The 143,320-nt window shown below is 42.0% G+C and overlaps 4 protein-coding genes across 13 annotated transcripts; 3 read left to right on the forward strand and 1 right to left on the reverse strand.

Moving 5' to 3' along the window:
• Positions 1-6,054: 6,054 nt before the first annotated feature.
• On the forward strand, positions 6,055-56,510 carry RBM39 (RNA binding motif protein 39; the record flags this gene model as incomplete). Of its 8 annotated transcripts, none has more annotated exons than XM_080716052.1 (16): positions 6,055-6,123; positions 7,849-7,898; positions 14,599-14,793; positions 23,899-23,964; positions 24,063-24,116; positions 27,417-27,534; positions 29,431-29,583; positions 30,902-31,039; positions 33,952-34,017; positions 38,252-38,456; positions 38,730-38,807; positions 49,610-49,660; positions 53,302-53,383; positions 55,132-55,237; positions 56,229-56,307; positions 56,404-56,510. In XM_080716052.1, 16 exons carry the CDS (start codon positions 6,055-6,057, stop codon positions 56,502-56,504), a joined length of 1,611 nt encoding a protein of 536 aa, XP_080572178.1. In that variant the 3' UTR covers positions 56,505-56,510. The 8 variants fall into 8 exon arrangements, with proteins under 8 accessions (XP_080572178.1, XP_080572179.1, XP_080572181.1 ...); XM_080716053.1 differs by having other exon boundaries at positions 6,055-6,105; XM_080716055.1 differs by having other exon boundaries at positions 6,055-6,105; positions 49,628-49,660.
• A 7,372-nt stretch (positions 56,511-63,882) lies between these two features.
• On the reverse strand, positions 63,883-66,859 carry ROMO1 (reactive oxygen species modulator 1; the record flags this gene model as incomplete). 2 transcript variants are annotated; one of them, XR_013961701.1, is made up of 3 exons in its annotated part: positions 63,965-64,029; positions 64,136-64,190; positions 66,729-66,759. XR_013961701.1 is itself a non-coding variant. In XM_080716279.1 (2 exons), 2 exons carry the CDS (start codon positions 66,857-66,859, stop codon positions 63,921-63,923), a joined length of 240 nt encoding a protein of 79 aa, XP_080572405.1. In that variant the 3' UTR covers positions 63,883-63,920. The 2 variants fall into 2 exon arrangements, 1 of the variants encoding a protein (XP_080572405.1); XM_080716279.1 differs by lacking the exon at positions 64,136-64,190 and having other exon boundaries at positions 63,883-64,029; positions 66,729-66,859.
• Positions 66,860-67,110: 251 nt separating this feature from the next.
• Positions 67,111-97,459, forward strand: NFS1 (NFS1 cysteine desulfurase; the record flags this gene model as incomplete). 2 transcript variants are annotated; one of them, XM_080716819.1, is made up of 13 exons in its annotated part: positions 67,111-67,207; positions 67,504-67,613; positions 70,173-70,289; positions 75,983-76,066; positions 77,762-77,914; positions 82,759-82,852; positions 86,398-86,532; positions 88,401-88,558; positions 88,964-89,069; positions 89,798-89,879; positions 90,442-90,525; positions 91,613-91,702; positions 97,396-97,459. In XM_080716819.1, 13 exons carry the CDS (start codon positions 67,111-67,113, stop codon positions 97,457-97,459), a joined length of 1,374 nt encoding a protein of 457 aa, XP_080572945.1. The 2 variants fall into 2 exon arrangements, with proteins under 2 accessions (XP_080572945.1, XP_080572946.1); XM_080716820.1 differs by lacking the exon at positions 77,762-77,914.
• A 17,451-nt stretch (positions 97,460-114,910) lies between these two features.
• On the forward strand, positions 114,911-117,832 carry RBM12 (RNA binding motif protein 12; the record flags this gene model as incomplete). Its single annotated transcript, XM_080716348.1, has 2 exons — positions 114,911-116,888; positions 116,979-117,832. The coding sequence occupies exons 1-2, from the start codon at positions 114,929-114,931 to the stop codon at positions 117,830-117,832; spliced, it is 2,814 nt and encodes a 937-aa protein (XP_080572474.1). The 5' UTR covers positions 114,911-114,928.
• Between the last annotated feature and the right edge of the window lie 25,488 nt (positions 117,833-143,320).

The following is a 143,320-nucleotide window of genomic DNA, read 5'->3' on the forward strand; positions in this document are numbered from 1 at the left end:
CTTTCTTTTTTTTTTTTTTTTTTTTTTTTGTTTTTTGGTGGTACTGGGGTTCCTGGAAGCCCTTCTACCTCCGGGCTACACTCCCAGACCTATTTTTTATATTTTATTTGGAAACAGGGTCTCTTAAGCCAGTGGGGCTGGTGCGCGATCCTCCTGTCTCTGCCTCCCAAGTGCAGGGATTACAAGCGTGCGCCACCACGCCCGGCTTTTTTTTTTTTTTGCATGTCTGGGGATGGAATCCAGGGGCGTTCATCCGCTGAGCTATAACCCCTGACTACTTATTTTTAAACAAGGTCCCTCATAGTTGCAATAAAGTCAGTAATTACTAGATGAGGTAGTCCACAAACCACAGTCCTGTCTCAACCTCCCAAATGCTGGGATTACAATGTAAAATGCCCCTGGGTTCCATCCCCAGTACTGCAAAATGAAAAAAAAATGGGGTTATAGTTTATTTTTTTTTTGGTGGTACTGGGGATGGAACCCAGAGGCTTTCTACCTCCGGGCTATCCTCCCAGACCTTTTTTTCTATTTTATTTGGAAACAGGGTCTCACTAAGTTGCTGAGAGCCTCACTAAGTAGCTGAGGCTGGCTTCGAACCCTTGCGATCCTCCTGTCTCAGCCTCCTAAGCGCGGGGATGACAAGCGTGCGCCACCACGCCTGGCTTTGGGGTTGTAGTTTAGAGGTAGAATGAGTTCAAACTCCAGTACCACCAAAAATAAGTAAATAAAAATAAAAATAAGAGCCAGGCATAGTGGCAGTGCCTACTTGTTTATTTGTGGTACTGGGGGTGGAACCCAGGGGCTTTTCTACCTCTGGGCTATATATACTTCCAGAACTATTTTATAGTTTATCTGGAAACAGGGTCTTATTAAGTTGCTGAGAGCCTCACTAAGTAGCTGAGTCTGGCTTCGAACCCCGTGCGATCCTCCTGTCTCAGCCTCCCAAGGGCTGGGATTACAAATTTATGCCAACACTCCTAGCAGCATACTTGTAATTCTAGTACTTGAGCAGGTAAAATAGGAGTATTCAAGTTTTAAAGCCAGCCTCAGGAATTTAGAAAGGCTCTTGGCGACTCAGTCATACCCTGTTTCCAAATAAGAAATAAAATCACATGGGCGTGGTGGCGCACGCTTGTAATCCCCGTGCTTGGGAGGCAGAGACAGGAGGATCGCGCTGGTTCGAAGCCAGCCGTGCGCGCTGGCTTAGGAGACCCTGTTTCCAAATAAAAATGTAAAAATAGGCCTGGGAGTGTAGCCCGGAGTTAGAAGGGCTTCCAGGAACCCCAGTACCACCAAAAAAAAAAAAAAGAAAAGAAATAAAATCACGTTGGACATGGTGCCACACGCTTGTAATCCCAGCATGTGGGAGGCTGAGACAGGAGGATCATGGTTCAGGGACAGCCTCAGCTACTTAGTGAGGCTCTTGCAACTCAGTGAGACCCAGTTTCAAAGTAAAGGATAAAAAAATAGGGCTGAGAGTGTCTCTCAGAGGTAGAATGCCCCTGGTTTCCATCCCCAGTACCACAAAAAAAAAGGACAAAAAAAAAATTAAAAATAGTAGATAGTAGACAGACATAGTGGTGTACACTTTTTTTTTTCCCCCCCTCAGGTCTGGGGATGGAACCCAGAGGCTTTTTACCTCCGACCTACAACCCCTGCCCAATTTTTTTATTCTTTATTTTGAACAGGGTCTCAATGAGTTGCAGAGGGTCTCACTAAGTAGTGGAGGCTGTCCGCGAACCCCGATCCTCCCGTCTCAGCCTCCAGAATGCTGGGATTACAAGTGTGCACCACCATGCCCGGTTTACACTGGTAATCTCATCATTCCGGAGGTTAAAACCAGAGAATGGCAGTTCAAGGACAGCCTCCAGTACCGCCCTCAGGAACTTAATGGGAGTAAAAAATAGGACGGGACAGGGAGTGTCACTGGAAAGTAAAATGTCCCTGGGTTCTATCCCTAGTACCACAAATTAATAAATAAACAAATAAAATCAGGCTGGGAAGGTAGTAGAGGTGGCACATGCTTGCAATCACAGCATTTGGGAGGCTGAAACAGGAGAATTGAGGTTTGCAGATAGCCTCAGCTACTTAATGAGGCCCTTTGCAACTCAGTGAGACCCTATTTCAAAATAAAGACTAATGCCGGGTATAATCCCTGCGTTTAGGAGGCCGAGACAGGAGGATCACACAGTCCAAAGCCAGCCGCAGCTACTTAGTGAGGTGCTCAGCAACTTAGTGAGACCCTGTTTCCAAATAAATATAAAATAGGTCTGGGAATGTAGCCTGGAGGTAGAAGGCCCCTGGGTTCCATCTCCAGGACCGCAAAAAAAAAAGACTAAAAATAGGGCTGGGGCTGTAGCTCTGAGGTAGAATGCCCCTCTGTCCATCCTCAGTACCACCAAAAAAAAAAAAAAAAAAAAGGGCTGGGGGTGTAGTTTGAAGGTAGAACTCTTCTGCATTCAATTCTCAATACCAAAAAATAAATAAGTAAAAGTAAAAATAAGAGTTGGGTGACGTGGCGCACACTTGTAATCCAAGCATTCGTGAGGCTGAGACCAGAGGATCACGGTTCACCGATAGCCTCAGTTACTTAGTAATGCCCTCTGCAACTCAGTGAGATCCTGTTTCAAAAATAAAGAATAAAAAATAGGACAGGGTGTGTAGCTCGGAGATCAAATGCCCCTGGGTTTTTTTTTTTTTTTTTTGGTGGTACTGGGGATGGAACCATTCTACTTCCGGGCTACACTCACAGGCCTATTTTTTTATATTTTATTTGGAAACAGGGTCTCTTAAGCCAGCGAGGCTGGCTTTGAACCCTTGCAATCCTCCTGTCTCCACCTCCCAAGCACAGGGATTACAGGCTTGCGCCACCACGCCCAGCTATTCTTTATTATTTATTCTTATAGCCCTACACCCCCACAATGCTGGGTAGCTTAGAGGTAGAATGCCCCAGAGTTCCATCCTCAGTACTGCAAAAAATAAAGAATAAAAAATAGGGCTGGGAGCTGGGTGTGGTGGTGCACCCTGTAATGCCAGTATTTGGGAGGCTGAGACAGGAGGATCACAGTTCCTGGATAATCTCAGCTACTAAGGAGGCCCTTTGCAACTCAGTGAGACCTTGTTTCAAAATAAAGATTAAAAGCTGGGCGGGGTGGCCCATGTTTGTAATCCCAGCATTGGGGAGGCTGTGACTGTTCATGTGAGAACTGCAATCCTCCTGGTTCAATTTCCCAAATGCTGGGATTACAAAGTGCCTCCCCTGAAGCTTTCTTTTTTTGTGTGTGTGTGTGGTTCTGGGGATGGAACCCAGGGGCATTCGACCTCCGAGCTACACCCCTTGCCCTATAATTGGGGAGGGCCTCAGTAAGTAGCTGAGGCTGTCCACAAATTGTGATCCTCTGGTCTCAGCCTCCCAAATGCTGTGATTACAAGTGTGCGCCACCATGCGCAGCTTCTAGCCTGTTTTTTTTATTATTTTGAAACAGAGGCTCACTTAATTGAAAAGTACCTCACTAAGTAGCTGAGACTCTCCGCGAGGTGTTACCCTCCTGTTTCAGCCTCCTGAATGTTGGGATTACAAGTGTGCACCACCATGCCCGGCTTCTCAGCCCATTTTATTTTCATTTTGAAACAAGTTGCTGAGGCGTGATGTGAACCTTCAATTCTCCTGTCTGTCTCCCAAGTATTGGGATTACAAGCATATGCCATGGTGTTGTCCTGGTAAAGTATGGGTATTTTTATATTGTTTGTGCAACAGTTTCAAAATAAAAAACAAGGAGTCTGTGGTTAAGTAGCTACATGGTAGAGCACTGTCAAGCATGTTTGAAATCCTGAGTTTCATCCTCAGAACCACACACAACATACACATATAGCGAAGGTATAAAATACAAACACACAACATACACATATAGGGAAGGTATAAAATACAAAAAGGATGTGAAATTTCAGGAAAGGATTGAAGGGGTTTTGTGGAATATGAATCTGAGCGACAAACCTGTTAAAACCTACATTTCCTGTTTATAATTTTGTTTAGCAATAACAGAATGTTCTTTTCATGTATTGGGAATAGAACTCAGCGCCTCACACAGGCTAGCCCAGCATTCTTCCACTGAGTTCTATCTCCAGCCCAAGAAAATTTTTATTTCGATTAAACTTCAAGCATTTCATAGCTATTATATACTTTAATCTTTATTTCCTCCTACTGGGCTTTCATTCAATTAGTGAGTGTCTACTTAGTCAACTCCTGCAAAGTGCTGGGAATTCAGTAGTGAGCATTGCCAGCCCTCGTGAGTCTCAGGAAGCATAGCCTTGCAACTAATCATATTATCCTTTTTTTCTTTCTTTGTATTGGAGCCAGGAACAGATAGGAAAGCTCTCTAGCACTGAGCTTCAAGGACAGCCTCGAATGGGGACATTTTTGACGAAACAGTAGCCACCTTGACACAAGGCCAGATTAATTCAGAGGCCAAAAATCCTGGCACACTGTGAGGAATGGTTCTTTTTCATCTTCGCTTTTCCCCAGCGTTTCTACGGGCGTTTCAGAGCTCAACAGTTCTGGTCGCACCTAGCCCAGCTCTAAATGGGAGAGAAAGTCAATTTTTATTTTGTCCCCTATCCTGTAAGGTGTCTTCTCCCTATTCCTATATGCTTTCCCCTTCGCCTTCACCCTCGGGAGATAATCTAAAAGTGACCCTTTTATCCTAGCGCCATATGGGCTAGGTTGCCTTATGGCGACCTTGACAGCCTTCTGGGGAGGGGGCGGCGGGCGGTGGAGGGGAAGCCTAGCGAAGGCCGCAAGGAGGTGCTAGGAGCGGGCGACGGGAGACCTCCACTCAGCTAGGAGTTCATGGAAAGATTGACAGATAGTGCACCAACCGTCTTTGCCTTAGCGACCGGTTTCGTCTCGCGAGATTTGGACGCCTAGCTGTAAAGGAGCCCCAGGCGCCTCTCGGACGGGGGGATGGGAACGTCTGTGGCGCAATCATTGCGCGAGATTGGGCCACGGTCGCAGGGGCCTCAGGAGATCTCGCGATATTTCATCCATCGGCTCTGGAGCGCGGGGCAATTTCTCGCGAGAGTCCCTGCCGCGGGCTCGGGGAGACCCCGTGTGTTTGTGTGTGTGTATGTGTTGGTGAGCGTGAGTACGGGGAAGCAGCGGCCGCCATTTCAGAGAGCTTGCCGACGCTGTCGCAAGGGTGGATCCTGCGCTGCCGAAGCCGCCGTCGCGCTCTTCCGTACGGGCTCTCCTAATCCCATTGTGTTTTTTAGATCCGCTCGGGCCTAGCCGCCTTCGGAGCCCGACATTCGGGCTGGGCGGTTCCGCGGCCTGGGCCTAGGGGCTTAACAGTAGCAACCGCGGCGGCGGCGGCGGCGGCGGCGGCGACTTTACCGAACCGAGTGCTCCAGGTACCCGAAAGCCCGCACAGGTACGGGGTGGTCGAGGACCCGTTCATTTTCAGAGCTTTCTCGAGGTCTGATGCTTCTCTGCGCCTTGATAACCCCCAGGGCTGTTGTGAACGGCTGGGTGGGGGTTCTCGAGAAATCGGCTCCATTTCCGCGGCCGCACCCATGTTTTTCGGCCTGGCGGATTGAGGATTCTTGGGGTGGCGGGGACCCCGGGAAGCCTCGGGCAGATGACGCCCGGTCCCCTCGAGGCCCGGGCCGGCCGCGACCTCCCAACATGGCGCCAGTCGAACGTTTCCTTGGCATACAACTCCTCCCAACAGAAGGAGTTTCCCTTTGCTTCCAAGATGGCAGAGCGAGTGAGTTTTGTGCCGAAAGAGACGCTCTGGCCGGTGGCACTTCAGTTCTGCTCTGGAGACTCATTGTAGAATTTTAAAAATCGCACATTGAGGTCTCTGTATTTGTGTTTGGTTTAAGGGACGTTTCAGAATTATAGAAACCAAGCTCGATGAAGTGTGACTTAAGGCATTTGTAGAGCTTTAGAAGGCTTGTCTCAGGTTTTGGAGTGTGGTGACTGAGGGAAAAAATGGAGCATAAGTGAAAAGTGATTCCTTAACGGGAGTGTCTTGTCTTCCCCAGGCGTTAGAGAAAATGGCAGACGATATTGATATTGAAGCAATGCTTGAGGCTCCTTACAAGAAGGTGAGAAAAAGCACGTCGGTGAGGTGTATATATTTCTTAATTTAGCATTATTCACGAAACTACTGCTGAAATGTAAACTAATCTCCCCGGAGCCCTCTTGATTTATCTTATCAGAGATGCATTACGTGTAACTTACGAAAGTAAATATATGCTATTGATGTAATAATATTGTGCAGTAGTTTCACTTCAGCGTGATGAATAAATGCCCATCTATCTCTCTTTGTAGACTTGCCTAACGATATCTCACCTCTACTCCCATGAATTCACCTTTGATTCCAGTGTGAACTGTCAATCATAAGGTAGTAATTGAGTGACTTATCGCTGTACCGTGGTCCCCTAGGTAAAATGACTCAACTAAGAATTACCAGCTCCAGTTTGGTATAGCAAAAAGGTGAATGTAGTGGTTTGGGAAAATAGCAGGGGTCCAAGAATAATGAAGCATAACCAGTCAATGGCAAGTAAATATTTTAATAAGTCTCTTGAGAAATCGGTGAGATTTAAAATTTTCCATATATATACACACATCTGAAAGACTGGTAATAGTAAACCTTGAAACAGGCAGGTGGTGATCTGCTTCTCAGTTAATAATTACAAAAATTCTTGGATCCCTGAATAGACATTAAAAATAAAAGGCAAGAGGCAGTATCACAGCTTAGAGTCACTTGATGACTGTACTGCTGTTCTCCATATTGTTTTGTTTTTAATTAGGCCCTGCCATAGTCTTTCACTCTAAAAGCTACAAAGGAATTATCTTGGCTAATAATATAGTATGACCCGTTTCAGTATCAAGTAAAGTAAAACTATCTTTTCATTCTTTCACCATTTGGTGGTGAAAATAGCAGTATGCATGCGTTATCACTGGTGTCACAACTGTAAATTTATACGTGAGCAGTTATGGTTCTATAATAGCTGATCAAACTTTAAACATTGCGCTAAACCTTTTAAAATAATACGTTTGATTTGGAGTGTATAGCACGACCATGTGGTACCTTTTGGATGAATTCTGATAACTTTAGTGTAATAGTTTTTTAATGCTTAGACTCGAAGAGCTACGTTCTGTTTTAATGTTAAGATTCTTGTGTCTTAGTTAACATGGATGTAATTCCATGTAAACAGGTATGGAAGTAGGAAATGTTTAGGCTGGACTGGTGGATTATTAATTAACTTTCTTGGGTTCTTGGGAGTCAACATTACTAAAGCAGTGTGAATCCCTGTTTGCTTCAGGGCGAGATGTGTGACAGAGGTGGCATCAAGCTCTTACAGTCCCAACCCTCCAACGGAAATGGGCGAAGATCTCAGGAATGGCATCGGTCACAGGAAATCGATAGTGGCTGGCTACTAGCATGGCCACTTGGGGCTTAGGCAGTAATAGAGCCATGGTACTGACGAAAGGGACCATAGCACATGGAATAAAACTCATAAAAGGACATTGTTCATGTTTTATAGAAATTATATTTAACCACTTCTACATTATATATCTGGATAATTTAATATCTCTTAAACTCTGTAAGAAAATAAAATTTACATGTTAATGTGGAGAGATTTTTATTTTTGTATCTTAATTGTAAGCAACAAAATGGTTAAACACCATCTGAATTTTTTTATAGCCTTCCATTCTAAAATATAAATAAGTAATTAGTTTTAAAATTGTTTTGTATTTTCTTATTCCTATCCCTTTACCCTTTGACAACTTGAAATGTTACCACTTCGTCCTCATGATGTTCTTCTATCAACCCTGCTTAGGATGAGAACAAGTTGAGCAGTGCTAATGGCCATGAAGAACGTAGCAAAAAGTAAGTTTTAAGAAGGGTTGGGGTTGGGGGTTGGATAACTTATGATATCAGAATATCAAACTAAAGTTCTCTTTTGAAGCTTTTCTTTGACACTTAGAAAACTGGTTCTTTACCTTTTGGGATGAACTGTTCTTTATTACAAAACTGGACTTTTTGGCCTATATTTCAGAATATGGTTTCAGGGACTTTTTGGATATCTTCTCCATCAAGAGAGTTCTGTTAGGCTGGGTGTGCTGGTGCATACCTGTGATCCCAGTACCTGGGATGCTGAGACAGGAGGATTGCAGATTTGAGGATAGCCTTATCAAATAATTAGACTCAGCATAGTGACTCTGTTTCAAAATAAAAATGGGTTGGGGGTATAGCTCAGAGGTAGAATGTTCTTGGTTTCAATTCCCAGTGCTACACACACAAAAAGGAGTTCTTGTATTAAACCAGGCATGGTGGGACACACCTGTAATTCTAGCTGTTCAGGAGACTGTGGCAGGAAGATGGCAAATTTGATGCCAGCCCATGAAACATGTCAAGACCATACCTCAAAAAAAAAAAATAGAATAAGAGTTTATTAGAGAATGGCTATTTTTAAATTTAACTTTGAATTAAGTCAGGTGTGGTGGCAAATGATTTTAATCTTAGTACTTGGGAGCTGGAGACAGGAGGAGCTCAAGTTTGAGGACGGCCTCAGCTAGTGGTGAAACTTATCCCAAAGAGGTTGTGTTTCAAAGTAAAAATAAAATAGGGCTGGGAGCATAGCTCAGAGGTAGAATGCCTCTGGATATTTATGCCCAGTACCACAAAAACAAAACAGAAGACTTTGAATTAATATTTGATGATGCTAACAGTGAAACTATACTTAGTGAACTTAAAAAAGATGAGTTATATTAGAAAAGGTAAAGGCGGGGGTGGTGGTGCACGCTTGTAATCCCAGCATTTGGGAGGCTTTAGAGAGTAGGATGGAGGTTCGCGGCCAGCCTCAGCTGCTTAATGAGGCCCTTTGCAACTCATTGAGACCCTGTTTAAAAATAAAGAATAAGCCGGGCGTGGTGGCGCCTGCTTGTAATCCCCATGCTTGGGAGGCAGAGCCAGGAGGATTGCGCTGGTTTGGAGTCAGCCTCGCTGGCTTAAGAGACCCTGTTTCCAAATAAAAAAATGTAAAATAGGTCTGGGAGTGTAGCCCGGAGGTAGAAGGGCTTTCAGGAACCCCAGTACCACCCCCCCAAAAAAAATTAATTAATTAAAATAAATAAATAAAAATGAAGAATAAAAAATAGGGCTGGGGTTGTACCTCAGAGGTAGAATGCCCTTGGGTTCCATCCCCAGTACCAAAAAAGGGGTAATAATCAGGCTATAAATATTGGCTGCTCTAAATCATTAAAGGAATCAGAGCTGTGAATTATTTCTATTGCTGTTGAAACTGCCTTTCATATATGAGGTAGCATACTTAAGTACTAAGTATGGTTTTCATAATCTTAATGTCTTTTAACCTTGGTGGAATAAAATAAGAACGGAGTTCTTGAAAATTATGCATATTTTATGCACTATTTTGGATTAGATGACTAACTCAGAAATTGGCTACAGTCTACTACTGATAAATTGGACCCACTTGAGTAGTGTTTGGTGATGTTTCCTTTCAGCTCTAAGGTTACTGCATAATCTTGTGATAGTTTTTTGAACATTCAATTTTATTAGCTATGTTTTATGTCATATTAAAACATTTTTTCAAGCACTCTACAATATATAATGAAAAATGATAAAATGGCCATTTAGTTGAATCTTTTTCTCTGAAGAGCTCAAAGGGAATAATTTTTAGGCCCTTTGTAACTGAGACACTGTTTCAAAAAAAAAAAAGAAATCTTTTTAAAAAAATAGGACTGGGGGTGTAGCTTGGAGTTAGAATGCCCCTGGGTTTCATCCCTGGTACCACAAAAAAGGGGAAATAATTATTGCCTTGGTCATCCTTACAGCAACTTTGATAGGTAGGCTGATACAATTTAGTAAAATTATGAGAAAATTTTTTTATTTGGGATATGTAGGTTTGCTAAATCAGTATTTATATTTCCCTTAAAATTAGTAATGGACTAAAATGATGAAGTTTGTAGAAAATGTTTTGTCTGGCACAATTGTAGGTGAGAGTCACCTATAATTCACAAGTGGACATGGCAATCAGTTTGGGTTTAGACTTGAATTATTATGTCGTCTGGTTTTAAAACTTAAGCAAATTAGCAGTTTTCTAATCTTTATTTTTGTAGTTCTGTAATAAACTTTAGGAAGGAGGTTTCTATGTTCACAAAAATGATGCCGTCTAGATGGCAGATATAGTACCTGGATGTCAAGCATTTCACTTTACATGCTAAAAGGATGAGGACATAATGCTTTTGCGTACAGACCTTATTGTACCATTTTCTATTGTCAGTCCATGCCATTAACATCATTTCCAGTTTGTTTTTATCCTTTGTCTAAACTCATTAATTTACTAAGCTTTTCTAAAAGTTGAGCAATCATGCTCTCTATAGGTTCTCTATAGTGACCTATATTTATCTGATAAAGAGTCCAAGTCAGCTGTGGTGCCCACACATTTGTAATCCCAGTACTTGGGAAGCTGAGAAAGGAGGGTCATGGTTCACAGCCAGCCTCAGCTACTGCCTCATCTACTTAGTAAGGCTCTCTGCACTCTGCAACTTAGTGAGACACCCTGTTTTAAAATAAAGAATAAAAAACCTCAGAGGTAGAATGTTCCTGGGTTTAATCCCCAGAACCACCTAAAAAGTCCTCTGGAGCTAAGTAGAAGAATTTACAATTTAATTGGCCTTGTGATTCTTTAAGGGAAGACCTTTATTAAAGAATTTGATCATTCAGAATATATAAAATAATTTTCTATCAGATACCTGATTATTATAGCTGATTAAGTGGCTCCCTTGTTCAACAAGAAAACAATTTTGGTACTTAGGGATAGATAAAATATTAAAAAGTCTAGGCGTGGTGATGCATACCTAATCCAGTACTTGGGAGACTGAGACATGAGCACAGGTTTGAGGCTAACCTCAGCAGTTTAGTTAGGCTGTTTCATAATAAAATAGGGCTGGAAAAGACAGAATATTCTGGGGTTCCACTCAGAGAACTCCCCTTTCCAGAAATAACTATATGTAACAAGTAAATGGTCTGTCTTTGCTTTGGTCCTAGTTTAAAAATTAAGTCTTAAAGATGCCATTTTGTAAATTTTCATCCTAAAACTAAAAATTTTCTTAAAAGCCATCGTCAGCTGCTAGGCACAGTTCGAAAAAATTTGGGAGCCGGGTGTGGTGGTGCACACTTGTAATCCCAGCATTTGGGAGGCTGAGACTGCAGATCGCGGTTCGCGGTCAGCCTCAGCTACTTAGTGAGACCCTGTTTCAAAATAAAGAATAAAAAATAGGGCAGCTGGTATAGCTTGGAGGTTGAATGCCCCTGGGTGCCATCCTCAGACCTGCAAAAAAAAAGAGAAAAAGGTTTAGGGGTGTTATTTCTGGGTTCAGCCCCTATTAACACTAACATACAAATACACTCTCAACATTGAGTTAAAATTTCCAAGGTAGTAAGAAAATGGACATTCTGAGAAATAGTTGATTTTAAATAATATGTTTTAAAACATAGTAATTGTGATTCTCAACACATGCAATTTATTGTATGCTGGTAGTAAAAGGGGAACTGAGCTTAACACATTATCTTATTAGTTAACCTGAGTTGTCACCTTGTGTTTGGCAAGACCTCAAAATACACTCTGTAAGTACCTTAAGTATCTGAGGTTGCCCTCAAGGGGTTATTTGTTAGTATAAGTAGTTTTGCCATCTTAAACCAGCTTCTGTTCTGTTAAGCTCTTTAAAGAACTACTTAAAGGATAGTAAAATGACACAGTTGAAATATATTGGCTACTGTGGTATGGATTATCTATAAATTTTGGGATAAATGACTTTCTATTTTTTTTTTCTTATTTTCCAGAATACTTTGCATTTAAAATTTAGATCTTCTTACATGGAAGAGGTCAAATCCAGTTATAGCAAAACAGCTTTACAACAGAGGCCATATAACCAAAAAATCCAAAGGCCCAGACCAGTGGACCATTTACTTCAATGATGTTCAGTACCAAATTCCACTGCCACTAAAGACTTTGGAAAGTCCCATATAAGTTGTAACAGGATTTGACTATTAGTATGGGTTTTCATAAGAGTTTTTTAGTTAATATTTTTTGAAGCTGGAATTTGTTTATAGAGAAGTATGCTGGTCTCTTTCTACCTTTAATTTTTTTTTTCCTGGGCTTTTATGCAAAAGATTGTATTTTCTGAATACTTTAGTGTGTTTTCTTATCTTTCTGGGGTTGCCTTCAGATGTTGGTGGGACTTGTTTAAAAAGGTTCAAGGAAGACATTAGCTTTCTTAAAATTATTGACGTCTTGGCAGAATAAGTTTTGGGATTTATAATAGGTAAATAGGAAGGTTGGCTGCCCGTCTACTATGGGCTGTCTTTGAGCAGAGTGAAAAGTTTGTCCTTTTTTTGTACGAAATGGAATTTGTACCTTGTACCCTAATTTGAATTTACTATATATAGGACTTAAGGTTTTAGCTGTCTCACAGAATTAGTCTATAGTGTCAGATTTTTGTGGCAATACAGCTGGAATGTTATTATTGCCCTTTTGGGTATTGCTTTGAGAGAGAGAGAGATATATATATATAATGGGTGTGGCCTAATTTTGTCATGTGCTACCTAGCATATATATTTCTGACAGTCAGGTGGATTATCTTGAAATTTTAGACAAAGTTTCTGCCTCCTTGGAAAGCTCTACATCTCCTTGTGATTGGAGTGTGGGTTTCAAGATTCCAGAAGGTGGGTGTCTTCATTTTCTATTTTCAATGCACTCTAAGATGACCTGCTTACAGGTTCTCTGAGGCCAACCTCAGTTGTTCTTGTGCTAACTTTTGCTTTGATTAGGACTATATATTTATTTAATTTTCTAGATAATGATGTTGAGTTCTCTAAATGTTCAATCTTTATTCACTACAAATTGACATTTTAGTGCAATTAAATTTATTTTGAAATGTCTTTTCATTATTTTGAAATATCTGAAGGCACCTCTAAATTGGGTGATAATATAAAAGTATACATTATAACATTTAATTATGAAATGAGTGGGTAGAATATTGTGAAGAATAAAAAAGTGAACAGAAATATATAACAACTCGCTCTTTTAATTTTCAGATTTTCAGATTTTATAGATTATGGAAGTCAAGTTGATGTTTTTGATTGAACCCCACAGGCTTGTATAAATGGCTTAAAATGGCATACTCCATTTTCTGGCGTATTTATTATAACTAAATCAAATTATTTTTAAATGGACACATGTATTTTACTGTATTAGTTCTTAGTGTTCTTTGTTATTGTATTTTTGCCTATGAATACCAAAATGTTGATGTCTTGTGACTCTTTGAAAATATAAAGTATTTCTATGCATAAATTTGGTACAAATTAGTGTATTTTACAGAAATTTTTATATGTGACCAAGGACTATTTCCTAAATGTGAGCATATACGCTTGTATATTTGATTTTATTAGAATAGTTTGTGGGATGCAGTCATGCTTATTGGCCTGTAGTATTGAGAGTTAAAAAACTTTTTTGCGAAACTGGGGATTGAACCCAGGGGTATTCTGCCTCTGAGCTATTCGTTCATTCTTATTTTTTATTCTTTATTTCGAAACAGGGTCTCACTGAGTTGCAAAGGGCCTCACTAAGTAGTAGCTGAGGCTCTCTGTGAGCTCTGATCCTCCTGTCTCAGCCTTTCAAATGCTGGGATTACAAGTGTACCACCATGCCTGGCTTTTATTTTTTATTTGGAAACAGGTTCTCATTAGGTTGATGAAAGTCTCACTGCTTGCTGAGGCTGTTCTCGAACCTGTGATCTTCATGTCTCAGCCTTCCAAAGGCCCTAGCTTAAACTTTAGCTTAAACTTTTATTTTGAAAAGTAAGATGTAGCCTCAGGTGTGGTGGCACAAGCTTGTGATCCTTGTATTTATGGCCAGCCTAAGCTCACTAATGAGGCCCTCGGCAACTTTGAAACCCTGGTTTAAAATAAATAAAAAAAAATAGGACTGGGAGTATAGTTTCAAGGTAGAATGTCTTTTGGTTCAATCCCCAGTACTGCCAAAAAAAAGAGAAATAAGATGTTATCAGATGAGGTTACATATTCCTCTACTTTCATTTCCTGGGAGGCTGAGACAGTAGGATCGTAGGTTTGGGGGCAGTCTCAGATAGTGGTGAGCCTCTTAACAAATCTAGTGAGGCTTTGATTAAAAATTAAAGTAGGATTGGAGATGTAGGTCGTGGTTTGAATGGCCCTGGGTTTAATCCCCACTACCACCAAAAAAATTAAAATGAGAGTTTGATTTTTACTTGGCAACAAGTCCTATTTTTTAACCTGTAAGCGATGCAGGAGATCTTTGCAGATCCTGTACATAAAGCATCTCTCGATTCCTTGACTAACCCTTTTCAGTTTTGGGACAAAAGAGGAGGTGTTTTACCATATGTAGAAATTTTTAGGTTATGTACCACCATTGCATGATTGCAAAAACAGAGAAACCATTTTGCAAAAGGATAAAAGATTCCAACCATAAAAGGAAGTTTTGGTGGTTTTTTAAACCAGCAAGATATAATGCTAATCATTTTCTTCTCAGGAGGAAAAAAAGCAAGAGCAGAAGTCGTAGTCATGAACGAAAGAGAAGCAAAAGTAAGGAACGGAAGCGAAGTAGAGACAGAGAAAGGAAGAAGAGCAAAAGCCGGGAAAGGAAGAGAAGTAGAAGCAAAGAAAGGAGACGAAGCCGTTCAAGAAGTCGAGATCGCAGATTCCGTGGCCGATACCGAAGTCCCTAGTATGTAACTATAATCATGATTTTGGAGATTCTTTGAATTTGTTTGCTCCTTAATAAAAATGGTTTTTCTTTTCATAGTTGGGGAATAAACCCAGGTGCCACCAAAGCACACCCCCAGCCCTGTTTTTTTTTTTTTTTTTTTTTTTTTTTTTTCACTGGGAATTGAAGCCAGGTACATTTTACCTCTGAGCTAAACTCCCAGCCCAAATTTATTTCTTATTTGGAAACAAGGTCTCACTAACTTGGAAAAGACTTTGCTAAGTTGTTAATGCTAGCTTCTACACTTCAATTCTCCTGTTACAGCTTCCCAAGTACTGCACCACCACGCCCAGATTTGATAAAGACAACTTGTTTAGTTTATCATTCTTATTTAAGGTTATTTATTTGTGATACTGTGGATGCAACCAAGGGGGCATTCTACCTCTGAGTGACACCCCAGCCTTTTTAATTTTTTGTTTTTTGTGGTACTAGGGATGGAACCCAGAAGCATTCTACCTCCGAACTATACCCCCAGCCCTATTTTTTATTTTATTTTGAAACAGGGTCTCACTGAGTTGCAAAGTGCCTAAGTAGCTGAGGCTGTTTGTGAACCACAATTCCTCCTGTCTCAGTCCCCCAAATGCTGGGATTGCAAGCTTGCCCCCACCATGCCCAGGTCAAGGTTATTAAGTAACAGTAAGATTGTATAAACTAAAAGTGCTTTGAAGATTAATTCACAGAAATTATAGTTCAGGTTTTTTTCCCCCTGTGGCACTGTGGATGGAGCCCAGAGTCATTCTACCTCTGAAATATACCCTGGCCTGTTTTTATTACTTATTTGTAAACAGGGTCTTGCTTAGTTGTAAATGCTCTCACTAAGTTGCCAAAGCGCTCGTGATGAACCTGTGATTATTCTGTCTCAACTTCCCAAGTACTCTTTCTTTCTTTCTTTCTTTCTTTCTTTCTTTCTTTCTTTCTTTCTTTCTTTCTTTCTTTCTTTTTCTTTCTTGCAGTACTAGGGATAGAACCCAGGGGCATTCTGCCTCCGAGCTACAACCCCAGCCCTTTATTTCTTTTCTTTTTTATTTTTTTATTTCCTTATTTTTGCGGGTCTGAGGATGGAACCCCAGACCCTTGTCCTATTTTTTATTCTTTAATTTGAAACAGGGTTTCACTGAGTTGCGGAGGGCCTCACTAAAGTAGCTGAGGGCTGTCCATGAACCATGATCCTCCTGTATCGGCCTACCGAATGCTGGGATTACAAGGCCTCACTAAGTAGCCGAGGCTGTCAGGGGTAACCGCGATCTTTCGGTCTCAGCCTCCCGAATGCTGGGATTTCAAACGTGCACCACCATGCCTGGCCCAAGTACTAGCCTTTCTGGTGTGCTTACATAACTGGCTTTACAGAAGTTAAACGATAGTATAAATTTCCTAAAAATTCCTGATATAAATACTTCTCAATTCTTGCTGTTTCTCTTAATATATCATGGGATGTGTTAAGATTAGTACTTCCAATTTTAAAATTTGAAATGTTGAGGATGGGTTCAAAAGACAGGTATGTATCTGAGCTGGGTGTGGTGGTACACACTTGTAATCCCAGCGTTTAGGTGACTGAAAGAGGAGGATCCAGGTACATGGACAAGCCTCAGCTACATAGTGAGGCCCTTTGAAATTGGTGAGACCCTTTTTCAAAAAGAAGAATAAAAAAATAAGGCTTTGGATGTAGCTCAGAGTTAGAATGCCCCTGATTTCATTCCTAGTACCAGGGGGGGAGAAAGATGTAACAGATTTATGTCTATGCAGTTATATTACCGTCTTTGTTTATTTACATATTTTAGAAAGGAAGTACTGTGGCCAGGTGTGGTGGCATATGCTTGTAATTTCAGCATTCAGGAGGCTGATACAAGAGGATAGCGATTCATGGACAGCCTCAGCTACTTAGTGCAGCTCTCTGTAACATAGTGAGACTGTTTCAAAATAATGAATAAAAAATAGGGCAGGGGGTGTAGCTCAGAGGTTGAAGGCCCCGGGGTTCCATCCACAGACCCATACACACAAAAAATAAAAATAATAAAATTAAAAAGACTAATAAACAGGACTGAAGGTACTATGCCCCTAGGTACCATCTCCCTAGTGTGGGGGGAAAAAAAGGGAGTACTATGCAGATAAGCTAATATAATGAGTGATGAAGGAGAAATAATGTAAATATAAACCAGATATACTTATTGAAATGTTTTGTGATTGTGATTAATTGAAGGCACTTAGTAACATAAAACTCTGATTATCTTTCATAGTTCTGAATCTTTTTTTTTTTTTACTAATACAAAAGTTTATTTAACAAAAAGTTTCATTTATTTATTTATTTTTTTATTTATTTATTTTTGCGGGTCTGGGGATGGAACCCAGGGGCATTTGACCTCCGAGCTACACCCCCTGCCCTATTTTTTATTCTTTATTTTGAAACCGGGTCTCACCGAGTTGCAGAGGGCCTCACTAAGTAGCTGAGGCTGTCCGTGAACCGTGATCCTCTAGGTCTCAGCCTCCCAAATGTTGGGATTACAAGCGAGCGTCACCACGCCCAGCTATCTTACAGTTTTTGGACTTTCTATTCAATTCATCAAGATGTACTGCATTATTTTTTTGGGGGTGCTGGTTATTGTATCCAGGAGCATTCTATGTCCAAGCTGCATCCCAGCCAGATTTTATTTTTCTGCTGTACTGGTGATGGAACCCAGGGGCATTTTATCTCTGAGCTACACTCCCAGCCCGATTTTTTATTTTGAAATGGTCGCACCTAGTTCCAAAGGGCCTCCCTAAGTAACTGAGACAGGCCGTGTACTGTGCTATTCTTGTGTCAGCTTCCCAAATGTTGGGATTAGAAGCATGTGCCACCACGCTCGGCTTATTCTTTATTTTTGAAAGACGGCCTCACTAAGTTGTAGAGGGCCTTACTTAGTAAGTGTGAGCCATCACACCCAGCTAGGGTGTACTGCATTTGTAAAGTAGGGTTGTTAAATCTTTTTTAATAGAATGCACTAAATGGGGGGTGAATTCATAGAGGGTGGATGCCTGCTTTGATCTTGGTCTGTACATATATTTTTATTTTTTTGCAGGTTTGGGGATGGAACCCAGAGGCATTTAAACTCCGAGCCACTGCAGCCCAGTGAAACAGGGTTTCACTGAGTTGCAGAGTGCCTCACTAAGTAGCTGAGGCTGTTGGCGAACCACGATCCTCTGGTCTCAGCCTCCCAAATGTTGGGATTACAAGCGAGCGTCACCACGCCCAGCTATCCCGGCGTGGTGGCGCACGCTTGTAATCCCTGCGCTTGGGAGGCTGAGACAGGAGGATCTGACAGGTTTGAAGCCAGCCTCAGCTACTTAGTGAGGCTCTCAGCAACTTAGTGAGATCCTGTTTCCAAATAAAATATAAAATAGGTCTGGGAGTATAGCCCAGAGGTAGAACGCCTCTGGGTTTCACCCCAGTACCACCAAAAAAAATAAATAAATAAAAGGAATTTAAAGCCGGGCATGGTGGTACACACTTGTAATCCCAGCATGCTTGTAATCCCAGCATTCGGGAGACTGAGACCCAAGGATCGCGGTTCGCAGACAGCCTCAGCTACTTAGGCCTTCTGCAACTCATTGAGACCCTGTTTTAAAATAAAGAATAAAAAATAGTGCAGAGGCTGTAGATCAGAGGTCAAATGCCTCCGGGTTCCATCCCCAGACCCGCAGTGAATAAATAAATAAATAAATATAAAAGGAATTTAAGAGCAGGGAGTGATAATGGACTCTTGTAATTCCAATAATACTTGGGAGGTTGAGACAGGAGGATCTTAGGTTCCTGGCCAACCTCATCCACTTAGTGAGGCCTTAACAATTTGGTGAAACCGTTTTTTATAATTAATAAAAATGCTGAGATTACAGCCATGTATCACCACGCCCAGATAGATTATATATATTTTTTCTTTTGGTGGCACTGGGAATGAAACCCAGGGGGCATTCTACCTGTGAGTTAAACCCCCAGCCCATTTTTATTTATTTGTAAACTAAGTTTCAGAGGGCCTCACTAAGTTATCATGGCTGGGTTTGAACCTGCAATTCTCCTGTCTCAGCCTCCCAAGTACTGGGATTACAAGCATGTGCCACCAAGCCCACCTCATTACTGATATTATAATTGTTGCTTTTATTGAATGTTTAAAACTACCCTCAGGCTGGATGTGGTGGCGCAAGCTTGTAATCCCAGCATTCAGGAGGTGTAGACCAGAGGATAACAGTTCGTAAACAGCCTCAGCTACTTTGGCCCTTTATAACTCAGTAAAACACTGTCTCAAAAAATAAAAACACAAAAAATAGGACTGGCTACTTAGCTCAGTGATAGAATGCCCCTGAGTTCCATTCCAGGTACCACAAAAACAAAACAAAAAATACCCTCAGCAATTTAATGAGATACAGCAAAATCAGGAGACCCCCCTCTTTCAAAATAAAAATATAAAAGGGATTATACCAAGGCCCTCAGTTCACTCCCTAGCACTAAAATAAATAAATAAATAAGTAAATAAATAATGAATGTAATCTTATGATCTGTTCTAAAATACTCTCAAAACTTGTGAAACCAGCTGGGTTTGGTTGCTAATGCTTGTAATCCCAGCATTCTGGAGGCTGAGACTGGAGGATCACAGTTCACAGACAGCTTCAGCTACTTAGTGAGGTCCTCCGCAAAATAAAGAATAAAAAAATAGGGTGGGGTTATAGCTTGGAGGTTGAATGCCCCTGTGTTCCATCTCCAGACCTGCAAAAGAAAAAAAAAAGCTAGGCTTGATGGCACAGACTTGTAATTCCTGCATTTGAGAGGCTGAGACAGGAGGATCTCAAGTTTGCAGGCAGCCTCAACTACTTAAGCCCTTTGCAACTCAACTCAGTTAGATCCTCTTTTAAAATGAATAAAAATACTGCTGTGAAGTTGTAACTTGGAGATAGAATGCCCCTGAGATTCATTCCCGATACCATGAAACAAAACAAGAAAAAAAAAGGGCTGAGGTGCAGTCAGTTAGAATGCTCCTGGGTTTCAATTTCCACTAACATACAATAAAAATTTAAAATAAATTTTTTAGTACTGGGATCATAGATTATGGAAGTAAAATGTTGACTGGGTTTAGTCTTTAGTAGAACAGTAGAAAAATAAGGAAAGACCGGCATGGTGGCACATGCTTTTACTCCCAGAATTTGAGAGGGTGAGACAGAAGGACTGCTGTTTGAGGATAACCTCTGCTAAATAGGTCCTTTGCAACTCAGAAACTTGTATAAATCATCAGGTTCCACACCTAGGGTAGAGGAGGATTTGAATGCCTTCTCTCCGTTCCTGTCACTGATTGGGAAAGTTACTTCCTCTTTTGGAGCATCCATTTGTGCCTCTGTGAAATGACTGGTTAAGATTCTGGGTCTGCCGAGCTTGGTGGCACACGCTTTTGTAATCCTATATTTGGGAGGCTGAGACTGGAAGATTGTGGTTCGCGGACAGTCTCAGCTACTTAGTGAGGCCCTGTTTCAAAATAAAAAATAGGGCTGGGGGTGTGGCTCAGAGTAGAATACACTTGGGTTCCATCCCCAGTACTGGGGGGAAAGAAAAAAGAAAATAAAGAATGAAAAGTAAAGACACCAAATGTGGTTTCACTTATGTGATTCTAGCTCAAGGAAGAAGCAGGACAATGATTGTTGAAGGCAAACCGTAGAATAAAATTGCTCCTGGGAGCCAGCATGGCATCACATGCTTGCAGTTCCAGTACTTGGGAGGCCAAGAGAGGAGGTTTGCATGATTGCAGCTAGATTAATTTCGGTTCTCAGCAACTTAGACCCTGTTTCCAAATAAGAAAGAAAAGATGAAACTGGTGTGGTGGCAAATCTCTTGGCCAGCCTTATCTACTTAGTGAGGCTCTCTTACTTGGTGAGACTGTTTCAAAATAAAAAAATATCAGAGTCAGGCTTGGTGGCACACACTTGTAATCCCTATTCTTGAGAGTCAAAGACAAGGAGTATCATGGTTTTGAGGATAGCCTCAGTTACTTAGGCCCGCCCTCTGTAAACATAGTGAGACCTTGTTTCTAAAATGAAAAAAAAAAAAAATGGGGCTGGAGGTATAGCTTAGCTTCGATTCCATCTTCTGTACACACACAGAAAAGTAAAATATGAGGCCTGGTGTGGTGGCACATGCTTGTAATCCTAGCATTCGGGAGGCTGAGACCGGAGGATCGCGTTTTGTGGACAGTCTCAGCTACTTAGGCTCTCTGCAACGTAGACCCTGTTTCAAAATAGAGAGTAAAAAATAGGGCAGGGGGTTTGCTCAGGATTCAAATGCTCGTGGTTTCTATTCCCCGTCCTGCAAAAAAAAAAAAAAAGTATGTCTGAGGGTGTAGACTGGAGCCCATGGCTTCCATCCCTAGTACTATCAGAAGTAAAGGATAAAACTGTTGAATAACCATAATTGTATTACTCCTAGGATAAGACAGGAAGATTACAGGTTAGAGGACAGCCTCAGCAAGTAAGACCCTGTTCCAAAGGAAAAAGGCCTGGGAGTGTAACTCTGAGGTAGAATGCCCTAGGTTAGTGACAGCCTCAGCTAATTGGTGAAGTCCTCTGCAACTCAGGGAGACCTTATCTCAAAATAAACAATGAAAAATAGAGCTGTAAGTGTAGATCCAGAGGTAGAGTACCCTAGATTCCATTCTCAGTGTGACAAAACCAGATGAAAATTGGACATTGTAGCTCAGAGGTAGAATGCCCCTGGGTTCGAGCCATGTGTGGTGGTGTACACTTGTAATCCTAGTACTTGGGAGGCTGAAAAAGGAGGATCACGTAGGTTCAAAGCCAACCTCAGCTACTTATTAAGGCTCCCAGCAACTTAGACCCTGTTTCCAAATAAAATATAAAATAGGTCTGGGAGTGTAGCCTGGGGATAGAAGGCCCATGGATTTCATCCATGGCCATCACCACAACAAAAAAATGCCCCTAAGTTCAATCACCCAGGTCCCCAATAACAAAATAAAAATCAAGAAAGTTAATTTTTTTCTCTGGTACAGTATCTCATGTCTGATCCCAAAGAATTCAGAGGACAAGGCAGAATTGAGGCCATACTGCAGTTTAGTAAGAACCTCAGATCAAAAAAATTCTTTGAAGCCGGCCGTGGTGGCGCACGCTTGTAATTCACGCATATGGATGGCTCAGATAAGAGGATTCAGGTTCGCAGACGGCCTCAGCTACTATTTAGTGAAGCCCTTTGCTACTCAGAACGTGTTTCAAAATAAGTAATAAAAAATAGTTAGCCGGGCATGGTGGCGCACGCTTGTAATCCCCGCGCTTGGGAGGCAGAGACAGGAGGATCGCGCAGGTTCGAAGCTAGCCCCGCGCGCTGGCTTAGGAGACCCTGTTTCCAAATAAAAATGCAAAAATAGGTCTGGGAGTGTAGCCCGGAGGTAGAAGGGCTTCCAGGAACCCCAGTACCACCAAAAAAAAAAAAAAAAAATAGTACTAGGGGAGCCGGCGCACGCTTGTAATCCCAGCATTTGGGAGGCTGAGACCAGAGGATCGCGGTTCGCAGACAGCCTCAGCTACTTAGTGAGGCCCTCCGCAACTCAGTGAGACCCGGTTTCAAAAAAAAAATTGGGCAGGGCGTGTAGCTCTGAGGTTGAATGCCCCTGGGTTCCATCCCCAGACCCGCCAAAAAAAAAAAAAAAAAAAAATAGTACTTGGGGTGTAGCTCAAAGGTATAGAATGCCCACTGGGTTCCATTTCCGGTACTGCAAAGAAAATTTTTTTTGACAAAAATTCTGTATATTGTATGAGAATTGTGTGTGTGTGTGTGAGAGGGATATTTGAACGACCAAGAAAGGATTGGCAAATAGTGTTCTGGAATGTCAGCGATCAGGAATTTAAATATCCATAGTAACCATTAGATACACTTGACTAATTTGCATTTGGTATTAATAGTTATTCAAAATTATTATCTTAATGTGGATACACCTATTTTATTTATTTTTTTGTGGTACTGAGAATGGGACCCAGGGGTATTCTTCCTCAGAGCTACACCCCCTAGCCCTATTACTTATTTTGAAACGGGGTCTTACTAAGTTGCAAAGGGCCTCACTTAGGTTGTCCTCAAACCAAGATCCTCATGACTGAGCCTCCCAAATGCTAGGATTATAAGTGTGCCTTACCATGCCTGGCTTGATATGTCTATTTTAAATTTTAGGAATATATTTATTAGCACATAATTTAAATATTTATAAAGCCATATGTGATGGTGCACGCTTGTAACCCCAGTACTTCAGAGGCTGAGACAGGAGGATCACAGGCTCAAAGCCTCAGTAGCTAAGTGAGCCTCTCGAAACTTAGACCCTGTTTCCAAATAAAATATAAAATAGGTCTGGAGGTGTCGCTCTATGTAGAATGCCCTTAAGTTCTAACTGCAGTACCACACACACAAAAAAAAGTTATAGATGGGAAAGAAGTGTGAGCATTTTTAGAATCTTATGAAATTTGAAGCCAGGTATGATAGTGCATGCTTGTTAATGCTAGTACTTGGGAGGAAGCGACAGAAGGATTGCAGGTTGAAGGACAGCCTAAGTAAGTAGTGAAACTAATCGATTTAGACCTTTTTTCAAAATAAAAATAAAACCGGTTGTGATGGTGCAAACTTGTAATTCAAGCATTTGGGAGGCCGATACCTGAGGATCGTGGTTCGCAGATAGCCTCAGCCACTTACTGAAGCCCTCTGTAACTTAGTGAGACCCTGTTTCAAAATAAAGAATATAAAAAAATAGGGCAGGAGGTGTAGCTCAGAGGTAGAATACACTGGGTTCCATCCCCAGACTCGCAAAAAGCAAAATAATAAAAATAAAAGGTAGGACTGGGTGTATAGTTTAGAGATAGATTGCCCCTGGTACCTTTCAGTTGGATAAACAAGGCCTGGATTAGCATTAAGGTTTTCTAAATCTTTTTGTTCTTTCTTAAGAACTTTGTAACAATTTGAGAAGCCCCTAAACTATGTTAAACTTGCTGGAGAGCACATGAATGCTATCTTAGCAAGACCCTAAACCCTGTAACTAGTATAATTTTGTTTTTCCTTTTTAGCTCCGGACCAAAATTTAACAGTGCCATCCGAGGAAAGATTGGGTTGCCTCATAGCATCAAATTAAGGTTTTTAAACATACTTCTGAATTGATTAAATTGTTTTTCAAGGAACTAATGTGATGTACTTTGTTTGGATAAACTTCTGAAACTTTCTAACTTTACAGCAGACGACGTTCCCGAAGCAAAAGTCCGTTCAGAAAAGACAAGAGTCCTGTGAGGTAGCTTTCTTTCATTTTTTTTTCTGTTAATCATGTAGCTTTTGTAAAGTTTTGCAAAGAGAAAAGTGCTACCACAATTTATACTACTGTTAATTTTAACAAGAGTAACTTTTAAATATTTGTTTCCTGGTACTAGTATAATTTTTACAAATGTGTGATTTTGTGAGTTTTTTGAATAGTTTTAATTATAATCGAAAAGAATAGTATGTTATTTTTGTGTATACAAACTATGTGTCATGATGGCATAGGAATTTAAATAGCCATAGTTAACATTAGATACACTTGACTAATTTGCATTTGGTATTAATACTGAGTTGATCAGAATTCAAAATAGCCATATGTAAGCATGAAACAGGATTAAACATTCGAAGCCCTCTACAACATGGTTAGACCCTGTTTTCAAAATAAAGAATAAAGCCAGGCATGGTAGCGCACGCTTGTAATCCCTACCATTTGGGAAGCTGAGGCAGGAGGATGGCAAAGTTTTGAGCCAGCCGCAGCTACTTAGTGAAGCTCTCAGCAAGTTAGTGAGAACTGGTTTTCCAGAAAAATATAAAATAGGTCTGGAAGTATAGCCGAGAGGTAGAAAAGCCCCTGGGTTCCACCCCCAGTACCACAAAAAAAAAAAAAAAAAAAAAAAAAGAATGTGGGCCGGGGGTGATGTAGCATGTTTGTAATCGTATCATTTGGGAGGCTGAGATAGGATTGCAGATTCGTGGCCAGCCTCTGTTACTTGTGAGAGGCCCTCCATAATTTAGTGAGACCCTGTTTTAAAATAAAGAATAAAATAGGGCGGGATGTAGTGCCGAGGTAGAATGCTCCTGGATTCAATCACCAGTGCTACAAAACACACAGCTTGTTGGCACATGTTAGGGATCCCAGTACTTGGGAGGCTTAGGCATGAGGATCTGGGGTCGCCAGCAACCTCAGCTACTTAGTGATGTCCTCCTCAACTTAGTGAGACCCTGTTTCCAAATAAAGAATAGAAAATAATGCCGGTTCTATAGCACAGGGATAGAATGCCCCTGGGTTCCATCCTTAGTACCGAAAAAAAAAAAAGGATAAAAGTAATAAAGAGTAAAAAATGGGACTGGAGTGAACAGGTTGGGGCAGAATTCCCTAGTTTCCATCGACAGTATCATAAATGCGTGGAAAAAAATAATAAAAAAGCAAAACTAGGCCTGGAGTTAATAGCTCAGAGACAGAATTTATGCCCCTGAGTTCCATCCTTCATTCACTGAAAAAAGAAATAGCCTTGTAAGAAAGGAGTTAATAGCTCAGAGACAGAATTTATGCCCCTGAGTTCCATCCTTCATTCACTGAAAAAAGAAATAGCCTTGTAAGAAAATATTTGATTCCTCCGGTTCATAATTTCTAGTGTGTTTCTTCTGATAAAAAGCTTAGCTGGGCATGGTGGCGCTTTTGGGAGGCTGAGACAGGAGGATTGTGTAAGTACGAGCCAGCCTTGCTGTATTAAGAGACCCTGTTTCTAAATAAAATATAAAATAGGTCTGGGAGTGTAGCAGGAGGTAGAAGGCCCCTGGGTTCCATCCCAAGTACCACCAAAAAAAAAGATTATTCTCAGAATTTTACTGAATTGGATTAATCTGTGTCTTAGGTTTTGAGGGTTTTGATGCATTATTTTCTGATTCAGTAAATATAACACTTTTCAGTTTTGGTTTAAGACGTATTTTTTTTATATGATAGAGATCGTTGCTGACATTTCTGCCTTCTTTCAAAAGAACTTTTTATCACCGTGCGTGGTGGCACATGCTTGTAATCCCCGTGCTTGGGAAGTAGAGACAGGAGGATTGCGCAGGTTCGAAGCCAGCGTGACCTGTTTCCAAATAAAAATGTATAAAAATAGGTCGGGGAGTGTAGCCTGGAGATAGAAGGGTTTCCAGGAACCGCAGTACCACCAAAAAAGAAAAAAGAAAGAAACTTTTGAATTTTAATTTCATCATGTTATTTGGATTGTTATACTAATATTGTAAATTTTTAGGATTTGATGAAAGTATTAATGGTTTTGATATTTCTCTTGCCTGGCATGGTATTACACAGCTATAATCTCAGTGCCTGAGATAGGGAGACTCTAAACAAACTAGTGAGATCCTGTTTGAAAAATTAAACCGTAAAACATTTTTGTTTTGTGTTACTAAAAACTCTCAGATTGAGCCGTGTGAGGTGGTGCATGCTTGTAATCCCTGTGCTTGAGAGCCAGAGACAGGAGGATCGCCCATGTTCTAAGCTAGCCTTGCTGGCTTAAGGACCCTTTTTCCAAACAAAATATAAAATAGATCTGGAAGTGTAGCCTGGAGGTAGAAGGGTTCCCCCCCAATACCACCAAAAAAAAAAAAAAAAAAACCTCTCAGTTTGAGCCATGTGTGGTGCACACATTTGTAATCCCAGCATTTGGGAGCCTGAGATAGGACTATTTTCAAGGACATCTTTTAATTAGTGAGGCACTTTGCAACTAATTGAGACCCTGTTTCAAGTTACAGAATAAAAAATAGGGCATAGAGCCGGGCGTGGTGGCGCACGCTTGTAATCCCCGCGCTTGGGAGGCGGAGACGGGAGGATCGCGCAGGTTCGAAGCCAGCTGTGCTGGCGTAAGAGACCCTGTTTCAAAAATATAAAATAGGTCTGGGAGTGTAGCCCGGAGGAAGGAGGGCTTCCAGGAACCCCAGTACCACCAAAAAAAAAAAAAAATAGGGCATAGAGTGTATAGCTCAGGTAGAATGTCCCTAGGTTCCATTCCAATAGCACAAAATAAAACAAAAAAACTCTGTTCTCATTTTCTGAATCTGGTTTAGCTTTCAGCAACTTAGTGAGACCCTGTTTCCCAATAAAGTATAAAATAGTTCTGATAGGCTGGGCGTGGTGGCGCACACTTGGGAGGCGGAGACAGGAGGATCACGCAGGTTCAAAGCCAGCCGCGCACGCTGGCTTAGGAGACCCTGTTTCCAAATAAAAAAAGTAAAAATAGGTCTGGGAGTGTAGCCCGGAGGTAGAAGGGTTTCCAGGAACCCCAGTACCACCAAAAAAAAAAAAAAAGTTCTGATAGTATAACCCAGAGGTAGAAAAGCCCCTGGATTCCACCCCCAGTACCACTAAATAAATAAAAGAATTGATTTACACTGAGTTCTCCATTTTCATATAGGTTTTGAAAATGACTTGGAAAAAGGCAAATACTAATTTTGATAAACATTTTATCCTTTTTAATCAACAACAGTGTACTTTAAGATGCTACTTTAAACGAATGAATTACAATGTTAATTTTGTGTTCTTTACTCTTGTCAGAGAACCTATCGATAATCTAACACCTGAGGAAAGAGATGCGAGGACAGTTTTCTGCATGCAGCTGGCAGCAAGAATTCGACCAAGGGATTTGGAAGAATTTTTTTCTACAGTAGGAAAGGTAACAGTCTATTTAGGGGAGGTCAAGTAAGTGGAAATTGGGGGACTTTAAGAAATATATCAGCGGATTTGGGCTTAAAGGTGTTTGCCTATAATCACAGTACTTGAAAGACTTGCAGGTTCAAGGAAATCATCACCAAGTAGTATGAGATTCTCATCAGTTTAAAATAAAAATAAAAAAATAGAGCTGGTGCCGGGCATGGTGATGGAAGCTTGGAATCCCAGCATTTGGTAGGCTGAGACCTTTGCAACTCACTGAGACCCTGTTTCAAAATAAAAAATAAAAACGAAGCTGTAGTTTGTAACATAGAGTGCTCTTGTGTTCAGGTCCTAACCACACACACACACTAAGAACCCAGAAATTGTTGTAAAATTGGACTTTTTTGTTGTACTAGGGATGTAATCCAGGGGTGTGGTACCTCCGAACTACACCCACAGCCCTAATCTTTAGTGTTTTCTTTTTTTTTCTTTTCTTTTTTTTTTTTTTTGGTGGTACTGGGGATGGAACCCAGGGGCCCTCCATCTCTGGGCTATACTCCCAGACCTATTTTATATTTTATTTGGAGACAGGGTCTCTTAAGCCAGCTGAGGCTGGCTTCGAACCTGCACGATTCTCCTGTCTCGCCCAACTAGTCTCTTTATTTTTGAAACAGGGTTTCACTGAGTTGCGAGGAGCATCGCTAAAAATCTGAGGTTGTCCATGAACCGCGGTCCTATGGTCTCTGCCTCCAGAATTCTGGGATTATAAGCGTGTGCCACCACTCCCAGCAAAATTGGACTCTTTAACTCTTCATTGCTTTTATTTATTTTTATTATTATCATTATTTTTTGGTGGTACTGGCATTACTGGAAACCTTTTCTACCTCCGGGCTACACTCCCAGACCTATTTTTATACAGGGTCTCTTAAGCCAGCGCAGCTAGCCTCGAATCTAGCGATTCTCCTGTCTCAGCCTTCCAAATGTGGGGATTACAAGTGTGTACCACTACTTCTGGTTGCTTTTATTTTTTTGTTTTGATTTGTGTTGGTATTAAGGATTGAACTCAGTGATAACATATCTTTTATCCCCATGTCTGGGCTATATACTCCCAGACCTGTTTTTTTATTTTTATTGGGTAACAGGGTCTGTTAAGCCAGCAAGGCTGGCTTCGAACCTGCATGATCCTCCTGTCTCCGCCTCCCAAGCATGGGGATTACAAGCGTGCGCCACCACACCTGGCTTCATTTTTTATTTTGTTTTTGATATGGTCTCACTAAATTCTTGCCTCCCTATGTGCTGCAAATAGATTCAAACCTGAAATTCTTTCGTCTTCCAAAGCCACTGGGGTTAAGGCTATGTCCACCATGTCCAGCTAAAAATTTACTGGCTAGCCAGGCGTGGTGGCGCGCGCTTGTCATCCCCGCGCTTGGGAGGCAGAGACAGGAGGATCGCGCAGGTTTGAAGCCAGCCGCGCTGGCTTAGGAGACCCTGTTTCCAAAATGAAAATGTAAAAATAGGTCTGGGAGTGTAGCCCCGAGGTAGAAGGGCTTCCAGGAACCCCAGTACCACTAAAAAAAAAAAAAAAAAAAAAAAATTTACTGGCTTATTGTGGGATTGTTCTGGCAATTGAACCCCTAGTGTCACACATGAGCAGAGGGTCTCACTAAGTAGCTGAGGCTGTCTATGAACTGGGATCCTCCAGTCTCGGCCTCTGGAATGCTGGGATTACAAGTGTACGCCATTGCACTCATCTTAGCCCAAAATAAAAATAATTTAAATTTTTAGGAGTGTTACTTTCTTTGCTGTTCTAACATTAGTGTACCTCTTAAGTTTTAAAATAATTACATATAAGTAGCTTATAATGGATTATTCATGAAAACAAATGAACAAATACGTATTTTCTTTTTTTTTTTTTTAGGTTCGAGATGTGAGGATGATTTCTGATAGAAATTCCAGGCGATCAAAAGGAATTGCTTATGTGGAGTTCGTCGATGTAAGCTCAGTGCCTCTAGCAATAGGATTAACTGGCCAACGAGTCTTAGGGGTGCCAATCATAGTACAGGCATCGCAGGTAATTTTTTTCTTCCCTATGAATGGTTCATTAATCTTGGAAAAACCTTGTTAAATAGTTTACAACTATAGCTTAGACTGGCCTCTAACCACACTCCTTTTGTCTCAGCCTCCCAAATGCAGGGATTACAAGCGTGCGTCACCATGCTTGGCTCCAAACTCTTTTTTACTTTTTATTTTAAAACAAGAGTCTCACTATTTTTCAGGGCCTTCACTAAGTATTTGAGGCTGTTAACCAATTGTGACCCTTCCCAAGTACTTGGATTACAAGCGTATGCCACCATGACCTGCCACAAACTTAATTTCAGTAAAGGCTGCAAACATAGATAATCTTGTCTCAGCCTCTAAGTATTTGGATTAAAAGAGTACACCACCACTCCCAGCTTATTTTCTATGTGGAAACAGCCTTGCTCAGTTGCTTAGAGCCTTTCTAAGTTATCCAGGCTAGCTTTGGGCCTTGTTTAAGCCTGTCACGTAATGGAATTGCCACACCTGACTTGACCTAATGTCTTTTTATTATTGATTTTACTTAGTATTGATTATATTTGCTCAACCTAAGAATTGAATATTGGCAGTACTGTGGGTTGGACCCAGGGGGATTCTACTATACCCTCAGTCCTAAAGGGGCCTACTAAGTAGCTTAGGCTCTCCAAGAACTGCTATGGATGGACCCTGGAGGTAGAATGCCCCTGGGTTCCATCCACAGTACCTCAAAAAAAAAAAAAAAAAACACAAACAAACAAACAAAAAAAAACTGCAGTCCTCCTGTCTCAGCCTCCCATGTACTGGGCTTATAACCGTGCGCCTCCACTCCCAGATGCTTGAATATATTTTCTATAGACATTTAAAAATTTTTTTACAACATTTGGAATTTTAGCCTTTATTTTTTTCAATCTTTTTTGCGGGTCTGGGGATGGGATCCAGGAGTATTCGAACGCTGAGCTGTATCCTCTGCAACAGGGTCTCACTAAGTTGTTGAGAGCCTCACTAAGTAGCCTTACTAAGAGGAATTTAAGCTATATCCTCAGCCCTAAAGGGGCCCACTAAGTAGCTGAGGCTCTCCATGAACTGCTAGTGATAGAGCCCGGAGGTAGAATTCCCGTGTTTCATCCCTTTCTTCGAACCTGTGTGATCCTCCTGTCTCTGCCTCCCAAGTGCTGGGATTACAAGGGTGGGCTACCATACCCAGCTATATAATATCTGTTAATGTCTTGTCTTCTGTTCATCAATGTTTATGTTTCTGTGTACTTTGTCATTGAGTATAGCTTGGTATAACTTTGTATTAGTGGTTTATGATATGGACTTTGTTTTATTTGTAGGCTGAAAAAAACAGAGCTGCAGCTATGGCAAACAATTTACAAAAGGGAAGTGCTGGACCTATGAGGCTTTATGTGGGCTCTTTACACTTTAATATAACCGAAGATATGCTGCGGGGGATCTTTGAACCTTTTGGAAGAGTAAGTCTACGATAACAAATATGTTCTTTATCAAAGTGGAATGATAATTTATGTGATTATTTTGTATATCTGATTAGTTATGTTTCTTTGTGATTAATTTGGAGTGGTGGTTTTGGGAGTTTTTTGGTCAAAATTTGGATTAAGATATATTTGTTTGAAGCCGGGCGTGGTGGTACACACTTATAAACTTGTAATCCCAGCATTCGGGAGGCTGAAACTGAAGGATCGCGGTTCGAGAACAGCCTCAGCTACTTAGGCCCTCTGCAACTTAGTGAGACTCTGTTTCAAAATAAAGTATAAAAAAATAGGGCAGGGGGTGTAGCTTTGAGGTCAAATGGCCCTGGGTTCCACCCCCAGACTCGCAAAAAAAAAAAAAAAAAGATATATTTGTTTGATTTATGCATGGTGGCATAGGCTTGCATTCCTAGTACTTAGGAGCCTAAGACCAGCTCCTAAGTTTGAAGGCAGCTGCCTCAGTAATTTAGTGAGGCTGTCGATAACTTAATGACAGAATCTCTTTCAAAATAATAAAATAATAAAGTGCTGTGGATGTAACCCAGAGGTAGAATGCCCCTGGGTTCATTCTTCAGTACCAAACATATCCACACCCAATTAATCTTAAGTATAAATAAAAAATAAAAGTAAGCTGGGCATGTTGGCACACTCTTGTATTTCAGTACTTTGAAGGATGAACTGGTTTGTGGCCAGCCTCAGCTACCTAGGCCCTCTGCAACTTAGGCCATATTTCAAAATGCAGAATAAAAAATTGGGCTGGGGATGTAGCTCAGAGGTAGAATGACGCCTTTGAGTTCGATCCTCAGTATTGCGCGCGCGCACACATACACACACAGTGCATTTTGACCTGGAGCATATTATGGTTGTTTAAACACAAACACACACACACACACACACACACACACACACACACACACACACACACACACACACACACACACACACCCCTCCTACCCACCCCTGGAGCATATTATGGTTGTTTATGGGACATTTTTTTCTGTGTTGTGTTTTACATGATTCTTAACCCAGGGCCATTGTACCTTCAATCCACATTCTTCACCACCTCATCAATTTTTTTTTATCGTTAATAAGGTTTTATTAATGTTTTGATTTCCTTACTGAGTCACTGAGACTGGCTTTAAATCTGTGATTCTTTTATTTCACTCTTCCAAGTACTGCAATAATAATCATGGGCCACTTTGCCTCGTTGGCACTCTACCTGTTACACACAGAGACTTTTTTTTGGTACTGGGGATAGAATCTAAGGTTTTTCTGCCTTCGGGCTGTACTCCCAGGCCTATTTTATATTTTGTTTGGAAACAGGGTTTCCCTAAGTTGCTGAGAGCCTAACAAATTAAGTAGCTGAGATTGGCTTCAAACCTTGTGTGAATCCTCCAGTCTTACTCTCCCAAGTCTGGGATTAACAAGCATGCACCACTTCGCTCTGCTCAACACCCAAGTCATTTTTTTTACACCCAAGTCATTTTTATGTTTTGTTTGAAAAAGTTTGCTGAGGCTAGTATCCAACTTGAATTCCTCCTGTCTCAGCCTCTGAAGTATTGGGATGCATAGTATGCTTAGATAATGAATATTTTTGTACTGAAACTTTAGGGTTTGTAGATAGGCTTTTTCTATTAAATTGAGAAAAGTTTTGTTTTTTCCATGTGGTCCTTGTTTTACAATAGATACTTATTTTGTAATTAGTGTTAAAATTACAGCTGTTATTATTTGAACAATTCATTTTGTACCAGGAAATGAAAATATTGCTAGTATATACATTGTTCTTGGGTACATTGTATTCTTGACATATGCCCCATGACTTTTATTTTTCTTTCTCAATACTAGCGATTACATTGAGGAACATTTTATTTCTGAGCTACATCCCTATTCTGGTTTTTTTGTTCTTCATTTTGAATAAGTGTCTTCACTAAATTGTAGAAAGCTTCACTAAGCTGAGGCTGACTGGAAACGTCGAGTCCTGTTTCTGCTTCCCAAGAACTAAGATTAAAAGCATACACCAACACTCCTGGCTTCCCCAGACTTATTTATTTATTTTTTTGTGGTACTAGGGATGGAACCCGGGGCATTTTAACTGAGGTACACCTTTATCCTTATATTTTATTCTTTATTTTGAAACACGATCTCAGTGAATTTTGGAGGGCCTCACGACATAGCTGAGGTTGTCCTCAAACCTTTATCCTCGCATCTCAGCCTCCCAATTACTGGGATTACGAGCGTGTGCAATCAAATCTGGCTTACACATTATTTTGAAAAAGGGTCTGGCAGCCGGGTGTGGTAGCGCATGCTTGTTTTATTTTCAAATAGTTTTCAAATAGGCTCTCAGGTTGCTGAGGCTGGTCATGAACCTGCGATCCTCCTAAGTACTGGGACTTTTTTTTTTTTTTTTTTTTTGCGAGTATGGGGTTGGAACCCAGGGGCATTCAACCTTCGAGCTACAACCCCTGCTCTATTTTTATTCTTTATTTTGAAACTGGGTCTCAATAAGTTGCAGAGAGCCTCACTAAGTGGCTGAGGCTGTCCGGGAACCGCCATCCCACGGGCTCAGCCTCCCGAATGTTGGGATTATAAGCATGTTCCACCATACCCGGCGTGGTTCAGGCTTTTTGTGATCCCAGCATTGGGAGGCTGAGACAGAAAGAAGGATTCAAGTTTCAGCCAGCCTTAAAGCTACTTAGTGGTGAGGCCCTCTGCTACTCAAACTAAAGTGTCACAAATAGGGCTTGGGGTGTAGGTTGGAGGTAGAATAATACCTCTGGACTCAATTCCTGGTACCGCAGAAAGAAAACTGATAAATCATGTCTCAATGAATAAAATATTTTTGCCCTTTTTCTTTTGAATGATGTAATAATATGTAAAATTTAAACATTTTATTTTAGATTGAAAGTATCCAGCTGATGATGGATAGTGAAACTGGTCGATCTAAGGGATATGGATTTATTACGGTAAGCAAATATTATTAATATTACTGTATAACTTAACTTTTTTTTTTTTTTTTTTTTTGCAGATCTGGGGTGGAACCCAGAGGTAATCCACCTCTGAGCTACACTGTCTGCCCAATTTTTTATTCTTTATTTTGAAACCGGGTCTCACTGAGTTGCAGAGGGCCTCACTAAGTAGCTGAGGCTGTCTGCATCGCTGGCTTCAAACCTGTGCAATCCTTCTGTCTCGGCCTCCCAAATGCTGGGGTTACAAGGGTGCGCCACCACGCCCAGCTTAACTTCATCTTAATATAATAGAATTATACTGCTTTGGGATTTAAGGTACTAAGTATTTTCAAAGATTTTTCCCTTGCCCCTCAGTACTAGGGATGGAACGGAGAGGGATTCTACCTACATGCTAAAACCTTTTTTCTATTTATTTATTTGTTTGTTTGTTTGTTTGTTTGTTTGTTTGTGGTACTGGGGGTGGAACACAGACACTTTCTACCTCCAGGTATACTCCCAGACCTATTTTTATATTTTATTTGGAAATGGTCTCACTAAGTTGCTGAGAGCTTCTCTAGCTTTCAAAATTTTTAAATTAGGCAGTGGGCATTCGGTTCTTTTTTGATGCTAAGGATTGAACCCAGAGGTATTCTATTGTGTTTCTCCCTGGGTGAGGTGGCGCACCCTTGTAATCCCCACACTTGGGATGCGGAGACAGAAGGATTGCGCAGGTTCGAAGCCAGTGGTGCTGGCTTAAGAGACCCTGGTTCCAAACCAAATAAAAAAAGTATAAAATAGGTCTGGGAGTGTAGCCCTGAGGTAGAAAGGTTTCCAGGAACCCCAGTACCAAAAAAAAAAAAAGTTTCTCTAAGCCAGGTGGTGCATGCTTGTAATCTCAGCATTTGGGAAGCTGAGACTGGAAAATCATGGTTTGAGTACAGCCTCAGCTACCTAGTTGAGGCCCTTTGTAATTCAGGCACTCTTTCTTTTTTGCGGGCCTGGGGATGGAACCCATGGGCATTTAACCTCTGAGCTACACCCCCAACCCTATTTTTTATTCTTTACTTTGAAACAGGGTCTTACTGAGTTGCAGAGGGTCTCAATATGTAGCTGAGGCTCTCTGTGAACCATGATCCTCCTGTCTCAGCCTCCCAAATGCTGGGATTACAAGCATGCACCACTGTGCCCGGCTAAAAAATCCCTTCTTAAAGGACAGCATTAATCTTCATATTTGCAAAGGCTGGGTCAGTTTTATATATTTTTCATGAGAGAAAAGACACCATCCTAAGCTGATTTCCCCTCAAAATTCTCCCAGGACCTGGCGGCATTAGTTTTTTTTCTCTTAATTTTTTATTTTTATTTTATTTATTTTTGTGTTACTGGGGGTGAAACCCAGAGGCCTTCTGCTTCCCATTATATTTTATTTGGAAACAGGGTCTCAATAAGTAGCTGAGTGCCTCACTAAGTAAGTTAGGCTGCCTTTGAACCTGCGCAATCCTGTCTCAGCATCCCAAGCAGTGGGATTACAAGCATTCGCCATGTCTCAGCCTCCTGAATGCTGGGATTACAAGCTTGTCTCATCACGCCCGTCTTCTTTTTTTTTTTTTTTTTTAAATGGGTCTGGGGATGGAACCCAAGGGCATTTGACCTCTGAGCCACATCCCCTTCCTTAATTTTTTTTTTATTCTTTATTTTGAAACAGGGTCTCATTAAGTAGCTGAGGATGTCTGCGAACTGGGATCCTTAAGTTTCAGCCTCTCGAATGCTGGGATTACAAGCGTGCACCACCATGCCAGGCCCGGCTCTTAATTTATTATTGAAACAGTATAGAAAGGTTGCTAAGGGTATTTAACTTGCAGAGATTATCTTTGAACCTGATACATTTCCTAGCTCACCTTCCCTAGTATTGGGCATCAACAGAATTGCCTAAGGAGACAATACTTTGTGTGTGTGAGACAGAGAGATTGATTGATTTTGGGCTCGGGTATATTTCTACCTCTGAGCTATATCTATAGCCCTACATTATTTTTATTTTTATTTGAAAACAGGTTCTCACTAAGTTGATGAGAGTCTCACAACTTGATGAGGTTGTCTGCAAACCTTCCATTCTCCTCTTAGTTTCTAAGTATTGGCGCTATAGATTTTTTTGCTACCATGCCATGATTATTACAAGTTCTTTTAAAGGAATTTTTGGTGCCGGGCATGGTGGCGCACGCTTGTAATCCCTGTGCTTGGGAGTCAGAGACAAGAGGATGGCGCAGGTTCAAAGCCAGCCACACTGGCTTTTAAGAGACCCTGTTTCCAAATAAAAATATAAAAATAGATCTGGGAGTGTAGCCCGTAGGTAGAAGGTTTTCAAGAAACTCTAGTACCACCAAAAAAGGGGGGGGAAGGATTTTTTTGGATTCTGTTATATTTACAATTTTTTTTTGTATGTTATAATTAATTTCAGGTCTGAAATAATATCATAGCAGTCCATTCCTAAAAGCCTTATCAAGTAGCTGCTGGATTCATTGTGAACAGATGTATTTTTCTTTCTATTTGGGAGGAACTTTATAGTGCTAGGATTCTCATGAATCCTGTGCTATCAGATCTTTGATTTTGCTTTTGCTTTTCGGGCATTATTTCCCATGGTTTGGCTACATTCTTTTTGTACAATATATGTGGACATATTTGCTTTCTCACAATTCTAACAAATACCCAGAGGCTATGTACCTCGGGGCTATACTCGCAGACCTATTTTATACTTTATTCGGAAACAGGGTCTCACTTAAGATGCTGAGAGCATCACTTAGTAGCTGATGCCGGCTTTGAATCTGTGTGATCCTCCTGTTTCAGCCTCCCAGGTACTAGGATTACAAACTTGCGCCATCACGCCCGGTGAAACAATGTTTTAAACGATGCAGAACAAAACACAACAGTACAAAGAATGCATGTGAATTCTTGTCACTGAAAACTGATCACTTTAAAAAGCGTAATGGAAATGTAATCTTTTATGAATCTTATGCAGATCACAAAAAAGTCAAGATTCAACTACCTTGGAAAGCTATATAATGAACAGATAGTGAAACCATTAGTAGGGCCTGATTTTTTTTTTTTTTTAATGTGGTACTGGGGATTCAATCAAGAAAATCAATTTGCTTTTGAATTCCACCATCAACCTTTTTTGTTTTTTCAGTATATGCTAAGCCCTATTATTTATATATTGATTTGTTTGGTTTGTTTGTGTAATTCATTTATTTTGCAGTACCTGGGATGGAGTCCCCCAGGGGCATTCTACCTGTGAACTACATTCTCGTGCCATTTATTTATTTATTTATTTATTTTGGACACTGGGATCGAAACCCTGTAGCATTGTATTTTTGAGCTATACTCCCAGCCATACTTTTTCTTTTTCTTTCTTTTTTTTTTTTTAGGTGTAGGGATAGAACCCAGTGGTGTTGGACTTCAGAGCTACACCCCCTGCCCTATTTTTTATTCTTTTTTTTGAAACAAGGTCTCACTGAGTTGCAAAAGGGCCTCTCTTAGTAGCTGAGGCTGTCCGTGAATTGCAATTCCGTCTCAGCCTCCCAAATGCTCGGTTACAAGCTTGTGCCACCACGCCGGGCTCCTACTTTTTTTAGTGTCTTATTTGTTTGTTTTCGTACTTGGGGTGGAACTCAGGGTCTTTCTAACTCCGGGCTATACTCCCAGGCCAAGTTATACTTCCAGACTTCTTTTATGTATTATTAGGAAACAGGGTCTCTCTAAGTTGCCCATAGCCATACTAAGCTGATGAGGCTGGCTTCAAACCCGTGGTCGTCCTCTCTCAGCCTGTCAAGTACTGGGAGTATAATCGTACACCACCATTTCCTGCTTGTATCTGTTTATTTTCTAATCAAATCTTGTACACTGTTACATACCTTTTTTTTTTTTTTTTTTTTTGCCGTATCGGGGATGGAACATGGGCATTCTACCCCCGAAATATACGTAGCCCTAATTTTTATTCTTTAGTCAGAAACAGGATCTCAGTGAGTATCAGAGGGCCTTACTCTCTAAGTAGCTGAGGCTGTCTGCAAACCATCATCCTCCTGTCGCGGCATCTCCAGTATTGGGATTACAAGTGTGTGCCTCCATTACTGTAATTTTGACTTTATATCCTCTGAGTATCTATCTAGTATTTCTGCTCTTGCATCATTTTAATGAGTAGCTATTTTATCATAGTCGTGCATGTATATAAATTAATATATTGTACTCTTTCTTCCCCTCATAGTTTTCTGACTCAGAATGTGCCAAAAAGGCTTTGGAGCAACTTAATGGATTTGAACTAGCAGGGAGACCGATGAAAGTTGGTCATGTTACTGAACGTACAGATGCTTCTAGTGCTAGTTCGTTTTTGGATAGTGATGAACTGGAAAGAACTGGAATTGATCTGGGAACAACTGGTCGTCTCCAGTTAATGGCAAGGCTTGCAGAAGGTACGTTTTTCTGTGTTACGCATATTTTATTTAGTGTTGAAAAATAAGGGTAACTGGAGGGAAGGATTTTTGTCTATGAAATTATTATTTTAGCTCAGAATAAATTATGTAACTTAAAGTTGTGATGGAGTTTATATTATGGTGTATATTTAGATATAGTTGTCATACACTTTATTTGTAGTATCAGTCTGGTACCAGGAATACTATATACTCAGAAGAACTTCTCTCTGCTGTTCGCATAGTAAAGCATTTTCAACCTTTTCTTTTGAACAGGTACAGGTTTGCAGATTCCACCAGCAGCACAGCAAGCTTTACAAATGAGTGGCTCTTTGGCATTTGGTGCTGTGGCAGGTAGGAATTGAATCTTTTCTAATTTGAAATCCTTTTTTCATCTAATTCGAAAATTTGCCAAATTTTTGTATTCAAAAGGACTAACTGAGAATTCAATTCATCAAGTACTTTTACCATAATAATTTCTAAAGTTCTTGTAAGGAACTCTTAATTTAAAATAGAAATGTTCCTTTAATCCAAATAAGCTATCAGGTTAGTTTGAGAACCTCTATGTTTATATTTAGTTGGAATTGACAAAATCAGGTCTTTCTTGGGGTGGGGGTGGATACTGCTTACTGAATTCAGGCCCTCTACTGTTTAGTAACATGCAAATCCTTATTTTGTGTGGTTTTTTATTGTTTGGTTGGGTTTTTGTTTTTTTTTTTTTTTTTTGCGGGTCTGCAGGTGGAACCCAGGGGCATTCAACCTCTGCGCTATATCCCCTGCCCAATTTTTTATTCTTTATTTTGAAACAAGGTCTCAGTTGCAGAGGGCCTCACTAAGTAGCTGAGGCTGTCTGTGAACTGCGATCCTTAGGCCTCTGCCTCCAGAATGCTGAGAATACAAGTGTGCGCCACCACTCCCACCTTGGTTTTTTAATTTTAAAACAGGGTCTTAAAAAGTTGATGAGGCTGGCATATACCTTTGATCCTATTTGTCTTAGCCTCCCAGCTAGGGGATTCTAGACAGGTGCCAGTTATTCCCACTAGGTTGTTTTTTTTGTGTTTGTGTGTGTGGTACTGAGGGTGGAAGCCAGGGGATTTTCTAACTCCAGGCTACCCGCCCAAATCTATTTGATACTTTATTTGGAAAAAGGGTTTCACTAAGTTGCTGAGAGCCTCACTTAAGTAGCCGAGGCTGGCTTTGACCTGTATGATCGACCTGTATGATCCTCATGTCTTAGCCTACCACGTTCCTCCTGTCTTAGCCTACCAAACACTGGGATTACAAACATGTGCTACTGTGCCAGGCTTTTAAGTTTAGTCTTTTTAAATGTCACTCTGTATGTATGTGTGCATATTTGTTAATGGGGATGGAACCCGGGAGCATTTTTAGAGCTGTACCCCCAATTATATTTTAATTTTTTAAACAACGTAATGATTCTTCAGTCTCCAGTGTACCCTTCTTTTAATGTGTGTTAATGAATATGGAACCCAAGAGCACTCTTATCTCAGAACTACACCCCAGCCCTATTTTATTTTTATTTGGTGGTGGTACAGGGGGTGGAACCCAGAGGCTTTCTACCTCCGGACTATACTCCCAGACCTTTTTATATATATATATATATTTTATTTGGAAACAGGATATCACTAAGTTGCTGAGACCCTCACTAAGCAGCTGAGGTTGGATTCGAACCTGTGCAATCCTCCTGTCTCAGCCTCCCAAGCATGGGGATTACAAGCGTGCGCCACCATGCCCAGCTCAGCCCTATTTTGTTTTAAAACAGGGTCTCACTAAGTTGAGGCTGGCAGTATATATCTGCTTTCTAACCTTTGTAATTACTGGGATTATAAATGTGCAACAGCATGTCAGAATGAATGTTACTTTGATTGAGGAATTCTATATACTGTTCATATGGTTTTAAAGAAATAGTGTTTAAGTCCAGGTGAGGTGGTGCAAGCTTGTAATCTCAGTGCTTGGGTGGCTGAGACAGGAGGATCACACAGGTTCGAAGCCAGCCTCAGCTACTTAGTCGCTCAGCAACTTGGACCCTGTTTCCAAATAAAATATAAAATAAACTCAGAGGATAGCCCCTGGGTTCCATTCCCAGTACCACAAAGGGGGGGGGAGTGTGGGGGGAGAGAGAGAGTGTTTAGTGTTTGAGTTAATACCAGACTTCTCCTTTAAGCTTTATTTAGCATAGCTGGAGAAGTAGAATAAATGAAGAGGAGGGGGAATCATCAAATGTTTTAGAGTCATGCAAATGTTTTCTGTTTTTATTTATTCATTATTATAATTTTGTGGCTCTCGTGATGAAACCCTGGGACTTTCGACCTCTGTGCTATACACTTCTGCCCTATTTCTGCCCTATTTTTTATTTTATATTTTTAAGCAGGGTCTCACTAAGTACCTAGGGCTGTCGCGAACTGCAATCCCCTGGTCTTAATCTCCTGATGCTGGTATTACAAGCATGCACACTGTTGGCTCCAGTTTTTAAAGGGGTTCTTTATTTTTGTCTTTTTTTTTTTTTTGGAACCGGGTATTGAATCCAGAGCGCCACCTCTGCAAAGCAGGCGCTTTGCCACTGAGGTACATCTTGGCCCCTGGCTTCAGGTGTTTGTTTTTTTTTTTTTTTTTTTGTGGTACTGGGGTTCCTGGAAGCCCTTCTACCTCTGGGCTACACTCCCAAACCTATTTTTATACTTTTATTTGGAAACAGGGTCTCCTAAGCCAGCGCACACGGCTGGCTTCGAACCTGCGCAATCCTCCTGTCTCTGCCTCCCAAGCGCGGGGATTACAAGCTTGCGCCGCCACGCCTGGCATGGCTTCAGTTTTTAAAACATTTCCATCACCTTTATAATTTAACTAATAGAAATTTGCATAATTAAATTTTCATTTTGGCTTAGGAGGTAAGATGGGATTTAATTTTGAAGTAAATTTAGAACTTGTGGGGTTTTTTGATATAGGACATTCTTTAAGACAGTATGACACTTTCATTTTCAAATTCATTCTTTGAGCAACAAAATTAAACATTTTTGAAACCATGGTTAGTTTTCTGGATATATAAAAATGTCTATGCAGTGTGGACATTTATCTCATCTAACAGGGAGGGTTCCTTCATTGTTAGCCCTTTTTTGGGGGGTAACCAAAAGTGATGATGTTTAAAGAGAAAGTGTCTTTGGCCAAGTGTGGAGGCACACACCCATACTCTTAGTACTTAGGATACTGTAAAGGGAGGATTATTGGGTTTTAGAATTTTCTTGGTGCTTTTCGAAGAACCCCCCAGCACCTTATGAATACTGTGTTTCAAAATAAAATGGGTTTAGAGATGTGTTTTAGGGATAGAAAGCCTTTGTGTTTGACTTCAGTACCACAGACAAAGAGTATGTACCTTTGATATTCTCTCCTTCGGATCAAATGAATGAAATGTCTTCAAGTCTTACACAGAGTTATTTGACAACCAGGCTATTTTTTATTCTCATGAGATTCCTGGTAACCAGGCTGTTGTATTCGTATATGATAAGGAAATTTCTAACTGTTGAGACATTTCTCTATATGAGGACTCCACATGTATCTTTTTGTTACTCCTTTAGTCCAAATACTTTTTTTGACACTTAATATTGTTTTGCCTAATTAACTGTTTATAGAGAATTGATTTTCATATAATTTCACTTGTTCTTGCTATTGAAGATAATCAAGTAAACTCACGCTTTAAATTGTTATACCTTGAAAACATCTCCTTTTATTGCTTCGCATTTTTGCCATTCCATTTAATAAAATGTCTGAAGTAGCCGGGCATGGTGATGCATGCTTATAATCTCAGCATTGGGAGGCTGAAACTGGGGAATCCCGGTTCTCAGACAGCTTCATCTACTTAGTGAGGCCCTTTGCAATTTAGACCCTGTTTCAAAAAAAAAACATAGGACAGTGGGTATAGCTCAGAAGTAGAATGTCCTTGGATTTCATCCCCAGGCCCGCAAAATAAAAACAAAGAAGAAATACCAAGAAAATGTCTGATTATGAGCCGAGCGTGGTGGCGCATGTCTGTAATCCCAGCATTTGGATGACTGGGACAAGAGGATTGCAGTTTGCAGATAGCCTCAGCTTCTTGAGACACTTTTGTAATTCGGTGAGACTCTGCTTCAAAATAAAGGCTAAAATACAGTACAGGGGGTTGGCTATGAGTTAAAATTCCCCTGGATTCTATCTACAGTACCAAAAAAAGAGTCTGAGTATTAGCTATATTTTAGGTGTTTTATTTATAGGCTGATGAAAAAGACTCATTCACACTTTAAAACAAATTGATTCAAGATTATTTCTAAACAATGTTATTTCTCAGATATTTCATCAAATATCTTGAATTACTTTTTATAAACAATGTTTTAATAAATTGTAGGGTTTTTCAGTGTAAATGTTGTTACCACTTTTTATTTCCCCTGTTATACATAACTGCAGTTTACTGAATATTCACTGTGTATTTTTTATTAAGGTTGCTGTTTGTGAGCAACTCAAATTATAAGGGTTCATATGGACCTCAAGATGTAGAAATTGCTCTCTCTAAACCTCTCAAATCTTTTTCAGTGTTAATGGAGACTTTTTTTTGGTCCTGGGGATGGAACCCAGGGGCATTCAACCCCAGAGCTACACCCCCTGCACCTATTTTTTATTCTTTATTTTGAAACCGGGTCTCACTAAGTAGCTGAGGCTGTCCGCAAACCGTCATCATCCGGTCTCAGCCTCCAGAATGCTGGGTTCACAACATATGCCACCACACCCGGCTTAACGGAGATAATTTTAAAGATTGTTTTGGGATTTTAAAAATTATAAGTTGCAGTAGGGTGTCCTAGCACATTCTCTTGTAGAGAACTAAGGATTGCCAATTGTGGACAGCCTCAGCTACTTAGGCTCTATGCAACTCAGTGAGTACCTGTTTAAAAAATAACAGGCTAGCCAGGAATGATAGCCCTGCACATGAGAGGCTGAGACAGGAGGATCCCACAGGTTCAAAGCCAGCCTCAGCAACTTAGTGAGACCCAGTTTCCAAATAAAGTATCAAGTAGGTCTGGGGGTTTAGCCTGAAGGTAGAAAATCTCCTGGGTTCGACACACACACACACAAAAAAAAGACCCAGAGATAGAAAGCACCTCGTTCTACCACCGGTACCACCCCCCCTCAAAAAAAAAAAAAATTGGCTACTGAGTTAATAGCATTCAATTTTTAGGCAAAAGTTTGTAGATGGAAACTTCGGGTCAAGATATAGTTATTTAAACCTTACTCATACTTCATTAAAAATTTTCAGCTGTGCTAGGTGGTGTATACTTGTAATTCTAGTACTTGGGATTTTGACAGAAGTGTAGCAGTTTCACAGCCAGTCTTCCATATTTTAGTTAAACTCTATTTCAGCCGGGCGTGGTGGCGCACGCTTGTAATCCCCGCACTTGGGAGGCAGAGACAGGAGGATCACACAGGTTCGAAGCCAGCCGAGCACGCTGGCTTAGGAGACCCTGTTTCCAAATTAAAAAAAAAAAATGTAAAAATAGGTCTGGGAGTGTAGCCCGGAGGTAGAAGGGCTTCCAGGAACCCCAATACCACCAAAAAAAAAAAAAAAAAACTATTTCAATATAAAGAATCAGAAATAGGCTCATGTTGTAGCTCCTTGGTAGAATGCTCCTGGTTTCGATCCTAGTAATGCTAAAAAAAATATGTATATATTTGTGGATGTTCATTGTGGTCGTACATGCTTCTCATTTGTGAGGTTGAGACAGGAGGATCCTGGGTTCGAGGACAGCCTGCAAGTAGCAAGACTATCATCAACTTTGAAATACTCTGTTACCGTATAAAATAAAATGGGGCTGGGGGTGTAGTACTGGGGTAGAATTCCTCTGGATTCGATGTTATTGGTACTAAAAAAAAATTTTTAATCTTGGAGGTGCACACGTTAATCCCAAAATTATGGAGCCTGAGATAGGATCGTGATTCGCAGACAGTGTCAGATACTACTTGGGGAGGTCCTTTGGAACTCAGTGAGACCCTGTTTCAAAATAAAGAATGAAAAACAATTAAGCTGGGTGTATAGCTCAGTGTCGAATTCTGCTGGGCTACTTCCCAAGTACTGCAGTAAAAAAAATTAGCTGGGCATGTTGGCTCACCCTTGTAATCCCAGCATTCTGGAGTCTGAAACAGGAGGATGGCATTTTATGGGCATTTTCAGCTACTACTTAGTGAGGCCCTTTGCAACTCAGTGACACCCTGTTTCAAAGAATAAAAAGCAGGGCTGTGGGTATGTCTTGGAGATAGAATTCCATTTGGTTCAATCTTCAGTACTGCCACCCTCCTAAAAAGTTTGTTGAGTTTTTGCTGTGATGAAAACACTTGCACGCCTTTAAGTCATTCAAACCAGGCCTTGTGGTGCATCACTGTAATCCCAGTCCTTTTAGGATTTAGAAGGTACTCAGGTTTAAGGATAGTCTCAGTACTGAGTACCAAGATTCTCAGCAAATTACTGAGGCCCCATTTCAAAACAAAAAGAGGTGTCCTGGAGTTAGATTGGAAGTAGATTGCCATTGGGTTCAAGCTTCAGTAATAAAATACACATACGTCATTGCTATATCTATATTTCTTTATTCTAGTCCAACAGGCCTTTCCTTAAATTAAAATTCTATTTGTTAAAGCCATGCTTTGTCTCCTAGTTTGACAGAAAATTTCTGAAAATCAATTTTCAAACTATAATTGGGATTGATAATCTATTGTAATAACAAGGATTTCTGATGTCTACATTTGTTTCATTTTTGGAGAAAAATAAATTGCTAATACTAAACATTTATTGACAGTGTTCCTATGGTCATACCTTCAACTTCCTTCAGTATATAATAGTTACACTTCAACTCCCTGAGATGCCAGTTTTGAGCACCTAGTAGAACCACAGGTATTATATTCCAACACACCTTGGGCTGCAAATCACTTTAATATCTTCTGCCTCCAGAAGAAACCTATATGGTAACAAAGTGTTGGAATTGAATCACAGTTTACTGAATCTTGGATTACTTAGTGCAACCACTATAACTTTTTTGTGTGTTTTACTGGGGGTGGAACCCAGGAATGGAACCTGTCGCGCGCACGCACACACACACACACACACACACACACACACACCAGCCCTATTTTTTATTTTGAAATAAGGTCTCACTGAATTGTAGAGTTTCTCTGAGGCTATCCACTAACCTCCTTAATGTTAGGATTACAAATGTATACCACCACGCCTGGCTGAACTTTAAGATTTTAATTAAAGACAGCTTTACAAGCCGTATGTGGTGATTCATGCTTAGAATCCTCATTTCTTAGTACTTGCAAGGCTGAGACAGGAGGATCACAAGTTTAAGTACATCCTCTGCCAGAAGACTCATCAGCCTAGTAAGATTCTGTTTCAAAAAACAGGGCTAGGAGTATTGCTTGGGTTGAATCTCTTTGGGTTCACCCCCAGTATGATACACACAAACATAAAACACACACATACAACCAGACAGTTTTAAAACAATTTTGCTTTTTTTTTTTTTTTTTTGAATTTCTTTTTTTTTTTTTAATTTTATTTTATTGGTGCACTGTATTCATACATCATAGTGGGATACAAACTTTTGTAGACATACATGCACATATCGCCCAGTCAGCCCCCACCCGATCCCCACCCCATTCTCTCCCCATCCCTCCTTCCCATGCTTGGCTTAGTGGTTGACATCTAGTATTATAGCAATTTATCCAAAATTAAAAATGATAATCTCACATAACAGTTTCATTTGTCTGATACCAAGCGTTTGATGATTTAAAGATAGCATTTCAATATTTCTTTTTGCTTTCTTTCTTACTAGAGCATATTTTTTCTGTTTTTTTAGGTGAAACTATCATATATTTATATATTTATTTTTCAGAAAAAAATCTATCCTAATATGGAATATGAATTCTAGATACCCAAAACGATCTTGAAAAAGAACAAAGCTAGCAGATATATATTTTCTGATTTCAAACCATATAAAGCTACAATAATTGAAACAGTGTAGTACTGTTCTAAAGGCAGATATATAGACCATTGGAGTTAAATACAAGCCTAGAGCTAAATTCTTCCCTATATTGTCAAGTTATTTTTGACAAGGTTTCCACGAACATTTGGTGGTGGAAATAATAATCTTTTAACTAAATATTGTTGAAAAATAATAATTACATGTAAAAGAATAAAATTGGACCTTTACCTAATCCCATATACAAGTATTAACTCAAAATAGATAAAAGACCTAAATATAAATCTTAAGACTATAAACTTTTAGGAGAAAATCTGGGTCATAAAACCTCACAACATTGAAATTGGCAGTGATTTCTTGGATATGATTTCAATGGCACAGGCAACAGAAGAATATACAAACTCCCTAAAAAATAAAAGAAAATATTGTATATCCAAAGACAATGTAAACAGAGTTAAAAGTTACTAATAGAATTGGATAAAATATTTCCAAATGCTATATCTGAAGGTATATTAATATTCCAACTAGAAATCCTAAAAATTAACAACAATAAAGGCAAACAATACAACTTAGAGATAGGTAAAAGACTAACATAAATAATGAATCTCCACAGATAATCAATCTTAGTTGTCTGTTGGATGGAAACTCTTGTTTCTCTGGTTCTGGTGAGTGTTACCTATTTCTTCTTTGTAGTTAATCTCTTTGAGTATTTTCTCTAGCGCTGGTTTTGAAGACATAAATTCCTTCAGTTTCTGTTTGTCATGGAAGCTTCTTATTTCTCCATCTAATTTGATAGAAAGTTTTGCTGGATAGGAAATTTTTGGCTGGAAGTTGTTTTCTTTCAGAGTTTGGAATATGTTACTCCAAGCCCTTCTGGCTCTCATGACTTGGTTTGGGAAGTCTGGAGTGATTCTAATTGGTTTGCCTCTGAATGTCACTTGGCCCTTTGTTTTTGTTGCCTTTAAGATTCTCTGCTTGGCTTCCACATTGGTCATTTTGACAATTATGTGGCGTGGGGATCCTCTTCTCCGATCCTGTCTAAAGGGAGTTCTATAAGTTTCCTGGATCTGTGTATCAACCTCTTGCTCTATATTTGGAAAATTTTCTGCTATTACTTCCTTGAAGAGATTGTTGATCCCTTTGGTATCACTTTCTTTTCCCTCCTCTATTCCAATTATTCTTAGGTTAGCTCTCTTAAGATGGGCCCATATTTCTTCAATGTCAGATTCCTGCTGTCGGATATTTTTTTCTAGATTAGAAACTATGCATTCATTTTTGGATTGTTCATCTTCTAAGAGCGAGATTCTGTTCCCCATGTGGTCTAATCGGTTGTTTGTGCTTTGAATTGAGGCCTTTACTTCATTAATTGCATCCTTTATCTCTTTTTGGCTCTCTCTGAGTTCTTTTCGAAGCACCTCTATTATTTCTACAGTTATTTTCCTGATTTGATCTTCTAGAAATCTCTGATTTTCTGTTTTGTCAGGTTCTGATGTTGTGGGGTTGTGCACATTCATTACTCCAGTGTTATTCCTCTTTCCCATGATTTCGGAGGTTTGTGCCTTCTCTGGGTTCTTCCCTTGGGTCACTATGGCTTCACTTAAGGTGCTCTGGATCTCGAGTCTGTATTATCTCAGACCCCACTACTCCTTTACTGGGTTGTATCACAGAGTCTCCGACCCAGGGAGTCGATAGAGGCTGCTTTAAACTATGGGGGGTGCCAGGTTGCACGTTCTCCTATGGTGTGATATCTCTGCCACCACCACTCCCTCACTGGGTCAAGTCCCAGGAGGCCCAATACTGCGATTTCTCCTCTGTGGCCCGCAATTTGACTCACTGTTCTTGAGTACGCAGATGTAGCTGTACTGGACTCGGTGAATTCACTGCTGCTGCCGCGGCCGGTGGCAATATGGCGCCTCTGCCACGCCCTCGGCCATGAGGTTGGCGTATTTTTTCTTCTCTGGTTTTGATTTCCACTCTGAATCCCTGCAGCGTGTGCTGAGCTCAGCCACTGGGACCTTTAAATGCTGTCTGCGCCGAAAGATCCCGCCTGGCTGTTCCGCAGCGGCTCACCTGGCTTGCTGTAGCCGTCCGTTGAGTTCGCCGCTGCCGCCGGCAGTATGGCGCTGCTGCCGCGTCCTCGGGCGTGTGTGTCTCCTCTGTGGCCCTGAGCTCTGTTCTCAGTCCGCTTTCTCTCTGGAGCCTGGTGGTTTTTTTTGTTTTTCTGGTGATGGTGTTTTCTGGCTATGAAAGGCGCTCTTTTTGTGGTAATGGAGATTGGTTGTTAGCGGGACTCTTAAGCCCCACTTTTCTCGGTCGCCATCTTCCCGGAAGCCTTTTTTTTTTTTAAACTACTCGGATGGACTGCTATTTTACTCCCGAGCATATTTCTTTGAATATATTTTCCAGAAAAAATAATAACATTAATCTTCCCCTATAAAAATTCTAAGGAATATTAGAACATTTATTTATAAAAATTCCTGTTGTATTTATTTGGTAGTTTTCATAGCTAATTTTTTGTGCTTTATAGGTTATAGTAAATCTCTATAGTCTTCGTGCCATACTAAATGTTTGGAGTAGTGCACATAAACAATTTTACCTTAATCTCATTGTTACCTTCTTAGCTAGATTTGAGAATTTCAGTATTAGACTGTTGTTTTACCAAATGGTGATATTTATATTCAATTGAGAATATTGAATATGTTAATAGCTCTTTGTATACTATTGTAGTGTTCACAATCATTATAATCTTTTAACCCATTACTTAATTAGTATAAGTTTTAAAAAATATATTTGAATTCCCCAAGTACTTGGAATTGAATTCTCAAGTCAGGGTTTTTCACACATAATCTGACTGGTGTGCTTCCCTTTCCCCATTTCCCATTATTTCTAGCTGAACAGTGGTTTTGTGGAATGCATTTGAGACATGGAATTGTACTAGAAATAGGAAGAGAGGTATAAGTAAGTTTTCTAGGTTGTGAAAAAAAAAAAAAGGCCCCAAAGCCTTGTCAATGAGGAATGGGGAAGGAGGTTTTGCTGCCAAGTGTTACTAAGATATTTTACTATACCCTGCTATTGTAGTCCTCTTTTATTAATGCTTTCCTGACATTTACCCTGTTAGTTGAGGCTCTTCATTGTTCCTGCACTGAGCTGTAGAATTCTCTTTTGTTATAGATTTGCAAACCCGACTTTCCCAACAGACTGAAGGTGAGTTGAATCATTTATATTTATTTTTTTCTTCAAAATTGAATTAACTGTAAGAGGTAGTTATATACTTGTTGTATTGTATATCTAATTTTAATACATTGACATTTAATTTATAAACAAAATAAGCTATTTCAGGAGATTTAAACTTGGTCAGTAATGGATAAAGAAAACGATAATGTTTGTGCATGCTTTTGCTTTAGTTTTCTTTAATGTTTTCAGCTTTTAGCTGAGGGAACAGTAACCAGTTTTAAAAGTACTGTCCCATACCTGGCGTGGTGGCGCACGCTTCTAATCCTAGCATTCGGGAAGCTGAGACAGAGGATCTTGGTTCACTAACAGCCTCAGTGAGGCACTCTGCAACTCAGTGAGACCCGGTTTCAAACTAAAGAATAAAAAATAGGGCAGGGGCTGTAGCTCAGAGATTAAATGCCCCTGGGTTCTATCCCCAGAACAGCAAAGAAGAAAAAAGAGTGAGCTGGCCTAGAATGTTGACACTGTATCCTCAGCACCACAAATTATAAATAAATGAAAAGTTTTCTTCAAAATTGCTTCATTTGTCTAGGAGTGATGGTAGATGGTGCATGCCTGTAATCCTAGTACTTCAGAAGGTGAGAAATGAGGATTACAGGTAGTCAGCCTCGGCAACTCAGTGAGGCTGTCCACAGTAGTACCACCAAAAAAAATTATTAATGTGAATATTTATTACAAGGATTAATACAGATCACAAAATGAAAATTCTGTTCCTATTTTAGTAGTCATACTTTCAAAACATGGAGTCTAAGTAACTTAGACCTTGTTTCAAACAAAATAGAACTGGGGGTATATTCTGGAGTCAGAAATTTTTGAGTTTCATCTCCAGTACCATAACAACAAAACTATATGTGAACCCAATAAGGACAGGAATTAGGGTAAACCTGATTTTTTGTTGTTGATACTATGATGTCTTTGATTTGTATAAGCTAGTATCAAGCCACTAGAAGGGGTTTATCTAGAGTTAAATTGCATGCATAATAAAACTTGTAGAATATTTTGAATCGTTTTTAATTTTCAAGGGAAGCTCATGTCAAATAGCAAAAAAGAGTATTTTGATCTGAATGTGGTGGTGCATGCTTACAATCCCAGCATCAGCATTTGGGAGGCTGAGAAAGGGGGATCACAGTTCATGAGCAGCCTCAGCAACTTACTGATGAGGTGCCCTTTAAACTCAGTGATACCCTGTTTCAAAATAAAGAAGTTAGAATGCCCCTGGGTCTCATCCCCAGTTCTGCAAAAGAAAAGAGAGCATTTTGCACTTAAAGTTTGTACCATTTTAAATAGTGGTATGCCTGATAATGGCATATATCAATTTATTTAAGGAATTGGTGCTATATAAAAATCTTTTGCTTGATATTTGAGAGTTAAATGCTTATTTAATTGTCCTAGCAAATAAAGTTGTATTCTGTCCTTTTTGTTAAAAAGCATAAATGTATGATTTTCTTGTTGATTCATTGTGTTCCACATATGATACAGGCTTAAAATAATGTTTTTTTTTAAGTCAGTACAACATTTTTTTTGCTATTCATAGAATGTACTTATAACACACTTTGAAAGTTGATAAATAATTCTCAACTTACTAAGATGGCTTTTGTTAAGTTAACCACATTGGCAGGGAACTATTCAAGTTACCTGCTCGTCTTCCTCCAAAAGGTTGAGACTAGTTGCACACCTTGGTGTCTGAATATACACTTTTATCTTTCCATAAAAGCTGACACTAGGTATCTCAAAAGTTTTTGTTTTAAGACCAAACCCTATTGAAGAAAGAACTTGTTTACTGAAGTAAATAAAAAGCAGAAAGCTTTTTTAATTTAAAGTAAAAGATAATGAACAAAAATAGTTTTTAATTGAAGTAAAATAATAAAGAAAGAAAAGCACATAAATCTACCAGAAGTATTCATTATTTTTAGGATAAATTTTCTGTGCAACGTTAATTTTTATTCAGTAGAATATTTCTGATACGTTCTCAGGTAGTCTTTTCTTTTAATTACCATAATTTCTTAATGCATTGTTTTGTTCTTAGCTTTGTTTGTTATGCATTGGAATGAAATTTGGTCATGTAATATGATACGGTGAGTTCTTTATCAGCTAATGACAATTTTTTTGGAATTACATTGGAGTAAGTCGTTGAAATTGTTCTGACTTCAAACTGCAAACCTATTTTTTAAAATTTGAATATTAATGTCTAGTATTTTCAAATTATAAAAGTAAACATTACAGATATGCAGATCTTAATGGTTTTATTATGCTAATAAAACAATCTTTGAAAAAGTTTTTTAACTTAAGGGGAATTTTTAAAGATATGTTAAGTATCTAATTTTATTTATTTTGAAATTTATTCCTAATGCCAGGTGTGGTGGTGCACACTTGTAATCCCTGCGCTTGGGAGGTGGAGACAGGAGGATCACGCTGGTTCAGAGCCAACCTTGTTGGCTTAACAGACCCTGTTTCCACATAAAAAGTTAAAAAATAGGTCTGGGATTGTAGCCCCTGGGAGTGTATCCCAGTGGTAGAAGGGCTTCCAGGAACCCCAGTACCACCAAAAAAAAAAAAAGAAAGAAATTTATTCTTTAAGAGTTAAAACATTTTAAAGAAAATACCATAAGTAGAAATCTTAGAATCATGAAAGGGTATAGAATTATTTTGCATTTCAAAAGAACGTATTTTTATCATTTCCTTTTTTTCTATAGACTCTTAAAATTCTTATGAAGGCATCATTTTATCTTCTTTCTTGATTGCATTGTGACTTTATGGAATTGTATTGGATTAGGTCAAACAGTTTAATTTTTCTTAAAATCATACCCTAAAATTTGTAAATAGGCCAGGCGTGGTGGTGCACGCTTGAAATCCCAGCTTTCGGGAGGCTGATACAGGAGAATCGTGGTTCGCAGACAGCCTCAGCTACTTAGTGAGGCTCTTCGCAACTCAGTGAGACCCTGTTTCAAAATAAAGAATAAAAATGGGGCTGGGGGTGTAACTCGGAGGTAGAATGCCCCTGGATTCTATCCTCAGACCCACAAAAAAAAATTGTAAATACTATTTTTAAATGTTAGTTAATTTAGGGTACAGTTAGCACTCTGTTCTTAGCTTCCACATCTGAGGATTTACCCAGCCACAAATTGAAAATATTTGGGGAAGTACCCATAGTGTGGTATGTCTTTGATGTAACTACATGGGAGTATTGCAGGTTTGAGGGCCAACTCAACAATTTACTGGTCCTCAGCAACTTACTGAGACCATGTTTTCAATAAAGTAGGCCTAGGGATATACCATGGAGATAGAATGTCTATGAATTTAATACTCGGTCCCTTTTCCCCTCAAAAAAGTAATAATAAAATATTCTGGGGAAAATTGGAAATATGCCATACATAGAATCCCACCTTTTCATTTATTATGCTCAAACATTGTAACTGTTAATGTGCTGCTTACATTGTATTAATAGTCTAGGGATGAATTTAAAATAGTGGAGTACTTCCTTGTATTAGCCAAGGTATATTGAATTTAGGGATATCCTCATATGCTGCAATAGGGTTTTTTGTTTTGAATTATTCATTAGGGATGATCTCATGCATTTTTTATGAAACTAATTTCTCTCGCTTTTTTTTTAGCTTCAGCCTTAGCTGCAGCTGCTTCTGTTCAACCACTTGCAACACAGTGTTTCCAACTTTCTAACATGTTTAACCCTCAAACGTAAGTATACTTTGGTCAAGTATAAAGGTATAATCTGAGCAATATATGCTTGTAATTTATTTTTGGTGGTAATGGGGATGGAACCCTTCTACCTCCGGGTGACACTCCCAGACCTGTTTTATATTTTTATTTGGAAGCAGGGTTTCTTAAGCCAGCGAGAGACTTAGAACCTGCTCTGTCTCCTGTCTCTGCCTCCCAAGCGTGGGGATTACAAGCATGCGCTACCACGCCCTGCTATGCCTGTAATCTTAATATGTGGGATACTGAGACTTCAGGATTGCTCGTTCAAGAACAGTCCCAGCGATTTATTTTATTTATTTTTTGGGGGGTATGGGCGATGGATTCCAGGAGCATTCTCTCTCTGAACCACACCCCCAGCCCTTATTTATTTGTTTTTATTTTTTATTGTTTGGTGGTACTGGGGTTCCTGGAAACCATTCTACCTCCAGGCTACACTCCCAGACCTATTGTTTTATACTTTTATATTTGGAAACAGGGTCTCTTATGCCAGCACGGCTGGCTTTGAACCTACTTGATCCTACTGTGACCTCCATGCCAGTCTCCTAATTTATTTTCGAAACAGTGACTCACTTTGTTGCAAAGAGGCTCACTCACTAAGTAACTCAGGCTGTCCTTGAGCCTTGATCCTTCTGTCTCAGCCTCCCAAATACTGGGATTACCAAAAACTAGGTAAAATGGCATACACTTGTAATCCCAGTTACACAGGAGTATCACAGATTTGGGGCTAGTCTCAGCTACTTAGCACCTGCTTCAAAATAGAGAATAAAGAATAGGCCTAGGACTCAAAGTAGAATGCCCCTGGATTCAGTGCCTAATTTCCCCATCCCAATAAATACTATCATTTTCTTTGTGCTTTTTGGTGTTTGTGCAATTGGGGATGGAACTTTGGGCATTCTACCCCTGACCTACACTCCTGGCCCCATTTTTATTCTTCATTTTGAAACAGGGCCTCACTAAGTAGTTGAGTCTGTGCTTCAACCACTACCCTCCTGTCTTAGCCTCCAAAAGTCTGGGGTTGTAAGCATGAGCCACCATAACCGGCTTCTATGAATATAATTTTAAATAATATTATTTCATCCCTGACATGAGCTTTTCAGTGGAAATAATCTATTTAAAATGTTCAAGTAATAGAAATGGGAAATTTTTTTTCTCGTTTTGGACCCCCCCCCCCCCCGCCATTGTAGTACCTGGGGTTGAACCCAGGGGCATTTTACCTCAAGCTACACCCCCAGCCTATTCTTTATTCTTTATTTTGAAACAGGGACTCTCTAAGTTGAAGAGGCCCTCATTAAGTAGTTGAATCTGGCTGTGAACCCGGATCCTTCTGGCTCAGCCTCCCAAGTACTGGGATTACAAGCATGTGCCACCACGCCCAGCTTCTTGATTTCTGTTAGTGTTCTAAGTAGTTAAACCAGGCGTGTGCTTGTATTTCCAGGAAACATGAGATTGTGGCAGGAGGAAAGCAGTTTTGCAGCAAGCCTCTGCTACTTAGGTCCTTTGAAACTTATGAAACCCTGTTTCAAAATAAATAATAAAATACAGATATGGGGGTGTAGCTCGCAGTTATAATGCCTATGGGTTTCAACCACAGTACTTACTGCCCAAAAAAAAGATAATTAAAAAGTCAAGTAATGCATATTATAAAACAGTTTGCTAATTCTGAATATGCTTAAAAATTTTTTTAGTTTGAATATATGGTTTAATGTGGGTTTAATACTTTTTTACAGAGAAGAAGAAGTTGGATGGGATACAGAAATAAAGGACGATGTGATTGAAGAATGTAATAAGCATGGAGGAGTTATTCATATTTATGTTGACAAAAATTCAGCTCAGGTATTTTGATGCTTTGAATGAAATAGTATATCATTCTGCTTTTTATTAACACATTTAGCATATGTTATTATCACTGTATTTTATTAGAATGCTTAATATTGAGCCTAGTACTGTGGTGTTTACCGGATATCTTAGTATTTGGAAGGCTGACACATGAGTATTATAGGTTGGAGGACATCCTTACATCCGCCTCACGTAGTGAGAGTCTGAGAGCTGGAAATGGTAGAGCACGTTTGTGATACCAGCATTTTGGGGGGCGCTGAGACTGGAGTCTGACAGTCTCAGCTACTTCGTGAGGCCCTCTGCAACTTACTGAGACCGTTTCAAAATAAAGAATAAAAAATAGGGAAGGGGGTGTAGCTCGAGGTCAAATGCCCCCCCAGGATTTCATCCCCAGACCTGCAATAAATAAATGAAATGTAGCTGGGGTATAGCTAAGCAGTAAAATGTTTATGGCTTTCATTTCTCATACCACACACACACAAACAATAAATTTTTTAAAAAGATGCTCATTTATATCCTTGTTTATATCTTTGCTTTTCAATAATAAAAGAAAAATGGACCTGTTGGAATAGTAAACACGTAAGGATAGAGGTGGGCTTGGGGGCCATTGTGGTGGGCGCCAGTTTATATTCCCAGTACTTGGGAGGCTTAGACCAGAGAATCCAGGTGTTTGGTCTGCAGTTTTGTAGCTCAAGAGGTTCAGTTTCTAGTATCACCAAACAAAACAAAAAACTTGTGGATAAAAACCGCACAACTTTAAAGTTATGTTTAGGTTACAAAGCATAGAGGAAGGAGTAATCCCAATACTTGTAATTCCAGTACTTGGGAGATCAAGACAGGAGATTCATGCAGGTTCGAAGCTAGCCTCAGTACTTAGTGAGACTGTCAGCAACTTAGATTCTGTTTCCAAATAAAGTATAAAATAGGTCTGGGAGTTGAGTTTGTGTTGTGTACATCTTTGTGTTTACTATTGTTGTTTTTATTTTAGGGCAATGTGTATGTGAAGTGCCCATCAATTGCTGCAGCTATTGCTGCTGTCAATGCATTGCATGGCAGGTGGTTTGCTGGTAAGTTCGAGAACCCTCCCCCCCCCCCCAGTTGTTTTTAAGCATATTAAAAAAAAATGGAGATGTTAAACCCACTGTATCTGCTTCTTTCAACAGGTAAAATGATAACAGCAGCGTACGTACCTCTTCCAACTTACCACAACCTCTTTCCTGATTCTATGACAGCAACACAACTACTGGTTCCAAGTAGACGATGAAAGAAAATAATAGTCTCTTATGTACATAGCTTTTTTTTTTTCTTGAGAATTCACCTTGAGTTATCTTTTATTTAGATATAAATAAAGAGGCAAGGGTCTACTGTCATTTGTATACAATTCCTGTTACTTTGAAAAATAAAAACGTTAACAGGAATGCAGTGTGCTCATTCTCCCTAATTAGCAAATCCCACTGTATACAAGGCTGTTCTTTTGTTCTGCCTTTTAAAATGTTCACGTAGACATTACATTAAGGATCAATAGGATTAGCTCTAGGGGAACAAATTTACATACCTGTACCAAGGCAGACAGGTATGTAAAGCTATTTTTAATGTTTCAGAAGCCTAATTTTTTACACAGCAGTTACATTTCACTAATGTCAATATTTGGCTCATAGTTTTGCAGAGGTTTCTGGAATATACACATTTAGTATATGGAAAATTGAGCTAGCTAAAGGGCTGTGTGGCTAGCATCTTGTCTTGCATTCTGATTATTTGGCAGGAAAGGGAGATTTCAAAATTATATTTCTTGATGGTAACTTTTCAATTAATGTATCTGTAAAAGTTTCTTTGTAAATACTATGTGTTCTGGTGTGTCTTAAATCCAAACAAAATGATCCCTGCATTTCCTGAAGATTTTCGGTAAAGTCTAGTAAAGAAAAGCAGTCTCAGCAAGAAGTAGGAAATGCAGAAATAGGTTTTGTCTGGTTGCATATAATCTTTGCTCTTTTTAAGCTCTGTGAGCTCTGAAATATATTTTTGGGTTACTTCAGTGTGTTTGACAAGACAGCTTGATATTTCTATCAAACAAATGACTTTCATATTGCAACAATCTTTGTAAGAACCACTCAAATAAAATTCTCTTAAAAAGGCTACAAGAAATGTTCATTTTTCAAATTATTTAAAATAATAGAAATTTCAGAATAGGGTATTAAGATTCTTTGACTTCTTGTAGTAATTTAGTATTTGTCTCTTTGGGAAAAATATGGTTAATTATATGATGCCTGGAGACATCCTTAGTATTACCATTATAGCGTAGCAATTGTTTATTTTATACTAAATGTGAAGGAAAACCAGGTTTGACTTAACTTTTCGTGTTTACGTGTAGTCTGGCCACTGTTTGGTGGAGGTATGCTTCTCTAACTACTGAAGAAAATAGCTATTTAAAACTGTTTTCCTAAATTGACTTCGTTGCATGTAAAGGGATTATGATCTTAGTAGTTGGGTAGCAATGCTCTAGTTACACTTTAAGAGTGGTCAACTCTTATGATTGTGAAGATCAAACCTAGGGATGTTTTAATACTGAGCTGTATTTCCCAGCCTTTTTTTTTTTTTTTTTTTTTTTTTTTTTTTTTTTTAAGATTTAAAGGTGTTTATTAGAAAGATAGAAATACAGCTCCATACCAGACTGACATGGAGGGGGTGACTCGAATATTTCCCAGCCTTTAAAATAATTTTTACAAATTCGAAACGGAGTTGGAATCAGCCTGAATTTGCCTTCTGAAATAGGGATTGTAGGTATGACGTATATTAGGTTGCTTTCTTGATCAAATTTTTGAGTAGATAATGCTGTGTGTGTTTGTGTAATTGGGGATAAAACCAGGGGCTTTTTTCTTTTTTCGTGGCACTGGGGGTGGAACCCTGAGGCTTTCTACCTCCAAACTATACTCTCAGACCTATTTTATATTTTATTTGGAAACAGGGTCTCAGCCAAGAGCCTCACTAAGTAGTTGAGGCTATCTTTGAACCTGTGCCATCTTTCTGTCTCAGCCTCCCAGATGCAGGGATTATAAGGGTGTGCCACCACACCCAGCAACCCAGGGACTTTCTTTCTCGTTGCTACACCCCCCCAGTGTTTTTGTTTTGTTTGTTTGTTTTTTGGCACTGACTGGATGGAACCCAGAGGCATTCTACCTCCAAGCTACATCTCAGCCTTTTTTTTTTTTTTTTTTTGAAGTGGGGTTTACTGCCAGGCATGGTGGTACAGGCTAATTAGTGAGGCCCTCTACAACTCCGTGAGACCCGGTTTCAAAATAAAGAATAAAAAATAGGGCAGTGACTGTAGCTGGGAGGTCTATTGCTCTGGGGTTTCATCCCCAGACCCTCAAAAAAGGGAAAAAGTGGGGTTTGTTGAGTTTGCAAAAGGCCTCACAAAAATAGCTAAGGCTGTCCTCGAAGTTCCATCCTTATGTCTCAGCCTCCCAAATATTGGGATTATAAAGTGTGTGCCGCTGTGCTTGGCTTAAGTTAATTTTTTCAACACTAGGAAGCAGTGGTTTTGTAGGAAGAGATACTTGATCACAATCCCTAATTTTAACTAGTTATGTGTTTTGGTGGGGGGTTCCGGGGGGAACCCGGAGCATTCTACCTCTGAGCTATACTCCTAGGCCTTTATTTGAAAACAAAGTCTCACTTGAGTTACAAAGGTCCTCACTAAGTGGCTGAGGCTTTCTGAATCGTGATTCTCTTGTCTCAGCATCACACAAACTGGGATTACAATCATGCTTCACCGTGCCCAGCTCCCAGCTGTATGTATTTTTTATTTTATTTTTTTGCGGGTCTGCGGATGGAACCCCGGGGCATTCGACCTCCGACCTACACCCCCTGCCCTATTTTGTTGTTGTTGACAGTCTCACTAGGTTGCAGAGGGTCTAAGTAGCTGAGGTTCTCCACGAACCGCAATCCTCCGGTCTCAGCCTCCTGAATGCTGGCTTATTTTTTTGTTTTGAAAAGGTCTCACTAAATTGCAGAGGGCCTAAGTAGCTGACTCTGTTGCTGAACTTACATCCTGTTACAACTGTGCACCACCCTCTTGGCTCCTTTGAAATTTTTCTGTTACTTTGTAGGGCACTAAGGCACCAGCAAATGGCCATTTTAGTAGTAAAATCATTTTAACTTTTTGAAAGTGTTTTTTAAAGACAGTCTTAGTGATATACACTTGTAATCCCAATTATTTGGAGGTGGATACAGGAGAACTGGAGCTTTGAGCCTATACTCAGCAATTAGATTGTTTAGAAGTAAAAAATTCTGGAAAATAGTGTTTTGACAAAAACTTGTAATCTGAGTATTTTGGATAGTCAGAGGTTAGAGGACAGCCTCAACAAGTAGAGTGACTCATCAACCTACTGAGACCATACTTTGAGGTAAAGTAGTTCTGGGTTTGTAGCCTATGGGTAGAATACCCCTAGGCTCAATCCCAGTTAAAAATCTGTGAAAATAGGTTCAGTCTCTAGCACTAAAAAAAAAAAAAAAAGAGGGTTTTATCCTGACACATTTAGAATCTCAGCATCTGGGAGGCTGAGACAGGAGGATCACTGTTCCCAGGCAGCCTCAACTACTTAGGCCCTTTGCAACTCAGTGATACCTTGTTTCAAAATAAAGACAAAAATAGGGCTGGGGGGGGTGTAACTTGGAGGTAGAATGCCCCTGGGGTTTCATCCCTAGTACAGCAAAAAAGTGTTTTCAAAATATGTTTGTTACCTGGGTGTGGTGGTGCACTCTTGTAATTCTAGTAATTTGGGAGGCTGAGACTCCAAGGCAGCCTCAGCTACTTAGTGAGGCTCTCAGTAATTTAGTGAGACCCTGCTTTATTTTTTTTTATTTTTTTGGTGGTACTGGAGGTGGAACCCAGAGGCTTTCTACCTCCGGGCTATACTTTGAGACCCATTTTATATTTTATTTGGAAACAGGGTCTCGCTAAGTTGATGAGACCTCACTAAGTAGCTGAAGCTGGCTTTGAACCTATGCGATCCTCCTGTCTCAGCCTCCCAAGCGTGGGGATTACAAGCGTGCGCCACCACATCCGCCTGAGACCCTGTTTTAAAATGAAATATAAAGTAGGTCGTGGGCGTAGCCTGGAGGTAGAAGCCTTTGTGTTCCAGGACCAGGAAAAAAATGTGTTGATGAGGCCACCAAAACACTTTATATAAATGATTGTATAGCCAGGTAGGATGAATTCCTCTCCATTCCCAGTACCATTCAAATGATTGTTGAGGAAATGTTTGTAGCCCCAGATACAGAGGGTGAGAATTGCCTGTTCAAGGCCATCCTCAGTTATTTGATGAAACCCTGTCTCAAAAAGATTGAGGAGGAGGAGGTGGTGTAGCCCGGAGGTAGAAGAGTTCCATCCTAAGTTCCACCAAAAGAAAGATGAGAGCCAGAATAAAAAAATAAAGCCAAGCATGGTAGCATATGTAATCCCAGTACTTTGAAGGCCTTGACAGGAGGATTGCAGGCTTGGGGCCAACCTCAGCTACTTAGGCCCTCTGTTACTTCGTGAGACCCTGTTTTAAAATAAATAAAAAATAGGGCTGGGGTTGTAGCTAGGAGGTAGAATTCCCCTGGGTTCACCAACAAAACAAAACAGGTCATAAATGTTTTTTGTTTCTTGCATAATGTTTAGACTGACACAATGCCATTTTGAGTGAAATAGAAGCTCATGAACTCAGTAAACCACTCTCTAAATGTTTAGTTCTAGGCTTTAGTTTCTTCAGTGTTTTTTTTTATTTCTTCTGTATTATAACAGCAACATTTTCTTAATGTGTTTCTGAGAATCAGCCTCCACTGTTTGCATTTTCATTAAATACATGGAGAATCAGGTATGGTGGTGCATTCCTGTAATCCCAGTATTTACTCTGAGACAGGATCACAGGTTCTAGGCTAACCTCAGCAAATAGTCTTAGCAACCTGGGAAGATCCTTTCAAAGGAAAATAGGCCAGCAGGTGTAACCCAGGGGGAAAATGCCCCAGGGCATCCCACAAGTTTGAAGCCAGGTTCAGCTACTTAGACTCTCAGCAACTGAGACCTTGTTTCCAAATAGAGTGCAAAATAGATCTGGCAGTATAGCGTGGAAGTAGAACGGCCTGAGTTACTTAAACACACACAAAAATCATTTTGCCTTGAAGTCAGGATTATACCAAGCTCTGCATGGTACAGGTAGTTGAAGGGCACATGCCTCATAACCACGGAAGCAATCTCCCATAAAGCTAGTTAATAGAATTTTAAACTGTTTATATAGCTTGTATCATAAAAGGCTTATCAGAATGTTAACTTAGATTGAGTTTAAAAGACACAAAAGTAGCTGCGTGCACACGCTTGTAATCCCAGCATTCAGGTGGCTGAGACGACGCGGACAGCCTCAGCTACTTAGGCCCTCTGCAACTTAGTGAGACCCTGTTTCAAAATAAACAATAAAAAATAGGGCAGGGGGTGTAGCTCAGAGGTCAAATGCCCGAGTTCCATCCCCAGACCCACAAAAAAAATAATAAAAGGCACAGAAGTGAGGGGGGCATGGTGGCTCATGCTTGTAATCCCAGCATTTGGGAGGTTGAGACAAAATGATAGCAGTTCATAGTAAAGCCTCGTGTATTTATTGATGCCCTCTCTGGGGTTTTACTCAGAGGTAGAATGCCCCTAGGTCTCATCCCTAGTACTCCAGGGGGGGGGGGAGCATAAGGTATAATAGTAGGGTTTTGTGTTTTATGTATGCTGGGATTCAATCCACGGGCTTTCTACCTCTTAGCTATATCCTGATTTTTTTTTTTTTTTTTTTTGTCTTTTAAAAGTACTGGTGATTGAGCCGAGCATGGTGGCACATGCTTGTAACCCCTGGGCTTGGGAGGCTGAGACAGGAGGATTGTACAGGTTCAAAGCCAGCTGCACTGGCTTAAGAGAAAAAAAAAAGTATAAAAATAGGTCTGGGAGTGTAGCCTGGAGTTAGAAGGGTTTCCGGGAACCCCAGTACCACCACCAAAAATAAAAAGTACTGGTGATTGAAAGTAGGGGTATTTTACCTATGAGCTATACTTACGGGCCTTTTTGAGCAGGGTCACACTAAGTTGCTGAGGCGGACTTCAAACCTGAGATTTTCCTATATTAATCTCCCAAGTACTGGGACTATGAGAGTGTTTCACCACACCAAGCTTCTAGTTTTGTTTCGAAATGATCTTGCTAAATTGCTGAGATTTTAGGTTGCTGAGCCAATCTCAAACCTGAGGTTGTCCTGTCTCAGCCTCCAAATAGCTGGCATTACAGATGTGCACTGCTATGCACAGCATGTTCTTTTTCTGATCAAGCCAGACAATTTCAGGATGTACAATACTACAATAGGTCAACTTAATGCCTTTGAGGAAATAATTTTATTCCTTCACTTTTTTGTGTTTTACTGTAGAAAAATCCAGGGGTATTCTACTCCTGAGCTATACCCCCAGCCCTTTTTATTTATTTTGTGGTACTGGGGTTCCTGGAAGCCCTTCTACCTCTGGGCTACACTCCCAGACCTATTTTTACATTTTTATTTGGAAACAGGGCCTCTAAGCCAGCACGTGCGGTTGGCTTCGAACCTGCGCGATCCTCCTGTCTGCCTCCCAAGCGCGGGGATTACAAGTGTGTATAGCTAAGCCCGGCGGCAGCCCTTTTTATTTTGAAACAGGGTCGCACTAGATTGATGAGCCATCACTACTTGCTGAGGTTGTCCTCAAACCTGTGACTCCTGCATTACAGGAGTGTGCTACTATCTGGTTTTCTCACTTTTGTGTGTGTGTGTGTGTGTGTGTGTGTCTGGGGATAGAAACCAGAGGCATTCTACCCTCCAGCTGCACCCCTGCCCTATTTTCTAGTCTTTATTTTGAAACAGGGTCTAAGTGTGGAGGGCCTAAGTGGCTGAGGCTGTCTGCGAACTGCGATCCTCCAGTCTAAGCATCCTGAATGCTGGGATTACAAGCATACGCCCGGCTTTTCTCACCTTTAAAACTAGAAAAATCAGCCAGGCGTGGTGGTGCACACTTGTAATCCCAGCATTTGGGAGGCTGAGACAGGATTGTGGTGTGAGAACAGTCTCAGCTACTACTTAGTAAGACCCTCTTTTAAAAATAATAAAAAATTAGGGGTGGGGGTGTACTTGGAGGTAGAATGCCATCCCCGAGTACTGCCCCCCCCCCCCAGAAAAATCAGATGGGTGTGGTAGCACAAGCTTGAACCATACCATCTGGGAGGCTGAGACAGGAGGATCAATCAGGGTTTGGGGACAGCCTCAGCTACTTAGTGAGGCCCTTTGCAACTCCTGAACCCTGTTTCGATATTAAAGAATAAAAAACAGGGATAGGGGTGTAGCTTGGAAGGCAGAATGCCTTAGGTTCTATCCCCAGTACTGGGGGAAAAAATACCCTGAAAAAAAATCACTAAGCTTACTAGAATGTATGTATGGAATATACCAGACACCCTGAAAGTTTCAAACTGGATCAATAGGTCCAAGCCTTGAAAAATTGACACCAACCCTATCAATCAGCCCAGCTGTGTTTAATTTACAATATCCTTGTCAAGCTAGATAATAACAGGCAGAGCATGAGAAGAAAGACTTTTATTATGGTACAAGGGCCAGGATGGATGCGAAGGTGAAGACGTGGGCAGCCTCTGCTGTGGTTAGCATCGGATGCCCATTCCGATGGCCATGAATGTGCCAAAGGTGCCGCCACTCTGCATCATGGTTTTCCCAATGCCGCCCATCAGCTCCCGACCCCGCATTCCGATCCTGAGAAGGAAACCAAGATGTGGAAATTTGGGAACAAAAATACAGGGAAGAGTTTTAAATTCCTCTTTTCAATCAGTGCTTGCAATAATGAAGAACAGAAACGTACTTGTCTTGTAATCCCTTTAACTCACTTGTCCCTTCTGAACTTTACCTCTTTCCACCTAGGGTAACAAGGAAAAGGCTTCATCAGGGTTTCTAGGCCATTCTGTAGAATCAATTGCTTCTAGTTTGTGTGAGGCAGTAGTAAAGTGCAGGGGCAGGAAAAGCAGTAGCAGTTTTTACAGATGTTTTTATCTCCAGGGCATATGTCATCCATTAGACTTTTTTGTCCTTTTGTTTTTCTTTTTTTTTCTTTTTTCTTTTTGGAATCCAGGGGCATTCTATCTCCTAAGTACAACCCCAGCCCTATTTTTTTATTCTTTATTTTGAAACAGGGTCTCACTGAGTTACAAAGGGCCACACTAAGTAGCTGAGGCTGGCTTCGAACCATAATCCTCATGTATCAGTCTCCCAAATCCTGGGATTACAAGTGTGCACCACCACACCTGGCTTGTTGTTGTCTGTCCTTTTGTGATGCTGGGCTTTCATGTATGCCTGGGCTGAGGTATCCTCCCAGTCCCTAAATATTTGCCTTTTAGATTTGTTTCATGGTTTTAGAGTCAAACCTGAGTTCAAGAGCCAGCTCCGCAACTTACAGGTTGTATCAAGTGTTAAGTGGGCTTAACATTCACAGAACCGTTTTGCTAACTACTGTATTTAGCACAGTGCTTATCAGAATAAGTGCTCAGTAAATTATATATATTTTGTACTGGGGATGGAACCTAGGGGCATTCTACCTCTGAACTACACACTCAGCCCCACTTTTTATTCTTTTTTTTTTTTTTTGGTGGTACTGGGGTTCCTGGAAGCCCTTCTACCTCTGGGCTACACTCCCAGACCTATTTTTACATTTTTATTTGGAAACAGGGTCTCATAAGCCAGCGCGCGTGGCTGGCTTCAAACCTGCGCAATCCTCCTGTCTCTGCCTCCCAAGCGCAGGGATTACAAGCGTGCGCCACCACGCCCGGCCTTTTTATTCTTTTTATTTTGAAACAGGGTCTCACTAAATTGCAGAGGTCCTCACTAAGTAGCTGGGGCTGGCTGTCAACTGGGATCCTCCTGTCTTAGTCTCCCAAGTACTGGGATTATAAGCATGGGCTACCACTCCTTGCTTATTTTTAAATTCTGAAACAGGGTTTTGCTAAATTTTTCTGGCTTGCTTCGAACCTGCCATCATCCTATCTCAGTCTCCCAAGTATTAGGATTATACACATGTGCCACCCTTCCTGGCTCCTCAGTAAATAATAATCTAAAAACATAGAAATAACAGTCTATTTCACCCCTAGATCCTGTTCCCGGGGTAATCAACCTGATCAAGAAGGTTCATTAAGTTGGGCGTGGTGGGCCATGCTTGTAATCCCAGCATTTGGGAGGCTGAGACCAGTGGATTGCTGTTCGCAGAAAGCCTCAGCTACTTAGGGAGGCCCTCTGCAACTTGGTGAGACCCTGTTTCTTTCTTTCTTTCTTTCTTTCTTTCTTTCTTTCTTTCTCTTCCTTTCTTTTCTTTTTTTTGGTGGTACTGGGGTTCCTGGAATCCCTTCTACCTCTGGGCTACACTCCCAGGCCCATTTTACACTTTTTTATTTTTGGAAACAGGGTCTCTTAAGTCAGCGGGGCTGGCTTCAACCAGCACGATCCTCCTGTCTCTGCCTCCCAAGCGCGGGGATTACAAGCGTGCACCACCACACCCGGCGAGACCCTGTTTCAGAATAAAGAATAAAAAAAACAGGGCAGGGGATGTAGCTTGGGGGTCGAATGCCCCTGGGTTCCACCCCCCGATCCGCAAAAAAACAAAAAACAAAAAACAAAAAAGAAGGTTCATTAAATAGTGGGATGTGGGCTGAAACAGGAGGATCACACAGGTTCAAAGCCAGCTGCAGCTACTTAGTGAGGCCCTGTTTCCCAATAAAGTATAAGAATAGGTCTGGGAGTATAGCCGGGAGGTAGAAAAGCCCCCGAATTCCACCCTCAGTACTACAAAAATAACTAAAGTGGGGTGTGATGGCGCACGTTTGTAATCCAGTATTTGGGAAGCTTAGACAGGAGGATCGTGGTTTGAGGACAGTCTCAGCTACTTGGTGAAGCCATTTACAACGCACTTCCTATGTGCCAGAGGATGTGCTAAACGTGCTGGTTTGATTCTTACAAAAGTGAAGGTACTGCCGGGTGTGGTGACGCAAGTTCGTAATCCCAGTACTTGGAAAAGTGAGACGGGAGGATTGTAGTTTAAGGCAACCTCGGCAATTTAGTGAGACCCTATTTCCAAATAAGGGTTGGGGGTGTAGCTCAGAGAGAGAATGCCCCTCGGTTCAATCTACAGTACCGTCAAGGGAAAGGAAAAAAAAAAAAAAAGGGTGGAGCTAGCTGTTACTGTCCTCTTCCACAGTTGAAACCCAGCCTGCAATTGGCCTAATGTCAGAGAACGAATCGAAGGGTCAGAGGTATTTTGTCTGTAGAACTCAGATTCCTAAGCAGTACGTTTCCAGCCCGAAAACTCGCTCGCTAAAGGACAGCGAGACAAGAACCAAAGCGGGCTCTCTCTAGGTTTTGAGCGAGAACGCCCGGAAGGCCTTCCCTGAGATCAGCGCCATGCCCCTTACCTGAGGCAGGAAAAGGTCCCGAACAGCGCCCCGGCCGCCATGCCCACGGCGCAACCCATGACAAAGCCCATCTTCACGCGGTCGAAGCAGCTCGGCTGGGACTGCCCGTAGGGGCCCACGGCCACCGGCATCTGCGGGGGCGAGGGACAGGGAAGTGCGGGCCCGGCCGCCGGCCCGGGAGTGCGGGAAACGGGGAAGGAACCCAGCTGCCCCGCGCGCTCGGCGCGGGCGCCCTCACCTCGCTCGCGGCCGCGCTGGTCGGGTCTGGTCTCGGGCAGCAGGGCGGCGGGGCGCGCGGCCAGCGATCGCTTCCGGGGCGCGAGGCAGCGCTTCCGGGCCGCGGCCGACGCGGGCGCTGCGGCGGACGGCCTGCTGCCGGACCATGCTGCTGCGAGCCGCCTGGAGGCGGGCGATCGGCGCCGCGACCCCGGCTCCGCGCCCCGGCCCCGCGGCGCCCACCCGGGGGCTGCGCCTGCGCGGTAGGCTCCCGGCCGCCGCCCCCGCCCGGCCCTCCCCGCGCCCTCGCCGCCCCGCGTCTGCGTGGCTTCGCCTGGGGAGAGGCCACCTCAGTCCCGGCAGGATAATTTCAAAATTGCCCTCAGCCCCAAGACGCCTCTCCGTCCCCTACCGTCTTTTACCGTGTGCTTCCTTTCCCTTCAGATTCTGCGCTGTCGGCCCCGACGCTTCTCCCTTCCCGTCAGCTTCGCGCTGTCACTGCTGCCTGGGCCTGAGTGTATCCTCTCTCATTAGGCTGCTTCCTTCCATTTTCTGTTAGTTACAGATCATGCGCCACAGTCGCCTGCTCCCTTAAATACCGCCACTGCCCCTGAGGCGGAGTCAGGGCTGCGACCTCTCTATATGGATGTGCAAGCTACGACTCCTATGGTAAGGGTGGATGGAGGATCAGTTTTTCTTGTTTTTTTTTTTTTTTTTTTTTTTTTGGGGGGGGGAGGTACTGGGGGTGAAACCCAGGGGCGTTCTACCCCCGAGCTATACTCCCAGACCTATTTTATGTTTTATTTGGAAACAGAGTCTCACTAAGTTGCTGAGAGACTCATTAAGTAGTCTCAGCTACTTAAAAAAAACGGTTTTTGAGGTTTTTTTTATAAGAAGGAAATGTTAGAAGTGAGCCGGGTGTGTGTAATCCCAGCATTTGGGAGGCCGAGACAGGAGGTTGGCAGTTTTGAAGCCAGCCTCCCCAATTTAGCTAGGCTCTTTGCAATTCAGTGAGACCCTGTTTCAAAATAAAGAATAAAAAATAGGGCAGGGGGTGTAGCTCGGAGGTCAGATGCCCCTGGATTTCATCCCCAGACCTGTAAATAAATAAATAGAATAAAGAATAAAACAATAGGGCTGGGGATGTAGCTCGCAGGTAGATTGCCCCTGTGTTCCATCATCAGGGGCAATATATATATATGAAGTGAAAAGTCACAATCCAAAAGTTGTGGCGCACACCTGGAATTCTAGTATTTGGAAGGCTGAGACAGGAAGATCACAGTTTTTTGTTGTGTTTTATTTTTGGAGATTAGACGCAGGGACATTCTACCTCTGAACTACACCCTCAGCCTAGTTTTATTTTTTAGTTTGAAACAAGATCTCACTAAGTTACTGAGACTGACCACTAACCTACAGTCCTCCTGATTCAGCCTCCCAAGTACTGAGATTATAAGCATGTTGCCACCACAATTGGCTGGAAGATTGCTGGATTGAGGCCAGCCTCAGCCATATAACAAGGCGTTCAGCAATTTAGCGAATTCTTGTTGCAAAACAAAAAAATTCATAGGGTTAGGGGTGTATCTTAGAGGTAAAATACCCCTGAATTCAATCGCCAGTCAAAAAAAGAAGTATATAAGTGATAGCCATTGAGTGATAGCCATTGAGGTGTGCTGGGAAAAGTAATTGAAACAGGAGTCAGGAGCCGGGCCTGGTGGTGCACGCTTGTAATCCCAGCATTTGGGAGGCTGGGACCAGAGGATCATGGTTCGCGGACAGCCTCAGCTACTTAGTGAGGCCCTCTGCAACTCAGTGAGACCCGGTTTCAAAATAAAAATAGGGCAGGGGGTATAGCTCAGAGGTCGAATGCCCCTGGGTTCCATCCCCAGACACCCCCCCCCAAAAAAAAAAAAAAAAAAACAGAAGTCAGGAGGCTTAAAATCAAGGTCAGTGGAAATCACTGTTATATTCCTTTCAGTACAAGCCCTATAGTAGTAAATCAAACAAACATGAACTTGGGAATTAGCTGGACTCCCACTTAGTAATTATATGAATGTGGGCAAGTACTAAATGGACTAAAAGACATAAAATAGGGAGCTGGAGATATATGTTAGTATAGAATGCTTGCTTAGCATGTGAAAGACCCTGGATTCTATCTCCAGGCACTGCAAAAGCAAGCAAACAAACAAAAAAAGAGCGAGAAGCTGGGCATGGTGGCGCACGCTTGTAATCCCAGCATTTGGGAGGCTGAGCCAGGAGGATCGCACAGGTTCCAAGCCAGCCTCTGCTACTTAGTGAAGCCCTCTGCAACTTAGTGAGACCCTTTTTCCAAATAAAGTATACTATAGGTCTGGGAATATAACCCAGAGGTAGAAAAGCCCCTGGGTTCCACCCCCAGTACCCCCCCAAAAAAAAAAAAGAAAAAAAAAAGAAAGAAAGAAAGCGAGAGAGAAAAAGACATGCAGGGCATTGTGGTGCACACCTGTCACCCTTATATATGTGGGTGGAACATTTGCAGGTTCCAAGCCCTCCTGGGCAGTTTAACAAGACCCTTTTTCAAAATAAAAATAAATAAATAAAAAGAGCTGGGAGTATAGATTGGTGGTAGAATGCCTTTGAGTTCAATTTCTGGTACCAAAAAATAAAATAATAAAAAAGGGCTGGATGTATAGTTTAGAAGTAGATTCTACCTGAATTTATTCCCCAGTATAAAAAATAAAAATAAAAAAGGATATGAAGCCAGTCTGGTACATGAGAAACACTCTTCTGTTGTTATTATTTTGTTGCTGAATATTGAACCCAGGGTTTCATACATGCTAAGCAGCGAATACCATTAAGCCACACCCCCAACTCCCTACTTCAATATTAGCACAAATTTTCTCCAACATGTGAGAAGGAATGTTGGTCTGACTCAGTAACATTCCAGCTTCTCATAAGTCACATTGCCTTGGAAGAATGAAAATACTGGCTGCAACAGTTGTTAGAAAAAGACAATATTTATTACCAAAGAGTATGGACGATCAATCTGATTGGAGATGGGTTAGGAATGGGAGTCTATTAGATTGATATTTGGTTCATACCTGACGGGATGAAAGAATATGCAGGATCTAAGCTAGGTAGTGTCTGAAAGGTTGAGGGGTGTTGAGGAAGGGTGGGCAGCTCTGAGAGGAATGGAGTGGGGCGAGAATTGGCTGCGGGCTCCAGGAGACGGATCTGTTCTGTTGTGCTCAGGACCCTCGAGTGCTTGATGCCATGCTACCTTACCTCATCAACTACTATGGGAACGCACATTCCCGGACACATGCTTATGGCTGGGAGAGTGAGGCAGCCATGGAGCGAGCTCGCCAGGTGAGTACAGAGGAGTCTGGCTCAGCAGCTTGTGGTAGGCATTGCTTTCTTAGTAGGTGGGCTGGAGGTAGAAAGAGTTTGGAATTGTTTGTGTGTGTGTGTGTGTGTGTGTGAATGGGGATGGAACCCAGAGGCATTCTACCTCCGAGCTACATTCCTAGCCCTATTTTTTATTCCTTATTTTTGAAAGAATAAGCTACTTACTAAGAGCCGTGATCCTCCTGTCTCAGCTTCCTGAATGCTGGGATTACAATAGTGTGCCACACGCCCAATGGGTTTGGAGTTCTTTTTGGAAAATACTGGGAGAGTAGCCCTGGAAGCCTTTGATTAGTTTCCATATTTCTAACTAAATTACCTTGAGTAAATGTTGTAATATCTCTAAACCTTAGTTTTTTCCTATTTCAAATGGAGGAAGTACAGTAGTTTCTAGTTTGTATGGTCTCTGGGTAAATTAAATGAAATGATGTTGATAAAGTTTGTTAGCACATTACCTATATATAGTAAGAGCTAAATAAGTGCATTTAAAATATAATATTACTTAGCTGTATATAATGACCCATACTATAATCTCAGTATAAAAGATCTAGCCTCAGCAACTTAGTGAGGCCCTCAGCAATTAAGTGAGACCCTGTTTTTTTTTGTTTGTTTGTTTTGTTTTTGTTTTTTTTTTGAGGAAATGGGAGTTGAACCCCGGGGCATTCTACCTCCCAACTACATTCCCAGCCCTATTTCTTATTCTTTATTTTGAAACAGAATCTCACTTAAGTTATGGAGGGCCTCACTAAGTAGCCAAGGCTTTCCGTGAACCTGTGATCCTCCTGTCTTAGCCTCCTAAGAATAGGCATGTGGTACCATGCTTGTTTTCCCTAGCCTTTTTTATTTTGTTTTGTGGCAGAGACTATTTATTTATTTATTTATTTGTTTATTTATTGTTTTTTTGCGGGTCTGGGGATGGACCTCTGAGCTACACCCACTGCCCAATTATTTTATTCTTCTTTTTGAAACAGGGTCTCACTGAGTTGTGGAGGGCCTCACTAAGTAGCTGAGGCTGTTTGCTAACTGCGATCCTCCTCCATTCTCAGCCTTCCAAATGCTGGGATTACAAGCGTGCACCACCGCGCCTGGCTCAGAGATGCTTTACATTGATTAGATTGGTGTTGAGTTTGCAATCCTCCTGTTTCAACCTCCCAAACAGCTTGGATTATTGGAATATGCCATCACACCAGTTTAATATTTTTCTTCCTTTTTTTTCTTTTGATGTGTTTGTGTATGAGTATGGTACTGAGAACTGAAGGGGGGGAAGGACATTTAACTCTGAACTATACCTTCAGCCCCTTTGATTTTGATTTTTCAATTTTTTGTTTTTTGATTTTTGTTTTTGCAGTACTGGGGATGAAACCCAGGGGCATTCTACCTCCAAGCTACACCCCCAGCCCTATTTTTAATTCTTTATTTTGAAACAGGTTTTCACTGAGTTGCAGAGGGCCTCACTAAGTAGGAGCTGAGACTGTCTTTGAACACTGATCCTCCTGTCTCAGCGTCTCAAATGCTGGGATTACAAGTGTGTACACCCATGCCTAGCTATTTTTCAAATTTTGAAATAGGATCTCACTAAGTTTCTAAGGCTAGTCTAGAAGCTGCCACCCTTCTGTCTCAGCTGCCATCCTCAAGTACTAGGATTACAGGTGTTCTATCAGGCCTGCCTGGCCTATTCTTTATTTTGAAATTCTGTCTCCCACTGCTGGGTATGATGGTGTAATTCTAGTATTTGAGAGACTGAAACAGGAGGATCACAGGTTCCAGGACAGCCTCGCAATTTAGTGAGGCTGTCAGCAACCTAGTGATAACTTATTTCCAAATAAGAAATACCTTTGTTCTAGGGGTGTAGTTCGGAGGTAAAATGCCTCTGGGTTTCATTCTCAATACCACCAAAAAGAAAGAAAGAAAGAAAGAAAGAAAGAAAGAAAGAAAGAAAGAAAGAAAGAAAGAAAGAAAGAAATAAATTCAGTCTCCTGAATTTCAGTGAGCTGGCCTTGAACTTGTGATCTTTGTATCTCAGCCTCCCAAAGACTGGGATTACATTCCTGTGTCACCATGCCTGGCTTCATATTCTTTTTTTTTTTTTTTTTTTTTTTTTGTGGATCTGGGGATGGAACCCAGGGCCATTTGATCCCTGAGCTATATATCCCCTGCTCTATTTTTTATTCTTTATTTTGAAACAGGGCCTCACTAAGAAGCTGAGGCTATCTGCAAACCGCAATCCTCTGGTCTCAGCCTCCCGAATGCTGGGATTACAAGCGTGTACCACCGTGTGTGTGTGTGTGTGTGTGTGTGTGTGTGTGTGTGTGTGTGCACGTGTGAGCGCACGTGCATTTGTGTGTATGTGTTTTACTGGAGATTGAGCCCTGGGGCATTCTACCTTTGATCTATACCAACAGTTTTATTTTTATTTTGTTTTTTGTTTTTGTTACTGGGGATGGAACCCAGGGACATTCTACCTCTGAGCTACACCCCCAGCCCTATTTTTTATTCTTTATTTTGAAACAGGGTCTTACTGAGTTGTAAAGGGCCTCACTAAGAATGTCCGTGAACCGCGATCCTCCTGTCTCAGGCTCCCGAATGCTGAGATTACAAATGTGCGCCACCATGCCCTGCTCCCCAGTCCTATTTTGTTTTTATTTTGAAAAAGGGTCTTACTAGAATGATGAGAATCTCACTACTTGCTGAGGCTGTCCTTGAACCTGCAATCCTCCTACTCAGCCTCCCAAGTACTGGGATTACAATTTTTATTTATTTATTATTATTTTTATTTTTTTGTGTTGCAGGGGATGGAACTCAGGGGCATTCGACCTCCAAGCTATACCTTCTGCCCTCTTTTTTATTCTTTATTTTGAAGCAGAGTCTCATTAAGTTTCAGAGGGCCTCACTAAATAGCTGAGGCTGTTCGAAAACCACGGTCCTACAGTCTTAACCTCCTGAATGCTGGGATTACAAGTTTCCACCACCACGCCTGTTTTGGGATTACAATTATTATTTTTTTTTTATTTTTTTATTTTTTGTGGTACTGTGGATGGAACCCAGGAGCATTCTCCCTCTGAAGTACACACCAGCCCTATTTTTTATTCTTTATTTTGGAACAGGATTTCACTAAGTTGCAGAGGGCCTCACTAAGTAACTGAGGCTGGCTGTGAACCTGCAATCCTCCTGTCTCAGCCTTCCAAGTACTGGGATTGCAAGCATCTGCTACCATGCCTGGCTTAATTATTTTTGTACTTTGAAACTAAGGATCTCACTAAATTACTGTTGGCAGCTCTTATTGCGGAGTCTGTCTGGGAACCTGTTATCCTCCTATCTCAGCCTTCCATGTTCTAAGATTATAAGCATGCACCACCACTCTCAGATATAAAATGTAACTATTTATTGTCTGATTCTCTTCAACCTAATGGATGCAGTTTCTTCCTGGGCAGTTGATAGAATGCAGCAGAACTCTTCTTTCTCCTTCCTTTTTTTTTTCTTTTGGTGGTACTGGGGATTGAATTTAGTGGTGTTCTGTCACTGAGTTACATCACTAGCCCTTTTTTTTTTTTTTTTTTTTTTTTGGTGGTACTAGGGTTCCTGGAAGCCCTTCTTACCTCCGGGCTACACTCCCAGACCTATTTTTACATTTTTATTTGGAAACAGGGTCTCCTAAGCCAGCGCGCGCGGCTGGCTTCGAACCTGCGCGATCCTCCTGTCTCTGCCTCCCAAACACAGGGATTCACGCCCGGTATCACTAGCCCTTTTTTAAAAAAATTCAGATAAGAAGCTGGGCGTGGTGGCGCACGCTTGTAATCCCCGCACTTGGGAGGCAGAGACAGGAGGATCGCTCAGGTTCGAAGCCAGCCACACACGCTGGCTTAGGAGACCCTAATTCCAAATAAAAATGTAAAAATAGGTCTGGGAGTGTAGCCCGGAGGTAGAAGGGCTTCCAGGAACCCCAGTACCACAAAAAAAAAATTTTTTTTCCAGATAAGAGTCTTGATAAATTACTGAGGCCTTGAATTTGAGATGTCTTGCATCAACCTTCCAAGTAGGTGGAATAAGTTGGTGTGGTGGCCAGGTGCACACTTGCAATCCCAGTACTTGGGAGGCTGAGATAGGAGATGGCAGGTTCATGGCCAGCCTCAGCAACTTAGGCCTTCTGCAACTTAATGAGACCCTGGGCTGAGACTGGAGGATCGCAGTTCATGGACAGCCTCAGCTACTTAGTGAGGCCCTCTGCAACTTAGTGAGATCCTGTTTCAAAATAAAGAATAAAAAATAGGGCAGGGGGTGCAGCTCGGGGGTCAAATGCCCCTGGGTTCTATCTCCAGAGGCATTCGACCCCTGGGGATAGAACAAAAATGTGGTGGCGCACACTTGTAATCCTGGGACTTGGACGTAATTGAGTTTCATCCCCAGTACCAGCAAAAAAAAAAAAAAAAAAAAAAAAAAAAAATAGCCAGGCGTGGTGGCTCACGCTTGTAATCCCAGGATTTGGCAAGCTGAGTTAGGAGGATCACACAGGTTCAAAGCCAGCCTCAGTTACTTAGTGAGACTCTCAGCAACTTGAGATCCTGTTTCCAAATAAAATATAGGTCTGGGAGTATCACCCGGAGGTAGAAAGCCCCTGGTTCACCCTCCAGTACCACCAAAAAAATTAAGAAAAAAAAAAAAAGGCCAACATGGTGGCGCCTACTTGTAATTCCCGCACTTGGGAGGTGGAGACAGGAGGATTGCGCAGGCTCGAAGCGAGCTGTGCTGGCTTAAGAGACCCTGTTTCCAGATAAAAAAGTATAAAAAATAGGTCTGCCGGGCGTGGTGGCACACACTTGTAATCCCCGCGCTTGGGAGGCTGAGACAGGAGGATTGCACGGTTTCGAAGCTAGCCTCAGCTACTTAGTGAGGCTCTCAGAAATAGTGAGACCCTGTTTCCAAATAAAATATAAGAAAAAAGTCTGGGAGTATAGGCCGGAGGTAGAAAGCCTCTGGGTTCCACCCCCAGTACCACCAAAAAAAATAAAAAAAAGGTCTGGGAGTGCAGCCCAGAAGTAGAAGGGCTTCCAGGAACCCCAGTACCACCAAAAAAAAAAAAAGAAAAAAATTAGCTGGCATAGTTGGGCGTGGTGCCACATGCTTGTAATCTCAGCATTTGGGAGGCTGAGACAGGAGGATCGCAGTTCAAGGACAGCCTCAGCTACTTAGGCCCTTTGCAACTCAGTAAGACCCTGTTTCAAAATAAAAAATAGGGCTGGGGGTGTAGCCCAGAAGTAAAATGCCCCTTTATTCCTTTCCCTGTACCAAAAACAAAACCAAAAACTAGCATAGTGGTACATGCCTCTAATTACAATATTTGGGAGGCTGAGACAGGAGGATTGCAGGTTTGAGAGCAGCTTCTACAAACTAGTGATATCCTTTTTAAAAAATAAAAAAAAATCCCTGGAGGTATAGATTAGAGGTAGAATGTCCCTGGGTCCAGTCCCCAAGAATTAACTCAAACAGAGAGACACACACCAAAACAACAACAAAAAACCAAGTAGCTAGAATTACAGGTATGCAACACAGTGCGTGGAAAGTAGGGCTCTTCTTGCTTCTGAGCTCTGTCCCAGCTGTGTATGCAGCCCCATTCCTGGCTGGGTAACTGACGTTAGTTATCTGTGTTGCTTGGCTTCCAGCAAGTAGCATCGCTGATTGGAGCTGATCCTCGCGAGATCGTTTTCACTAGTGGCGCTACTGAATCCAACAACATAGCAATCAAGGTAAGAGAAGGGGGTTGGGGTGTGGCTCAGTGGTAGAGTTCCAATCACCTACCATACCAGAGGCCTTGGTTTGGATCTCTAGCCAGTGTGCACCTGCTTGAGCTCTCTTCCCCTTCATGCACACGCACACACACACACACACACACACACACCCCTCCGGGTGTGGTGGCACCACCTCTAATCCCAGTACTTTGTAGGCTGAGACGGGAGCATTCTAAGTTCAAGTACAGCCTAACCAACTTGACAAGGTTCTCATCAATTCATTAGCTTAGCAAGACCCTGTTTTCAAGTGAAATACAGAATGAAGCTGGGCATGGTGGCAAATGCTTGTAATCTCAGCATTTGGGAGGATTCTATACCATGAGTAACTAAGAGGATGGGATGGGATATATCATTTAAATTACTTCATTTGACCTCCAAGTTATATTCCCTGCCCTATTTTTTATTCTATATTTTGAAACAGGGTCTCACTAAGTTGTGGATGGCCTCACTAAGTAGCTGAGGCTGTCCTCAAACCTCGATCCTCTAGTCTCAGCCTCCCAAATGCTGGGATTACAAGCATGCGCCACCACACCAGACTTTTTTTTTTTCTTTTTTTTTTTTGCAGGTCTGTGGATGGAACCCAGGGGCATTCAACCTCCGAGCTACACCCCCTGCCCTATTTTTTATTCTTTATCTTGAAACAAGATTTCACTAAGTTGTGGATGGCCTCACTAAGTAGCTGAGGCTGTCTGTAAACCATGATCCTCAGATCTCTGCCTTCTGAATGCTGGGATTACAAGCATGTTTTACCACATTTGTCTTCTTTATTTAATTTTTTTATTTGTGTGTGTGGTACTGGGATTACAAGCATGTGCCACCACGCCTGGCTTGGACAAAGTTAATTCTAAACTATTTCTTTTTAGTGTTGTTTCAGGGAACATATTCAAATTTATATATAATTTTTTTTAGTGGTACTGGGGATGGAACTCAGGGGCGTTTTAACTCTGAGTGACACCTCCAACCCTAGTTTTTTCTTTCTTATTTTCTTTCTTTCTTTCTTTCTCTCCCTTTCTTTCTCCTTCCTTCCTTCCTTTCTTTCTCTCTCCCTCTCTTTCCCTCCCTTTCTTTCCCTTTCTTTCTCCCTCCCTCCCTTTCTCTCTTTCTTTCTTTCTTTCTTTCTTTCTTTCTTTCTTTCTTTCTTTCTTTCTTTCTTTCTTTCTTCCTATAGAACCCAGAGGTATACTACCTCTGAGCTACATGCCCTGCTCTATTTTTTTTTCTTTATTTTGAAACAGGGCCTCACTAAGTAGCTGAGGCTGTCCATGAAGCACAATCCTTTGGTCTCAGCCTCCTGAATGCTGGGATTGCAGGTGTGTACCACCACGCCCGGCACAAACAAAAATTTTTTAAAAATTTCTTTAGCTGGATGTGGTGGTGCACACTTGTAATCCCAGCATTCAGGTGGCGGAGACCAGAGGATTGCAGTTTGTGGGTCGCCTCAACTATTTAGCAAGACCCTTAACTCAGTGAGACCCTGTTTCAAACACATAAAAAGACTAAAAAAAATAGGTCTGGGGTATCGCTTAGAAGAACAATGTCCCTGGTTTCCATCCCCAGTACCGCAAAAATATATATATATTTTATAAGTGAGACTGAATTCATTGCTGTTTCCCTGAGTATGTTTTCCTTCTTTCCAACATGACCAATTTTTAGGGGGTTGCCAGGTTCTATAGGTCTCGGAAAAAGCACCTGATCACCACCCAGACAGAACACAAATGTGTCTTGGACTCCTGCCGTTCACTGGAAGCTGAAGGCTTTCAGGTCACATACCTCCCAGTGCAGAAGAGTGGGATCATCAACCTAAAGGTAGGAATTGCTTTTGGCATGAAGGATAAAACAGGAGAATCTTGGCTTTAGCCCTAAGTCTCAGCTGGCTAGGGCTTGAAGATTGATCTAATGGCAAGGGTGGAGGTTAGAGAAATAGGACTAGCAGAAAAAGAGATTATGTTTCCCTTGAGTGCGCACATTCTTTTTCTCTCTGGAGAACTTATTTCTCAGCATTATTATTATTATTATTTTTATTTTTAATTTTTAATTTTTTATGCGGGTCTGGGGATGGATCCACGAGCATTTGACCTCCAAGCTACACCCCCTGCCCTATTTTTTATTCTTTATTTTGAAACCAGGTCTCACTGAGTTGCAGAGGGCCTCACTAAGTAGCTGAGGCTGTCTGAAAACCGCGATCCTCCAGGTCTCAGCCTCCTGAATGCTGGGATTGCAAGCGTGTGCCTCCACACCTGGCTTTCTCAGCATTATTGATACATCCTAATTTCCATGAGATTCACTGGCACCTGTGCTGTATGCCAGGGACTCCTGCTAACCATCAAGGTTCTTTTTTTTTTTTTTTGGTGGTGGTACTGGGGTTCCTGGAAGCCCTTCTTCCTCCGGGCTACACTCCCAGACCTATTTTATATTTTTGAAACAGGGTCTCTTACACCAGCATGGCTGGCTTCGAACCTGCGTGATCCTCCTGTCTCCGCCTCCCAAGCGCGGGGATTACAAGCGTGCGCCACCACCCCCGGCTACCATCAAGGTTCTATATGCCCCCTTCCCTCTGCTAATAACTCTCATCCTACTAAAAAGCAGGTCTAGAGCTGGACGTGGTGGCGCACGCTTGTAATCCCAGTATTTGTAAGGCTGAGACTGGAAGATCGCGGTTTTCAGACAGCCTCAGCTACTAAGTGAGGCCCTCTGCAACTCAGTGAGACCCTGTTTCAAAATAAAGAATAAAAGATAAGGCAGGAGGTGTAGCTCAGAGGTCGAATGCCCCTGGATTCCATCCCCAGATCTGCAAAAATAAATAAATAAATAAATAATAAAAAGCATGTCTAGTGGGATAGTTTATTTTTTTTCTGAGCTTTAGCTTGGACCCAGGGCTTCAGAAATGCTAGATAAATGCTCTGCCAGTGAGCTATATTTCTAGCCATTTAATGTTACTGTTTTCTTTCTTTCTTTCTTTCTTTTTTTTTTTTTTTTGGTGGTACTGGGGGTGGAACCCAGAGGCTTTCTACTTCCGGGCTATACTCCCAGACCCATTTTATATTTTATTTGGAAACAGGGTCTCACTATGTTGCTGAGAGCCTCACTAAGTAGCTGAGGCTGGCTTTGAACCCGTGCGATCCTCCTGTCTCAGCCTCCCAAGCGCGGGGATTACAAGTATGCACCACCACACCTGGCAATGTTACTATTTTCTGTGTGTTGTCCTGAGGATTGAACCCAGGAGCATTCTGTTTCCAAGCTATGTCCCTAGTTCTTTTTATTGTTTTTGTTTGTTTGTTTGTTTGTTTTTTGCGGGTCTGGGGATGGAACCCACAGGCATTTGACCTTCGAGCAACACCCCTCCCCAATTTTTATTTATTTATTTATTTATTTTTTGTGGTACTGGGGGTGGAACCCAGAGGCTTTCTACCTCCGGGCTATACTTCCAGACCTTTTTTATATTTTATTTGGAAACAGGGTCTCATTAAGTTGCTGAGAGCCTCACTAAGTAGCTGAGGCTGGCTTCGAACCTGTGCGATCCTCCTGTCTCAGCCTCTCAAGCGCAGGGATTACAAGCGTGCGCCACCACGCCCGGCACCAGTTTTTTATTTTTTATTTTAAAACAGGTTTTACTGAGTTGCAGAGGGCCTCACTATGTAGCTGAGGCTGTCCGCGAACCACGATCCTCCAGTCTCAGCCTCCCAAATGCTAGGATTACAAGCGTGCACCATCACATCCAGCTTTGTTTTCTTTTCAAATAGAGTCTTGCAGCCATGCGACGTGGCGCACGCTTATAATCCCAGCATTTGGGAGGCTGAGACAGGAGAATCGTGGTTTGCGGACAGCCTCAGCTACTTACTGAGGCCCTTTGTAACTCAGTGAGACCCGGCTTCAAAATAATAAAAATAATAATAATAAATAGGGCTGGGGGTATAGCTCAGAGGTAGAATGCCCCTGGGTTCCATCCCTAGTGCCACAAAAACAAAAACAAGCCGGGCGTGGTGGCGCACGCTTGTCATCCCAGCATTGGGGAGGCTGAGACCAGAGGATCATGGTTCGCGGACAGCCTCAGCTACCTAGTGAGGCTCTTTGCAACACAGTGAGACCTGGTTTCAGAATTAAGAATAAAAAATAGGGCAGGGGGTGTAGCTCAGAGGCCAAATGCCCCCGGGTTCCATCCCCAGACCCGCAAAAAACAAAAACAAAACAAAAGAGGGTCTTGCTGCGGTGCTGAGGTTCTCCTCGATCTCTGACCTTCTGCCTCAGCCTCCCAATACTGGGAATGCAGGTGTGTGCCCTCAGGCCTGGCTAGTTTTTTTTATTTCTCACAGTATTTAGTGTCCTTCTTTTACTCTATACTATTTGTTATGTCATGGTGCCAGGCAGTGGTGATAGGGAAATGAAAAAGACAGCTCACACTTAAGGGACAATTGATATGTAACTAATATATAAACAAAATAATTAAGTACTGCAGTAGGATAAAAACAAGAAGCTGAGAAAGAACATACATTGATACATTGATTTTTTTTTTTTTGGTGGTGGTATAGGGGTCCCTGGAAAACCTTCTACCTCCGGGTTACACTACCAGACACCTATTTTTTTTATATCTTTATTTGGAAACAGAGTCTCTTAAGCCAGCAAGGCTGGTTTTGAACCTGCACGATCCTCCTGTCTCCCAAGCACGGGGATTACAAGCTTGTGCCACCACGCCCGGCTACATTGATTCTTTTTGGAAAAGAAACAACAAGGCATTCTACCTCTGAGCTACACCCTCAGCACTATTCTTTTGTTTTGTTTTGTTTTTGTTTAATGGTACTGAGGATTGAACCCAGGTCATTCTACCTCTGAGCTGTACCTCTAGCCCTTTTTAGTTTTTGTCCTGGGGATTGAACCCAGGAGCATTCTACCTTCGAGCTACAGCCCTAGCCCTATTTTTTATTCTTTATTTTGAAACTGGTGTCACTGAGTTCTGGAGGGCCTCACTAGATACCTGAAGCTGACCTCAAACCCACAGTCCTGTCTCAGCTTTCCATGTACTGGGATTACAAATTTGTGCCACCACACCTGGCTCCTATTTATTTTTTTGGTACTAAGGATGGAACCCAGGGGCATTCTATCTCCAAACTACACCCCTGCCCTATTTTTTATTCTTTATATTGAAACAGGGTCTAGCCAGGCATGGTGGTGCACGCTTGTAATCCCAGTACTTGGGAGGCTAAGACCAGAGGATTGCGGTTCGAGGACAGCCTCAGCTACTTAGTGAGGCTCTTTGCAACTCAGTGAGACCCTGTTTCCAAATAAATCCCCAGTACCGCAAAAAAAAAAAAAAAAAAAAAAAAAAAAAAAAAAAGCTTGCGCCATGCCAAGTATTGTTGGCGCAAGCTCGTAATCTCAGCTTTCAGCTTTCAGGAGGCAGAGACTTGCAGGATTGTGGTGCATGGACAGCCTCAGCTCCTTAGTGAGTCCCTTCAAAACTCAGTGAGACTGTTTCAAAAATAAAAAGACTAGACCCGGTGTAGTGGCACATGCTTGTAATCCCAGTATTTAGGAGGCTGGGACAGGAGGATTCCACAGGTTCGAAGCCAGCCTCAGCTACTTAGTGAGGCTCTCAGCAATTTAGTGAGACCCTGTTTCCAAACAAAAATATAAAAATAGGTCTGGGATTATAGCTCGGAGGTATAAGGCCCCTGGGTTCCCCAGTGCCAAAATTAAATTAAATTAAATTAAATTAAATTAAAAAGACTAAAAACAAGGGCTGGTGATACAGCTTAGAAATACAATACCCTTTGGTCCTATCTCCCATATGGGGGGTGGGGGGAAGCATGTGCTACCCCGCCCAATTTTTTTTGTTGTTTTTGGTGGTACTAGGGATGGAACCCAGGGGCAGTCTACCTCTGAACTACCCCCCCCCCGCCCTATTTTTATTCTTTAATTTGAAACAGGGTCTCTCACTGAGTTGCAAAGGGCCTCACTCAGTTGTTGAGGCTGTTGGTGAACTGTGATCCTCCTGTCTCAGAACCCCGGAATGCTGGGATTAGAGGCATGTGCCACCACACCTGGCTCCTATTTTATTTTTTATTTGTATTTTGAAACTCTGTCTCACTAGGTTGATGAGCGTCTTACTACTTGATGAGGCTATCCTTCAACCTTTGGCCTTCTTGTTGTAGCCTCCCTAGTACCAGAATTAGGAATTTGTGCCACCATGCCTGCTTGAGCCTTTTTTTCTTTTCTTTTTTTTTTCTTGTGGCACTAGGGATTGAGCCCTGAGGCACTCTACCTCTGAGATGTTTACTTCTTATTTGAAAACAAGGTTTCACGAAGTTTTGGAGGGCCTTACCAAGTTGCCAAGGCTGGCTTTGAACCTTCGGTCCTTCCCGTCTCAGCCTCTCAAGTACTGGGTTTACAAGCATGCGGCACCATGCCTGGCTTAGTTCTCATTTTGAAGCAGGGTCTTGCTAGATTGATGAGGCTGTCCTTGAATCTTCCAGTGCCAGCTTACCAAGTACTGAGATTAGAGAGGTGTGCCACTGAGCACCACTTCTGTTTTTATTTCACTAATCTTTATTGGGTTGCAGTAAAAGGTTCCCCTTTAAGACTAAGCTTGCCTACATTCTCTTTTAGGGAGGGCTTTCTTGGCACTATATAGTCTCCTTACCCCTGCATATTCTTAGGACCTAGAGGCTGCCATCCAGCCAGATACCAGCCTGGTTTCAGTTATGACTGTGAATAATGAGATTGGAGTGAAGCAGCCTATTGCGGAAATAGGTGAGTATTATGAATTAAACGTGATTCATGGGTGTATTCATTTGAGTCACCCCTCCATGCCAGTCTGATATGGAGCTATACCTATCCTCTGTATTTCTTTTAATAAACTTCTTTAAATCTTCAAAAAAGAAAATAAACCTGATTCATGCCTACCACTAGGGTCTGTGAGGGGGCGTGGGGAAAGACTGAGAGCTATAATATCCTGAAATCCATGAAGGAAAGGAGAACTCAAACCCCTTTTTCTAGATCATTGGAAGTTACACAACAAAATTTGAATCCAGGTCTAATGACCTTCATGCTTTTCATTTTATTGCATTTTATTGTTTCATTGTATTGTTTTAACAAAACAAAAATTTAAAAAAAAAACTGTTTAGTCAGGCGTGGTGGCTGGGCGTGGTGGCGCACCCTTGTAATCCCAGCATTCAGGAGGCTGAGATGGAGGATCAGAGGATCGCTGTTTGTGGACAGCCTCAGCTACTCAGTGAGACACAACTTAGTGATACCCTTTTTCAAATTAAAGAATAAAAAATAGGGCAGGGGGTGTACCTCCGAGGTCCAATGCCCCTGGGTTCCATCCTCAGACACCCCCCTCCACACACACACACAAAAAGTAGGGCTGGGGGTTAGCTCAGAGGTAGAATGCCCCTGGGTTCTATCTCCGATACTGTAAAAAAAAAAAAAAAAAAAAGCTCAACCTTTTGTCTCTTTAGAGCATATCTTTTTTTTTTTTTAATGGTACTAGTGATAGTGGTTGAGCCTGGGGCATTCTACCTCTGAGCTACACCCATAGCTGCACCCATAGCTGCCTTTTTTTTTTTCTGTACTGAGGTTGGAAACCAGGAGCATTCTACCTCTTAGCTATATCTCCAACCCAATTTTTTATTCTTTATTTTGAAACAGGGTCTCACAGAGTTGCAAAGAGCTTCACTAAGTAGCTGAAGCTGTTTGGGAACCGTGATGCTCCTGTCTCAGCCTCCAAAATACTGGGATTAAGAGCGTGTGCTACTACTACGCCCTGCTGGCCTTAGATGTATTTTTAATTTTTACTTTGAAACAGTCTCACCGAGTTGATGAAAGCCTCACTACTTGCTGTGGCTGTCCTCAAATTGTCAGTCCTCCTATCTCAGCTTCCCAAATACTGGGATTACAAACCTGTGCCACCAAACCACGCTAAAACACATCTTTTTTTATTTTTTTATTTTTTTGTGGAACTGGGTACTGAACCCAGGGGATTCTACCTCCAAGTTACACCCCAAGCCCTATTTTTGTATTATTTATTTTGAAACAGGGTCTCACTTAAGTTGATAAAGGCCTCACTAAGTAGCTGAGGCTGTCCTTCAACCTGTGATCCTTCTGTCTCAGCCTTCCGGAGTGATGGGATTACAAACATGCGATAACATGCCTGGGTAGAACATATCTTTAATGTTCACTTAGCACTCACTTTGTAATCTCTCTCTCTCTCTCTCTCTCTCTCTCTCTCTCTCTCTCTCTCTCTCTCTTTTTTTTTTGGTGGTACTGGGGATGGAACTCTTCTACTTCCGGGCTACATTCCCAGACCTATTTTTACATTTTTTATTTGGAAACAGGGCCTCTTAAGCCAGCAAGGCTGGCTTCCAACCTGCTTGATCCTCCTGTCTCCGCCTCCCAAGCGTGGGGATTATAAGAGTACACCACCATACCGGCTCCTTGTAATCTCTTTATACACATTGACAAAAAGTTGTTTCTTTGCTGAGTGCAGTGGTGTACTCTTGTAATCCCAGCATTTGGGAGGCTGAGATGGGAGGATTGTGTTTCACAGATAGCCTCAGCTACTTAGTGAGGCCCTTTGCAACTCAGACCCTGTTTCAAAATAAAAAATAAAAAATAGGGCTGGGGGTGTATCTCGGAGATAGAATGCCTCTGGATTCCTTCCGCAGTCCTGCCAAAAAAAAAAAAACAAAACTTTTTTTTTTAATTTAATTTTTTTGTGTGTGTGGCACAGGGGATGGAACCTAGGGGCTTTCTACCTCCAGACTATATACCCAGACCTATTTTATATTTTATGTAGAAACTATTTTATTTATTTCATTTTATTTATTTAGACCTATTTTATATTTTATTTAGGTCTTACTAAGTTTGTTGCTGAGAGCCTCACTAAGTAACTGAGGCTGGTTTCAAACCTACGCAATCCTCCTGTCTTATCCTCTCAAGTACTAGAATTACAAGTGTGTGCCACCACACCCAGAGATCTGTTTTATTTATTTATTTGTTTGTTTATTTTTTGTGGGTCTGGGGATGGAACCCAGGGGCATTCGACCTCTGAGCTACACCTCCTGCCTTATCTTTTATTCTTTATTTTGAAACAGGGTCTCACTGAGTTGCAGAGGGCCTCACTAAGTAGCTGAGGCTGTCCGCGAACCACAATCCTCCTGTCTCAGCCTCCTGAATGCTGGGATTACAAGCTTGCACCACCACGCCCAGCTTATTTCTTTCTTTCTTTCTTTCTTTCTTTCTTTCTTTCTTTCTTTCTTTCTTTCTTTCTTTATTTATTTATTGTACTGGGGATGGAACCCAGGGGCAATCTACCTCTGAGCTACATCCCCAGCCCTATTCTTTTTGCAGGTCTGGGGGTAGATCCTAGGGCCATTTGATCTCCGAGCTATACCCCCTGCTCTATTTTTTATTCTTTATTTTGAAACTTGGTCTCACTGAGTTGCAAAGGGCCTCACTAAGTAGCTGAGGCTGTTCTCAAACCTCGATCCTCCAGTCTCAGCTTCCCAAATTCTGGGATTACAAGCATGTGCCACCACACCAGACTTTTTTTTTTTTTTTTTCAGGTCTGGGGATGGAACCCAGGGGCATTCAACCTCCGAGCTATACCCCCTGCACTATTTTTTATTCTTTCTTTTGAAACAGGGTCTTACTAAGTTGTGGATGGCCTCACTAAGTAGCTGAGGCTGTCCGTGAACCACAGTCCTCCTGTCTCAGCCTCCCAAATGCTGGGATTGCAAGCATGCGCCACCATGCCCGGCTCTAAGTAAAAAAATATCTAAATGGTAATGTGACATATGGAAATGCTAGCGTTCTGAAGTAGTAAGAAAAACTTTACAAGCCAGATGTGGTGGCGCACACTTGTAATCCCAGTACTTGGGAGGCTGAGACAGGAGGATTTTAGGATTGAAGCCAGCCTCAGTAATTTAGTGAGTCACTGTTTCCAAATAAGAAATAAAATTGGTCTGGGGATGTTGCTTGGAGATGTTGCTGGGTTCAATCCATAGTTCTGCGAAGAAAAAAAAAAAAAAGTGAATCAGAAATGTTTAATTTGGTGCTTTGCCCTTGATACTTAGAGAAAGGGGAGGGGGGAGAGACAGAAAAAGAGAAAGGATAAAGGGAAGGGAAGGGGAAGAAGGGGTGGAGGGAAAGGGGCGAGGCAGGAAGTGTGAGGGCATTTACTCTAGTAGTGACAGTAATTTAGTTGGGGTAGAGACAGTTCTGGTGCATGAGGTACCACTTCCAGGTTCCTTTCAAAACTGGGCTGTGGTTCTTTCCCTCTTTTATTTCCTCAGGACAGATTTGCAGTTCCAGAAAGGTTTATTTTCATACTGATGCAGCCCAGGCTGTTGGAAAAATCCCACTTGATGTCAGCGACATGAAAATCGATCTCATGAGCATCAGTGGTCACAAAATCTATGGTCCTAAAGGTACAAGTCCCTTCTAGAATTTCCCCATCAACCTCTCAGTATTTTTTTTTTTTTTTTTTTTTTTGGTGGTACTAGGGATTGAACCTAAGAGTATTCTACTTCTGAGCTATACCCCAAGACCTATTTTTTATTCTTTCTTTTGAAACAGGGTCTCTCTAATTTGTGGAGGGCCTCACTAAGTAGCTGAAGCTGCTCACAAATCTGTGATCTTCCTCTCTCACCCTCCCAAGTACTGTGATTATAAGTGTGTGCCATAATGCCCCGTACCTCATTTTTTGCTGCTGTTGTTGTACTGGGGGGGTGGAACTCAGGGGCCTTCTACCTCTGGGCTACTACCCCAGCCCTATTTTTTTTTTTTTTAATTTATTTGGAAACAGGGCCTCACTAGTTGCTGAGAGCCTCAATAAATAGCTGAGGCTGGCTTCAAACTTGTGCAGTCCTCCTGTCTCAGCTTCCCAAGTGCTGGGATTACAAGCGTGTGCCACCACGCCTGGCTCATTTTTTAAATTTAGAAATATTTAAGCTTTCAAAGCCAGGTTTGGTGGTACATTCTTGTAATCCCAGCATTTGGGAAGCTGAAACAGGAGGATCGTGGTTTGTAGACAGGACAGCTTCAGCTACTTAGGCCCTTTGCAACTCAGTGAGACTCTATTTCAAAAAGGAATAAAAAATAGGGCTGGGAAGTGTAGGTTGGAAATAGAATGCCCCTGGGTTTCACCCCCAGTACTACAGAAAAAAAAAGGAAATATTTAAGCTTACAGAAAATAATATTTCAGTCGGACATCATGAAGCATGATTATAATCCCAATACTTGGGAGGCTAAAACAGGAGGATCACAGGTTCTAGGCCAGCCTCAGCAACTTAGTGAAGCTCTCAGCAATTTCGTGAGATACTGTTTGAACATAAAAAGTGGACATGGTGGTACATGCTTATAATCTCAGCATTTGGGAGGTTGAGACAGGAGGATTGTGGTTTGAAGACAGCCTCAGCTACTACTTAGTGAAGTCCTTTGCAACTCAGTGAGACCCTGTTTCAAAGTAAAGAATAAAATATAGGGCTGGGGATATAGTTTTGAGGTAGAATGCCCCTGGCTTTCATCCCCAGTACCCCCCCACACACAAATAAAATAAATAAATAAATAAAATAAATAAATAAAATAAATAATAAAAATAAAATCAAAAGAATAAAATAGGGCTGGGGTGTAGCACAAAGGTAGAATGTCCCTGTATTCCATCTCCCATTACCAAAATTTTTAATAATAACATAATAAATTATAATAAACATTGTTTTATAGTAAATATTATATTATAAATAATGTGTGTGTGTGATACTGGGAATTGAAGCCTGAGGCATCCTAGGGGGTATAGATCAGAGGTAGAATGCACCCTCAGATGGATTTTCTTTCTTTTTTGGAAACAAGGTCTAGCTAGGTTGATGAGAATCTCACTAGTTGCTGAGCCTGTGCTCGAACCTGTGATCCTCTTGTCACAGCTTCCTGAGTACTAGGATATAAGCCTACAACTATAAAATTATATATATATTTTGTGTGGGGGGGTATTGGGTATTGAACCCAAAAGCATTCTACCTTTGAGCTATACCCCCAGCCTAATTTTTTAAATTGCTTATTGTAAACAGGGTCTCACTAAGTTGCAGAGGGCCACACTAAGTAGCTGAAGTTGGCCATGAACCTGCAATCCTCCTGTCTCAGCCTCCCAAGTACTGGGATTGCAAGCATATACCAACCTGCCTGGCTTGAAATGATATTTTAATCCCTTTGGAAAGAGGTATTTTGTTTAGTCTGTGTCTCTCTATCTCTGAGCTACACCCCCAGACTGATTTCATATTTTATAACAAATTTTGCTTCCTAGGGGTTGGTGCTATCTACATCCGCCGCAGGCCCCGAGTGCGTGTGGAGGCCCTGCAGAGTGGAGGGGGTCAGGAGCGGGGCATGCGGTCTGGGACGGTGCCTACGCCCTTGGTGGTGGGGCTGGGAGCTGCGTGTGAGGTGGCACAGCAAGAGATGGAGGTATGGAGATGGTCTCCTCACATAACTTTTCCTCCTATGCTAGGTCTCCTATTTAATGGCATTTCAACATGGCTAAAGTAGACCGCTATTGGAAGAGGAAGTTTAATAGAACCCTGTCCTTCCTGTCTAGGTGCTGCTAGCCCTTTATTCTGAAGAAGGTTGTAGGAGCTCCAAAACTGAGGCCCCTTGAGTAGTTTCTGGGTTGTTGGAAGCCTTGTGTTTAGTTAATAAGCACCCACACACCAGTTGCTATACTCAAGATTAGAGATACAGTGGTCTCTACAACTAACATAGGAGAGTCTGACACACAGACACTCCTGGATAGAAGAGAAAGGTTCCTCTAACTATGTATTTATGAGCGGGTTAGTGGTCACCATGCTTAATCCTTCCCTGTCTGCTCCTTAGTATGACCACAAGCGGATCTCAAAGTTATCTGAACGGTTGATACAAAATATAATGAAGAACCTTCCAGATGTCGTGATGAATGGAGACCCTGAACATCACTATCCTGGTATGGATGTTCCCCATTTTTGTGTGTATGGTACTTGGGATTAACCCCAGGGACACTCTATCTCTGAGCTATACCCCCCATTCTTTTTTTTTTTTTTTTTTTTTTTTGCGGGTCTGGAACCCAGGGGCATTCGACCTTCAAACTACACCCCCTGCCCTATTTTTTATTCTTTATTTTGAAACAGGTCTCACTAAGTTGAGAAGGGCCTTACTAAGTAGCTGAGGCTGCCGGTGAACCTACTGGTATTACAAGCATGCGCCACCATGCCCAGCTCTTTTTTTTTTTTTTTTAAACAGGCTCTTGTTAAATTCTGAGGGTCTTAGTTGCTGAGGCTGTATTTGAACTTGGGATCCTCTTTCTTTTTTTTTTTTCTTTTCTTTTTTTTTTTTTTTTGGTGGTACTAGGATGGAAACCAGAGGCTTTCTACCTCTGGGCTATACTTCTAGACCTTTTTTTTTTTTGAAACAGGGTCTCACTAGGTTGCTGAGAGCCTCACTAAGTAGCTGAGGCTGGCTTGGAACCTGTGCGATCCTCCTGTCTCAGCCTCCCAAGCACAGGGATTACAAGCGTGCACCACCACGCCCGGCTGGGATCCTCCTTTCTCAGCCTTCCAAGTATTGAGATTTCAGGCATGCACCACCACACCCAACTGGGACATGCCAATTTGGACCCTTTTCTGAAAGAGGCTGAGACTGCATCCTTCTCTTAATGTTCTTTCTTTCCTCTAGGCTGTGTCAACCTCTCATTTGCATATGTTGAAGGGGAGAGTCTTCTGATGGCCCTCAAGGATGTTGCCTTATCCTCAGGGAGGTGAGTTGGACCAGATTGACAGGGGCTAATTAGCCTGACTTCCAAGCACCATACAGTTTACTAACTATGGGGAAGATAGACACAAGAGCTACATCGTGTGTGTGTGTGTGTGTGTGTGTGTGTGTGTGTGTGTGTGTGTGTGTGTGTGTGACTTCCAAGCACCATACAGTTTACTATGGGGAAGATAGACACAAGAGCTATACTGTGTGTGTGTGTGTGTGTGTGTGTGTGTGTGTGTGTGTGTGTGTGTTCATTCATTCGTTTCTGGGAAAGGAACCTGGGGGAATTCTACCTCTGAGATATATCGCTGCCCTTAGGATTGCAGGCATGTGCCACCATAACTCTGGCAGCATCCTTTCTTAAGGATGTAATCCACAACAGGGTTCAGAGGAGCTAGGTTCACATCATAGGATGTTCAGGGAAGCATTGGGCCCTTAACTGCAGATTAGGTCTCTTTTGTCCCTAAGGTAAGACTACCAGGCCCTGGGGGATGGGAGTGAGAGCAGGGTTTTGTGACTAACATTGATGATGAATGGAGCAAAGCTTATGTCGCTCTCCACAGTGCTTGCACCTCTGCATCCCTGGAGCCCTCTTATGTCCTAAGAGCGATTGGCACTGATGAGGATTTAGCACACTCTTCTATCAGGTCAGTGAGCTGAGCTGCAATGTTCATGAAAGACATCTTTATTCCTCTTCTGTTACAGTCTCATCCTTAATCTGGCTCTCCTTATCTTCTGTGTTTTTGGTCTGTGTGTGGGGAGTGGGCGTGTGAGAGATTGGAGCTAGGGCCTTGCACATGCTAAAAACATGCTTTGCCACTGGACTATATACTTTTAGCCCTTCTTTATCTCTTCTTTATTTTTTCCTAGTGGAACAGGGGATTGAACTCAGGAATATTCTACCTCTGAGATACACTTCCATGCCTATTTTTTATTTATTATTCTTTCTTTTCTTTTTTGCAGTATTAGGGGTGGAACCCAGAGGCATTCTACCTACGAGCTACACCCCAGCCCTATTTTTTATTCTTTATTTTGAAACAAGGTCTCACGGAGTTGCAGAGGGCCTCACTAAGTAATAGCTGAGGCTGGCCGCAAACCACAATCCTCCAGTCTCAGCCTCCCAAATGCTGGAATTACAAGCATGTGCAACATGCCCTGCTTCAGCCCTATTTTTAATTCTTTATTTTGAAACAGGGTCTCACTGAGTTCCAAACCCAGATCCTCCTTTCTCAGCCTCCCAAATGCTGGGATTACAAGCATACACCACTACACCCAGCTCTTTTTTTTTTTTTTTTTTTTTGGCAGGTCTGGGGATGAAACCCAGAGTCTTTTGACCTCTGAGCTACACCCCCTGCCCAATTTTTTATTCTTTATTTTGAAACAGGGTCTCTCTGAGTTGCAAAGGGCCTCACTAAGTAGCTGAGGCTGTCCGTGAACCCCGATCCTCCAGTCTCAGCCTCCCAAATGCTGGGATTACAAGTGTGCGCCACCACGCCCGGCTATATTTTTTGTTTTGAAACAGGATCTTACTATGTTTCTGAGTCTCACTACTTGCTGAGGCTGTACTCAGACCTGTGATCCTACTATCTTGCCTCTCAACTACTGGGATTACAGGTGTGTACTACCATGCCTGGCTTCTTTCCATGTGTTTTTGTATAGTAGGTCTCAGTGATTATTGGTCAGATAAATTTACCTGAGTGCCAACTCTGAAACAGAGCTCTTTGCCTTCTTCAGATTTGGCATTGGGCGCTTCACTACAGAGGAGGAAGTAGACTACACCGTGGAGAAATGCATTCACCATGTGAAGCGTCTTCGAGAAATGAGGTTGGTGTTATCAGAGACTCTGGAAGAAAATGTAGTTTATTTATTTATTTATTTATTTATTTATTTTTACTTACTCCTTTTTGTGTGTGTGTGGTACTTGGGGATTGAATCTAGGGGCATTCTATTTCTGAACTATACCACCAGCCCTATTTTATTATTTATTTATTTATTTATTTATTTATTTAATTAATTTATTTATTTTGCAGTACTAGGGATGGAACCCAGAGGCATTCACCTCCAAGCTACACCCTCAGCCCTATTTTTTATTCTTTATTTGGAAACCGGGTCTCACTGAGTTGCGAAGGGCCTCAATAAGTAGCTGAGGCTGTCCGTGAACCGTGATCCTCCAGTCTCAGCCTCCCGAACGCTGGGATTACAAGCGTGTACCACCACATGTGGCTTATTTTTATTTTGAAACAGTCTTGCTAGGTTAAGGAGAGTTTCACTACTTGCTGAGACTGTCCTTAAACCTACATGCTGAGACTGTCCTTAAACCTACAATCTTGCTGTCCCAGCCCCTCAAATACTGGGATTGCAAGCATGTGCCACCATGCCCAGCTCAGATTTACTCTTTTTTTGTCCTTAGGCTGTATATTCACACTGCAAGAAACCAATGTTTAAGAGTACTTGCATTTTATTTATTTATTTGTTTATTTATTTATTCATTTATTTTTGTGGTACTGGGGATGGAACACAGAGGCAATCTTCCTCCAAACTACACCATAGGTCAATTTTATTCTTTTATTTTGAAACAGGGTCTCTGATAGTTGCAGAGGGCCTTACCAAGTTGCTGAGGCTGGCTGCAAACTTGCAATCTTCCTGTCTCAACCTCTCAAGTGCAGGGATTACAAGTGTGAATCACCACTCCCGGCTGTCCCTGAATTAAATTAAGTTAATTAATTAGTCGGGTGTTGTGGCACACACGCTTGTAATCCCCGTTTTTGGGAGGTGGAGACAAGAGGATCACGCTGGTTCGAAGCCAGCCACGCTGGCGTAAGAGACCCTGTTTTAAAAATATAAAATAGGTCTGGGAGTATAGCCCAGAGGTAGAAGGGCTTCCAGGAATCCCAGTACCACCAAAAAAAAAAAATATATATATATATATATATATATATATATTTTGGTGGTACTGGGGATTGAATCCAGGGGTATTCTACCTATGAGCTATACTCCCCAGTCCTATTTTTAATTATTTCTTCCATCCATCCTTCCTTCCTTCCTTCCTTCCTTCCTTCCTTTCTTTCTTTTTTGTGGTACTGGGGGTGGAACCCAGGGGCCTTCTACCTCCGAGCTACACTCCCAAACCTATTTTATATTTTATTTGGAAAAAGGGTCTCTTAAGCCAGCTGATGCTGGCTTCGAACCTATGCGATCCCCCTGTCTCAGCCTCCCAAGCGTGGGGATTACAAGTGTGCGTCACAGTGCCCGGCTCTTTCTTTCTTTCTTTCTTTCCCTTTCTTTCTTCTTACTTATTTATTTTTTGTTGTACTGGGGATGGAATCCAGGGGCATTGTACTTCTGAGCTACATCCCCAGCCCTATATTTTAGTCCTTTAATTTTTTTTTTCTTTTTCTTTTTCTTTTTTGTGAGTCTGGGGATGGAACCCAGGGGCATTTGACCTCTGAGTTATACTCCCTGCTGTATTTTTTTTATTCTTTATTTTGAAACAGGGTCTCACTAAGTTGCAGAGGGTCTCACTAAGTAGCTGAGGCTGTCCTTGAACCTTCTGTCTCAGCCTCCCAAATGCTGGGATTATAGCCAGGCGTGGTGGTGCACGCTTGTAATTCTAGCATTTGGGAGGCTGAGACCAGAGGATCATGGTTCGCAGACAGCCTCAGCTACTTAGTGAGGCCCTTTGCAAGTCAGTGAGACCTGGTTTCAAAATAAAGAATAAAAAATAGGGCAGGGGTGTGTAGCTTGGAGGTCAAATGCCCCTGGGTTCCATCCCCAGACCCGCAAAAAAAAAAAAAAAAAAAAAAAAAAAAAAACAAAACTGGGATTACAAATGTGTGCCACCATGCCGGGCTAGTCCTTTGAAATTTGAAACAAGGTCTCACTGAGTTGCAAAGGGCCTTGCTAAATAGCTGAGGCTGTTCAAGAACCATGATCCTCTGGTCTCAGCCTCCCTAATGCTGGGATTATAAACCTGCATCACCATACCTGGCTATTTATTCTTTATTTTGAAACAGGGTCTTACTGAGTTGCAAAGAGTCTCACTAAGTTGCTGAAGCTGTCCTTGGACCCAGATCCTCCTGTCTCAGCCTCCCAAATGCTGGGATTTCAAGCATCTGCTACCACACCTGGCTTACACTTTTATTTTGAACCAGGGTCTCACTACTTTATGGAGGGCTTCACTAAGTAGCTGAGGCTAACAGCGAACCTGTGATCCTCTTGTCTCAGACTTTCAAGTACTGTGATTAAAGCTGTGCCAGCTGGGTGTGGTGGCACACATTTGTAATCCAGTACTTGGGAAGCTGAGACAGGAGGATCACACAGGTTTGAAGCCAGCCTCAGCTACTTGGTGAGGCTCTCAGCCATTTAGTGAGACCCTGTTTCAAAATAAAATATAAAATAGGTTGGGGGGGCATAGCACGGAGGTAGAGGCCCCTCGGTTCCATTCTCAGGACCACAAAAACAAAAAACAAAAAGTGTGTGCCACCATGCCCAGCTGTCCCTGGATTTTTTTTATTTTATTCTTTTTGTAGTACTAGGGATGGAACCCAGGGGCTTTCTACCTCCAAACTACAGTCCCAGATGTATTTTATATTTTATTTGGAAACAGGGTTTCATTAAGTTGCTTAGAGTCTCACTTAGCAGCTGAGGCTGGCTTTGAATCTGTGAGATCATCCTGACTCAGCCTCTCAAGTACTGGGATTACAAGGGTATACCACTATGCCTGGTTAGGTCCCTGGATTTTAAAGTTTAGAGATTTCACAAAGCAAGGTAGTATATCTTGGCTACTTTTTCTGAGACAGGAGTATCATAGATCCTGCCCAAGCCTCAGCAATTCATCAAGGCCTTGTTTCAAAATAAAAAAAGATAATAAACCTGGGCATGGTGTCACATGCTTGTAATCCCAGTACTTGGGAGGCTGAGACAGGAGGATCATGGGTTTGTGGCCAGCATCACCTACTTAGTGAGGTCCCCGAAACTTAGTGAGATCCTGGTGTGGTTTTTTTTAATGGTACTGGGGATGGAACCCAGGGGCATTTTACCTCCTAGCTACACCCCCAGCCCTAATTTTTAGTTAGTTAATTTGTTATTTTGCTTGTTTGTTTATTTATTTATTGTGGTACTGAGGGTGGAACCTAGGGGCTTTTTTACCTCTGGGCTATACTCCCAGACTTATTTTTTTGTACTTTATTTGGAAACAGGGTCTTACTAAGTTGCTGAGAGCCTCACTAAGTAGTTGAGGCTGGCTTTAGAACCTGTGCAATCTTAATGTCTCAGCCTCCCAAGCGCTGGAATTACAAGCATGCGCCGGAATTACAAGCATGCGCCATCACACCCAGCTTAGTCTCTTTATTTTTGAAACAGGGTCTCACTGAGTTACAAAGGTCCTTGTTAAGTAGCTGAGGCTGTCTGCAAACTGTGATCCTCCAGTCTCAGCCTCCTGAATGCTGGAATTACAAGCATGTGCCACCGCACTCAGCTGAGACTTTGTTTGTTTGTGGTATGAAGGATAGAACCCAGAGGCCTTCTACCTCCATGCTACACCTTCAGATCTATTTTATATTTTATTTGGAAACACGGTCTCACTAAACTGCTGAGAGCCTAAGCTGCTGAGGCTGGCTTCGAACCCACGATCCTCCTGTCTCAGCCTCTCAAATACTGGGATTACAAGGGTTCGCCACTATGCCCAGCTGAGACCTGTTTTATTTATTTTTTTATGTGTCTAGGGATGGAACCCAAGGGCTTTTGACCTTTGAGCTACAACCACTGTCTATTTTTCATTCTTTTTTTTTTTTTTTGCGGGTCCGGGGATGGAACCCAGGAGCATTCGACCTCCGAGCTACAGCCTTGCCCTACTTTATTTTGCAACCGGGTCTCAATGAGTTGCAGAGGGCTTCACTAAGTAGCTGAGGCTGTCCATGAACCACAATCCTCTGGTCTCAGCCTCCGGAAGGCTGGAGATTATAAGCATGTGCCACCACGCCCAGCTGTTCTTTACTTTTTTTTGAAACAGGATCTCACTAAGTTGCAGAAAACTTCACTAAGTAGCTGAGCCTGTCCTGAACCCCGATCCTCCTGTCTCAGCATCCCAAATGCTGGGATTACAAGCATGTGCCACCACGCCTGGCCCTGAGACCCCCTTTTGTTTTTGGTGGTACTTGGGGTGGAACCTAGGGGCTTTCTACCTCCAGGCTATACTCCCAGATCTGTTTTATACCTTATTTGGAAACAGGGTCTCACTAAGTTGCTGAGAGCCTCACTCTGAGTCTGAGTCTGGCTTGGAACCTTTGGGATCCTTCTGTCTCAGCCTCCCAGGCAGTGGGATTACAATCGTGCACCAACACGCCCAGCTGACTGTTTTATTTTATTTTTATTTTTTATTTTTTATTTTTTTGAGGGTCTGGGGATGGAACCCAGGGGCATTCAACCCTCAAGCTACACCCCCTGCCCTATTTTTTATTCTTTATTTTGAAACCAGGTCTCACTGAGTTGCAGAGGGCCTCACTAAGTAGCTGAGGCTGTCCATAAATCACGATCCTCCAGTCTCAGCCTCCCGAATGCTGTGATTACAAGTGTGTGCCACCACGCCCGGCTTCCCTGTTTTATTTTTATTTATTTATTTATTTACATATATATATATATATATATATATTTTTTTTTTTTTTTTTTTTTTGTGATACTGGGGTTCCTGGAAGCCCTTCTACCTCCGGGCTCCACTCCCAGACCTATTTTATATTTTTGAAACAGGGTCTCTTAAGCCAGAGCGCTCGGCTGGCTTCGAACCTGCGCGATCCTCCTGTCTCCGCCTCCCAAGCGCGGGGATTACAAGCGTGCACCACCACGCCCGGCTATTTATTTATATTTTTGAAACAGGGTCTCTTAGGCCAGCGCAGCTGGCTTTGAATCTGTGCAATCCTCCTGTCTCCGCCTCCCAAGTGTGGGGATTACAAGCGTGCACCACCACGCCCGGCATTCCCTGTTTTAAATAAAGAAAAGAAATAAGATTAGGGATGTAGCTTGGAAGTAGGCTATCCCTGGATTCAGTTTCTAGTAGTACAAACACACACACACACACACACACACACACACGAATTAAAAAAAGGTTCAGCCAGGCGTGGTGTCACGTGCTTGTAATCCCAGGGTTTGGGAGGCTGAGACAGGCGGATTGCACAGGTTCGAAGCCAGCTACTTGGTGAGGCTCTCAGCAACTTAGTGAGACCCTGTTTCCACATAAAGTATAAAATAGGTCTAGGAGTATAGCCCAGAGATAGAAAAGCCCCTGGGTTACAATCCCAGTACTACAAAAAAATAAAAAAATAATAAAAAAATAAATAAAAGGTTTGAGGACTTTCAGTGGCTAGGACAGCCTTATTAATCACATGTTAGTGGGATATCTATCAAGGCAAAAGAAGAGAGTCAAAGACAGAAATAGGCAAGTCATTATTGCTTAGGCCTCTGAGCCAGTGTTGGCTACTACCTGTCCAAGCCTTCATTCATTCAATACCTCTTCTCTTTGACAGTCCTCTCTGGGAGATGGTGCAGGATGGTATTGACCTCAAGAGCATCAAGTGGACCCAACACTAGAAGAGTGTGCACCTAAAATTCTACTCGCCTGGCCCCTCCTGCCTCACTGACCTGCGTACAGCCAGACATCCTGTTCTACCCAGTGGGGGCTCCTTGTTCAAATCAGAATCTGTATACCCCAGTTGACTTCAGCACAGTCCACTTGCATCTCACAAACACAAGGAAATTATTTCTTCCCAACCGGCTCCTTTGTTGGGTAACATTCCCCATTTGTCTGTGGGACTTTTTCTCTGGCCTTATAATGTGTAGTTATTCTCATCCAGAAGCAGTATAAAGACATTTACTATACATTGCTGCTGGATATATCTGTGTCCTTCATGGGAAGAGCAGGCACTGGAAGAATGCTCTTCAATCAGGGATTTTGTGTTCTGTATGGACCTCTGAGTGGTGGCCTTATGCTGTACAACTGGACTGGCTTCTTCAACAAGCATAATCAACTTAAATTTAATCTGTTTGTTTGTTTGTTTGTTTGTTTTGCGGTACTGGGGATGGAACCCCCGGGGCATTCTAACGCTGAGCTACACCTCAGTCCTATTTTTTATCCTTTACTTTGAAACAGGGTCTCACTATGTTGCAGAGGGCCTCACTAAGTAGCTGAGGCTAGCTGCGAACTGTGATCCTTGCATCCCAACTTCCCAAGTACTGGGATAACAATCCTGTGCCACCATGCCTGGCTCAATTTAATCTTTTTTGTGGTTCCAAAGGACATTTTTTTTTTTTTTTTTTTTTGCAGGTCTGGGGATGGAACCCAGGGCATTCGACCTCCGAGCTACACCCCTTGCCCTATTTTTTATTCTTTTTATTTTGAAACCCGGATCTCACTGAGTTGCAGAGGGCCTCCCTCACTAAGTAGCTGAGGCTGTCCACGAACCATGATCCTCCTGTCTCAGCCTCCCAAATGCTGGGATTACAAGAGTGTGCCACCACGCCCAGCTCCAAAAGACATATCTTTTTCTTTTCTTTCTTTCTTTCTTTTTTTTTTTCAGTACTGGGAATTGAACTCAGGGGCAGTCTACCTCCGAGCTATATCCCCAACCCAATTTTTTTTTAAAATTCTTTATTTTTGAAACAGGGTCTCACTAAGTTGCAGAGGCCTCAGTAAGTAGCTGAGGTTGGCCATGAACCTGGACCCTCCTGTCTCAGCCTCCCAAATGCTGGGATTACAAGTGTGTACCACCATGCCTGGCTTCCAAAAGACATTTCTTTACATTGACTGCAGACCAAATAACCAGTTTCTTAGGAGGCTTATCTCCTTTCTGTTCTCATTCTCCTTCCTTTCTTTTGACTCAGTAGAATTAGCAATATCTATGTCACTGCCAAAAAAAAAAAAAAAAAAAGTAAAAATAAATAAATAAATAAAAGTTTGGACCTGGATGGGCATGGTGGAACACACCAGTAATCCCATTACTTGGGAGGTTGAAACAGGAGATTGCAGGTAGGAAGACAGCCTCAGCAAATAGTGAGACTTTCTTTAACCTAGGGAGATCTGTTAAAAAAAAAAAAAGCTGGGTATGGTGGCATATACTTGTAATCCTGGTACTTGGGGACTGAGACAGGAGGGTAACAGGTTCAAGAATAGCTTCAGCAAGTAATGAGACTTTGAACCTAGTGAGACCCTGTTTCAAAATAAAAATAAAGTCAGGCTGGGAGTGTAGCTCAGAGGTAGAATACCCCTGGGTTCAATCCCCAGTAACACACACACACACACACACACACACAAACGGGCTAGGATTGTAGCTAGGAGGTTAAATGCCCCTGGGTTCACTCTTCAGTGGAAAAAATTTTTTTGGTCTTATATTGGAGGGGTGCTATAGGGATTGAACCCAGGGGCATTCTACCTCTGAGCTATACCCCCAGCCATCCAGCCATATTTTTTATTCTTTTTTGGTACTGGGGATGTAACCAGGGGCATTCTACCTTCGAGAGACACCCCAGCCCTATTTTTTTTTTTTTTTGGTGGTACTGGGGTTCCTGGAAGCCCTTCTACCTCCGGGCTACACTCCCAGACCTATTTTTACATTTTTATTTGGAAACAGGGTCTCCTAAGCCAGCGCGCGCGGCTGGCTTCGAACCTGCGCGATCCTCCTGTCTCTGCCTCCCAAGCGCGGGGATTACAGGCGTGCGCCACCACGCCCGGCTCCCAGCCCTATTTTTTAAATTTTATTTATTTATTTATTTTTGCAAGACACCCCAGCCCTATTTTTTTATTCTTTTTTTTTGGCTCTGGGGATGGAACCCAGGGCATTCGACATCCGAGCTACACCCCCTGCCCTATTTTTTATTTTTTTATTTTGAAACAGGGTCTCACTAAGTTGCAGAGGGCCTCACTAATAGCTTGAGGCTCTCTACGAACCACAATCCTCCAGTCTCAGCCTCCTGAATGATAGGATTACAAGTGTGTGCCACAACGGCCGGCTATTTTTTATTCATTTTGACCCAGGGTCTCACTGAGTTGAAAAGGGCCTCACTAAGTAGCTGAGGCTATCTGTGAACCCGGATCCTCCTGTCACAGCCTCCCAAATGCTGGGATTGCAAGTGTGGGCCACCACAGTTAGCTATTCTTCAGTTTGAAACAGCATCTCACTAAGTTGTAGAGGGCCTCACTAAGTAGCTGAGGCTGGCTGGGAAACTGTGATCCTCCTGTCTCACCCTCCTGAGTACTGGGATTACAAGTGTGAAACACCACACAGTCTCTGGACTTTTATTTTTTTCCCAAATATTAGGCTAACAGCATTCAAGTGTGCCAGACAAATCTTCTTGAAAGCCTGGTGAAGTTGTGTGAATTTAGGTCCTCATTTTGTTAGTTGACGCCTCCCTTTTGCTTTGGAAGATTGGTTCAGTCAGGGAGACATTCATCAAGACAGAGAGAGATGAGCCAGGTGATGGCGCATGCTTATAATCCCAGCATTTGGGAGGCTGAGACGGGGGATCAGTTCTCGTACAGCCTCAGCTACTTAGGCCCTTTGCAACTCAGTGAGACCCTGTTTCAAAAATAAGGAATAAAAAAAAAAATAGGGCTGGAAGTGTAGCTTGGAGGTAGAATGCCCCTGGGTTCAATCCCCAGTACTGCAAACAGACAAAAAGAAGAAGAAAAAAAGCGCTGGGAGTATGGCTTGGAGGTAGAATGCCCCTGGGTTCCATCCCTACTACCACCAAAAAAAAAAAAGAAAGGTTAGAGAGAGAGAGATGCTTGGGAAGCTGAGACCGGAGGATTGCTAATTGGACCCAGCCTCAGCAAATTTTTTTTTGTGTGTGTGTGTGCGTCTGGGATGGAACCCAGGGGCATTTGACCTCCGAGCTACACCCCCTGCCCTATTTTTTATTCTTTATTTTGAAACAGGGTCTCACTGAGTTGCAGAGGGCCTAAGTAGCTGAGGCTGTCTGTGAACTGCCATCCTCCGGTCTCAGCCTCCTGAATGCTGGGATTGCTAGCGTGCACCACCACGCCTTGCCTAGCAATTTTCAAAATGAAAAAAAAAAGGAGTGGAGTTGTAGCTCAGAGGAGCCCCATTTTCAAAACAAAAATAGAGTTGTGTTTGTGGTTTAGGACCAAAGCAACTTAAGAGTTCTTAATTTTGTTCTATAAAATAATACTAAGGTGCAGTAGTGGAGGGATTAGGTTCTTGGATTGAAATTGTTTGTTTGTTTTTAAACTGGGCGTGGTGGCACAAATTTGTAATCCCAGCATTTGGGAGGCTGAGACAGGAGGATCGCGGTTTGCGGACAGCCTCAGCTACCTAGTGAGGCCCTTTGCAACTCAGTGAGACCCTATTTCAAAATAAAGAATAAAAAAATAGGGCTGGAGGTATAGCTCAGAGGTAGAATGCCCCTGAGTTCCATCCCCAGCAAGGGAAGGGGAAAAAAAGTTTTTTTCGAGCCAGTATGGTTGGTGGGCCTGCCTATAAATCCCAGTACTTGAGCCGGGCTGGTGGCGCATGCTTGTAATCCCAGTACTTGGGAGGCTGAGACAGGAGAATCACACTTGGTGGAAGCCAGCAGCATTGGCAACTTAGTGAGACCCTGTTTCCAAATAAGATACAAAATAGCCGGGCGTGGTGATGCACGCTTGTAATCCCCGGGTTTGGGAGGCGAGGCAGGAGGATCGTGCAGGTTCGAAGCCGCGTGCTGGCTTAAGAAGAGACCCTGTTTCCAAATAAAAATACAAAAAAATGTGTCTGGGAGTGTAGCCCAGAGGTAGAAGGGTTTCCAGGAACCCCAGTACCACACACACACACACAAAAAAAAAAAACCCAAAAAACCCCACAAACCAAAAAAAGATATAAAATAGGTCTGAGAGTGTAGCCCGGAAGTAGAATGCCTCTAGGTTCCATCCCAGTACCACAAAAAAAATAAAAATAAAAAATAAAAGCCAGGCGTTGTGGCGCACGCTTGTAATCCCAGCATTTGGGAGGCTGAGACTGGAGGATCACGTTCTCCGACAGCCTCAGCTACTTAGGCCCTTCACAACCCTGTTTCAAAATAAAAAATAAAAAATTGGGTAGAGGGTGTAGCTTGGAGGTCGAAAGACCCTGGGTTCCATCCCCAGACCCGCAAAAAAAAAAAAAAACCAGTATTTGAGAGGTCAAGACGGGGGACCCAGTTTCAAGGACACCCTCAGCAATTTAATGAGACTGTTTCCACATAAGAAAAAGAAAAGGATCTAGGGGTGTAACTCAAAGATAGAACACCCCTGCGTGCAATTCCCAGTTTTTAAAAAATGGAGTCTTAGTGTAGTTTGGAGGTAGAATTTTTTGTTCAATCCCTAGGGTCCCCCTCCCAAAGTCTTTTTCTTTTTTCTTGAAGTACTGGTGGTGGAACCCAGGGGCATTCTACCTCCGAGAGGCACCCCAGCCCTACTTTTTTATTCTTTATTTTGAAACAGAGTCTCACTGAGTTGCAAAGGGCCTCATTAAGTAGTTGAGGCTGATCGACAACCTCGATCCTCAGCCTCCCGAGTGCTGGGATTACAAGCATGCGCCACCAGGCCTGGCTCCTCTTCCCAAAGTTTTATGGGAAAAAGTAATCAGATTTTGTTCGAGCGTGGTGGCGCACTCTTGTAATCCCGGCATTCGGGAGGCTGAGGCCGGAAGATCGCGGTTCGGGGACAGCCTCAGCTATTTAGGCACTCCGCAATTTAGTGAGAACGTGTTTCAAAACAAAGAATAAGAAATAGGGCAGGGGGTGTAGCTCGGAGGTCGAATGCCCCTGGGTTCCATCCCCAGACCCGCAGGAAAAAAAAAAAAAGAAAAAAAAGAGGCTTTGGCAGTGTTGTCCGGATTTTATCAATTGAACTAGTTAGCATTCGTGATCTACTTACTCCTTGACACAATTCTGCGAGGTAGGCAATTCTTTCGCACAGGCTTAAAGAACTAAAGCAGTTTGCATAACGTCCCATAGCGAAGGGCTGAGCCAGCCAGGCTTAGTTGGCCCCCGAGTTGCTGACCTATGGCTTGGCTTCCATGGCAAGCTCTGAATGAAAGCCCCGCTCTCTGGAACTCTCGCAACTTCCGGCCGACCTCCCAGCCCGCCGCGCGCCGGGCCGCCCCGCCCCGTGACGTCAGCAGCAGGCCCCGCCCCCCGCAACGCCGAGCGGCCGAGCGGGTCGGCGGCCATTTTGTGAGGCGGCGAAGGTGGTGGTGGCTGCGGTGGGCTCCGGGAAGCCGTTCGGGCTGGGGCTGTCGGCCGCGGGGCGGAGGCTCTCGCGCGGGGGGTAACTCGGGTCTGGGTTCTCGAGCCGCGCAAGCTCTCCCCGGTAAGACTCCCGCAGCCCCGGAGCGGGCGGGCTGCGCGGGGCTCGAGCCGCCTCTGCGGCCCGGGGCGGGGCCTTGAGGCCTCGGAGCCCGCCGCCCCGTGCGCCCCACACAAAGGGTCGGGGCCGGGCTGCGGGGGTCCTGGGTTCCATGGACGCTTCTGCGGCCTGAGCGGATGCACAGAGAACGCAGGAGAGGAGCCTGCGTGCCGGAGTGGGGACGCGGCCGTGGCGAGCAGCCCCGGGGGCCCGAGCGGAGGCGGCCGGAGTGGGGTGCCCGGCGGCCTGTGCACGGAAGGGGACAGCAGTGATAATACACCTACATCCCGCGTGGCAGGGCTTTTTTGGCTCCATCTAGGGCAGAGTCTATAACCATACCTCTGCTCCAAAGTGGAGAGGTAATCCTAGTGAGGACACTCCCTCCACCCGTAGTGGAAAGGAGCCCCTGAGGCCTCTCAGCAGACGGGGACTGCAGTGGGGACACACCTAGGGGAAGACGGCTCCAGTCGGTGCACTCCTGCGATTCCAGGAAGTCTCAGAACCTGAAGGTGGAGTGGCTTGCAGTGAAAGTTCTCCTAAGGCCCAGTGCTGGGAGGGGCTTAGTCTTGGTGTAGGCAGGTCCAGACGCTGGTGCTATAATCAGCACCTTTTCTCTCTCGGGAGGGGAGCCTCTGCCACTGAAAATGGACGTTGTGTGAGATGTGGAGGGTGGGTGCTTTTCATGGCCAGTGAGTTTCTCCGAAGCTTGGCGGCGCTAGCTTGCAGTCCTGCAAAATGAGTGGGAGGGCCTTTGGTGATCTACAGGTTAATGACAGGGATGAACATTAGTGCAGTGGGCTTAGCTGATTTTAGTAAGTGCACAGGCTTTGTGTATACTTACACTGAAAAATATGAAAGGGCTCCCATGTGGGCTACTCAGGGTTATTCATGCTAAGCATTCAACCACATAGTGTAGATTGAGAATTGCAGGTTCTTGGAGTCTCAGAGATAACCTAATGTAAATGTTGGGCCGTTGGCAGGAGTCATTTTGTATTGTTCAAGAGTAGGGTGATGCCAGCCGGGCATGGTGGCAAAGCCTGTGTTCCCCATATTGGAGATTCCAGAACTGCCTCAACAATGTAGCTAAAACTTGTTTCAAAATTAAAATAGGACTGGGGGTGTGGCTCAGATGTAGAATGCTCGTGGGGTTAATTCTTAGTATTCCCAGAACACGAAAGATTAGTGCCAGACAATGTAACCTTGGAGTGGTATACATATATATGTCACAACTGAAAGCTAGTTGAAGGGAGAAGCTTGTGATTGGAGGAATTCCATTAGAGCTTTTTACTTGATTTGAAATGTTATTTTTCCAAAATGCAGTCTTAGCGACAAGAACTGCCTGGGACCTTGTGAAGTAGTGTATATTGTTCATGTATGTTAGAGAATTTGCAGTTGGAAAAAATTCCCACAGGTCTGGACATGTAAGGAAGTTTTTTTTTTTTTAAATAGAAATACAATATAATACTGGTTATACTTGTTTTTGAAATTTGGTTGTTTTGATAGAATGGGCTTTTTTTGTTTAGTGGAAAGTAATTGTGTTCAGATATTTTCTAAGAATATTGAAAAGTTGGAAAGAACTGTTACAAGTGACTTACATAAATTTATGGTAATTTAATTTTTGAAGGAAATTAAATATTTGGTGTGTTACTATAAGAATTCATGAGGATGTACTTAAGTTGCATTTGGTGTTTTACCAAAACAGGATATGCATTTTTATATCACTTTCTTATGCTCAATTAAATGTTTGCATTGTTTATGGATCATAATACATAATTTCAGTTTTTCTTATGTTCAGATTTGCTAGGTGAAAACTGAAGCTTTAGAAGCCATTGTGGTAGTTACTGTGGCTATGTGTTACTACAGCACGCCTGGCCTCTCACTTTCTGAGACTGTCAAATGTTTTGGTTGACTGCATAGTGAGAATGTCGGGTTGTAGGTAAAATTTTTAGGTATAAAACTTGATTGTTTAGTGTGTACTGGATGCTGGAAACCAGTGGCAGTGTTGGTACTATTTTTCTTCCATCTTGCAGAGAGCCACTCCATTACTCAGTTTGGTTGAATATTTTCTTTTGTAGATGTAGGAATAACTAAGTCAGTAATTGGTTGCACAAAAGATTCTTTTAGATATCCCTCCCTAAAATGCAGAAACTGTTGTCCAATTTAATATTTACTGCTTGGTCCACAAGTGCTTAATAAATGTTCATGGAATTGAATACTTTTAAATGTTTTAGGTAAAGTAAACAGAAAAATAACTTCACCTAAATTGTAGTTTTATCAGATTTAACTACCACCATCTAATATGACCTTGGTTTGCAGTTTGATTGGCTAGGTTAGAAGTATTAGTTTTGCTTTGAAATGTAAGTGAAGTAAGATATTGAATATTTTTGTTGGCATTTGGGAAAAAAATATTAAAGCTTTTTTGGCTTTAATTGGAATATTTAGAAATGTCTTCACTTGCTTTGAGTACTAAATGGGAAGTTAATGGGAAAATAGAACAGTATATTATAAAAGACATACATCTTCATCAGCGTCCAAAGAATCTTTTCATTAAGCATAATCCCAGATTCTTCAATGTGTTCCATTTGGTCATGGGGGAACGAAATTAAGTGGATGAAGCTGCGGTTGTTTCATGACGTCTACCATAATGCAATTACACTGCTTATAGCATGTGTCCGTTGTAATTGATTTTCTGTTGCTCATTTCTAATGTGAACATTTGAGGAGTTTGGTTTTTTTGTTTGTTTGTTTGTTTGGATCTGAAGTACCTAGCTCTGCTCTATCCTGATTCTTGTTGAGTAAAGACTGATAACTGAATAAGTAAAAACTCATTTTTGGATGTGAGTTACCACATGAAGAGTAGACATGGTCAAGTTCTACTTTGTGCCTTGACTTCTTGATAAAGAGGTTTGTTGTCAGGCATTTTATCCTGAAATTTCAGGTGATTGGAATCACGAGTAAATCAGATGGTATGTCTTGTCACATAATGCTAAGTTTTAATAGCAGTAATTTGTAATTTATGCACATATCTAATAATTGTCACATTTAACTAAAGTATGTTAGGACATGATGTACAGAGTATATACTAAGCTTCTTGTTTTAGATCTTCTGAAATATATCAGTGGATTAATGCCAAACCAGGCCCATTTTCTCCCCTGCCTGCCCTTATAGTCTGTGTACAGGTAAAATATGTATTTTTAGATGTTTTGTTGCATAGAATTATTTCAGTCTTGTCCTTCTAAAGTTCACCAGAGCTTACAGTGAGTAGGGTAGATTTTTCAGTTTGGAAATTCTATTAATTGGTTTCTATCTGACATTTAGCACCTTGGAATGAACAGGTTCCTGGAAGACAGTGATGCTTCTATAAAATTATTGTCTTTACAAAGTGAAGTGTTGAAACAAAAATACTTCAGTTCTCATTTTTCATTTACCATCTTTCCTTCATGAAGGAAGAAATCTAATACCAAGGGTTATAAAGCTCTGGCTTTTGGCCTTGACTTTCCACATGGTTTCTTTGGGATGGGATGGGGGTTCTTCTTTGCTTAAATAGAAAAATATACAGTTTTTGTCTGGATTGGTTTTGTGCTTTAAAGTGAACACAAAACTTGAACTAGACATTTGTTAAATTCATATGAGTTTTCAACCTTTCTTTGTGGAATAAAAATTTTCCTTGCAATTATTTCTGGCAACCTTGTAGAAAATTTTGGTATACCTGGTGAGTGTCTGGTGAGTTCCCTTTGGGCTTAACAGAATAACCTGGGTTTGTCCTTCACTAGGTGGACAAAGGATGTCCACCTAGGTGTCTTTAGGTGTTGAAGGAAAGAGGGTGAGGAATCTGTTTTCCTTCTATTTATGGCATATGTCCTGGCCTCATACCAGACTTTTTGAATTAGAGGCTCCAGTAGAGGACAAATGTCTATCCTAAGTACTTACCTAGAAAGTCACCCAGATTATGTAGCTCCTAGAGTCAACCCTGTACATTTTGAAATATATATTGCAGTAATTCATGCCTTTCCTCATAGATTTATTTTGATATTTGGAATTGAACCCCAAGGTATTCTTATCTCCTAACTACTCCCTCTCCCCCTTATTTTTATTTTGAAATAGGATCTTGCTATGTTGCTGAGACTGACGTTGAACCTGAGACTAGTCTTAAACCTGTTATCCTTCTGTCTCAGCCTCCCAAGTATTAGGTTATAGATGTGAACCACCAGGCTCATCTCATATCTTTATTTGAAGCTAGCTCTTTTTCTGTCTTGTGTTTTCCTTTGTGACCAGCTACATAATTGCTAGAAAATTAATGTAATGTTCTGGGCTTATGAAAATAAAACATTTGCAAAGTTTTATGTGGCAAAAACATTCCAGTGTTCTCTACTATGAGTAGTTAACTAAAAGATTAGTTTAGCTTGTCCTTTAGACAAGTTTGGAATAACACTTGGTATTTTTAAAATTTGTTTTATTTCCTAGTGATGTATATTAAGCTCATTAATGGTGTCTTGATCCTGAAAGATAATAGTTAAAAATGAGTATCATCTGGATGAATAGTCTTCTGTTGGTGGCAATTTTCTTCTCATATCCTCTGTTTTTAAATAAATGACTTTTTCAACATAATTGTCTAGTACTTTGGCCAGGTATGATGCTTGTGAACATACCAGTTTGGAAGAAATTTCAGTGAAAGATGAGTGGCATATTTTCACTTTGGGAAATATTTTGAATGTCAGACATTTTAAGGGAGTTTTCAGAAGTTTTTTGAACTGTTGTGTGGTTAGAAAAACTAGTATTTTTTCTTTACTACATTAAGCCTCTGTGGAATTAGTTCTTATAGCCAGAACTTTCACTTCATTTGTTTTGTGATATTGAATGATATTTTGGTGCAAAGGAAAATATGTTGAAAAAGTAACTATTCATGGTAATTTCCATGAATACCCTTGAGTTGACAACTTATTTTGTCCAGGAATTGTTATTGTATGAACTTGTGCTTTTGCACCAAGTTTGGTGTAATCAAGGAAAATAGGTAGAAGTTGGATGTGAGTTATGGAGTTTTCTGACTGATTTAATTATAAAGTGATGAAAGGAATTACCAGCTGTGAAACTGAACTTTGACTGTTTTCGTTTTTAGTTGACATTTTTGGTACTAATTTATGGCAATTTGTGATGTAATGCAAATATGTAACTATTTTAAGAGACCCTCAAGTTTGAAAAGTAACACCAATCAGGTGTGGGATTTGGTATGTCTTTCCTTTTTTTTTTTTTTTTTTTTTTTTTTTTTTTGATGTGCATTCTAATGAAGTACTCTGGTGGTTTCAGAACTCACACTCGCCTTTTTAATGTACAGTTCAGTGTGGCCTGTACGTGTTGTTTTGTGTTTCCTGCATTGATTTTTGCCTCCATTTATTCTCTATTGCAGTCTAAAAGTTGGTTTTAATTGGTTGCTCACAGGATTGACTTGGCCTCTACTTCTTGTTAAGAAAATACATCTCTTGTTTTATCAGGTAAGAGATTTTGAATAGAGGGTTTCTTTTAATACAAAAAAACTGAAATAGCTTATTAAGAAACATGAAAATAATGTGAAGTAACTAAATTGTGTGTGTGTGTGTACGCACGCATGGATATGGATGATTGTTTATAAGTTTATCTGAGGGATAGGGTGGGTTAATGGGTACCTCAAATAGTTTTTGCTTCCTTTGAGGATCAGTTTTTTATGGGCGCATTTTTCCTGCTGCATTTGAGTTATATATTTTAGGGTACAAATTTTAGATCTTAGATGGAACCTTGGCAATTGAATCTAACCTCTTAAGTAACCAAACTAGGCTCAGGATAGTTTGAAATGATCTCTCTCAAAACAGGTATTTAGTATCAGAGTAAAATTATTTCATATTTTTCAGAACCTGAAAACTGTTCCTCCTTAGGTAGCTTTATGAGTAAATCTTGTGTATTTTGGTTTACAATTAACCCTTTTCTAGCTGGTAATTTGAGGCAGATTTTCAAGAGGCATGTTTTCATTTGGTACATTGTACAGATTTTCAGTAAATTTCAGCAGAAAATGGTTTAAAGATATAACATGTATATAATTTAGCCTTATTTATTTTTTGTGTATTTGGGACCATATTAAGTTCCCAATTTATTGTCCAAAAGGAAGCTAACATCTCTTTCAAGTTGTTTGGGGCTACCTGGATTGCCCATAATGTTTTTCTCAGATAAAGTGATTAAGGATTTTTTAAAGTTGAGCAGGAACATTATCTCAATTTTGCTCATAACCATGTGTTCTAGATTCAGTAAGGAATTCAAATTTAATTATTTGGAAACCTATAAACTTCTTTGTAGGCTGCTAAATAATAAAGTCTGAAGTCTGATGTTTTTTTTTAATGTGTGTTTGTTTTTTTGTTGTTTTTGCGGGTCTGGGGATGGAACTCAGGGGCATTCTACCTCCGAACTACACCCCCAGCTCTATTTTTCTTTCTTTCTTTCTTTCTTTCTTTCTTTCTTTCTTTCTTTCTTTTTATTTATTTATTTATTTATTTATTGGTGGTACTAGGGGTGGAACCCAGAGGCTTTCTACCTCCGGGCTATATTCCCAGGCCTATTTTATATTTTATTTGGAAACAGGGTCTCACTAAGTTGCTGAGAGCCTCACTAAGTAGCTGAGGCTGGCTTCGAACCCGTGCGATCCTCCTGTCTCAGGCTCCCAAGCGCGAGGATTACAAGCGTGTTCTTTATTTTGAAACCGGATCTCACTGAGTTGCAGAGGGCCTCACTAAGTAGCTGAGGCTGTCCGCAAACCATAATCATCCAGTCTCAGCCTCCCAAATGCTGGGATTACAAGCGTGAGGCACCACGCCTGGCTTGTTAATTTTTTTATGGACCCTTAAGGTCCATAAATGAGAATCTTTGCCCACCTTCCAGAATGTCTACTCTTTTATGATAGTATCACAAAGAGCATTTTCTTTTTGCCAGTTCATCTTTCTGGATTAAATTTGAAGATGGCTTTTTTAGTGTATAAAAATATGTGAGAAAACTATCAAGGTCAAATAATATGTTTCTCTTTTTTGAGCTGGTGTTGCTGAGGCTGGCCTCAAATTTGTGATACTTTTACTTTAGCTTCCTGGGTAGCTGGAATTATAGGTACAGGCCACCACACCTGCTTTATTTCTATTTTTATACAGCAGTGGTAGTATTGAGATTTAGTTATAGATCCTATTACATTATATTTGTGTTTATATAATACTTGACGAGGAAAACTTTGTAGGAGTTACTTTGTGTGTGTATGTGTGGTACTGGGGGTTGAACCCAGGGGATTTCTAACTCTAACTACATCCACAGCACATTTGTGGATTTTAAAACAGGATTTCCCTAAGTTTCAGAGGACCTCATTAAATTGCTGAGGCTGGCTTTGGACCTGCTGTCCTCCTGTCTCAGCCTCCCAAGTACTGGGATTAAAGGTGTATGCCACCATGTCTGCCGAGTTACATGATTCTTAGATCTTATAACAGTAAACCATATCCCTTTTAATGTTCTTGCTTGAGAATTGATAAAAACAGATTGCAAATAACAACTTTCCTGAAGCCTCAGAACCATATTTATTTATTTATTTATTTATTCATTCATTCAGTAGTAGTGGAGGTGGAACCCAGAGGTATTCTACCTCAGTGCTACATCCCCAGCCCTATTTTTTATTCTTTATTTTGAAACAGCGTCTCACTGAGTTGCAAAGGGCCTCACTAAGTAGCTGAGGCTGGCCTTGAACCACGATCCTCCTGTCTCAGCCTCCCAAGTGCGTGTGGGGATTACAAGCATGCGCCATGGTAACACATGATTGTAGTCCCCGCACTTGGGAGGCTGAGATAGAAGTATTGTACAGGTTTGAAGCCAGCCTCAGCTGGCTTAAGAGACCCTGTTTCCAAATAAAATATAAAATAGGTCTGGGAGTATAGCTCAGAGGTAGAAGTCCCCTGGGTTCCATCCCAGGTGCCACCAAAAAAGAAAAAATGTTGAAAGCCGGGTGTGGTGGTAATGCTTATAATTCCAGCATCTGGGAGGCTGAGACAGGATTGTGGTTCAAGGAGAACCTCAGCTACTTAGGTTCTTTGCAACTCAGTGAGATCCTGTTTCAAAATAGAGAATAAGCCGGGTGCTGTGGCGCACGCTTGTAATCCTGTCATCCCCATGCTTGGGAGGCTGAGACAGGAAGATCGTACAGCTATATAGTGAGGCTTTCAAAGCAACTTAGACCCTATTTCCAAATAAAAATATAAAATAGGTATGGGAGTATAACCTGGAGGTAGAAAAGCCCATGGGATCCACCCCCAGTACCACCAAAAAAAAAAAAAAAAGAATAAAAAATAGGGCTGGGGTGTAACTCAGAGGAAGAAATTCCCCTAGGTTCCATCCCCAGTACCACACACACAAATTTTTTTTTAAGTTGATTTGTCTACATTAATTTTAAATTAGTGTTTTTTCCAGTCCCAAGAATATGATTGATGCCTGTTTAGAAAGGACTACCTTTGGGGGCTGGACGTGGTAGCGCATGCTTGTAATCCCAGCATTTGGAAGGCTGGGATAGAAAGATCTGGGTTCGCAGACAGCCTCATCTACTTAGTGAGGGAGGCCCTTTGCAACTTAGTGAGACCCTGTTTCCAAATAAAGAATGCAAAATAGGGTTGGAGGGTAGCTCGGAGGTAAAATGTCCCTGGGTTCCATTCCCAGTTCTGCAAAGAGAGAGAGAGAGGAAGGGGGGGGGGGGAGAGACAGAGACAGATGCGGAGACACCTTTACATTTGCTTTTTAAAAAACAGAACTGAAATACTAAATTTTTCTGGTACTGGAGATGAAATCCAGGGTCATCTGAGCTACCCTCCCAGCCCTACTTTTCAGTCTTTTTATTTTTATTTTTTTAGTGTGTGTGTGTGTGTGTGTGTGTGTGTGTGTGTGTGTGTGTGTGTGTGTTTTACTGGGAGTGGAACCCAGAGGCTTTTCTACCTCTAGGCTATACTCCCAGACCTATTTTATACTTTATTTGGAAACAGGGTCTCATTAAATTGCTGAGAGCCTCACTTAGTAGCTGGGGCTGGCTTCAAACCTATGCAATCCTCCTATCTTAGCCTTCCAAGCACGGGGATTACAAGCGTGTGCCACCACGCCCAGCTCATTCTTTTTATTTTTGAAACAGGGTCTCACTGAGTTGTGAAGGGCCTCCTAGCTTAGTTGAGGCTGTTCACAAACCGCAATCACCCAGTCTCAGCCTCCCGAATGCTAAGATTACCAGTGTGTGCCACCACGCCCAGCTCTGAAATACTAAAATTTAACTTAAATTTGGGAGAAACATGGAGGGGGGGTCTGGGAATTGAATCCAGGGGGGGCATTCTACCTCCCAGCCCTTTTTATTTTTATTTTGAAACACGGTTGCTGAGAATTTTGCTACATTGTTGAGGCTGTCCTAGAACCTGTGATCTTCAGCTTCCAAAGTACTAGGATTACAGGTGTGCGCCCCATGCCTGGCTGAAACTTTTCTTTTGATTAAATAAAAATAGACTTTCTCTGAGATTCCACAGGAGCTGTGTTGGATTCCAGACTGAAATAATCACTCAGTAAAATTGAGTAAAATTTATACCCTTTGTTCTTTTAAAGTAAAACTAAAAATAAACTCGTGTGTGTGTGTGTGTGTGTGTGTGTGTGTGTGTGTGTGTGTGTGTGTGTGTATTACTGGGGATTGAACCCAGGGGCCTTCTACCTCTAAAATAACACTTTTTTTTATTGTCAGCCTACCCCCTAATGGGTAAAACAAGGCTTTTTTTTTTTTTTTAAATAACCACAGTGAATGGTACTGTAACCAGGTTCTACTTTTTAAGATGATGAATAAGCAGGGTGCTGTGGTTCATGCCTGTAAATACAGCCATTCAGGAGGCTGAGGCAGGAGGATCTCAAGTTCAAGGCCAGCCTGGACAACATAGTAAGACACTGTATCCAAAAGAAATACAAATTTAAAAGTCAATCAATAAAGGTAACTTCAGTTTTTACTATCCAATTTAGTATCTCTTTTGGGTCCTTAGTGTGTTTTGATCTTGTTTCTAGTAAATAATTTTACAAATAGTTTTACTTAGTAAGTAAAGCTTAGCTGGGCACAGTGGCATATGCCTATAATCCCAGTACTTGGGGGACTGAATTAGGAGGGTTGCAGAATTTAGGCCAGCCTCGGCAATTTAGCAAGACCCTCACCAACTGAATGAGACTTTGTTTCAGAATAAAAAATAAAAGCTGGATGTGGTGGCACACACTTGTAATCCCAGTATTTGGGAGGCTGAGACAGGAGAATCGTGGTTCGCCGACAGCCTCAGCTACTTAGGCCCTTTGCAACTCAGTGAGACCCTGTTTCAAAGTAAAGAATGGAAAAAAGGGCTTGGGATGTAGCTTGGAAATACAATGCCCCTGGGTTTAATCCCCAGTACTGCTAACTTAATTTATCAGTTAATTAATTAAAAAATAGTGTTGGGGATGTAGCTCAGAAGAACTACTCTCCTGGGTTCAATCTCCAGTACTGCATACACAAAAAGCTATAAGGCAGATTGAAAATTTTAGGAGCTGGGCAAGGTAGCACATACTTGTAATCCCAGCTATTTGGGACACTGAACCAGGAAGATCACAAGTCTGAGGCCAGCCTAGGCAAGTTAGCTAGATCTTGACTCAAAATTGTTAAAAAATTAAATAAATAAATAAATAAGGGTTGATGTTATAGTTCAGTGGTAGAGCATTTGAAGGCCCTGGTTCAGTAGCCAGTATGGCCAGAGAGAGAGAGAGAGAGAGAGAGAGAGAGAGAGAGAGAGAGAGAGAAAAGAAAAAAGGTTAAGTTTTAGGTTGAAATATGGAATCAATGCCAGGCATGGTGGCACACTCTTGTAATCCCCGTGCTTGAGAGGCAGAGACAGGAGGATTGCGCAGGTTCGAAGCCAGCCTTGTGCTGGCTTTTTAAAGACCCTGTTTCCCAATAAAAACAAATATAAATAATAGGTGTCTGGGAGTGTAGCCCGGAGGTAGAAGGGTTTCCAGGAACCCCAGTACCACGTAAAAAAAGAAAAGGAAAAAAAAATTTATGGAATCAATTCCCATTTGAGACCTGAATCTACTTCAGTGTTAAATATCTGTAATTTGTGAACTTTCCAATTTTCTGGATTTTTTTGGATTTTGACTGAGCCCTATAAATAACATTCTGATAATTCTATGAAATTATCATGCTTATGGGGAAGATGCTAAACTGGTGATAAATATTAACTTTGATGTATCCCATTGCATGATTTTTTTCTACAGATTATTAAACTTCCTGATTTGATGTACATGTTTCTTTTAAATCTTACTGATTTTTGGTCTATTGAATAATGGATGTATATGGTGATTTTATTGTTCCACAGTTGTTTTTTCCTGAAACTTTGGAGTCTTGGACTGAACATCTAATTGTTTCCAGAATTAATACTTTTGGAAGTTGAAATTGTCTAGGTTTTACATTGTAAATGGCACTTAGTGTTCAATTTTTAGAATATCTAAATTAAAGACATTGCCTGTGAAGCTTGAGGGAATATTTGAAGGCCTAATATGGTAGCTGGTCTTTCTTGCAGTTAAAAACTTGGTGTGATAAACAGGAGTCTGACCTGGCCGTTGCCTTTTCTCATCTGCAGGTGTGTGTGGTTTCAGCGCAGCATGGCTGTGGTCATCCGTTTGCAAGGTCTCCCAATTGTGGCGGGGACCATGGACATTCGCCACTTCTTCTCTGGATTGACCATCCCTGATGGGGGCGTGCATATTGTAGGGGGTGAACTGGGTGAGGCTTTCATCGTTTTTGCCACTGATGAAGATGCAAGGCTTGGTATGATGCGCACAGGTGGTACAATTAAAGGGTCAAAAGTAACGCTATTGTTAAGTAGTAAAACCGAAATGCAGAATATGATTGAACTGAGTCGTAGACGATTTGAAACTGCCAACTTAGATATACCACCAGCAAATGCTAGTAGATCAGGACCTCCACCTAGCTCAGGAATGAGTACCAGGGTAAACTTGCCTACAACAGTACCCAACTTTAATAATCCTTCACCAAGTGTAGTTACTGCTACCACATCTGTTCATGAAAGCAACAAAAGCATACAAACATTTTCCACAGCCAACGTAGGAACTGCTCCTCCAAGTATGGGAGCTTCTTTTGGGAGCCCAACGTTCAGCTCCACCATTCCAAGTACAGCCTCTTCAATGAATACAGTCCCACCGCCACCAATTCCTCCAATCCCAGCAATGCCGTCTTTGCCTCCAATGCCATCCATTCCCCCAATACCAGTTCCTCCTCCAGTACCTACATTGCCTCCTGTGCCTCCTGTGCCCCCAATTCCCCCAGTCCCTTCTGTGCCACCCATGACCCCACTGCCACCCATGTCAGGCATGCCGCCCTTGAATCCACCACCAGTGGCACCTCTACCTGCTGGGATGAATGGCTCTGGAGCACCTATGAATCTGAACAATAATCTGAACCCTATGTTTCTGGGTCCACTGAATCCTGTTAACCCTATCCAGATGAACTCTCAAAGCAGTGTGAAGCCACTTCCCATCAACCCTGATGATCTGTATGTCAGTGTGCATGGAATGCCCTTTTCTGCAATGGAAAATGATGTCAGAGATTTTTTCCATGGGCTCCGTGTTGATGCAGTGCATTTGTTGAAAGATCATGTAGGTCGAAATAATGGGAATGGATTGGTTAAGTTTCTCTCCCCTCAAGATACTTTTGAAGCGTTGAAACGAAACAGAATGCTGATGATTCAACGATATGTGGAAGTTAGCCCTGCCACAGAGAGACAGTGGGTAGCTGCTGGAGGCCATATCACTTTTAAGCAAAGTATGGGACCTTCTGGACAGACCCTTCCCCCTCCTCAGACTCTTCCCAGGTCAAAATCGCCCAGTGGGCAGAAAAGGTCACGGTCAAGATCACCACATGAGGCTGGTTTTTGTGTTTACTTGAAAGGGCTTCCATTTGAAGCAGAAAACAAACATGTCATTGATTTCTTTAAAAAGTTGGATATTGTGGAAGATAGTATTTATATAGCTTATGGACCCAATGGGAAAGCAACTGGTGAAGGATTCGTAGAGTTCAGGAATGAGGCTGACTATAAGTCTGCTCTGTGTCGTCACAAACAATATATGGGCAGTCGGTTTATTCAAGTTCATCCAATTACTAAGAAAGGTATGTTAGAAAAGATAGATGCAATTCGAAAAAGACTGCAGAACTTCAGCTATGACCAGAGGGAAATGATACTTAATTCAGAGGGGGATGTCAACTCTGCCAAAGTTTGTGCCCACATAACAAATATTCCATTCAGCATTACCAAGATGGATGTTCTTCAGTTCCTGGAAGGAATCCCAGTGGATGAAAATGCTATACATGTTCTTGTTGATAACAATGGGCAAGGTCTAGGACAGGCATTGGTTCAGTTTAAAAATGAAGATGATGCACGTAAGTCTGAACACTTACACCGTAAAAAACTTAATGGGAGAGAAGCTTTTGTTCATGTAGTTACCTTAGAAGATATGAGAGAGATTGAGAAGAATCCCCCTGCCCAAGGAAAAAAGGGGTTAAAGATGCCTGTGCCAGGTAATCCTTCAGTACCAGGAATGCCCAGTGCAGGAATGTCTGCTGCCGGAATACCAGCTGCAGGAATGCCTGGTGCAGGAATGCCAGCTGCTGGAATGCCTGCTGCTGGAATACCAGCTGCTGGAATGCCCGGTGCAGGAATACCTGGTGCTGGCATACCCACTGCAGCAATGCCTGCTGCAGGAATGCCCGGTGCTGGCATGCCTGGTACGGGACTGCCCAGTGCAGGAATACCTGGTGCAGGAATGCCCAGTGTGGGAATGCCCGGGGCAGGAATGCCCGGGGCAGGAGGTGAAGAGCATGCTTTCCTGACTGTAGGATCAAAGGAGGCTAACAGTGGGCCTCCATTTAACTTCCCTGGTAATTTTGGTGGGTCGAATGCCTTTGGGCCACCACTCCCTCCTCCAGGATTAGGGGGAGCCTTTGGTGATGTTAGGCCTGGTATGCCTTCAGTTGGAAACAGTGGTTTGCCTGGTCTAGGACTGGAGGTTCCTGGTTTTGGAGGTGGACCAAATAACTTAAGTGGTCCATCAGGATTTGGAGGGGGCCCTCAGAATTTTGGAAATGGCCCTGGTAGCTTAGGTGGCCCCCCTGGCTTCGGAAGTGGCCCTCCTGGTCTTGGAAGTGCTCCTGGGCATTTGAGTGGGCCACCAGCCTTTGGCCCTGGCCCTGGCCCTGGCCCAATCCATATTGGTGGTCCCCCTGGCTTTGGATCTAGTTCTGGAAAACCAGGACCTACAGTAATTAAAGTGCAGAACATGCCCTTCACTGTGTCTATTGATGAGATTTTAGATTTCTTTTATGGGTATCAAGTAATCCCGGGCTCAGTGTGTTTAAAGTACAATGAAAAAGGTATGCCCACAGGCGAAGCCATGGTGGCCTTCGAATCTCGGGATGAAGCCACAGCTGCTGTTATTGACTTAAATGACAGGCCTATAGGCTCAAGAAAAGTAAAACTTGTATTAGGGTAGCCATGCACATCAGTTCGTTATCTGGTAGCTCTTCATAGTGCTGTGATTAATGCATCCAGATTGTTTTCCTAGTATTTCCAGGTTAGAACCTGTGGATTGTTTCAATTGCATATAGATTGGTTTTCATAACATAGAGCATTGGTTGACTGTTTACAACTCACTACTACCAGGATAAATGTTGCTGTATGTTATAGTAAAGCTATCTGCAGAGAACACACAATGATTTTGGCATACCATTAGAGAAAATACTTGTAAAACTCAGTGACCACAAAAACTTATCAAGGAGTCTAGATTGGTTTTGTTTTATACCATATGGGATGAAGAAAATAGGAATATCAGTAGAGCTTTTTGAGGGTGCTCCTTGCCAGCTGCTAAAAAAATAGAAGTTGGCTACTCTTGGAATTTGGTTTAAAGCTGGACAGATTTGTTTTGTTATAGGGTCAAAGCTTTGTCTAAAGTCTTCATTTTCTTTTAAAATTGAATAAAATCTCTGTATACAGATTTCATTGTATGTACCTTTATTGCTTCTTGAGGATTCTTGCTGTATAGACCGGTCCTGCTTCAGATGTCGCTGCTTTGTTTGCCTGACTCATTTGTAAATGAGCAGAACTGTTTCGTTGGGGTTTCTTCTCTAAACATAAAGCTCCATGTTTGGTATGTGCTATAACCTTGAACTTCAATTTCTAATGTCACACTTGAAACTGTGTGGGATAAGACTTTTGCCATAAAAATAAACTGTAGTCCTCTATCTACCAGGCCCTTTTGGTTTGACTGCCAAGTCTTAGTTTAGTGAGTTTAAAAATTGTTCATGTTGTTTGGGTCGCATTGAAAACCAGAAACCACTTAGGAATCAGTGTTTAAGATGCTTGATTTGAAGTCCTTTCTGTGAAATTTTGGCCTGTAAGTAAACAAAGGGGTCCATTCATAAGAAAGAGCTTTTGTTTTATTTTATCTAGTTTTAAAACTGAAGTTGAAATTGTTAACTGTTAGCAGTAGTATAGGATAAAAAGTCCATAAGCTAGTACATAGGTTGATATATATGTAATTCTGTTAATTTAGAGGCCTTTTGGTGTAGTTGTTTGAATAGGAGCCTGTTTACAAAAAATTATTTATTCAGAGTATAAGTATAGTTTCCAAGAGGAGAGAATTGAGACTACCTGCCCTTTGATATTCTTTTCTTTGGCATTTAGGACACTAAGGTAGGAGAGCCACATAGGTTCTGGTTGGTAAGTGTCCTTGTTATAAAAACATTTACCTTACAACATCCTGCTCACTGATACACAGGCTCTACTTAGGGTTTCTTTCCTTAGTTAAAATTCTCTAAAGATATAAACATGCAGAATGGGAGATTGATGAGTTATCATGGAAAACAAATTTTATCCTTTACATGGCCCTCTTGCCTTGGTTTGAAACATCCCCAACATTTCCTACAAATCAATGTACTAACAGAGGGATCAGATATTTAAAAGATTTCCTATTAAAAATGTTGTAGTGCCTTTTTGGTGTTGTAAGTCAGTGGAACACTGAAATACAGCGTCGTCCTGTAATTTATAGTGGCAACAGTTTCATTTGTGAAGATTGTATACAATCCTAGAGGATCAATAGGGTTTTTGTTAGGGAAAGGATTGTTCAGACTTTCAAAGAGGTGGCTGCTTTGTGAGTCTTCTAATAATTCACAAACACAAATTTGCTTTGACAGATCACTAGATACTGCCTCCTCAAATTAAAAAGCAATATGATCGCATATGTTGTTTAGTTTAAGTTTTCTGTTAAGTAATCACTTCTTATTCCAAAGACAATGCAAAAAACTCCTCTAAGTGCTACTTAGGAGTCTTATTTCAACCACAGATTATTTTCCCCATCGGAAAGCTGACTTTTTATTTTAGAAAAATGGTTTGTTTGAAGATGAAAATCATCTTCACAATTTATTTTCGTTATATATGCATACATTCTTATTAAATATTTCATACTTTATTGCAACTACCTTGTTAATTCTACATCTTAGATAAATGCTGAAAAGGAAAACTTGATTTCATTGTTCATTAAATTAAATAAATTAAGAAAATAGTGGTTTGTGTAGAAATTGGAGAGAAATGTGTTTTATATTTAATTGAACCACAACAGTGCTTGTTGTGAAATGTAATTAAATGCTTTGCCCTCTTGGAACTTAATTTTTGTATATCTGAGACTTAACATAGTGCTAACTACTAAGCATACTATTCATCTTGTTCTGGGCATTGGCGCTTCAGGTTTAAAAAAATTCTTGAAAATGTGTTCTGTGAAACTTTATTCATACCTTTCTTCCTACAAATTTTCTCCTAAGTACTAGGTTTGGGTTAGAATTGAATTTACATTAATTTCTTATTTGCTTTGTATGGTGTGAAGGATTTGTAAAGCTTTGCTCAAAGTTGTGTTCATTTGTAAACACTATCATGGTATTCTCAATATTATGTGTAAACTTTATTGTCTGTTTTTGGTGACTGACATTAATGGAAGCGAATCTTTTCCATTAGGTTTAATTTTTTTCTCCTGCTGAGTTTTTATTGTTTTTTTTAACTTAAAGAATTAGAGAAATCTATAAATGTATTTTATAATAAGTGAATTTGTAAACTTTTCTGAACTTTAGTGAAAGATTTAGTTTACAAGCATAATTTGGAGGTTTGTTCTGTGTTTACACTGTAGCTTGGATGTACAATTAGTGGCTGTTTTTTTTTTTTTAATACAACACAGTGTTAAGTGAAATATAGTTTCTAACTTTGTATTCCAAGTTGTCAAAGCAATGAAAACTCCATTAGGACACTTTTTATTATTCAAAATTTCAGATAGTAATATTCAATGTAGATAAGGTCAGTCTTCACCCACTAGATGAAAATCTAGGACTTTGTACGGAAGTAAGCAAACATGTATGTTTTTAGGTGGAAGTATGTTTGCATAAACATAAGCATGAAAACTTTACTCAAACTCCCAACTCCATTTTACTGGATTCTATGATTGTGTACAGGTGTGGGTCAAGTGTATAAAAATAAAAATCACTCATAATTTTGGGAACACTTGAAAAATGAGTAAAGAGAATAAAATTGCTGCTAGTCAAATATTTTTGGAAAGAATTTCTGGCAGTGATCACTTTAAAAAATTATTTCCCACCCGCACACAATTGCCATGTTTACATTGTTTTACTTGTTCTACCAACAGCTCTATTACTAGTCCCCACTTTAGAGACTAACCACAGTAAAATGACTCGTTGACAGTGCGGCCACAACATTGCCAGCAAGTGCTGTCTTGGCACCGCTCAGCAGAGTTTTTTGTTTATAAAGATGAATTCTTTAATACTGTTCAATAAACTTGTCACAAAATAAAAACAGGCTGATGCTTTTAATGCTTTGACTGCACAGAAATACTTTAATGAGCTGTATGTAACATCAGGTTTTTTTAACGCTGAAAATATGCGTGCCTTTGGAAAAGTGGATTTTGGTGATCTTGGAGGTAATACATGTTGCTTATATTTGTCTGCTGATGCCAAAGTGTGGAAAGAAGAGGATGCCTGAAATGGAAGGGAGGAATCTTGATTCTAGGACAAATCCGTAGTATTCACCTTTTCAGAATTTTATTGTGTTTTCTGTTAGCTAACTATTATGTAGACTCAGAACTGGAGATCATATGCTGCTTTTCATGGAAGGAATCTTAAAGGGTCTATGTATTATCATTTTAAAAAATTGATTACATGCCGGGTGTGGTAGCGCACGCTTGTAATCCCAGTACTTGGGAGGCTGAGACAGGAGGATCGCACAGATTCAAAGCCAGCCTTAGCTACTGAGTGAGGCTCTCAGCAACTTGGGGAGACCCTGTTTCCAAATAAAGTATAAATATAGGTCTAGGAGTATAGCCCGGAGGTAGAAAAGCCCTTGGTTCTTCCCTCAGTACCACAAAAAAAAAAAAAAAGGAAAAAGAAAATACTGATTATCGCCGGGTGTGGTGGGCATGCCTGTAATTTCAATTGAGAGGCTGTGAAAGGATTATAGGTTCTAGGCTAACCTCAGCAATTTAGCAAGACCCTCAGCAACTTAGTGAGATCCTGTTTCAAAATAGAAAATCTCAATGTGGTGGCTCCGCACATGTAATCCCAATACTTGGGAGACTGAGACAGGAGGATTTCAGGTTTGAGGACAGCCTCAGCAAATAGTGAGACTCATCAACCTAGTGAGACCCTGTTTCAAAGTTTAAGAAATAAGCCGGGCGTGGTGGCGCACGCTTGTAATCCCCGCGCTTGGGAGGCAGAGACAGGAGGATCGCGCAGGTTCGAAGCCAGCCGCGCCCGCTGGCTTAGGAGACCCTGTTTCCAAAAAAAAAAAAAAAGTATAAAAAATAGGTCTGGGAGTGTAGCCCGGAGGTAGAAGGGCTTCCAGGAACCCCAGTACCACCAAAAAAAAAAAAAAAAAAAAGTTTAAGAAATAGAGTTAGGGTGTAGCTGGGAGAAAGAATACTCCTAGGCTCAATCCCCAGTGCCACACAAACACACACAAAAGGTTAGCTGTGTAGCTCAGGTAGAGTGCTCCAGGTTTCAACCCCTAGTCTCCTCTTCCCCCTCAAAACCAAGAAAATTGATTACAGTAAGAAATGGAAAAGGAAAGCCAGGAATGGTGGTGCATGTATGTAATCTCAGTATTTGGGAGGCTAATCCAGGAAGTACACAGGTTCAAGACCGTCCTTAGTGATTTAACAAGGCCCTCAACAACAGACCAGGCGTGGTAGTGCACACTTGTAATTCTAGTACTTGGGAGTCTGAGACAGGATTGCAGAAGTTCAAAGCCAGCCTCAGCAATTTAGACCCTGTTTTCAAATAAACTATAAAATAGGTCTGGGAATGTACCCCAGAGGTAGAAGACTCCTGGGTTTCATCCCCAGCACCACACACACACACACACACACAATATAGACCCCATTTCAAAATAGAAAATAAAACGGGGTTGGGAGTGTAGCTCGGTGATAGTATGATCCTGGGTTCAATCTCTAGTACCACACACACAAAATACACTGGGTGTGGTGGTACAACCCTGTAATTCCAGTACTTGGGAGGTTTAGGCAGGACAGTTGTAGGTTCAGATGGATTCTGGATTGGAGGATAGATAAGCTTCAGCAACAGAGACCTTGTTTCCAAACAAAAGGAGCTGGGGATATAGCTTGGAGGGAGTTTGCCTCAGGCTTCAGTTCCCAGTACCCCAGAATCAGGGCTGGTAGTCACTGGGCGTGGTGGCGCACGCTTGTAATCCCAGCATTTGGGAGGCTGGGATAGGAGGATCGCGGACAGCCTCAGCTACTTAGTGAGGACCTCTGCAACTTAGACCCTGTTTTGTAATAATAATTAAAAAAAAAAAAACAGGACAGGAGGTGTAGTTCGGAGGTCAAATACCCCTGGGTTCCATCCCAGACTTGCGGGGGGGGGGGGGGCTGGTGGGGAAGTTTCAAGATTGAACACACCCTGGCTTAATCCCCTATACTACAAAAAAAAATTAAGAATAGATTCTCAGTTGTACACACCTAATGCTTTTTTGTCCCTTCCACATTCAACTTATAAAAATTAGCAAATGAAGTTTTCATTTTTATAAACTCCACTGTTTTTGTTGTTGTTACGGTTTTTTTGTTTTTGTTTTGTGGTGCTGTGGATTGAATCCAGGGGCATTCTATCTTAGGCTTTGAACTTGAGGTTGTTCTGTCTCAGCCTTCCAAGTGTAGGAATTACAGGAGTGTGTCACCATGCTTGGCTTTTTTTTTTTTTTTTTTTTTCTTCCTTTGAAACAGAGTAGGTTACTGAGAGCCTCAATAAAGTGCTTTGGACCTGAGATCCTCCTGTCTCTGTCTCCCAGGTACTAGAATTACAGGCATGTACCACCATGTGCAGGTGTGTGTGTGTGTGTGTGTGTGTGTGTGTGTGTAATCCAGACTAGTTACAGGAACTAAGCTATTCCTTTATTGTGAAAAAGTTTAGCTTATGTTTGAATTTGAATATCCATCTCCTTTTAGAGGGGTTTAGACATAAATAATTACGGGTAGTAGCTCAGTCATTTTATTCTGGTTAGGGGATGGGTATGGCTACATTGCCCAGGCTACTTTCAAACTCCTCATGCCATTTTTCTGCCTTAGCCTCCCAAGTACCCGGAAGTACGCCACTGTGCCTGTGAATTTTTAAATTTTTTGTGGTGTTGAGGATTGAACCTGGGGTCTCATGGAAGTTAGACAAGTGCTTTACTACTGATCTAAAGTCTCAACTCTCATTTCCCCAAAGAGCCTCTTAAAAATGATCAAGACTATCAGAGCATTTAAAAAATGACTTGAAAGCCGGGGGTGACTTGAAAGCTGGGGGTGGTGGCGCATGCTTGTAATCCCCACGCTTGGGAGGCTGAGACAGGAGGATCGCACGGGTTCGAAGCCAGCCTTAGCTACTTAGGCTTTCAGCAACTTAGTGAGACCCTGTTTCCAAATAAAATATAAAATATAAAAAAGGTCTGGGAGTATAGCCCAGAGGTAGTAAGCCTCTGAGTTCCACCCCCAGTACCACACACACACACACACACACACACACACACACACACACAAAAATAGGTCTGGGAGTGTAGCCCGGAGGTAGAAGGGTTTCCAGGAACCCCAGTACCACCAAGTAAATAATAAAACATGACTTACGTGAGCCAGGCATGGTGGCACATGCTTGTAATCCTAGTACTTGGGAGGCTGAAACAGGAGGATCACTCAGGTTCGAAGCCAACCTCAGCTACTTAGTGAGGTTCTCGGCAATTTAGTGAGACCCTGTCTCCAAATAAAATATAAAAAATAATCCGGGCACGGTGGTACATGCTTGTAATCCCAGCATTCAGGAGGCTGTGACAGGAGGATCGCAGTTTGTGGGCAGCCTCAGCTACTTAGGCCCTTTGTAAACTCCGTGAGACCCTGTTTCAAAATAAAGAATAAAAAAGAGGGCTGGGGGTGTGGCTCGAAGGTAGAATGCACCTGGGTTCCATCCTTAGTACCGCAATAAAATAAAGAAATATAAAAATAGGTCTGGGAATGTGGCCCAGAGGTAGAAGGCCCATGGGTTCCATCTGCAGTATCCCACACACACACACACAGTGAAATCAGCTGCCCACAGGTCATATGGCTTCTGCCACTTGAGAGGGGTAGACTCTGATAATGTTTTGGTTTGTTGATCACTTCTACAATTCACTTTCTGCTTTCCAGTGTTTAACAGCAAGCTTATCAACTGTGTGCATCAATCACTGTTCTCCTCAAAATAGAGGTTTTTTGTTGGCTATGATAGAATCGAAATTTATGGCTTTTTTAAACTTAACGTAAAAAAAAAAATCATTGCTTGATTTCTTCCTTGATTTTAGTATAAAGTTTGATAGGTCACAGTGACTTACTGTAAAGTGTTTGAAAAGAGTACTCTGGCAGTAGCACATTATCTGATGTTGTAGTGACTTTTCTGAGAAACACCTTTTTAGTAACATAAACAAGTTCATCTATTGGTGCCTGCTCAGGCAACTTTAATTATTTGCTGTTTCTGGGCTTATTTTTGGTACTATGAGCTGCTTTGTGCTGAATATCAAAAGAATCCTAGAATATGGCTTTTTCTGGATCAACATAACTACCAGTGAGCACCAAAGTGGCGTGCTTTTCTACAAATTGCTCTACTAACGAAGAGATGGGAGCCAAGCCACCTGACATAAACATTTCAGCTCTAGGCACAGGAGGGCAGCATTTGGCACAGTAAGTTGTGCTAGGGAAAATCCCATCAATATCCCTTGAATTGTTTTGTGCCCCTGGGACCTTCTTTCAGTGAAAATATTGAAAGTTAGGACAGAGTTTTGGCTAACAGTGGTAGAGAAGTAGGAAATGGCACAGATGAGCATTAGAATTGACACTCCGGCTGTCAGACACTCAGACTCCAGCTTGAATAACAAGAATTTCAAGTCATTTTCTAACTGATGGCTTACCACTTCATGTTGAGGAGGTGCTTGGGGAAGATGGAGCAATGGTAACGTATATGAGCAGACAAGAGTGTGCGTCTCAACTCATCCCGGAGTAAGCTTTGCTATATTCAAAGGTGGTGTCCTTGGTTTGAATTCCTCTCTACTGCCACCAGTGTTCTCCTTTCCTGCTGGTATAATAAATCTGGTAATGAGGACTGAGTCATTCGGACTGAAGCTCTCACTGCCCTTTCTGTAGCCCAAGCCACCTGTTAGGTAGAGACTGTTCGCTTACAGCTCGTGGTTGGTGAATAAGGCTTGTCACGTGCATTTGTGCTTCGTATGAAGTGGTAACCACATTGTCACTACCACAAGTCACCTGTAAGTCCTCACAACTTGGGAAAGCTTTCAGAAGGGTAAAGAAAAAATTCAGCTGCTTAAAGAGTTTTAAGTTGTACCTACTGCTGAGTTCTTTGTGTTTCTTTGATTCCACTCTAAGTGAATCATGCCGCCCCCCCTTGGTCCTGCACAGGGTTGCCGGGGGTAGGAAGGTGGTGCATCCTTTGTATAGAAGTGTCCTTTGAGGCCAGTAGAGCCCTCTGCTGTAAATCTGGCTAATGTGGTAGAAGGTTCGTACAACTATTTACTGAAGTGGATACTGCTTTGTTTCTGGGACCATTGACTTGGCAGTTGGAATTGGAAACATCTGTTGCCTTCACACTTTTACAACTGTTGCCTTCAGGCTTTTAGGACAGTTTCACCTGAATATGTAGTACACAGCTATATCCTGTACTAACAACAAATGCTTGAACAATGTCATGCACCTAGCACAGAGTGGGAAAGGAAACAAAATAAGATACCTGTTTTCAGTTACACGTGTAAGTGCCGGTTGTCCGGGGTGCCTTGTGTACCACAGGAAGTGGATAAAGGTTTTCCTGGCCGATTGTTAAATGATGGTCAGACAAAACAAATGTAAACCAGTCTCTGCTGTAGTGTAGTTTTCCTGTTGTTGAAATCTTCCCCTTATCATTTTTACTTCTCAGACATGCAAATTTTGAAGAGTACCCATTTTACGATCTTTCAAGTATCCCAAATGAAGTATTACCATGAGGGGAAGAAAGACGTGCATTATAAATAATAAGTAGGCTATTTTCTCATGAGCTCTGCTCGCTTTTTTTCACTGAACTTTTGGGCCATAGTCCCTGCATACTGGAAGATATAAAAACTTTTTTAGCCCTGTCTGGGAGATGCTCAGGAAGGTAGTCTAGTATTGCCTCAAACACCACACAGAACGTTAATTCTAACAGGGCAGTATTGACTATACTGTAGATGTTCTTTGAAATTTTTAGGAGCTGAGCGTGGTGATACACGCTTGTAATCCCAACATTTGGGAGGCTGAGCTAGGAGGATCATGGTTCGAGGACAGCCTTAGCTACTTAGTGAGGCCCTTTATAACTCAGTGCTGTCCTGTTTCAAAATAAAGAATAAAAATAGGGCTGGGGATATAGCTCGGAGGTAGAATGCCCCTGGTTCCATTCCTAGTACCACACACAAAAATTTTTTTTAGTAAAGATCATGTTTTTCTGAGGTGAAATCTATTATTGACACCATTCATTCATTCTTGCTGTTTATTCTTTTAAAAACGTCCTATACAGCCAAGCAGGTGGCACACACTTGTAATCCCAGTACTTGGGAGGCTGAAACAGGAGGAGTGCAGGTTTACAGCCAGCCTTAGTTAGGTACTTAATGAAGCCCTTTGCAACTTAGTGAGAGCCTATTCCAAAATGAATAAAAATAGGGCTGGGGTGTAGCTCGGGAGTAGAATGCCCTTCTCCTATACATGTGCAGTCCAGTGATTCCTGTCCCAGGAGTCAAACAAATAGGGAGAATTTATGATGGATGCAGAATTCTTTTCCATCTTTGTGCAAAGGTAGTTTAGTGGACATCATGGGGAGAAACCACATGAGTCTTAACTACTCGTAGTGACCATGTAGACTTCAGATTGGACTCAATTACAAGATGTGAGTTGTTGCTAAAAGGGGTGGAGAGAGATCAATTTCAGAGAACCAGGTTGTGGGTCTGTTAGATACATACCCAGGACAAATAATTTCCCTTCTGTAGCCTCAGTTTCTTCAGAAAATGGTTAAACTAGATGTTTTCTGGGGGCAGGGTACTGAGGATTGAACTCAGGGGCATTCTACTTCTGAGCTACACTCCCAGCCCTATTTTTTTTTTTTTTTTTTGCGGGTCTGGGGATGGAATCTAGAGGCATTTGACCTCCGAGCTACACCCCCTGCCCCAATTTTTTATTCTTTATTTTGAAACAGGGTCTCACTGAATTGCAGAGAGCCTCACTAAGTAGCTGAGGCTGTCCGTGAACCACGGTCCTCCAGTCTCAGCCTCCCAAATGCTGGGATTACAAGCGTGTACCACCACGCCCGGTTCCCAGCCCTTCTTTTTATTCTTTTATCTCGAAACAGAGTCTCACTAAATTGTGGAGGGCCTCACCAAATACTGGGATTACAAGTGTGCACCACCATGCCTGGCTCCTATCCAATCTCTCTCTCTTTCTGTACTTGGGATGGAACACAGAGACATTCTACTCCGACCGACACCCCCAGTCCTATTGTTTTTTGTTTGTTTGTTTTTTCAGGTTGTTTGTTTGTTTTGGTACTGGGGATGAAACCCAGGAGCATTCTACTGCCTAGCAACAACCCCAGCCCTATTTTTTTTTTATTCCTTATTTGGAAACAGGGTCTCACTGAGTTGCAAAGGGCCTTACTAAGTGGCCGAGGCTGTCTTTGAACCACAGTCCTCCTCTCAGCCTCCTAAATGCTGGGATTACAAGTGTGCGCCACCACGCCTGGTTTAGCCATTCTCATTTTGGACTCTGAAGAGACCAAAAGTGGAACTCAGAATTTAGGTCAGGCTACTGCTCTGCTGCTTTTTCTAGTGTGCTAGTAGTCCCACTCTGCAGTTTGAGGCCTTCAGAGGGGAAGGGTCTTCAGCTCCGCTTCAGAGACTGTCCTGCCCTGCCAGTAAGGTTCTCTGGAGCAGGTAGAACAGAGGCATTCATTCCTCCTGGGTGTTCCAGGAAGCAAAAAGGAGTTAATACTTCATGAGGAAGCCGGGCGTGGTGGCGCATGCTTGTAATCCCAGCATTTGGGAGGCTGAGACCGGAGGATCGCAGTTCTCGGACAGCCTCAGCTACTTAGTGAGGCCCTCTGCAACTCAGTGAGACCCGGTTTCAAAATAAAGAATAAAAAAATAGGGCAGGGGGTATAGCTTGGAGGTCGAATGCCCCTGGGTTCCATCCCCAAACCCGCAAAAAAAAAAACTTCATGAAGGCCTAAAGGTGCACTTGCCCCTTAGGAGCACTGAAAGGCAGGACAGTCTACACTCTGCCAAGCAGGGAGTGCTTTCCATGGTTTACCTCCCTCAGTCGTCAGTAACCACGTAGAGTTGACTTTGTTGTTGTTACCCCAACTTTACAGATGGGGAAAGAAAAGGCAAGTAACTGCTTAAAGTCTCATAGACAATAGGGGTGAACAGAATTGTTATGGGTGCCCGAACGACTTCAGAGATGCAGACTGGCCGGGCGTGGTGGTGCACGCTTGTAGTCCCAGCACTTGGGAGGCTGAGGCAGGAGGATCACACAAGTTCGAAGCCAGCCTCAGCTACTGAGTGAGGCTTTCAGCAACATAGTGAGACCCTGTTTCCAAATAAAGTATAAAATGGGTCTGGGAGTACAGCCAGGAGGTGGAAAAGCTCCTGGGTTCTACCCTCAGTACCACCAAAAAAAAAAAAAAAAAGAGAGAGAGAGAGAGAGAGAGATACAGACTGGCTGTCCCTGCTTCTTTGTAGGGAGGTGGGAAGCTATTGGCAGCAGAGCTTTGGTCATGGATCCTGAGCCTGCTGGGGAAGAGGCTTCTCCCCTGCTCCCTGGCTTAATTCCCCAACTCCAAGTATAGAAGCTTCCCAGGGTCCACGGTCAAGCTCTTGCTTACAGCATGTAAATATGTTTAGAGCCTTTGGGCAGAGAAAAGCTCCCACCCTGTCACAGTCCATCCAGCTGGAAGGCAATGCATTTTTCTTCACTCGGCTTCCTTCCCCATCTTCAGTTCTCTCCTCACGCAAGGTTCTGAAAGAGCTGGGCACAGGTGATTTGTTCCGTTTCTGTTAAGTCTATGGGGATGATGTATTAGTTGCTCTCCCCCTTTTTTTTCGGGTCTGGGGATGGAACCCAGGGGCATTTGACCTCCAAGCTACATCCCCTGCCCTATATTTTATTCTTTACTTTGAAACAGGGTCTCACTGAGTTGCAGAAGCCCTCACTAAGTAGTTGAGGCTGTCCAAGAACCATGATCCTCCTCCAGTCTCAGCCTCCTGAATACTGGGATTACAAGGGTGCGCCCCCACGCCTGGCAAGGCATTCTACTTCTGAGCTACAACCACCAGCCCTTTTTATTTTGAAACAAGGTCTCACTAAGTTACCGTACACTGGCTTCAAACCTGTAATCCTGCTTTCTCAGCCTTTCAGGTATGGGATTTTTAACTTTCACCCAGTACAGCAGAATGGGAAATCCTATGGCTATTTTTCCCTTCTATGGCTATTTTCTTTAACATATTTTCCCTTTTCACTTTTGTGTACATATGCATATTTTGTTTTGCTGTGTTGCTACAACTGTGTGATAGCCAGCCTTCTTTGTAGTATATGGATCTAAATTAAATGTATTGCTTAGATTTTTAGTTAATGATCGCAATTTTAGTAGCTAGTTCTGAGTCCCATGATATGAATAAAAATATTATATAGTAAGGCTTTGTGCTCTTGGTTCAGTGTGTGACCCATGAGGAATGCCTTTGCGGCTGCTGGCTTAAGTTTGGCAAATCCCTGAGTTAGAGACAGGTGCACGCATAAGAAAATGTGTCCACCTTCTCCATGTCCCTCAAGGAGGCCAAGAAGGAAGGAAAGAAGAATGGTAGTAGTGGATGTAATCTTGACTCTTACGGGAAAGGGGTATTAAATGGTTGGTGTTCCTTCCATTGGGAGCTTATGGAGGATTCCTGACTGGCTTTCAAGACTTGGTCCACATATGTGAGCTGTTCCAGCATGCCAAGGTAGGCAACAGGTGTGAGCATGGCTTTGGTCTGTTGAGGAGTGACTGCCTTCCAGACACTTCAGCGCTCCGTCATTCCCCTTTGCAGTCTCCTATGTGCAGCTTCTATACTGTAATCTCATGTGGATGAGGAAAGGGAGGTAGGAATTGAGGCCAGTGTCCTTCCTGGTTAGGCTTTTGGAGTGAAGAGGGTAGAGTAACTCCTGAGGTTAAAGACAGATGAATGAATTGCAGCCCATCTGGTACTGAATTGGATCCAGCTGGACCAGGAGCAAAGCTCTGTCCTTAGGTTGATGAAGAGCAAAGTTAGAATCTTCCCAGGCGTGGGAAGGGGTGCCCTAAAGATGAAGAGCAAGTTTCTGCTTTTAGCATTGTGTGTGGTTACCTCTCAACCATGATATGTTGTAGACTGGCTCTAGGGGAGAGAGCCCCCACTTTTCGCAATTGCTCTATTTCTGTAGTTTTAAACTTCTCAAGGCTACTTGCTTAGGTAGTTCCCTAACATTTAATAGGGAGCTCTTGCAAACGATAGCGCCTTCTCTAGCACACTGGGCCTGTTTCTCTTAGGCATTTGGGATTTCCATTGTGTGCACAGGTTTGGTTTGGTTTTGTGTGTAGCGGTAGGTAATGAAATAGTGTTTATTTTAAAGAATAAAATTATTTGGTATAGTCTGAGTATAGTACCCCAGAGTAGGAAGTTGTTGAGTACTAGAGAATCATAAAAAGGGGGGCATATATGAGCTAGGCTTAAAAGATAAATGATAATAGTAGGTAACATGTGCTGGTAACAAGTGTGTGTGTGTGTGTGTGTGTGGTACTGGGGGTGGAACCCAGGGGCTTTTCTATCTCTGGGCTATACTCCCAGACCTATTTTATACTTTTATTTGGAAACAGGGTCTCAGTAAGCTGCTGAGAGCCTCACTCAGTAGCTGAGGCTGGCTTCAAACCTGTGTGGTCCTCCTGTCTCAGCCTCCCAAGCGCGGGGATTACAAGTGTGCGCCACTATGCCAGCTTTGGTAACAAGTCTTGCATGTGAACTAAGTACTAAGCTCTTTGAATACATTATTACATTATTTATTTACATTAGTTTTCAGAAGTGAATAATATCCACTTCTTATGTCTGAGGAAATGGCAGCCCTAGTCACATGGGTAGGATGTCAGCCTGGTGCAGTAGTGTCTTCCGGTGTTTAGGAAGGAGTATGACCTCTGTGATATGAACCCTTGTCTCTCCACTGAAGAACCCATACTGTTGCCTACTGCAGTCAGATTACTCCTGGATATAGGAAAAGGCACAAACTACAGGAGAGGAAGGTTTACAGTCCAGAGCTAGCTAGGAGGAAAAATGTTTGCCTTTAGCCCTCATTTCACTTAACCCTGTTAAGGCCCTAGCTAAATCACATCTTGAGTGGAGGAACTGGAATAGATGATCACTCAGCTTCTTATATTTATTTTTTGTGGTACTAGAACCCAGGGGCATTCTACCTCCAAGCTACACCCCTAGCCCTATTTTTTATTTTGAAACAAGGGCTCACTAAATTGCAGAGGGCCTCACTAAGTCGTTGAGGCTGTCCCTGAACCCGCAGTCTTGTCTTAGCCTCCCAAGTACTAGAATTATAAGCGCGGACCACCATGCCCAGCTGAATCTTTTTTTTTTTTTTTTTTTTTTTTTGCGGGTATGGGGATGAAACAACAGGGGTATTCTACCTCCAAGCTGTACCCCCTGCCCTATTTTTTGTTCTTATTTTATTTTATTTTTTTTGGTGGTGGTGGTACTGGGGGTGGAACCCAGGGGCTTTCTACCTCCGGACTACACTCCCAGACCTATTTTATACTTTATTTGGAAACAGGGTCTCACTAAGTAGCTGAGGCTGGCTTCGAACCTATGCGATCCTCCTGTCTCAGCTTCCTAAGACCGGGGATTTACAAGCGTGCACCACCACGCCTGGCTCTGTTCTTTTTAATTTGAAACAGGGTCTCACTAAGTTGCGGAGGGCCTAAGTAGCCGAGGCTATCTGCAAACCAAGATCCTCAGATTTCAGCCTCCCAAATGCTGGGATTACAAGCGTGTGTCACCACGCCCAGCTGAATTACAGCTTCTTAAGGGGACTCTGTAAGTGTGCTTTGATTGGGTGCAGGGCTTGGAAAGCCTTGAGGTTGGTTGGGGAAGTGGAAGGGAATGAATCTCCGTGGAGGCAGAAAGTGGAGGCAGACGAGGCTGGGGCTGTGTAATCGGCTTTTTCCATTTGCTTCCGGCTAGTCCAAACAGAAAGGGAAGGCGCTAAGGCCACGGGGTAATGCAGCTCGTGTTTTGTGTTGGGTATTCTTAGGAAGCTCACTTCTCCCTTGGTGTCAGCCAGGTTTGGATTAGCTTTTTGCTTTTTGAACCCAGGGGCATTTTACCTCTGAGCTACACCCTCAGCCCTATTTTTCTTTTTTTATCATTTATTTAGAAACAGATTCTCACTAAGTTGCATAGGGGCTCAGTAGCTGAGGCTGGCTGCAAACCTGGGATCCTCCTGTCTTGGCCTCTCAAGTACAGGGATTACAAGGGTGGGTCGCCATGCCCACCTGACTTGGGTCACTTCTGAGAATTCCTGAGTTCTCGCTCCTCTCGTAGAATCCATTTATGCCACAGACAGAACACCTGATATGCACCAGCTGCTGGAATGGGAGCAGGGAAGATGTGGTCTCTCTCCTTGTTGAATTTTTCTAGTGGGGGCAATATTTAATTAAGACAGTTCTGCATTTTGATACCTTTATGATACCTTTTATTATTTATTTTTATTGGTACATTGTAGTTTTATGTCTTGATGGGGTATAAGATGGTAGAGGCATACCTGCACACATCATTTGTGTAGCCCTTTCCCAGCTCCTACCCCAAGAGAAACTTTTGTTGGGATGGAATCAGGCAGGTTTTCTGACCTCAATACAAATAACAGGTCAGAGGGGACTGAATGGAAATGGCATCATCACTTAAACTTAGGGTATCCACTAAGCAAGATGGGACAGTTGTCAGAAGAATGCACAAAGGTCTGGCTAGGCAAACCTCTTTTTTTTTTTTTTTTTTTTTTTTTTTTTTGCGGGTCTGGGATGAAACCTTGGGGCATTCGATCTCCGAGCTACACCCCCTGCCCTAGTTTGTATTCTTTATTTTGAAACAGGGTCTCACTGAGTTGCAGAGGGCCTCACTAAGTAGATGAGGCTGTCCACAAACTGCGATCCTCTGGTCTCAGCCTCCCAAATGCTGGGATTACAAGCATGTGCCACCATGCCCGGCTAGCCAGACCTCCTTTTACAAAAATAAAAGATTAAATTCCTGACAGTGTAATTTTTTTGTTTGTTTGTTTTGGTGGTAATGGGATTGAACTCAGAGGCATTCTACCTCTGAGCTGTACCCCCAGCCCAATCTTATTTCTCATTTGGGAAGAGTTTTGCTAGGTTGATGAGAGTCTCACTACTTGCTGAGACTGTCCTAGAACCTGCAATCCTCCTGTCTCAGCCTCCCAAGTACTGGGATTACAGGTGTGCGCGACCACACCCAGCTCTTAAGTGTAATATTTAAGATGGTTTTTATAGAATCCTGATCCTAAAATGTTGAAAGCACCATATGGCTGATTATAATGGCATGATTAGAAAAGTGAGTTTGGGTAAAGTATGTTGTAGCTGTGCGGAAGTGAGAGAGAGAGTGGCCAGGAATGAACCGGGAGTTTTTTCTGTTGTTGCTGGGGTTTTTTTGTTTGTTTGTTTGTTTGTTTGTTTGTTCTGCAGCATTGGGGATGGAACCCAGGGCATTCTACCTCCTAGCTACACCTCTGGCCCTATTTTTTAGTTCTTTTTATGTTTGAAGTAGGGTCTCACTGAGTTGCAAAGGGCCTCACTAAGTAGTAGCTGAAAAGCCCGTCCACGAACCGCTATCCTCCCGTCTCTGCCTCCTGAATGCTGAGATTACAAGCATGTGCCCAGCTTATTCTTGATTTTGAAATTGGGTCTCACTAAGTAGCTGAAGCTGGCTACGTACCTGCGATCCTCCTGTTTCAGCCTCCCAAGTACTGGAATTATAAGTGCACGCCACCACGCCTGGCTGAGTTTTTTGTTTTTTTGAAATAGAGTCTTGTTAAGTTGGTGAGACTGACTTTAAACCTATGATCATCCTGTCTCAGGCTCCCAAATACTGGGATTATAGATGTATACCACTGCACCTGGCTGAACCAGGAGTTATAACTGGTGGTTATAACTGGTATTGAACCCAGAAGCATTCTACCTCTGAGTTAACACTCCCAATCCTCCCCCTGCCCTGAGTTATACCCCCAGCACTTTTTATTTTCTTGCTTTGAAAACAGGGTCTCCTAGCTGGGCATGGTGGCACACGCTTGTAATCCCCGCACTTGGGAGACTGAGACAGGAGGATCGCACAGGTTCGAAGCCAGCCTCAGCTGGCTTAAGAGACCCTGTTTCCAAATAAAATATAAAATAGGTCTGGCAGTGTAGCCCGGAGGTAGAAGGCCCCTGGGTTCCATCCCCAGGACCACCAAAAAAAAAAAAGAAAACAGGGTCTCTTTAGGGAGCGGAGTAGTTCCCAAAGTTGCTAACCCTGGTCTTGTATCTGTGTATCTGCTGTCTTAGCCTTCCAAGTATTGGGGATTATAGGTGTGCACCACCACACCAGGCTGGTACAGGGGATTGAATTTAGAGGAATTCTACTTTCAAACTATACCCCAGCCTTTTTTAATTTTAATAGGTCTCATTAACAGGAGAATCTCGTGGTTTGCAGCCAGCCTCAGCTACTTAGAGAGGCCCTTTGAAACTCAGTGACATTCTGTTTCAAAATAAAGAATAAAAAATAAGGGTGGGAGTGTAGCTTGGAGGTAGGATTCCCCAGTACCATAAAAAGAATAAATAAATAAATAGGTCTCATTAAGTTGCTGAGGGTCTTGCTAAATTGTTGAGGCAGGTATATACCACTTTGTCCATCCTGAAACCAGGAATTTTAATCACAGATTTCCAAGCAGAAGTAGGTTTGAGAGTAGATTTTAAAGGAGATAAGCAAAACCAGTGTGGCGCACGCCTGTGATCCCAGTACTTTGGAGGCTGAGGTAGGAGGGTTGCAAATTCTAGGACAGCGAGAGCAAATAGTGAGGCTCATCAACCGAGGGAGATTCTGTTTCAGAATAAAATCCATCTTGGATTGTGGCTTAAAGGTAGAACGCCCCTAGGCTCAATCCCCAGTTCCACAAGAAAAATAAATGAAGGAGATAACCAGGTTTTAGAAGAGGTTAATAATTCCATAGATTGCCAGGCATGGAGGCACACGCTTGTAATTCCAGTATTTGGAAGGCTGAGACAAGAGGATCATGGTTCATGGCCAGCCTCAGCTGCTTAGTGAGGCTCTTTGCAACTCAGAATAAAAAATAGGGCTGGAGCTGGAGCTCAGAGTTAGAATGCCCCTGGGTTCCATCCATAGTACCACCCCCCAAAAAAAAATATATATATATATTAATAGTTGTATATATTACAGATAAAGGGAAGATAGTTCAAAGGGTAACGAAAATCATAAATGATAAAGATTGGCTTGTAAGCCAGGCATTTGAAAGGCTGAGACAAGAGGATTGCGGTTCATGGCCAGCCTCAGCCACTTAGCAAGGTTCTTTGCAACTCGGTGAGACCCTGTTTCAAGATAAAGAATGAAGCCAGGCTTGGTGGCGCACACTTGTAATCCCAGCATTTGGGAGGCTGAGACAGGGAGACTGCACAGGTTGGAAGCCAGCCTCAGCTACTTAGTGAGGCCCTCCACAACTTAGTGAGACCCTGTTTCAAAATAAAGAATACAAACTAGGGCAGGGGGTGTAGCTCGGAGGTTGAATGCCCCAGGGTTTCATCCCTAGACTCACTAAATAAATAGAATAAAAAATGGGGCTGGGGGTGTGTGTGACTTGGAGGTAGAATGCCCCTGGGTTCAATCCCCAGTACCAGTTAAAAAAAAAAGGCTTGTAAAGAATTTCCAGTTCCAGTAAGAAAGGGAGGCAGTTCTGTGGAAAAAAGCATGTGGTTACAGGCAGTTTAGACCTCTCAAGCATAGAAAGCAGGCCACCTTGGTACCGTGACACCATCGAGATCTCGTCCTGTACGCCATCCTATACACTTAGGCTCACAGAATGTTTAGGCCCACCTTGCTGGTGCATGCCTGTGATCCCAGCCAGTACTGAGGAGGCCAAAACAAGAAGAATATAGGTTTGAGACCAGCCTTAGCAATTTAGTAAGACCTTTTTTCAAAATTTAAAAAAAAGGGCTGGGGCGGAGCATGGTGGTGCATACTTGTAATCTGAGTACTTGGAAGGCTGAGACAGGAAGATGGCAGATTCTCAGCCAGCTTCAGCTACTTAGTGAGACCCTCTGCAACTTATTGAGACCCTGTTTCAAAATAAAGAATAAAATTAGGGCTGTGGGAGCTGGGCGTGGTGGTGCACTCTTGTAATCCCCGCGCTTTGGAGGCGGAGACAGGAGGATCACACAGGTTCGAAGCCAGCCGTGCTGGCTTAAGAGACCCTTGTTTCCAAATAAAAATATAGGTCTGGGAGTATATCCCTGAGGTAGAAGGGTTCCATCCCCAGTACCATCAAAAAAATAAAATAAGTAAAAAATTAGGGCTGTGGGTGTAGCTTGGAGGTAGAATGCTCCTGGGTTCTATCCTTGGTACTAACAAACAAACAAACAAATAGAGGAGGGTTTGGGGTGAAGCTCAGCAGTAGAATGCCCCTGGGTTCAGTCTTCACTAACAACCCCTGAGAGTGGATAAAGTAAGGAAAGTGCATAATAAAGACTAGAAAGATGGCCAGGCGTGGTGGCGCACGCTTGTAATCCCCACGCTTGGGAGGCAGAGACAGGAGGATCACGCAGGTTCGAAGCCAGCTGCGCACGCTGGCCTAGGAGACCCTGTTTCCAAATAAAAATGTAAAAATAGGTCTGGGAGTGTAGCCCGGAGGTAGAAGGGCTTCCAGGAACCCCAGTACCACCCCCCCAAAAAAAAAAAAAAAAGACTAGAAAGATTCTTCTTTCCCCTACAGAATGAGTCCTACAAGAAGAAGAGGCCCTGCCTCACTGCGTGTGTTTGGCCCAGACCAAAGAGCCTTTCCCTGGGGGGATTTGTGTTTTTCCCTTGTGCTGGGGGTTGAACTCAGAGGTATTCTGTCTCTGAGCTACACCCCCAGCCTTATTTTTTATTTTATATATATATATATATATATATATATATATATATATTTGTGTGTGTGTGTGTGTGTGTGTGTGTGTGTGTGTGTGTGTGTGTGTGTGTGTGTGTGGTGGTTCTGGGAATGGAATCCAGGGGCCTTCTATCTCCGGGCTACACTCCCAGACCTATTTTATATTTTATTTGGAAACAGGGCCTCTTAAGCCAGCACGGCTGGCTTCGAACCTGCGCAATCCTCCTGTGTCAGCCTCCCAAGTGTGGGGATTATAAGCGTGTGTGCCACCATGCCCAGCTTCTATTTTTTACTTTATTATTATTATTTTTTTTGGTGGTACTGGGGTGGAACCCAGAGGCTTTCTACCTCTGGGCTATACTCCCAGACCTATTTTATACTTTATTTGGAAACAGGGTCTCACTAAGTTGCTGAGAGCCTCACTAAGTAGCTGAGACTGGCTTCTAACCTGTGTGATCCTGATCCTCCTGTCTCGGCCTCCCAAGCGCAGGGATTACAAGTGTGCGCCACCATGCCCGGCTCCTATTTTTTACTTTGAAGTAGGGTCTCACTAAGTGTCTGAGGCTGGCTTCTAACCTACAATCCTCCTGTCTTAGCCTCCCAAGTACTGGGATTATAGGCATGAGCCATCATGTCCAGCTTCCCTGTTTTTTGTTTTGTTTTGTTTTGTTTTCATGCCAGGGATTGAACCCAGGGGCATCTACCTCTGAGCTACACCCTCAGCCCTGATTTTTCTTCTTTATTTTGAAACAGACTCCCAATAAGTTGTAGAGGGCCTCATTGAGTAGCTGAGGCTGGCTGCTTTGATTCTCCTGTCCTAGCCTCCCAAGTACTGGGATTATAATTCACCATGCCCCCATGCCCGGCTTCCTGGAATAAATGTGTGTGTGTGTGTGTGTGTGTGTGTGTGTGTGTGTGTGTGTGTGTGTGTGTTTTACTGGGATGGAACCCAGGGGCTCTGCCTCTGAACAACACCCCCAGCCCTAATTTTTTATTCTTTCTATCATGAAATAGGGTCTCATTCAGTTGTGAAGGGCCTCTCTTAGTAGCTGAGGCTGTCCACGGACTGCGATCCTCCGGTCTCGGCCTCCCAAATGCTGGTATTACAAGTGTGCGCCACCACGCTCAGCTTCCCTGGGATATCTTTTTTTTTTTTTTTTTTTTTTTTTGGTGGTACTGGGGATGGATCCCAGGGGCCTTTTACCTCCAGGTTACACTCCCAGACCTATTTTATATTTTATTTGGAAACAGGGTCTTTTAAGCCAGCTGAGGCTGGCTTCGAAACTGCACGATCCTCCTGTCTCAGCCTCCCAAGCACAGGATTACAAGTGTGCGCCACCACGCCTGACTATTCCCTATATATGTTGACATGTCTTGAGTTTAGTATTTGTGTTAGTTGATCCACATGTAATTAAATGTGTATACCTTAAGTGCACTATTAGATGAAAGCGACAAGTGTTTTTAGTGCTGTGATCCTCTTTCCTGTCACAATAAAGAACATTTCTATTCTCTTCTAGAGTTCTGTCTCTTCCTCAATGCCCGCCCCCCACCCCGAAGAAGGGGGACAGTCACTGTTCTGAAATTTTTTTTATCATAGATTAGTTTTGGTTTGTTCTAAAACTTAATAAATAGAATTTATGTACTTTATTTTTTAGTCACCCATGTTTCAGATACTAGTAATTTGTTCTCCTTGTTGCTGAAGTTTCTATGAACATCATCAGTTCTCCCTGATAGGCATCGATTGGGGCTGTTTCATGTTTTGGCTATAATAAAGCTGCTATGAATATTCTTGAATAAATCTTTGTAGATGTTTCCATTTGCTTTGGATACAAACTTACTTGTGGAATTCTCTTGGGCTAGGTATGTTTGGTTTACTTCATAAGCTGGACAAATTATTTTGCACTAACAGCTTAGGAGTCTCATACCCTTGCCAACATTTAGTGTTGTTGATTTTTTACTTTGGTAGGTATGTGACTGTATAATTGTGGTTTTAGTTTGCATTTCTCTAGTGACTAAACCTGTGGGTCAGTGTGTTTGCTTATTTTGGACTCAGGTGTTCTCTTTTATGAAGTGTCGGCCTAAATCTTAAGCCCTTTTTAAGCTGACTGGCATTCATTATAGGAGTATGCTTTTGAATTTTAAAGCTCAATTGTATAAAATGAGAACAGGGGATATACACTGCTGGGCATTCGTTCAAATAAAAAAAAGGCTTGAAGGTGTGTGTTGCAAAAGCATATTCACTATTTGTTCAGAAAACGGTCATGAGTACTAAGTATGTATTAAGTACTAGTACTGAGTATAGAGATATCACCTTGCATTAGTTCCAAGAAGCCCATAGTTTAGGGGGACAGACAAAAGTTAAAATTCATGCTTGTAGATTTAACATTAAATCAGTGACTAGCTGCTATAGTATAGATGCTATTGTAGGTACTGGAGGTATAGATCTAGACAGACCCGATGGCTTCTACTGTAATATAGCTTGTTTTCTGGACTTTGCGAGGAAGACGGTGCAGCCGCCCTGAGATGCTGCTTGATTTGAGGGGCAGGAGGTCATCAGTTTAGAGCTCGCTGGCTGGGAGTTGTGGCGGAGGTGGCCTTGGGATCGCATTTGATACATATGTATTGTCCAGGTGCTTGGGGTGTGTACTCCTCCCCTTACAAAATTTATATTCTAGTGTGGGAACAGATGGTGTGAATAGAGTGTATGTAACATGTTAGACATGGATAAATGCTAACACTCATACAGAAAAGGGGCTGTGATATATCAGGGGTCGTAGGGTTGAACATTTTAGGGTGGCTAGAAAAAAAGAGCCTTTCCTTTATAACAAAGACGCTGGTTTTGAATAAAGACCTGGAGGCAGAGAGGAAGCAACAATCCATGTCGATAATGTGCAGAAGAAGAAAGAATCCAAGTACTGCAAAGGCTTCCGGGTGTGGACAAGATGGTGTGTTTGAGGAACAGCAAGCGAGGTGGCTAGAATGACGTGAGCAAGAGAGAACATTCAGGAGATCTGCTTAGAGAGGTCTAGATATGTCAGGACCTTGTAGGCTGTGGCAGAGATTTTATTTTTTTCTAAGAACAGTGGAAAATCGTTAGAGGGTTCAGGCAGAGGCGTGACTTGCACCTGTGGCTTTTGCGACGGACCAGCTCGGCCAGAGCACTGGGAACGTTGGGACAGGGGTCTTGGACGGTGGGCAAGGATTTGGCTGAGGGTGACAAACAGACACAGACAACTCAAGGATGTTGTATCTGAGTGTAATTTGGGCAAGGAATATATACAGAATAAATATAAAAATAAAGATATATACAGAATAAAGAAATTGATTACATCATTGGATAACTTTGGCTTACATACAAGTTATTGTTTTTTAGATCGATGGTTTTTATACACAGTCTAACTAGGATACCCATCATTGTTCACATCTCGATTTGGCAGCACATGTTGACCAGTTGTTAGACTTGTGGTACAACATTTTTCTTGTATGAAGAGATCAAAGCTACAACTAAAAATTATCGTTAAGATTTTTTTTGCCAGGCATGGTGGCGCACGCTTGTAATCCCCACGCTTGGGAGACAGAGACAGGAGGATCACACAGGTTTGAAGCCAGCTGCGTGCACTGGCTTAGGAGACCCTGTTTCCAAATTAAAAAATGTAAAAATAGGTCTGGGAGTATAGCCCGGAGGTAGAAGGGCTTCCAGGAACCCCAGTACCATCACCACCAAAAAAAAAAAAAAAAAAAAGATTTTTAAAATATATTTTCTAATATAGTGTAATAAGCTCTTTTTCATTAGATACATCTGAATATCTCTATCTATTTTATTTTTAAACATTGTAAAAAACCAAGCCTAATGTAACCAGGGAGTTTTGTACGGCCTCCTTTTTTAGTAAGTAAACACCTTTTTTTTTAAATTGTTTTGTTATGTTTTTTGGGGGGGCATATGTTAATAAAACACCAAACCAGTCTTGTCTTAGTTAATTTAAAATTGGATACCTTTTTACTATTAATGTTAACTCATCTATTTCTATCTTTGTAAACTCTAGTAAACTCTAGCTTTTTTTTTTTTTTTTTTTAGGGGGTTGCCACAGCCTATTTCCAATAATGTAAGCAGGACCAAACTTAGTCATAATAGTGGGAGGCGTGGGCCTTTTTTCTTCAGCCTCCTTCTTTTTTCTAACTGCTTAAGCTTTTTGTATGACTAGGTTTTCTTTGGGGCTTTCCTGAAGTATATCTTGTTGTTACAATGTATCCACTAATGTGTTAGGACCCCCTTTTTCTTCTCTAGCCAATTTTATTATAGCTTAGAGCAAGGCAGGGGGCATCTGAGGGCTCAAACATATTACCAAAAATTTTATTTTCCACGGAATCAGTTTTACCTGTTTCTACAGTCTTGATTTCAGGACCTCGTCCTGCATCACTGGAGCCATGTGTGTGAAAAGTTAATAAAATCATTATCAAAAGACAATAGCTACAAAAAAACATTTAAAAACAAGGAGTAGTCTGACCAGGAACCGTCCCTCAGGGCTGCTTTCCCTGAAGCGTACCGCGTCGTGCGTCATGCGTGCAGGGTCACGCAGACTTCCAAGGGAGGCAGGGCATGGCAGGCTTTTTGTTTTCTTTTCTTTTCCTTTCCCCTCCCCCCTTCCTTGCTTCCTTCCCAGGGGCATTCTACCTCTGAACTAAACCTCCAGCCCTATTTTATTATTTTATTTGGAATCAGGGTCTAAGTTGCTGAGGCTGACTGCAAACCTACAGTCCTCCTGTCTCAGCCTCCCAAGTACTGGGATTACAAGCGAGTGCCACCATGTCTGGTTTAGCGCTCTTTCTCTCCCCCCCCTTCTCTTCCTTCCCTCCCTTTCTTCCTCTTTGCTTTCTTTTCTGGGGGATTGAACCCAGCCAGGGCAAGCACTCCACACCAAGCTATATTCCTAGCCCTTTTTATTTTATTTTGACACAGGGTCTTGTTAAATATCCAGGCTGTCCTAGGATTTACTTGCAATTTTCCTGCCTCAACCTCAAAAGTAACTAGGATTACTGGCATGTGCCACCATGTCTGGCTTTTTGACTTATGTTTTAACAGGATCACCTTGGTTTCTATACTGAGAATATTCTCTTGGGGTGGAGAGGGAGGAGTGGAAGTCGGGATGGCACTGTATAAGGGAGACCAGAGGATAGTACTATAAACTAGTTAAGAAATGA

This window comes from Muscardinus avellanarius (assembly GCF_963383645.1).
Source record: "Muscardinus avellanarius genome assembly, chromosome: 19".
NCBI lineage: Eukaryota > Metazoa > Chordata > Mammalia > Rodentia > Gliridae > Muscardinus > Muscardinus avellanarius.